General features: G+C 36.7%; 3 protein-coding genes across 21 annotated transcripts; 2 read left to right on the forward strand and 1 right to left on the reverse strand.

Moving 5' to 3' along the window:
* Positions 1-16,063: 16,063 nt before the first annotated feature.
* Positions 16,064-44,384, reverse strand: BFAR (bifunctional apoptosis regulator). 16 transcript variants are annotated; one of them, XR_010072355.1, is made up of 11 exons: positions 39,396-39,695; positions 38,042-38,372; positions 36,991-37,192; positions 36,449-36,618; positions 35,662-35,806; positions 35,240-35,410; positions 34,545-34,747; positions 33,313-33,637; positions 26,948-27,072; positions 25,995-26,132; positions 16,064-16,201 (listed from the first exon to the last, which is right to left on the reverse strand). XR_010072355.1 is itself a non-coding variant. In XM_063345037.1 (9 exons), exons 3-9 carry the CDS (start codon positions 38,305-38,307, stop codon positions 33,445-33,447), a joined length of 1,350 nt encoding a protein of 449 aa, XP_063201107.1. In that variant the 5' UTR covers positions 38,308-38,372; positions 39,426-39,471; positions 40,066-40,320; the 3' UTR covers positions 32,473-33,444. The 16 variants fall into 16 exon arrangements, 14 of the variants coding, with proteins under 14 accessions (XP_063201108.1, XP_063201105.1, XP_063201107.1 ...); XR_010072356.1 differs by lacking the exons at positions 25,995-26,132; positions 26,948-27,072 and having other exon boundaries at positions 16,151-16,201; XM_063345037.1 differs by lacking the exons at positions 16,064-16,201; positions 25,995-26,132; positions 26,948-27,072 and adding an exon at positions 40,066-40,320 and having other exon boundaries at positions 32,473-33,637; positions 39,426-39,471.
* On the forward strand, positions 16,196-32,290 carry LOC134520075 (phospholipase A2-like). Its single transcript, XM_063345039.1, has 4 exons — positions 16,196-19,597; positions 25,649-25,814; positions 28,595-28,701; positions 31,193-32,290. The coding sequence occupies exons 1-4, from the start codon at positions 19,360-19,362 to the stop codon at positions 31,336-31,338; spliced, it is 657 nt and encodes a 218-aa protein (XP_063201109.1). The 5' UTR covers positions 16,196-19,359; the 3' UTR covers positions 31,339-32,290.
* A 72-nt stretch (positions 44,385-44,456) lies between the features above and the next one.
* PARN (poly(A)-specific ribonuclease) lies at positions 44,457-104,623 on the forward strand. Of its 4 annotated transcripts, none has more exons than XM_063345021.1 (24): positions 44,457-44,548; positions 44,880-44,957; positions 45,832-45,911; positions 47,748-47,815; positions 47,910-47,991; positions 48,737-48,797; positions 49,510-49,675; positions 49,889-49,954; positions 50,767-50,805; positions 52,683-52,725; positions 53,377-53,457; positions 55,407-55,463; positions 56,525-56,602; positions 57,788-57,831; positions 58,315-58,357; positions 59,864-59,939; positions 62,195-62,305; positions 62,388-62,457; positions 66,578-66,633; positions 71,342-71,428; positions 78,347-78,421; positions 94,245-94,434; positions 101,222-101,415; positions 103,672-104,622. In XM_063345021.1, exons 1-24 carry the CDS (start codon positions 44,530-44,532, stop codon positions 103,722-103,724), a joined length of 1,917 nt encoding a protein of 638 aa, XP_063201091.1. In that variant the 5' UTR covers positions 44,457-44,529; the 3' UTR covers positions 103,725-104,622. The 4 variants fall into 4 exon arrangements, with proteins under 4 accessions (XP_063201091.1, XP_063201092.1, XP_063201089.1 ...); XM_063345019.1 differs by having other exon boundaries at positions 44,469-44,535; XM_063345022.1 differs by lacking the exon at positions 45,832-45,911 and having other exon boundaries at positions 44,464-44,548.
* Positions 104,624-144,179: the final 39,556 nt, after the last annotated feature.

Consider the following 144,179-nt stretch of genomic DNA (forward strand, 5'->3'; position numbering starts at 1 on the left):
CTTTTCCCATCTTGACCAACTTGTTATGAGTTAACTGATGAGAATTAATCCTGTTATATACACTCATTACCTTTCATTTTAAAATATTACTCGTGGAAGCCTACATAAACTTACCTGCTTATATTTTGACTGTTTAAACTGCTGACCTAGTTATACTGAGGTGAAAAAGGAAACTTTGTTACTGTTGTGTGTGAGAGCTTAAAGTATTCCTTAAAGGGAATTTGGAAATATATTTCTGTATCAAGAAGAAATTACCACTGCTAGAACATGGCTAAAGTCAGCTAGAAGATCTTGCAGTTGCAGTTTTTGAGAATTACCCTTCTGTCATGTTAATAGTAGTTTTAAGATGACAGACGTTTCATCGGTATTTGTACTGATGATTTTGAACAAACTACGTTAATTATTTAACAGTAAAAGGAAAAACTAGGTATAACTAGAAGTTATAGAGCTTTTCCATGCTTTGGAGAACAACAGGTGTTCTGTGATAAACTTAGCCACTGTCGCCGAATTGTTTGCAAGAAGCATATGTTTTAGTTGCTTTTATGAGACTGACCAAGAACCTAGTTGAAGTTGAATTCAAGGAATTCTATATCCCAAGTTTCAAGCTGAATAATAGACCAAATAATGTATTGCAGGACAGGCTATGGTGAAATCATAACACATATCACTACATTTAAAGTATTTTAGTTTCTGATATGTTTATTTTAAAATCCCAGGGAAATTTTGTCATCTTTTATTTGTGTTTTTGCTATCATCGTCTAAATTTTAAATTTAGAATGCCATGTATTTATGAGAATCTCCTTTAAAAGTTATATTCCTATAAAATCTTGAAAGATACGGTCTGAACAACAGTTGTTACTGGTCTCATTATTTGCTGGATGCTTTGAAAAACAAGCACAAGCAATTCCTTTTTTCACGACTTTTACCTTAAATCCAAACTAGCTGTTGCAACTCTTTTTTTTTGTTTTTAATCAGAAATGGGAATTCTCAGGTCATGATGGGATATTTGGCAGTAAAGTGGTGACTCCATCAAAAATACTTCTCATGTTCCTACACCTCTGTTGCTGTGGTTTTTTTGCAAGTGCTAGAATTTGGCGGGCTGTGTGGTGGAGTAGGGAATTGACATAGAAGAAAAGTAGTAGCTGTGTTTCAAAGACTGAAAGACTCCCTGATCTGGTTCACCTTGCAGCCACACAAACAGTTGCATTGGCAACAGAAAAATGTACTTTGAACAGCGTCCTGAAATTGTCATCACTCAGAAGAGAATATGCGAGAGAAACAACCTCAGGTGGCAGAAGTTGCAGTATTAAGTGTGAAGGTAAAAACAGCAGATACGAATATCGTCTTATTTAACTAGGCACATTACAAAGGACTAAAACTTAGTATTTGTCAGCACTGCAATTGTAATTACTTATGTTATCCTGTGGATAGCGCTAGACTTCATTCATATTGATGACAATCCATTTGCAGGGTGGGATGCTGGCATGCGCAGGGGTGCTTCATGGCTGCTATTTCAGCAGATTGGTTACAGCAGTAGGTTTGTTGATTAAGGCTAACCTAAGGGAAAAGGAGAGGCTGGCATGAGCAGCCTTTTTCCCTATTAGCAAATTAGATGTGGCGATTCTCTTTAAAAAAGGTAAAAATCCTGTAAGATTGTCACTGTTGCTAAGTAATAGCTGTGTTTTTCATCCTGATGCTTTTTACCATTCTGTCATGTCCGTCTGTATGTTTATTAGCTTCAGGTGAATGACAGTAGTTGTGATTTTATAATGCTTTTCTCTTCCTGACTGAAATTTCTTAGGGTATTAGAGTTTTTAACCCATTAGTTAGTTATTCAAGGAAGCATTTAAACTGAAGTTAAACTGGAGTCTCGTTCCAAAAACACCCAAAGTGCACTCCAAGATTCAGTCACTGAAATATACCCTTGTTGCTCTACCATTGGTTCATCCTATCTTCCAAGCTTGCTACGTTTGTGTCTGTTGTAGGATTTGTCAAAGTTACAGCCTGAAAAACATTGTAGATTTTTTTAAATAGTGGTATTAAGACAGAAGAAAATACATACTCTATCCTTTCACTGCTTTACAAGTAGATGTGTTCCTTGTTGTTAATCTTAAATTATGATGCTGTCTGAAGATTTATAATTGAGTAGTTAATTTAAAAAAAATCCCTCATGAATTCCCTCGTTTAAGTGGTTAAGTAAAGTGATATTTTGAGCTAAGGAAGAGCTGGCACTTGGAAATTAAGGCATTTATGCAGCTGCCTTTTTCAAAAACATGGCCAGCTTTTTAAACATTTTTTTTCCACAATAAGCTTATAAAACAAAACAAGCAAAGGCACTTCTCTTGAACAAAAATTTTTGGAGAGGAAACAAAACAAAAACAGTCTGATTTTTATAATTCAAATGTTACAAAGTAAACTGCTTTGGAACCCATATTTGTTATATGCTCACTGATCAGGAGAATTACATAGCTGTGAACAATAGTTTTAGATGAGTGGAAGACAAGTAAGTTTTTTCAGTGTATTCTTTTATCTGCAGCATCTGAAGTCCTTATCATGCAACACTTTCTGACATTAGGATTCAGTTCACTGGAAATTGTGACGTAAATAAGTTATTTATGTGTAGAGATAATTCCAGGAATGTATTCCCTTCAAAACTGTTTTGGTTTTGCTGTTCTGAAAGAGTCCTCGATTCTTTCCCAGACCCAGAATTCTATCATATATATGACATTGCTCTGTTTCCTTAACCAGTGGTTATGGAATATAACTACATGTGGAATATATGGTTATTCCAGTTCCTTGCGTATTTTGGGAAAGCAAAAAATATATCTCCCTGAATAATTAGGACATTTCAAAAAAGATATTTTTTTTAACATCCGTAAAACAGTCAGTTTTGGTCAGACATGAATATATCTTCTAGCTACTACCAAAGGAGATATTCAACAACAAAGAATGCATACATAAGGTCTACAAATACTTCACCAAGATAGAGCTTTATACAAAACAAGCGTATGAAATACAGAACTCATTCAGTGGAGGCATGCTTAGGACTCTTGGCCTGAATTAAGCAGTTTGAAACAGTTAAGCCGTATTATATCTTTATGAGAAGAGAAACCTGCAGAATTAAACTGAACTAAATTAGATTATGAAGAATTCCCTTCCAAAGGCAGGTGACTTAACCAAAATAATGCCCTTTATTTTAAATAATCGTGTAGATTAAATATAGTTTAATGTAATCCATTCTAAAAGCCAATCTGTAGTTGGTGGGGCTTTTGCTTGTTTTTTCTGGGGTGCCCACACTATTATTGTTCTATTTCCTGCCACTGCTTGACACCCCTCTTTTTGCTTAGGATACCCAGAGAGGAGTGAGCATTGCTCTGACCAAAATAGGAAGACCTATTGCACGTTTTTGTAGCTGGTGAGCATATGAAGGAGGACTCCCACTAAAGGTATTGCCAATCTTAGGTTTTGTTTCTGCTTTTTTTGTTGGTAGTAATGGATTCTTAATTTCTCCATGATAAAACATTGAATATTGCATGCGAGTTATACTCTCTGTGGTATTTTGTCTGTTCTGTGATGTGCATACCATGCATTTGAAAACCCTAACTCACTGCGTTACTGAAACAGCAAAAGCTTTTACTTCACAAATGCTGATGAAATTGTACATTGTCATTTCCAGCAGTTACTGGTCAAATTATGGGCTTGACCCTTGGAAAAAACATGAACTTTTTTTTTTTTAAAACAGCAACTACATCAGTCTATACTCTTTTTTGAAAGCCATGCAAGAACAGAATATCCTCTACCAGACAACACTTATCTCTGTAGAAATAAAAAGGTTTTTTGGTAGGTTTTTTTTGACTTTTTTTGTTTATCGTTTCCTAAACATCTCTGTATTATTATTTAATTACCCTTAGACTTCAGCTAAACAGCATAACAATATCTTCCTACACAAATGGCATTTTGCAAAGTTGTGTTTGTGACTTGGTACTCTAACAGCCATGTTTCAGATATAGTTCATTTACTTTTTGCATACAGTGGTAATGCGCTAGCAGAGAAGTAACTTCTGCTATCACTAAGAAATTGGTGGTGGTGGAGGGGCAACAGAGTATTTGGAGAACCGCTACAAGGCAAGTTAAACTGTAACTTTTATTATGTGGGCCTGATGTGAACTATAAGTTTATTTATTTCCTTAAGAAACTTAAGAAATTAATTTAAGATTTTTTGCTTGTTAAAACATTGTTGGAAATTGTTTAAGCCTGTGAAAAAACTATGGGGTTTTGCCCAGGAGTTAGTGTAGAAATCTCAGTCATATCCTTTACAAAAAAATTAGGTATTAGTATACAATAGAGAGTATCTTGGTTTTGTTTCAAGGTCTCAATCGTAATCTGCAGCAAAAATTAAAAGCTAGTAAACAGTCATTCCATAATGCCTTGCCATAACTTCTAGATTATTTTACTAAATCGAAGAAGAATTTTGCCTTCCACAGTATTGGAGTTGTAATCCAATAGCCCAGCAGAGGGCATAAGTCCTACTCCTGCTCTGCCTGGGCCGGGGCGGGCCAGGCCAACAGTTTGTAGGACCTGAATCCTAGGGGGTAGCTACACATTTACGTCTGACCCGAATCCAACAAAAAGTAGGAAGATAACAATTCTTTTAGACTGAAAGGTTCAAGATTGGAAAGGACTTCTTGAATTTAAAAAAAAGTCAAGCACTTTCAGTGCAGTATTTTAGCACACAGAAAACAAACGTATTAAGCGGGGCTAGTTGAAATTTGTTAACGCCAGCCACCATCATAAGCATTAGCTTCAGGCCTCTGAATAGCCTCAGAGGACAGTCATGAGTAAAATATGTTGCAGTATGACAAAGGTCTGATGAGGATGTGAACAGAAAAGATAACGATTTTTTCAAAATGGGTGACCTGTTAGGGATCTTCTATTAACCAGAAAAAGAAAAGGAGGAGGGGATCATATATACATTGCTTCAATTCCTTATTTGATGATATCTGACCTATTCCAGCTGATTATAGGCAATTTTGGCTAGGGTAATGAGTGGTCAAAAGTTCAGACAGTTCTGTGGGCAGCTCTTACAGCACCTCACTTCATGTCCAGTGAGCTAAGGACACTTTCTGAGAGTGCAGAATATATCTTAAATGAGATACTGATTTATATATATCAAGATCCTTTAGGGATTCAAGGAAAGCACATCATGAAGGTAATAATTTGTCAACTCTCTTCTTTCTGAGAAGCTTTTAATTTTCATTTTGTTAACATTGTGTTAGTCTTTACAGTTTCCCTAAAGAAAAGAATATCAGAACTTTTCCTACCCTTTAGAAATAATCTTTCTTATTATTTGTTGTGGTTAAGAAGGTTTAAATGTAGCAATCTATACCCACTTAATCTATTGTATTCTTTTATTCTATTCCATTTTCTCTATGCTCTTACTCATTTGTATGTTATAAACAGGCATTGGAGATTAAGCTGAGGAAAATTACACCTATTTTCTGACCTATTTGCTAATATAATATTTACATCACTGTTGTAACTAGCTAACCCATTATCATGAGCTTCAGCTGTTTACATCAGATCTTAATTTTATCATTTTCTTTCCTGTAAATATGGCTGTGCTGATTAATTTAACAATGTGAGGTGTGTCTGATTACTTCCTTTGGAAGACAGAGAATGCCACTGCATCCACTGTTAGCATGAATCTCAGGAAGTGTTCTATTCAACGTATGATGCTTGTTGTAGCTGTATTTTAGAGCTATACATTTTTGTTAGCTTCAGTATCTTGATTTTTCACCTCAGTAGTCCTGTTGTTATTTGCTTGGCTTTATATTTAGAGGTTAACTACAACAGATGTTTAATGCTAGTGTAAAGTGAATGGATCAGTTTTCTATCACAGGTTATATATGAAGTTTAAATCTTCCCATAAAGAAGATGGGGGTGGGGAAAACAGTGGTTTATAATCTAACGCAGTTAAAGAATGGTGCTTTAGCAAATTCTGCTTTAGCAAGCAGAACTGAAGGATACCTCTCTAGACAGGGAGAGTTCCCTGCCAGAATAGCAAAAAAAAACTTTTTTTTTTTTTAGTTTTGCAAGATCTAGAAGGCCTCAATCTCTTGAAATTGTCAAATGCTCAGCATCAATAACCATTTTAAGGGTTTTACTTTGCAATAGCTTTAGCCTGAACACATGGATTGAATGTAGTGGTTGGAGCACACCTTCCTGTCTCATTTTATCCCGAAGGAATCCAAGTCACATGCCCTGAGACAACTCTATAAAATTAAGCAAAGCACAGTACATGGGGACAATCAATTTGGCTCACTTCTGAGCCAAACTTAAATGCTCACATAGACACACACTTTGCCAGTTAGATTGCTCCTAGCAGGAATTATCTCTCTGAAGAAAGTTTTGCAGGAGACCTTCACATAAACAAGCAGGGATCAAGCCAGATTTTCTCTTTTTGCAGTCAGGTATCCTAATCACAAGCTAGTGTCACTGGTGTACGTTTCTTTCTCTGTCGCTGTCACTAAATAAGAGACACTCTAATTCTTTTCACAATTTCAACAAAAAGAACAGAGGCAGTAGTTGCTTACAAACCTCTTTAAGCCGTCAATCAGATTATCCTTTTTGTAGGTGAGCTAAGTAGGTTAAATATCTTCAAAGCCTCTAAACTTTATCTCTCATATCCTGAAAGCTATTAACACATCGGCACTCTGTCTGCTTCCCTGCAGTCTTAGGTCAAAATGGCTAAATGTTATGCCTCTTGCCTTGTTTAATCGTATCCACATGGCTGAAACAGCAAGTCCCCAATCATCATATTGGCTCTTATGAATTCTTAACTCTCTCTCTACTATAGAGGAAGCTCAGGCCCTTCAGATAAAGAAGCAGCCACCACAATGCTCAGTTATAGACTAATACCTTAATTCCTGTGAGTAGTATAAACAGTTATTCATCAGCTGATCTTAACTGTCATCCTTATTCCAACAGGTCAAGCAGTCATCCAAAACTCAGGTTTATAAACACTAGTAAAAATGGCAAAGTATTTTCAAGCTGACTGAGTATACTTAAGGAATTCTTCAGGTTTACCTCTGACACATTCTAAAGAATTGGAGTTTCAAGTTCTAACAGTAGTGTTTACTTTTTGCTTCATATCATTCTGCTTCATGTTGGAGAACATACTGAAAACCAAAATCATTTTAATAATCTGCCTCTTAAAACTTAGTGAAACAAAAGCCACATTACAAAACTAACAAATTTACATATACAATTAAATACTCTGACTGAATTTAAATAAAACTTTAAATAAGGAGTGGCCAGACTTGGCTACGTTCTTTCAAAGAACATACTTTTGACAGAAAAACAAAGGAGAATGAAGCTAGCTGATGCAATTGATCTAGCTTATTTCTGTTTTTATATTGCTGAGCATCAAACTGATGAGAGGTTTTTCTGTTTTCTTTATGATTCAAAATACAACTTTTTCAGAGGGCAGTGGAGAGAAGAGTCTTCGCCCCTCCCCGCAGTATTTTAATTATTGTTTGTCAAACTAGGATTAGCATTTTACAGAAATCATAGAAGTAAAGCAGAAAACATGAGAATGCTTTGGATGGAGCTTTGAGCAACCTGGTCTACTGAAAGGTATCCTTGCCCAGGGCAGGGCGGTTGGAACTAGATGATCTTTAAGGTCCCTTCCAACCCAAACCATTCTATGATCCTATGAATGCTGCCATTGACACCCTAAGAAAGTATTTTCTTTAAAGAATCATACATTGCATCCGTCTGTCCAGTATCTTAGTATTCAAGCTGATATGACTCTAAAATTATAAAATCTCGGGATTTAATTGATTTACCACTAAAGTTGCTATGTAGCAATCGTTACACAATCAAACACAATCATTAGAAGCTATTGATTCCACAGGGAATTGTTCTGAAGAAATGAATACTTGGAAAAATAACGTTAGCACATTTTCTTCTGATCTGAAAGAGTCAGTGTTCTCCAGTGTGCATACTGCTCAAGAATTTTGGGAAGCAAGTGTAAGCTACTGTGCTACCGCTGCCTAATTTAGTAGTGCTGACATAACTGCAGCTGTGATCTGTATTATAAGCATCTAGGTATATAGGAATTACTACTATATACACAATTCCAGAAGTGATAAGGGTTCTGTGACGGCGGACTAACACAATATACTTAGTTTCACAGAGTTCTAATTCTGAAGTATGGAAGAGAATCCAGATGAGTAGGCAGTTTACAGTGGTCATTACAAATAATGGCACTGATGGAGCCATTCAGCAAGACCATTCACAACAATCTTGGTTCACATGGGTATTACAAGGCAGGATATAGGATACATGAAGTAATGGAGGAACGTTTTTAGGAAACAATTGCAATTGCAACAGAACTGCACTGCTATTAACATAGAAGTTGCTACAACAGGCAGAGTCCTGCTCTTTCTCATACCTTTGCACTAATCAACTTTTCATTTATTTCATGCTCTTTTAATCTGTTTTATAAATCCATTTTTGTGTTTCTAACCACTTGTGCTTCCACAAAATTTAAGTTTTGAGTTAGTATGCTGTAAGACTCAAAACAAACCTTAGATGGCTGGGTTTTTAACTCGAATCTTGTACGCTAAAGTGTGGCACCCCACCCATTGGCTGTATACAAAAGGAGGTTTTAAATTGACAGGAAGGTTAACATTCTTCCAAACCTCGGTCTGGAGCATGTATAATTATGATAAGTCATTGTTAGAAGCTATTTTAAAGGAAATGTTGCCTGCCTTTTGAGGTTTTTCTATATACATATAATTTGGGCATGTCAGCCTTTCTTTAAATCTACAGCTTTATTGTTCGTGATAGAATAAGCAGCACTAGGACACTGTAAGGCACAGAAAATAAGTAACTGGACTCTTCCAAGTTTGTATCTCTACATTGCCACTGACTTTGCATAGAGCTTCAGTTATCCTGGGTCTCATTATTTAAATTTGTAAAATTGAGCTTTCAATTTTTAAACCTATGCAGCTGTTGCAGTGATTATTGTTTACATAAAAACACGCTTTCTTCTGTAAACTGCTGAATCTCGGGTATTAGATAGCTTTATGCATTTTTCTTTGTTACCTTTCAGAGATAGTAGGAATGTACTGGCTTAACTGAGGACAGAACCTAACCTGTAGTAAATATTGTTTGCAATTTGCTTATATTTTCTCAAGGCTAAAGTGTCTCTGTCAGTTGAAACATTTTAGTATTGAACTTAATGCCATTCCTTCCTTTTCTCAAAGGCTCTCCCAAATTATTACCTCTAGCAAATATTTTTCTTACTAAGGAAAAGAAATTGTCTTTATTAAATTTTATTTTTACTATAAAACTATGACCCACTTCAAATGTGCGTAGTCCCATCTTGCTATAAGTCAATCATTTTTAAATAAACTCTCCCCTAACTAAGCTGTCCCATTACTACTTCTGGTGCATACTCCTGATTCAACTTTTTTCCAGCCACAGGCCCCTTACAAAATGTTCTTCTGTTAACAGAACAGGAAGTCCCTTATCTTCTAAAATTGTGTGACTCCAAATTTAATTATATGCTTTAAGTGGATAGAAAATTTGCCTTGCTCAAAGATAAATTAGTTGGGCTGGTACAAGAAATTTCAGGGCCTGTGGCATACAAGTCAGATGAGATGATCTGACCTTCAAATCTTTGAATAAATGACAAGTGACTTAAGAAGGCAAAGAAGAAAATATGATGGCCAGAGCCCAAAACAAAGTGATGAAAAACAGAATTCAAAGACAAAAAAATAAAAAACAAAAACAAAAGAAGCAGCCTACCAGTAAGCAGTTACACTTGTTTTGATGGTGACCCTTATCTAAGGAATTGTGCTGCTCAGTGTTATCACATAGGTTCCTAAGTCCAGTATTTCAAGTAAAATTAGGACTGCTGCAGCTCCTCCTCTTCCTTTAGCTTGCAGTCATAATGATCATGAAAGGACCCACCTAATTCCAGTCCTTCCAGTTGTGGGGTAATCAGGTAATTATGCAGATTATAGAAAACTGAAGGGGGGATGCAATATATGTGCTATGGTATAGAATATTTTTTTCTTTATGTGAAAGAAAGTGATCATTTAATGCTTGTATTATTTAGTGCTCACTTCCTGTCCAAAGGAAGATACATTCTCTTCCTTAGGATCAGAGATGAAGACGTTACAGAGAATTAACTACTTTGGTTTACATTTTAATTCAACTTCATCGCATGCATATGCAAAACAAGTTTGCACACATCCATAGACAAACTATTTGTTGCTTCAACAAAAAATAATAAATGAAAAATACAACTTGATTGGAAGTGAAGGAAATGAACCTTTAGCAGCATCTCAGCGTTATCCGTGAACATCCGTGCATTTGAAAGAGTGATGCACAGTACTGACGTTCATTTTTTATATACTATACAGGTATTTTCTTTGGTGGCTATCAAAAAGAACAAATCTCAACAAGAATTCACAGAATTTTCCAGAATATTAATTAGAATTGCTTATGTAATTAAGTTTGGGTATGCCTCCCCTTGACCCTCCATTCTAAATAAGACTTGGACACAAGGAAAGATTATCTGTTCCTGGCAAATCCTTCCTAGGGATTACATGATGCATAAACTACTAAGGGTTTATCTTTTTTTCTTTCTGAGAGCGGAAATAACTAGAGCAACATTAAAACATTAATGTGGCATTAAAGAATTCCAAACAGAATTAGGAAATTAAAAGGTTAGGATTCTCACAGCAGTATCAAATCACCATTAACTATGCAGATCTTACGTGCAGACTGCACATACAAAATTGAGAATGCTCCCTGTATGCAGTACTGTTTTGCTTTGTGAAGTAAAAATGTCAAGTATGTATAAGCTGTTTATTTTAAAAGATAATATGAATATGGTCAACATAAAGTTTTGTATGCAGCACCATATTATTTTTATTTTTTAGGGTGCCATAGTCACAAAACAAAGCTAGGCAAAATTTCTACCATTCAGCATAATTCAAATGAAAATACTTATGGTAAAGTAACTGAGACACAATTAGAATGTGCTAAGTTTTACACCATAAGAAGGTAAATATATATTTAGTACCTGCCATCTGAAAGACTTCCATGATCACTGTAAAATGGCTATTTGGGACTATGTCTCTCTGTTTCTGCAAACTTTAAAAGGCTGATCAGTGAAAGCTACAACATCAATTTGAAACTAGGAAGTTACCAAAGAAGGCCATAGAGGAATGAACTACTTTGTTACTTGTCACCTTTTGACCTCTGGTTCTTGAGATCACCTATGACTTGATGTTATGTATATTTTAGAGTGAGTCCTTTAAAGAATTTAAATCTATTTAGCAAGATTCACACATCTAACACTTGAAGAGGAGACTATTGTTTTTAATGCTTTGCTATGACTGATTCCTTGCTCCCATTTTTTCTTGCTCTCTCACACATCCTGATGACAGTTAGGGAAGCCTATTACACACAGTATAGCCACCTCCCTTATTCTGTACAGTAAATGCAAAGAGAATGACAGTTCCATCACTGCTAGTAAAAATGGGGGAGTTCATGGCATTTGATGTATTAATTTTATGATGGCATCTCATACCCAGTTAAAACTTTTTCTCCTTTAGACATAGGAACAAGATTCTTCATACATGTTATTTTAAAGCATGCAGCCCCTCTATGTGTTTAGGATGGTGTGAACTTTATTAGTTACAGGACCTGTAGACAAGAGTTTTTCTAAATGGGTCTCTATGAAATTCAGTAAATACAGTATCACCATTAGGAATTTGGTTTCTTTTAAACCAAGGAAGCAGTTTATGTATTTGGATCAGGTCATCTGCGTCATATTAAAATAAAACCCAAAAGAACGACCAAGGCTTAACACTGCCAAACTCATCAGTGTCCTAGTTTTCAGTCTGTACAATGGAAATTATGCAGCATTTCTGTATGTTATGAAGATTCAGTGAATTCTGTCAGAGTTAAGTATCATCATCTTCCCTGAGCACTATCATGTTTTCAAGATACTGTAACTTCACCTCAGCAGCTACCTTCAGACTCAACTGTTTTCTTAGCTGTTTCTGATAATGAATCTGCAAGTCTTCTGCTTGTAAGTGTCCTGAACACCTCTTCTCTTGTCCATAACTGGTCACTTTTAAGGGAATATAAAGCCTATAGAATCATAAACTCTTTGTTAGTTTTAGCAAAAAGTATTCTTAAACCAGTAATTGGTACTGTAAAGAAGCATAAGCTTAAGTCTTTATAATTACAGGATATATAAATTGTTCTAAATTGTTTATATTATATAGTACCCATGGCATTTGTTGCCTTCCAAATGCAGTGGAAAATAGGCCACATAGAAAACTTAATAATGTGTTCGTCGTGACGGCCCAGATTTGAGAATGCGTTTAAAATCTTACCCTCTATTGAGATGAGAGTCCTCACTTCTCACAGGCAATCAAACCAGCAGCTAGTGGCTAAACAATAGCAGCTAAGCAAACATTTTACTGAACATTGACCTGCATGTGGTGCCCTTATGCTCTACGCATACTCCTCAGCAAGTGACTATTACATCTTTTGGCTGATTTGGAAGTATCTGGTTTATTTCAGGTGTAGCAAATCATGATGTTAGTGCTGACAGTTCTCTGGTTCAGTCACTCCTCATCCCAACCACACTGGAAAAGCAAAGAGTAAAGATGGGAGACAATCCAACAGCAAAGACAGATATCCAGAACCTGCGTGACAAGCAACACATACTCAGTTCTTCCACACTATTGAGCCCCTCTTTGATCCCACGTGTCTTAAGATACCAGATTTCTGGTATTCACTTCTTTCCTACTCATAAATTCTCTAGCTAATCCCAACATTCCCCATTGCTGAGTACTTCCAGGGTCTTTTTGTCTTTCAACGATACATTTAGTAACTTCCCAGTTCCCAAAGCAGTCTGGATGGCATTGAAGCTGTTTAAAGATAGATAGCTCTTGTGCTGGTTAGTCTGGAACAGACAAGGGCTGCATTCTACTTACCTTTCCTTTGATTGACACATAGCTTAAGGGTTTTATCCTCTCCCAAGTGTCCAAATGCCATAAAACTCTTCACAGCTGAGGAAGCAGCCATCACGAAAAGAAAGGTTGTGAAAGAAAGCTGTAATACAAGCAGACCAGACCAATAGGGCATTGCACCATTAACAGAATCAAGAACAAAACAATAAGAGGTGAAAAAATAAACAGGTAACAAAATCCACCATTTTATTTTTAGGCAATTTAAAACATTTAGAGACAACAAGGAGCCAGTAGACATACTAAAAGGAAAAGTTACATAAAATCATATGTGCATTTCTGTCTCTTCCAGTGTAATGTAGTGTCTCTTAGTGTAATGTAGTCTGCACAGTCTCTGTAAATCCATGTTCTGTCTTCACCTTGAATACTGCATACACTTCTGCCGCTTATCCCCCATCTCAGTAAAAATAGAACTGGAAGAAGATTCAGAAATAGTCAACAAGGACAAAGGCATAGAAATGGAATTTCAGAATAGTGAGTTAAAACAGTAGGAAAGTAGTTCTTTATGAAAAGGGCACTGCTTCTGTTTATGACAAAGCTGTTTAGATAATAAAAGTAGGCAAAGTCTCGACTCTCTTTGAATTCAGTATGGATGATTTTCCCTGTGCACTTGCATAGCTTAGTTGGTGGTACATGGGAAAAATAATTATCAATGAATTTGTTATTGCAGTAGAACAGGCCTACTGCCTTCCCTGCCTGCAGGGCATGGTTTCATGAAAACCTTTAGGCAAAAGGAAAAGTGTTATTGGAGTCTCTTCCCCTGGCAGGGTGGAACTGATAGTTTGAAGCTATCTGCTATCACATCACAAAATCATGGAATCACGTAGGTGGTAAGGGACTTCTGCAAGCCTGCAGTCCAACTTTCTGCTCAAGGCAGGTCCCATTAAAACAGGTTGCTTTGGGTCTTCTCCAATTATTCATTAGTATCTCTGAGGATGGAGTTTCCATAGCCTCTCTGGGCAAGATGTTTCAGTATTAAACTATCCTTTGTTAAAAAAAAATAAAGAAAAGAAAAAAAATTGTTTCCTATATTGAATTTCGCATTTTGTAACTTGTGCTCATTGCCTCTTATGCACCTCTAGGAAGAATCTGGCTCCATCTTTTCTACACTCTTCCATTAGGAAGCAGTAGACAGCAGTGTGATCTTCCCTCACCATCATCATCTTTAAACCTGAGCAAATCTATCTCTCGGCTGCTGCTTGTATGTCATGAGCTGCAGACCCCTGAAGAGTTTGGTGTATGTATGTAGTATGTATTAGGTGTATGTATAGTAGTATGTAGTACTATAGCTTTAGTATGTCAATGCCTTTCTTAAAACAAGACACTAAGCTCCAGATTTATTCTCTCAAGTGTCAAATAGAGGGAAGGAATCACTTCCCTCCAAACCTACCAGTTATGCTCAGCCCAGTATGCAGCTGGGCACGTTTGCTGCAAGAACACACTGTTGACTCACATTCAATTTGTCTATTATGACCCCCAGCTCCTTTTCTACAAATCTGCTCTCTATTCGGTCAGTTCCCCACCTGTCCTACTGTATGGGGCTATGCTGGCCCAGATGCAGGGCTTTGCATTTGCCTTTGCTGAACTTCATGAGGTCCCTAACAGCTCATTTTTCCAGTCTGACTAGGTCCATCTGAGTAGCAGCCCTGCCCTCTGGTGTATCAACCACTCCCCCCAATTTGGTATCACCCACAATCTTGCTGAGAGGTCACCGTATCCCATCATCCTGGTCATTACATCAGCCATTTCAAGAATCCAAGTTGGTGTAACCTGAATAAAAGAGAGCAAGTCAAATGTCCTTCCAGAGATATGATAGCGAGTTCAAATTTTGTTTTAAGAGATTAAGCAAGTCAGAAATTATTTATAGAGCCCTTCCCCGGAATTCTCCAGTCTGTTGCTTTGCTCAAAGGCAGATGATATATTTCGATATCAGAAAAATGGACAGAGTTGTGTCAGAATATCATATAGTACTTCAAGAACGTGCTTGCAGTCTTGCTATTTTTTTGGGTGATTATATGCACAGGATGGACTTTGTGCTAGAAGCCATTATACTTAAGGAGCAGAGGGTGGAATCTGTAACAGAACAAAACCAAAAAAAGACAGATGAAAAAAGAAAACCGTAGGAGTAATTTAGCTCCTCTGCATACATTATAACTGTAAACCAGTTTCAAGAACATTTATGTAATAACAACCTTTCCAGCACACAACTGTCTGTTATGGGCAGCTACGCACTAGCACAGTATTTTTGCAGAAAGGACAGAATAACATCGCTGCCAAAGGGCATATAAAGGACAACATTACAAACATGGTCCCCAGAATTCTCTCAGAATGCTACTCATAGGCTTACTATTACCAAAGACATTACCAGTTATACTATAGCCTGCCATGGTCTTAAATCAAAGTTGGATTTGGTTCTGTATGCTAGAAATAGATATGAGATAATACCAAGTACATTGGAAAATAGTATAAAATAGCTTAGCAGAATGTTTTCTAATCTTCTACATGGAGCTTAGCTCTCCAAACTATGCTTTACAATTCTCATAGTTTTTGGAACAACATCCCCAACAACAGGAGCTGATGAAAACGTTGGTAAACAGGAAGCATTGGTTGTGAAAAGGAACTAAGGGAAGATGGAAAGACATGAAAGAGAAGGAAGCCAGCCAAACCTCTAAAAATGGGAATGAAGGCACTGAATGTTTCCAAACAAATACTTGAATAAGTAGGGCTGGGGTTTTTTTATGAAGACAACGATGATAAGAAGGTGATTGTGTACTACTTGGACATTCAGCATCTGAGGGAACATACACTTGTAAGGGATGTTTTCCAGGACAAATCTGTGTTCCAATCCAATGTTTAAGAAAACGTGGGTTAACTTAGGGACATTTGCCAAGTATAGCAATCAAGTAAATACAGTCAGTTGACTTACTGCTGGGAAGCAGCTCTTCGGCTCTAATTATTCTGATACCTTCACATGGAGGCATGTGTTCTCTTTCCTTATTTTCCTCCAGGAGTCAGTGCCACAGAAGACCCCAATCTGGGACTTAAGCTGGGATTCAGAACACCAAGGTGCAGTTTCACAGCTCTGCTCCAGTCATCAGATATCAGCTTCAGCAAATGACCCTGCCTCCGTTCCCATCTCTACCAAAGGGAAAATAATTTCTTTCACCATTCTTTATTTGTTCATTAATTCAGTGGGGCAGCAAATATGTCATATAGCTTAATTGTCACATGCTTAATGTAGTAGAATCCTAATTTTGTAGGACTTGGCTTAGATACCTACAGATCTGAGTACTTCTATACTCATCATCATCACTACGCCTCTTCGTAACAGCTAAATGTGGAGTATATATAAATTTGACCAAGATAGGTGGTTAATGCTTTTTCATTTCTCAGTAAAAATAACTATTCTTACTAAATAAAAACTGTTAATGGAACCAACTTCTGTTACTATAAAAATACAGCTTTGCAGCTGTTTAGTCAGCAGTAAATATACTGTTACACTGCCTTCACCTGCTCACAGGGAATTGGATAACTTGCACTTACATTAACCATATTTTAGACCATTCTAGCACTTTCCATCAACATTTTAGCATTTTAACGTATTCTGTCATCTTTCTGCATGTACAGAATCACAGACATTGAGGAATGAGGCGTTTGCAACTAACTTAACGAGTTTGCCTTTAATATTGTTACGCTGTGAGAATGTTCGTCAGTACAACTATGTGTCTCAATTATATTAATCTATTCCTCAGACTTAAAAACAACTTAATTAAAGCAACCATTGAGCACATGCAACCTTGTTTGAGAAAGTATATTTGTAAAGTAAATGCTTCTCCCTGCCCCTGCAGAGCTCCAGTTGATGAAAGAACTCATCAGTAAGAAGGAAAATGCCATTTGTCACATGACTTACACCAGTCACCAAATGCTTCAGATAAAAGGAACACCACAAAAAGCAAATACACAGGTCTGCACTGCCACATAAGTTTTTATATAAAAATGTAAAGGGAATTTTAAATCTCATTTTTAAAAAAAAAAATCACTATATGATCGTAATCCCTATTAACTTCCAATCTGTTACTAGTATATTTTCTTAGCCGTATGCCACGACAATTAACTGGACAACCTAACTCCCCCTCAATGTAAGTATTTCCTTCGATCAGACTCCTGACTTGCATTCCTTACTTCATCACTTCATATAGTTTTTGTCACTTTGCATCTTTGTCTACTTTCTGATAGAAGCAACTGTAGTCTGAACATGTTGGTCTCGTTTTTTTTTCAGTGGTTTTAAGATTACTTTCCTTCCTTCAGAGGAAATGTATCAACTGCACTAATCCAACATCAAGTGCACTAACACATTGCATCAGTCAGTCTCCTGAAGAACAAACACGAAATGTAATTCATATTGCTCCCCTGGTTACTGTTTTCATTGTCATATCCAATGGTATGCTGGATGGGATACTGTTCAACTGGAAGTTTCACTAAATTGCTATTGAACACTATTAAAACGTTCTAATAGGTGTGACTTATTCACCGGAAGAGTCAGTAAACAAATGCAGTATAAGTGACAGTATGAAAATAGAGTAACAGTAATTAGCGATGTGACTCCATGAGTAATAGGAAAATTGCTTTGACCCAGTTGATGACAGTAGCAACAAAATCTAAAAAAAAAAAAAAAAATAAACAAATTATCCCAAATAAATGGGTTTTCTGTTATGACTTGTACATTACCAAGACTTCTCAGGGTCATTGACAACATTGATGATGGCCAGAGATCCTATTTCACCAGTGTTGTAGCCCATCTCTGTTGGGAAACGGAGTGGCAGCTGTGGTTCACTGTGCTGGTGAGACCCATGCGCAGGGACAGCCAGCCTGGCTGGGAGCGCACGGAGCACATCCTCTCAGAAGCTGCCTGGTGTTGACCAGCAGCAAGTCACGGTCACGCAGCAAGCCTCCAACAACTTCCGTCCCTTTGCAGAGTACAAGCTCTCGAGCTGGAAACCCTGTTTTCTTCTGGTTTGTCAAGTTCCTACCATGATCCTTTAGCTTCTTGAAGCAGAGTTAGCACAGAGTGGGCTGACCTACCATTTCTGGTGTGCTGCACGTTGTTGCACCAAGGCAGATCAGGTGTACAAAGGCATATCAATATCTTACCTTAAACTGATGTGCTTCCACGTTTATCCCACGCTACCCTAACTTCAGTGCCAACACAAACATTTCATAGAGCGCGGATTAATGAGAGCATAACAAAAACAAATCTGATCTGTCTGTGCATGCTTTTTGTCTTTTGAAATCAGACCACATATGATTCTCTACTTCTCTTCTGATTAGAGAGTAACAATATAACGCAGAAATCAGAGCATTTTAATGTGAAAGTAGAATTGTCCGTCAGTATACACATGAAAAAACGTTTTATTTCTTTGATGAAATACCATTCATTACAAAAAAAGCTACCAGCTGCTCTCCAATAGTAAGATGACATGACCAAGAACAAGTTCTTGGAAAGTTCCATTAAAAAAACTTTGTTTTTTTCTCTCCTTCCTTATCCTAGCAGTGTAGGCCTCAATGGGATCCCCCCAAAAAAAGAAGAAACAAACCACACACACACACACAAAAAAAAATCAATACCCAAAATTTCAGGGGTCCTGATTGCTTGAACAACTGTCGGGAAATACAGTGGTTTCAGTGCAATAATGAAAGATCTGATTAAATACATGGAACATACGAGAAAGGAAAAATGACGGAAAAGGAAGCAGTACTGTCTGTGTGTTGAGAGGGGCAATGAAACCGTGATTGTAATATGGCAACTAGTTGTAGGCTTTACAAAATAATACAAGAGTTGGAATGGAAAAAATGTGAAGATTGTACAATGTACAAAAATATTAGTCTATCTTGGTTGAAGGAAGGTTAAAAAGTTACTTTGATCAAGCTACAAATGCCTGTAACCAGTTTAGGAGTTGGTTGTTCTTTAGTCCTCCAGGAAAAGTAGCAATCGGGAGATGAAGTTTGGCAAATTCAGACTACGGGCACAGCGCATGTGTTCAGCACCGGTTATAATTAACCCCTAGAATAACTTACAACTCGGTTCACTGCTATCTTAACTCTTTGTATCTAGATTAAATTGTCTAGGAAGTGCTGTAATTCAAAGAGATATGATAGCTACCGGAGCAGGGAAGCAGCGGAGCGGAGGCCCCCTCGCCAGGGACCAGCAGACGACCCGCCGGCGGGTCCCCTGCGTGTGTCCCCTGCCCGAGTGACAGGTCCCGGCTCTCGGGCGGCAGCTCCTCCCTTCTGCCCAGATGGACAGCGGAGCGCGGCCCTCAGCCCTGGCGCCGGGGGGACCTGACTCGGGGCAGAAAGCCGCCGCTTATAGCCGCACGCAGCCGCCCCGGCTCACACCGACACAGCCCGCGCCCGCAGCCGGGCGCTGCCGCCGGAGCCCGCGCCCCCGCCCGCCGCTGCCCATGGGACCCCGCCGCCCGCCGCTGCCCCTGCGCCCGCCGCTGCTGCTGCTGCTGCCGCTGCTGCTGGCGGCCGGTGAGTAGAGCCGCTGCGGGCCCGCGGCCGGGGCTCCGCCAGGTCCGGTCCGGTCCCTCCCGGCGGGGACGCGCCCCGGTCCAGCGGCGCCTCCCGGCCGCGCTCGCCCCTCGCCGGGCGCCCCGCACCCGGAGGAACGGGGCTTGGGTGCGTCTGGGGGAGGCGGGAGAGGAGAGCGCGTTAGGGAAGATCATGGCAAGGGAGTACCCTCACGCTTTGGAATGAAGGACTTTGAGAGTTTGTCCGGGGCGCGGGGGGGACGCTCCCGAGCGGGAAACGCGAGGTGCCGGCTGTAGCAGCGGTGACAGCCCGGCCGCTTCTCAACGTGGATGCGAACAGGGGAGCCGCGCTGGAGGGTCTTACAGCGCTTTTTAAAAGTTCATCAGTAACGTGCAAGTGCGTTAAAAAGTGCAGTGTTTACAATCAGACTGCAGATTGCATGTGTAATACCAGTCTTCCTACAAAGCCAATACATTTTCCCACACTTTTCTTGTGGGCGTTAGGGAGAGGTTTCTCAGAGTGCTTCAGCGAGGAACTGCTAGAACTGAGATTGCCAGCAAACCCATACCTGGGTTATTCTGAAAGAATGAGTCAGTCTTTATGAATAAGTTATGATGTGAGAACGTAATTAAAGGACCCCTGCCTCACACCTGAGCATAGCCAACTACTCACTTTGCAAGTATTTAATTATTTTTTTTGTCTTCTATGTCCTGTTTATGAAGCAGTATTAAAGACCAGTTGTAATACTTTACAGTCCATTTCCTCATAAGTTTTCGGAGGTATTCACTGGTATAGTATCTGAGTGTACTTATTTCACACTTCTGTGAAACTATATTATCATCCCTTTTTTTTTCAGAAAGGTTGGTGGGCTGGCACAAAAAAGCATCGCCTAATTTTAGGTTCCCGTGGTGACATGTTAGAACCCAATTTTAACTACGACTACTTACAATTATGCAGAACTTCAACTAGTCAAAGCCTGGCTCTCACTGCGTGTTGCAATAGTTTGGTACCCCAACCCCAGGATATTCAGCAGGCTGGGAGCGTACTGTTAGTAAACATCAATAGGCATTGTTTTAATGTGATTAAACTAACCTTATGCTGAGCCTTTTTGACAGCTGTAAAGATAAAATCCAGTTTTCCAAAATAGCATTCAGCTGCCTTAAGAGATTCTCTTTTGTCTTCTCGCACTTTTTTAAAACATTCCTACACAGCTCACAAATTTACCAAACCAAATCTTGCAAAAAGAAGGATCCTAAGGCCTCAATTCATTCTTATCACAGATTCTGTCACAGAATGAAGCAGGGTCTGGAAGGGGGGAGGCAATCGCATGATTAAAGACCACAGGGCAAGGTGCTTGCATAATGGGGCCAACTTCAGGTCCCACCAAGATCACTGCCCCAATTCTGCTTCCTGACCTCAGCATGACCCTATTATTCCTTCTGCATTGTGATCATCCTCCGGACTTCATCCTTTGCGCGGCGCAAACCTCAGCAACAACTTTAAGGCAAGCAATGAAAGACTGTTTCACTGCTTCTGCCAGCCTGCAGTGATCGTTACAGAGAGCCTGGCTTCTGTCCGATAGCTCTGAGTCAGGCACCGCAGTCACCCACTCCGTAGGCAGTGAGGAGGAAGGGAAATGCAATTTACCTGTTTCTCAATGCTTGGACCACATACCAAAACAGGCAAATTTATCCTTTCAAAAAATTTACCTGGGAGCACAGTTTGTGGAGATAGCACATCAGTAGCCTGGGCAACAAGATGAAGAGAAAAAGGCCATTACTGGTGGGTTATGAACCAAGAGGAAAAAAACTAAGCAAAAAAAAAAAAAAAGTTTCTGTAATGCGTAAAGTTCAAAGGTTTCCACTTCTGGAAAGATCTTGGAGATGCATCAGAAAGTCTGCTTAAACTACTGGAGCACTATAACTGGACAAAGGAAATACCACTATAGGAAATCTTACACATACTTGACATCAAAAAGTGTTTCTGTAGTCTCAGTCTTTGAAAGAATGGCTTAAAATTTCTTTTAAAACCCACAAAACATCATAGACATTACTACATGCTAATGATTAATGTAGTTACGTATCACAATTATGCGAAGTTGTGCATCTCAATAAAAATATAATTATATATCTGCAAAAATAATTACTATGTTTGCATTGTGCCCACTGCAAAGAATATAATGTTACAGAAAATATGACCTTTCACAAAAAATTAATGTGTTTCCAAATTTTTTTCCCCTCTATGCACATGGAAATTTAAGGGACTGGATTTTTAAATACTATTTTAAGCTATTCAGGAGACTAGGAAAAAGGGAGAGTAGGACGGTATAGTGGAAAACATCTTGCAGAGACATCATAATGTACAGCAATTAGCACAATCTGAACTCTTAAGCACTTACACAGGCAACAAACCAACACAGTATGATGAAGTTCAAATTCTCCTAATGTGGCAGGGCTCCAATTTGGGCAACAGGATTTACAGTTTTAAAATCAAGCACAACACAAATATAATGTGATTAGTTACTGTTACTTTCTCTCAGGCTGTCTTTAGTGTTTACTTAATTTCAGTCTTCAGAAAGTCACCTCACGGCTTTTGATCTCTCTGGCTTAGTCATTACAATCACAAAGACAACTGCACAGATTTGTCTGGGGTTTTTTCTTTGACCACCTGCTATTTCATGGTGCCTAAAGTAGCCTTAGGACTGGTATAGTTTTGGTTTCCCTTCAGCCTTTACCTTTAAAGCAGCTATATCACATGCAGTTAAATCTGAGTCTGCTGATGGACTAATCTCTTGTTAAGTTTTTTTTCCTCTCCCAAATACCTGTTTTTGAAGTTTTCTTTCAAGAACAAGAACAGCTGAACCTTTGAAAAAAGCTCCAATTCCTATTATGCAATAAATACTGGAATTAAATATTACAAGAATATTAAAAGCCATAACAAGACTAGACTCCAATTGTCTAACTGTAAATTATTTTTGCACACTTAGTTGTACTTCCTGTGACCTCTAGATATCAAACCAATGTGGTTTTGATTTTTTCATACACAATATAAAGCAATTAAATTAAAATAAATGCAATCTGATTCCCTCCCTTTTTCCCCACCCACAATATTGTGTTCGATAGAGCTGCACAAAACCTGCATGACGAAAACAAAAAACACTAGACATAGAGGGATGACACTACTCCTTCAGGAATGCATAATCAAACCTACAGGAATACTCTTGGCCATAGCGATAAATGCAACGTCTTCATAAAAACAAACGAATCCACACAGAAGATTTCAAAAACATACCTTAATCGCAAAACATTTGGAAATACACAGAATGTCACTGCACTCTCTGACTGTATTCCACAGAAGTTCTGAAAAAATACTTTAGTTAGAAGTTTTATTATGTTGCTAATACACTAATGCTACCATCATCATACTGATCCTCTGATTATTTCCATAGTTCCATGCATTCTGGGATTGTCTTTTGACGCTTTTATTGAACTCAAATTACAAAGCTGTTGGGATAGAGACTTTTCCTTCAGTCATACGCAGAGTATGTACAGTACAATACACTCTTGGTTTATACCTGGATGTCCAGACGCTGTAACACAAATAAACTGCAAGGATAAAAAGTTTATGTCCTTCCTTTAAGTTACATAGCGCATTTTAAAGATTTATACTTCAGCTCCTCAGGGAGCAGACTTCACATGGATTTACATCAAGGGACTGGATTTCTCCGAAGTTAGCAAACAATTCTCTGATGAAACCACGAATATGACTCGGAAATTCTTAGTTTCCTCTTCCTGTCTTGTAGCTCTCCTACACCATCCTTCCCCAGTTGCCAGAACTGAGACACAATGTAAAAATTCTTCACTTTCTTCAGGATCACTAATGTTATGGAGAACAAACCCAGCTTTGCCATTAACCACTAACATGGTTCCTTCAGACATTACTGGCTAACTACAAGAGTCTAGCCAAAGCTTACCAAACGTTGAAGAGTATAAACAGAATGTCATTTGTAATACTGCAGCCTTATTGCAGATTTTTTTTCAGTTGGAAATTTACTGAACCTGTACTGGCAGCGTGGCTAACTCAGTGCTATTGTAAAGATAAGAACCTGGTTATACTCAAATGGATGCTTCCACAACTGAAACACATATCCAGAGCTTCAACAGAATGGGAGACGATGATGTGTCAGTTCCACAACATGACTGTTATTTTGACACCTAGAACTACAGGTTCCAAAGAGTCCACCCAGTACACCTTATGGACCCCTTGGGAAAGCACAAGAGGATTTTTTTTACCAAAACCCCTATATAACTAAACAGCAGATAATATCCTGGAATTGGAGCCACAACACAATAGACACTATTCACTATCTTAGCGATTTAGTTTTAGTGCTAATGGAACAGTTTTTAAATGAAACTGCAAGGAATCTTTTGTATTTGCAAGGAATCACAGCCAAGGAATCTTTTGTAACTCCTCAAGATGTGATTGCTTTCAACCAACGGCCAAAGATGCATGTGCAAGTTTAAGCACCCTTGTTTCAACATCCTCTCCTCTCCCTAGATCATATGCCCACAAAGCAGGAGGGAACGAGATCTGGGAGTAGTCGCCAGTCAGAAAAGTACTAAATATTGTTTTCGGAAGCCTAGCTATTTTCATAAGTAAGGATTAGCTACAAACATTCTTTCTAAAGCTTTTTCACCATTCTCACATACAAACCAACTGCATTTCTTAATGAGGCGATTTCATGAGGTGTTTAAATCCCTTTGTTCTGTGAAATTACGAGTGCTGGAGGTCACCAGCATCCCACACGTTTCAAGTTACTCAACTGTGCTGGGAACAATATTTTTTCTGGCAGGTCTTCCATTAACTGATTATAGTTAATCATATGATCTATTATAATAGATTAGTCTATTAGTTAGTCTATTATAATAGATTATATGATTATACAGATTATATACAAACTGTATAATCATATAGTTATTCTGTAGGAAAATAAATATCAAAGCCTTCAATAACAAAGTCTAAATATTTTTTCTGCTGTCTCTCACAGATATTATCAGTTATTAAATCTTAATGTCTTTCACAATCCGTATCCAATACTGGGAGTTAAGGTTTATAAACGGTTCTCCTCATACCAAAATAAATCATTAGTTTAGTTAGTAAGACAACTCTAATCAGCATCCTTCCACTAATTTGTTTTGTACTCATCCAACTTCTTAAAAATTGCTGCAAATAGCTTGGAGCCTGCATCGCAAGGAAATGCTGCCCATTACGACTAAAGGTCCTTGATGCGTTAGCTCAACCTGAAGGATGATATGGAACCCTAAAAAAACTCATTTGGTGGCTCAACATTTATCTGCTGTCCTGGACCTACTGCTTTAGTACTGACGTGGGACAGTTAAAATGAAGTTCTTAAACACAGTCTTGTTCTCGAGAAATAATAGTGAGTATCCCTTAAACAACAACAACAAACACCCCAAACAAAATAAATCAGAAAAAAAGCAGCAACCCTTCTTCTAATTTCCCTGGAAAGGACCCCAAACACCCGCCCATTTCCCAGCTCTACACCCACCCCTGCCAGTTATGTGGCTTCTTGTCTAAAAATGAGGAAAAACAGAACCCCATCATAAAGGACATATTTGTTCCAATGTAAAGCCTTACATTCTACAAAATAACATGCGCAAAATTGCATATTATGATAAGGAGAAAATGCTGCAACGCTTAGGGCATCTAATCTTAGCAGATTAGTGGACCTAGACCACAGAGCACATGCTAGCCCTTGCCAGCCTGAAGACTGGAAATGACTCAAGTCTGCCACCGTACGCTGCCTTGATGGGAGGAAACCACTACAGCTGTTCAGGATGTTGTTTAGAATTCCGTTCACCATAGATTGGAGTAAAAAGGGACTGGGTCAAGCAGTGTGGCCCCAAAGTGTCAAAAGAAAACTGTATTATTTTCAAGTACTGACATTCATTATCAAAGTTTAAAAAAATAAATCCTATTTTATATCTGCATGTTTGATTCAATAAAAAATAAAGAGTTTTTCTTCCACAGTTTATAAAGGCACTTTTGGGGAAGCCCATTTTAGAAATCGAAGAGGCATTCTTGAATTAGCCGGAGCCATTAGATGTACTACAGGACGATCTCCTTTTGCCTACCTACGTTACGGATGCTACTGTGGTCTGGGAGGAAGAGGATGGCCCAAGGACAGAGTAGACTGGTAAGAGTAACTATCTGAGTAATTAAGTGCTGAATGTATGCAGATGACAGAGTAAAAGGATTAAAACATGAATTAGGCCTATTTAACATCAGTGAGGGAACTGAGGTTAGACATACCTCAGACTGCTAAGAAACTCTGAAGCATTAAAATTGTGTTACTGTAAATGTACACGAGTCCTACCTGCCTTTAACTGAAACTCTCATCGCGCTAATATTGGATTCACAGTACAATTGATTTTCTTTGCTGTTGCTGTTTGGCCAAGAACTGAAGAACTCAAGTCTTCTTGGAGAAGCTTTAATACGCAAATATTCAAGCTACCTATAAAAGTAAAAATTAAAAAAAAAAGCTACTGAAAAATCTTTTGATTCTACTACCATCCATCCCATTTTATTAGTATTTAAAATACTCGGAAAATTATGCAAAAGTCAACCTGTTGAAAAATAACTTCAGAATAAAAGGAATTATGAATTGTTACTAAAATAATTCTAAAACCAGACCTTTGTATTTAGTACTAAATCTCAGCATATTGGCTACCAGGAATTTAATTTCTAATTGAACATTAGCTGACAGGAAAATGATTTTCTGGTTACAGTAGTCAAATAAAGGTTTTATATTTTCAAATTTATCATTATAATGATACATTTCCCCACTGTCTGTGACATCTTAAGATCTGACTTATCAGACAGGTATGTTATAAATTAAAAGGAAAACAAATGTCTGATACATTTAGGGTAGAATATATGGAAAGTTCAAATCTGATTTTTTTTTTTTTGGCATAAAGATACTAGTCATGATTACACCTAAAACTTTTAGAATCTTTGCCTATGTATTTCAAGTTTTTGGATGTCTAATCTGTTATTTTAAAGATGATTTTGTAGCATGTAGTTGCTACTTTAATGACTGGGAACACATAAAAAAAGAAGGGACTATTATTAGTTCTGGTCCTCCGAATACCTAAAGATAATGATGGAGAATCTGCAGTTTGCCAATCTTTCATTGTAGGCCATTTTTTCACTTTGTAAAAGTCCCACAGTAGCAAGAAGCTGCTTCTCCACAAAACATGGTTAGCTATTTGTGGTTAGGATTTCAATAGCTACGGAATGGTAAGAACAAGCCAGAGTGAGTGTACTTACTCTACTGCATTTGAACAGAATCAAGAATTGTACCAATTGAACGCAGAGACAAACTCTCTTCGAATCAAGTTCGATTTCTTAAAGTTTTGAGCTACGTGCTGGTCTGTTTACATTCAGAATTATGCCTGAAAACAAATTAAACAGAAATACTTAATCTGAAGTAAGAATGTCTGTAATGGAATTATTCAAATAATAATTATTGCAATTTAGATTTTTGCCTGCCACTTATGAACTTTCAAATAGAGACAATCATATATTGCTTTCATAAGATAGAATGTAAAATCCTTAAGCATCTACTTTTATTTAAAATGCTTAAAAGAAGATTAATTCTAAATTTTTTTGTAAACACATTAAGATAGACTGCACTATGGCAAAAGAAGCCGAATTTCCTACTTTATTTACCTTAGTGCTGCTACAAAGACTCATTAGAAGTCAGTTTGGGTTTTTTAATTTCTATGCATGACATGGACGTATTCAGCTACTTCACAGGCATGTGCCGTTCAACTGTTACATACCGCAGGACCTTTAAATTGAGATTTGTGTGGCATTACCACGTAATTATTTAATAAGCATCAGAAAAAACAGTAATTCAAATGCGAGCTCACAGCATTGACTTTTTCTATTGCAGACAAAAATTCCTCAGGCAATCTAAACACCATCTAAACATCATGTGTCTACTATAATACGATGGTTTAAGTCTACCAGGAGGAAACCGAATGACTGAATGCAAAGAGCTTGTGGACACATCCTGTTCTTCCACTGAGACAAAAAAAAAAAAAAAAAAAAAGAGTATAGTTAGTTTGCGGCAAAAATTTACAAGCTATCTAATTTCAGATCCTTGCTACCTCCCCCTGCTTGCTCTTCTGGGCTTGCAATGACTCTACACCAGAAGAGTAATTCTTTTTTTAAGCACTAAAATATGCCATTAATGCTTACCTGTATGTTCAGTTCCACAATGTGATAGGAAGTCTATGAATTCATTGTCTCAATTATGACAAGAACAATTTTGAAATATCATTTTGGGCAATTTTCCAAATTTTCTCATGATACCGAGCAGTTTTAGTTATACTCTGGCATAAACAGCACTCATGGCTATTCATTACTTAACATTTCCCTCACTCTCAGCTTTTCTACCACCATCTAAGGACTTTGCTGTAAGACAACATTTATGATAGCATGCCGCGGCCTAACAAATCTTCTTGTCCCTTTCCCATTACTATTACAATAGCATCAATAACTGGCAGAAAAATACATCATTCACTGTCTCACAAACTATTCTGGCATTTAGTCTTTTTCTTGGAAGAGGTTAGGAGAGAGGCATACCCACATAATAATTTATTGTGTTTAAAACTGAGAATGCTTTATAAAGATTCCTTTTATTTTCATCTATGAGGAAGTTCAACCAGATCAATGTGTATCAGACATTTTCTTTATCATCGATTACATGAAAGAGTAATAATTTTTTCCAGGTGATCTATTAAACGATTACCCTGTTTTGGTTCCTGAGCAAATAACTCTGTACATTTGCATATGCTTACTCATATTATCTCACAGCCTGTAGAAACACGCTGGTAAAATCCATCCAGATTATGTGATCATAAATCACTACAGTATGAATTAAGGCAAGCCCATTTGTGTTATTCTCAGGTGCTGCTTTAACCATGACTGCTGCTATGGTAAGGCAGAACAAGCAGGTTGTCACCCAAAGATCGAGAGTTACCACTGGGAATGTGAAGACAACACGCCTGTCTGCGGTGAGTGAGCTGTTCTAGTGTTTTGTTAGTGGAGGGGGTTTTTGTTGTGTTTTTTTGGCGGGTTGGTTTTTCTTTCTTTTTACTTCTATTGATTGTCTTACTGACTTCATAGAAAGACATTTTCTTAATTAACTGTAAAATTCTTATTTTAGCATCCTTCCCCTTGTGATTTTTTTTTTGCCAGGGTAAGCTGTGCCTCCAGAAAGCCCAGCTATGCTAATCAACTGATTGCAGTTTCTTCTTCTTAATCCCACCTACTGATACACACAAAGTTCTGATCTACAAGCTTTTATTAACCCTTTCAGAAAACACTACCAAAAAAACCCCCTCTTTTTACTTGGCATTTACATAAGTTGAGGAACCCACGACATACTGCTCCCTGCAAGTCTCCAAATGGAAAGCAACTACAAACAGGAGGCAAGAAAATTACAATTGTTTAAAAAGGATCCTTTTTATACTTAGCAGAAAATACTTCACACCATTCACAAGTTTATGATGGACCAGTTATTGGCACACTTACCACTGATCAGTTGCACTGCCTACTGCTAGTGTCTGCAATTTATGAATGAATTCACAATTACAACTTACAATTTCAAACACCGAGGTAATAAAATATTTGATGAGTGTGTTTTTATTTATGGAAGTAACATGTCCACAAGCCATAAAATGTTAATTTGGAAATAGTTACATAATTAATGTGTAAGTTGCAACAGATGGCTGACCGCATCCTGATAAATTCTGTTTGATTGCTCTGAAATATGAATGTAATATAGTTGCCATGCTATAGTATAAAAGAGAAGGACAAAGAGATATCAAACAAACAAAAAACATTGAACAGCAAAAAGCAGCATTTCTTTTACATTATTTGTTCATAACTCCCAAAGTTTTAGCAAATATTTTCCAATACACTTCAAAGACTTTTTGAAACCCTAACTCCTCAAAAGCCCCTAAAGTTTGCAGGGTTTTTTTGTTGTAGGTTTTGGTTTTGTTTTTTTTTAAATCAGGTGCTAGGTCAAAGTTACTTTGCTTGTAATTTTATGCTACCACCTAGAATGCAAATCAGACTGAGAATTGGTTATTATTTGCACCACAAAAATGCAGACCCCTATATAAACTTGTTTACAAAAATAAGTGTGATTTTTTGACTACCACAGTTTAAAGGCACCACAGTAGGCCATTCAGAGAAAACACAAAAACCTTTCATTTCGTAACTCAATTTAGAATTTGCCTGACCTGAAATCAAATGAAAGTTTTTGGCAATATTTCTTTTCCTCCTTTTCATTCAATCTTTACTTTGCCCAAGTACCTACGTCATACAGAATCTTTACTTGCTGATTTCCTGCTCTGCTTCAGAAGTACTAAGTGTCTTGTCTCTCACACTCTCTCATTAACTGTCAAGTTACAGTCCACCTGTATTGGGCTGTAAAGGTTCTGCTCCTGTTCCAGTCCAGAAGCTCACAATATTTTAAAATACTGACCAAGACAGTAGGCACGTCATCAAGAAACAAAGCTGAAACAAAGTCCCTGACATACCATGGAGGAGATTAAGTTTGGAGCAATAACAAAAGAAGGAACAGCTCTCTTGGATTAATGGGTTTTTTTCATCCTATCGTGTTTATACTACTTATGCTGAATGCTTCCATTTCATAGCAGAATTTGAGTTCATTCACCAAACTGAACACTTGTTCTGCTCCTAGACAAATCTCAAGCAGATTCAGCTAAGCTTTCAAAATGTTAAATACTCAAACAAAATATAATCAAGGATTTTTCAGTTTACAGACAGTTGCAGAGAGAAAAAAAAAACACACATTACTGGGTTGGCACAACAAAACCAAAATATCTTGCTGTAGAAGAAAACGTTCATGCCAAGAAGAAACATTCATGCCAAGAAATCTGTTAAATTACACCACCACAATTATAAAACAAATATGGCCAGACAAGGATTTTATTGTCCTTAAACACGTTACCTAAATTCTTAGTGAATGCCTTAATAAAAAAGGTGGGTGATGTAAGTTGAACATGGAACATCTTTGCATTCCTTATTTCACATGTATAATTTTAATGTTACATCCTTTAAATGGAAAATACCATCCCAAACTCAAGTTTCACTAGAGCAACAGGGCAGGCAGGGAGGGTCACATACCACTTTCTAAAGTGGAATCAGTTATCAGAGTTCCTTTATTAAAGAATGTGAAGAAGGGAATTTAAGTCTTTATCAATTATATTTTCACCTGCCAAGATAGTTCCACTGATTATTTGTCACTAAACCAAACCCTGCTTGTATATTCTCTGTCACTGAGATGTCCTAGCATGGAGGAAGAACACAAAAGAACTGTAAATCTTACTAAAGCTCGGTACAGTTCCTATTGCACTTGAAATAGAAGAGCCATTTATATGGCAAACGTGGAATGTGAGGTAGCAATTCTTGGTATTCCATTTGGGGTTTTTAATTACTTCAGACTAACATCAAACTTACTGTGTTTTCTTTCAGAATCACTAGAAGACAAATGTCAAAAAATGGCATGTGAATGTGACCGTGAAGCTGCCAAATGTTTTTCTAAAGCTCCCTATCATACAAAATACCTTTTATGGCCAGACTTTATGTGTGGTGAGATTCAGCCTTTGTGTAGGTATTAGATATATGACATCAGTCTTTATGGAAACTTTGTATGTATTTAAATCTAAAATGACTCTTTTTTTTTTTGGTCATAGTAGCGATAACAAATGATTTTCCACTTCAGCCTCTCCACGCCAGAATGGCCAAAGTAAATATTTTTTCTCTTATTTACCTTCTACAGTGCACAGAGTAAAAGCAAATTCTTTAGTTCTGTGTAAGCTTTTATTGACTAAATAGGAATTTGAGTTTATCAGATTAAAGAGTAACTGACAACATTAATTTTGTTTAAATTCAGATTCACAGATTTTTCAGATTTATATCATTCACTGTGAACTTTTTACCCCCCCTCCACTGGCTGCAAGATACAAATCCAACTTTTCCACTAACATTTACCTTAACATTTGTTAACTTTGAACTGAACAGAAGTAACGCATGAAGTGACAGTGTCAGCACAAAGAGCTCTCTCATCTATATTAAACTTATTATGAAGCCTAATTTAACTTTTGCATCTCATTCACCTTAAGTAGTCCTACCTGTATTAAAAAATGGCTAATTCTTTTTTATTTTTCCTTTCTTACTTTTTAAATACAGTTTTCTAGAGAAGTTGTTGATTTGATATGGCTCAAGCTCCTTACTTTATGTACACCTTGAACTTCCTGTGGGCACAGGGACAAATTCTACCCTTAAAACTTCAGAGCCAGATTTGAAAGTGCAAACGCAAACCATCACCAAGACAGAAACATGAAAAAAGTAGCAGTCACTGGGGACTGACTGCCTTTCCCATAAGTTTCTGGTCTTGGACAGCATAAGTTTGCAGAGTTCTGAAGTGTATATATACGTCCTAAGGATGTAAAGATGGTTTTAGCTAGGGTCACTTCATAGTTTTTTGAAATCTTTTAGGAAGAGGTATCAGTAACATGAATTGCTGAGTAATATACTTTTTCATAACTGCTAATTTTAGCAGTTTAAGAACCAGGAGTCTCTTATGTCGACTTTCACGCACCTCAGCTTACTTAGAGATGCAGGGCTACAGAACAAGTTTGCACAAGTCAAAGCTAATGACAAGTACTTCAATATAAAAAAAAAAAAAAAATAACACTTCTTTAGGAAGGATGAAATTTTCAAAAAAGATCTTTAATCTTTAAAAATATTCATAGGCAACTTTAAAGTTCATATTAATGATACAAATGAAAAAAAACAAACACCAACACAAACCAATGTTGAATGCAAGGCGACAAAACTCTTGAAAAATCCAACTTCTGCTTCAGTCAAAAACCATACATTAATAAATGGCAACCCGGTGTACACAAAATAACCTTGCTCACAGATCTAGATACACACATTATATTGCAGTAAGATGTAATTACAGTGTCAGGCCACTTTTCCAAAACAACCCTTTTTAAGAGAGAACCCTGAATGTAAGAATTAGCAAAAGACATCAGGAGGAGAGCATTAAAGAAGCCATTGATGAAGTCTAACTGATCTGAATAAAAAATCTGAATGGCAATCGCCACATCTTCCAAAAGACAAGAAAACTCAAGCAGTCTTTGCCTTCAACAGCAGGCATTTTACAACAAACTCTACTCCGAGACTGTGTATTGACAGTCACAACTTTACACGTAAAGCAGACTGAAAACACTGAAGTCCTTTCAATATCAAGCCTACCCAGGAAGAGCTTTCCTTTGGCAAACTTAAGTTGAAGAACACATTGCTGGTATGACATGCTAAGTTAAAAAAAAAAGAGTTCAAAAAAAAAAGTAAGAATCACTGTAGCTGTTCAGAAGACATTGATTTTAAGGCAGGCTTGAAAATAATCAGAATGCTCAAGACAGAATAGCGAAATTTGATTTGATCAAAAATAGGGTGACATGACTGTGTAAGTTTTACATAGCTAAATCAGGAATGTAATTTTTTTTTTTTTTAAATAGAAAATTCTTTTTGGATAATAGAGCCCATCCTCAGATTTGGAATCAGCTAGCTTAAGAGTAACTTACCTTAAGGCTTTTTTGTATGTTCAAGTTAACATAATCCACCACTTTCACTGCCACATACATAAAGAAGAAAAGCAAAACTTATTTCCAATGTCCATTTTTGGAAGCTAAACAGCTCAGAAGTTCCAATGCCAGTCACTGCACTTGTGTCTCCAGACGCCTTACTTCTTTAACCACAAGATCAATGTTTATAATTGGGTTAAAGTACAAGGCCCAGTAAAACAAACAATTACAGACAAACTGAGGAATAAAAGGCCAAAAAATGGCAACAAAAAGACCCTGGGTTGAGACTTTCCAGAAATGTCTCCACATTCTGTGAGGAATAGTCCTGTGAAAAAGGAAAGGGAGAGGCTTAGAGGAACTTCTCATTTTGTTTTACCCGTACTATGAAAAGCTAATATGTGCTGCAGCTTCAAATTATTTAAGCCTTTACTCAGGTACCTGTAAAACACCATTTTGCACTCCAGAAAAACTTCCTTAAAAATACAGTAATACTAGATATTACATGAGGAAGCATTAAGTCAATTTATTCAGACCACAAAGCACAGCAAGTTAAAGTGGTCAAATTCCAGATTTGTCATAGATTATTTCCATGTACCCTGTTCTCTTTTGAAGATGTTCTGCCCCCTAGCCGCTGGCAGAGAAAGTGAAAACCCAGTATACACTAAACAAGAATTTTTCCTATGCAAGTTCTAAAAACTGTAAAGGATCACAGCGATTATGAAGTAATATTAATAGGCTTGAATTAAGGCTAAAGCAGTAACTGAAAACAGCAATTCTGGTCACCTATCAGAAATAATATCAATCTAACTAAACTTATTTACGATCCTGAGGACTCATCATTTAATAACTATATTGTAAGCATATCATGACAAAGTTCTTACATATTTAGTTCTCAGCTGACAGCTAATACTAGTTACCATAAAAGTTCATTCTCAAGGTAAGAGTTAATATTTACCCAATGGGTAAGAACATGCTTATTACTGTTCCTGCATTTGCTACATCCGATCAGTAAATCCAGCTACAAGAAACCCTTTCAGGTATTCACAGAAATAAAGATATTCAAGAGTGAGTATTAGTATATGTGCAGATTCAGATCACACGCTCTTATTAACCTCAGAGTTGTAGTTAGACACTGTCATGTCAGTAAGCAACTGTGAAATTATAAGACTGTTACTTTCTATTTATAAGGTGATGTACTTCCTACCCTCTTCAACAAGCTCAGTAAGACTTACTTCAATTCTCTCCTTGACCACAGCCTCCAAAAGGAGAATAATTCCAGAACAGAGAGCAACATCGCGTTTACAATTATAAATCTCGATGTCCAGTAGTGCACATCCAGCCAATCCCAAGCAAATTCAGCTATCAACTGGTATGGCAAAAATAAATACTTCACAATGAATTCTCTCCACTGTTTCCAAGAAGGATCTTTAAGGTCCTGTAAGTTAGGATAAAAAGACTATTAGTCAATTTCCTATTAAACAGGCACAATACTGGCTTATTTCCGCTATTTTATTTGTTATTGTTTTTTCATACATTGAAAGCAGTAATTTATCTTTACTATACTTTCAGGTACATAGTAATTTCCATCACATTAGGATAAAACATCACAGACAGCCAGACCTTACAGTGCCATTTGCTAAAATACAGGTATTTTTGAGTGAACAGTCTTTCTATAGTCATGTGAACTTCAAAAAAAAACAGTTTTGCAGATTTAAAGTCTTAAAAGCCTTAAAATCAATCTTATTAAAGGTAATGGTCACAACACTGGTGATCACATACAACAAAATCAAGGTACCACCTACTTTGTAGGCCTTTTTTTTTTTGTCTTGTAAGGAGATGAAATGGTGAATAATCACATCATGGTTTTATTTAGTCTTAAAATGCTTATAACTAAAGCAATAGCATACTTAATGTTTTGAAAACTTACTAGTAGTTTTGTGAAGATATCTTCATACTTGTCTTCCTGCGTAGGGCAAATTGTGTGGATGAAAGGTAGGAAAGCTTCTGCATAATCAAACAAATATAGGTATAACATACTGAGTCTTGGAGAGCTCTTCAGTGCATACAGGAGAAAGAGTGATTTTCCTGGATTTACTGCCTGAAAGGTATCAAATTATCAAGTTTCAAACAACAAAAAATAAAATGAAAGGGACATGGCAGTTCTTAGATTTTTCTGACAATCATTTTTCAAAGGATCATTTTTCAAATACAACAGTTCGTTAAACCAAGCAGTTTTTACAACGGTATTCCTACTACGTTAACACTCTTCCTGGCTTTAAGAGAATTTTCTTTTAAAGGTAGTATTTTAAAAATACTTAATATACGTGACAGATTTTATATAATATTTACCTTATATTCCCAAAGGTTCTGTGGTGGTTTAACACCTAAAGTTTTCACACATTCCAGTTCCGCCATAATTGCTTTTCTATGGTTACTGTTCTGTATAGTGTAAGGCTCTTTTGTGAAATCCTCCTCTGTCAATGTTAGGAGGAGTCTACAAAAGCAGAAGAATTCAGATGGTAAATAGTGCCTCTTCACCAAAAAGGTATGACTAACAAATTAGCAATTGCATACTGAAACAATAAGCTACTGATAGAAGGTATCAGCTTTTGGATTACATTCCATATCAAGTGTTCTGAATCAACTGCGTCTCAGAGCCTGGGTTTTAAATATCCTTCTTTTCAAGTTTTCTCTTGCCTGCTTTCAGCATGCAAATTTATCAGCTTGTTGGCTGTTACTGAACACAGTTCTTCAGTACTTCACAGACCTAGTCTGGTCTCCTAGAGCTCTTGGGTGGAACGCAACAATGCATATAGCATAGGCATATTTTCACAAGAAAGAAAAGGTGGGAGGGGTGGATAATACATTAGTAGAGTTTTACTTTCAGTATCATTTCAGTCTGTACTGACATTTAAAAAATTTCTTAGAAAATTTTTAGTTAGCTTGTTTAGTATCTACTACTAAAGTTTTCAACTACAAGTGTTAAAAACTTCCCCTAAATTTTATTCTGATACATCAACAGAACGCTCCCACAATGTGGAACGAAGTATGGTCATTTCACCATATACTGTCCCCAATGAATGCTATCCAGTAGTCCAATCAAATGACAGCTGTTCTTGACAATTAGGCCTCTCACCTTCCATTCACTTTCTCCAGTAAAAATCTTTCTTTATAATGTGAAGCCCATGGGCCCAGCTGCTCTAGCCAAAGTATCACTTCCTCAGCAGTCCATTTAGCCACAGGCTTGTGGACAAGATGATCTTCTTCAAATTCTCTGCTACTCCAGTGATATCCAAGTAGAACTACCTATAGGTAGATTTTTAAAAAGAAAAAAAAAAAAAGGAAAAAAAGAAAAAAAAAAGAGATCCTTTACCTGCAGAGCAAATATATTAATGACACAAATAAACACGCATTAAGGGGCTTGACATGTAGAATCTTCCATTTCATGGACCCTAGAATATTCAGGTTATAAGAAAGTATCTTGAAGTTTTACCCAACTTGTCTAACTTCCCTTTGCAATTGTAGTTCCTGCCAGACAACTCTGAATGCTATCTTATTTACTCTGCTCAGCTGAAGTCTTTTCTGTGCTGATGATCTTTTTTATGTGCATGTAATTTAAGTATATTTGATTGCATGCTTAATGAAGTAAATATGAAAAATCAACCAGATGAAACTTACTGCTACACAAGTTAAAGCTGTCAGAACGCCTGAGAAAAACCCTCCTCCTCGAGGATTAATTCTTCCTGTGTTCGGAACTGTAGGGATCTGGTCATTCCCATATTTTTGGAAGGTTGCTAAGCTGCGTGCTACATCACTGTTTTGTTGAATATCTTCTTTTCTTTGTTCAATGGCATCAGAAAATAGCTTTTCAATAACATCCCTAATGGGAAAAATATTTGTCATTGTACTATAACCATTGAGGCTTAACATTCAGAAAAGGGACTAATTTTTGGATATTTGTTTTCCAGCCTCTACTAAAGACTATCATCTTTGAGAGGAAACATTAGTTATTAATACTTAGTAAAGTTAAATCACGTACTTCCACGTAACATTTTCCTTAGCTTCTAAAGATAGAGGGAGTTAAAATATCACATTAAAGAAAACTAAATCCTTATTTCTTATGTAAAACTAGAATTGCGTGTACTACTGGCAAGCCTTGACTATCCAAAAACGCTAAGCAGAATACAACATAAAACCCTAGCATCAATCCTACCATCTATTTATTAATATATTATTAACCTCAGATAAAGTATTATTAACACAAGAACTTATGGGTAATTCAAGACAGCAAATTGATATTTCTAGTTTTGTTCTGCAATAAGATCACATTTCTTCCTATAAATAATTCCTATTACAGAAATAATTACACAATTATCAAAGATCCTTCTAACTTAGAATTATTAGGAAACAACCAGTTGTATTAAAAGATGCAAGTGTCTCAATACTAAAAAAGGATCCCTCCTCTCCATCCCCCAAAAAATTCAAAGAGGAAAAAAAAACCCAACGAAACAAAACCCAAAACAAAACCAACCAACCCACCCCTTAGTTCCATGCATAAAAACGTGCTCGAGCACTTCAGTACAAGGGCAGAACATGAAAGACTGCAGGATTTAAACGTCCTTGCGACGTTCAGATTACTAATAAACTATGAAAATCTGCATCAAACTCAAGAAACCAGACAACAAATTTTGGTGGGTTTGGAAATCCAAAAATGGCATAATAGACTCACCTGAGGAGGATGTTGACTTTGGGGAATCCTTCCCATTTTTCTCTGCATTCGGGGCATTCATTCTTCTTGGACGATGCCCACCACAAGGCTAGGCAATGTCTACAGAAACTATGCCCACAGTTCAGGGTGGTGGGATTGACCAGAATGTCGTAACAGCAGTGGCAAAGGAACTCACTAACTGATATCTGACGACCGATCTCAGGAGGAGCATGTGTTTCAACTTTTGCCCTCTCCGTTTCACTTTGTAAAGTCTCATCTTCTTCCATTTTCTTTTATGCCTAATGCACACAGAAAGCTCTCTCAGATCTTCAAACCATGCAAGGCATTACTTCTGCAAAGCAATAAGATAAACCTCATTAAGAAAAAAGTTACTATAGAAGTTTAGAATTGCAAGCAGTATAATTTATTATTGTAATTCTTTTGTCACTCTGATGGTTTTAAACTTTTTAACTAACTTAGCTCTCCCCAAAATGAAACACGACCTTCTACTTTTTCAATGACACATTCATTGCAAACTACAATCAAACCCAGACTGTAGATGTAAACAGCTGGGCTCAATCTTCCTGGATTTTCTTTTCCTGTGTTACATAACACATGAAAGTGAAACGAAAAAACTCACTGTTTCAGATGACTTTTAACAGTATCTTTAATCAAGGTTTTACTAAAAGAGACTAATCAAAAGAACTATCATTAGAAAATACCATCAGAGAATACAAAAATAAAACACCAGTATGATGTAATGACGTAATTTACTCCATCACCATTCTTTTCAAGCATATGGCATGAAATATTACTAACAAAGGATATGCTTCAGAATTATAAGGGATTGATCTGCTTGCCATCTCAGTGAAGGACTGAACTCCATATTGTATTAACTTTACTGGTAGTTACTCTTTGCTAGTATTTCAGAAAATGGGCAAGTGAGAAGAGTTTAAGATTGTTCTATGTTTACCAAAAAATATAAACCTATTTGCTTGATGTTCCTACTATATTCTCTCAGATTCCACATCTAGTTTCTTAAGAAAGACAGTGATCCAGATCACTTATCACTCACGGTATGTTAGAAGCTATCAAAAACTATACAATTTTCTCCTCAGACACTAGCAACCCAAAATACACTCTCTGCCATGTGGCTCCTCCTTACTACTAAGTTACCATCTTTCCATCCAGATCAAGCACAAAGAGGTAAGCATGCAAGCTGGTAATGAATTTTAAAAAAAAAAAAAAATAGAAGCAGTATAGAAATACAAACCGATAGTCCAACTAGGATCCTTAGACTGCTTACAAACATGCCATTTTCCAGCAAAGCAATGATTGTTGACTTTCTAAGAGACAAACCTGAAACATCACTTACAAAAGGAGAAATAAAACCAAGGTTTTGCACCTACGAACATTCTTCTAGCTTTCCTGTGAGAGAGGCAACAGGATTTCTGCGGGCAGAAAAATATTTCACCTCTCAGTCTTGGCACCAATTAAGAGAAGGGTCAGAAGCAGAAAGCTCCTCTCCTGCCTCCTCTTTCCGACTTCAGCCCGCGCCCTCCCCGCGCACCGGGGGTCTGGGCCTGCAGCGCACGGCGGTCGTTCCCCCCACCCAGCCAGGCAGGGCCCATCTCGGAGCCACCACCAGCACCTCCCTCCCTGCTCCCGAGGGGCGCCCGGCCACACACCTCCCTTCCGGCACCCCCATCCGCCCCCTCCCGAGCCACCGCCGGCTACAGGGCCCGCCGCCCGGCCGCCTCCCCGCCGCTTCCGCCCCGCGGCCGCGCCCGGGCCCCGCCGGGCGGGGAAGGCCGCGCAACTCCCGCGGCTCCCGGTAACGGCGGGTGGGCTCCCTCAGGGCCGGGGGACACTCGGCTCCAGCGGCGCCCCCCTCCCCGGGGGAGACTGGGGTCCCAGGCGCTGCGGGGCCGGAACATGAGAAGGGGAGGCGCGGCCTGTGCGCGCAGAGCCCGCTCCCTCTCCGTCCGTCAGCGTTGTATTGCAAAGCTTTTAAAATCGCCGGACAGGAGCACTAACACACTCACGTTCTTCTGAACACGCTCACTTCCATATTGGTGAGAACTGAGCTGCGTTTGCCGAATGCGCGTCTGCACCCCCGGGTCACCTTCCCTCGCAGGACTCGCTCAAGGCTGGCGTTACAGGCCAGGAGCTGCGGGTCCAGCCTCACAAGTAACCTCGATGGTAGATGCTGGCTTGACCGCAACGGTAACGCCACTGCACCAGGCTGGCTCGCACAGAGCCTATTTTTACCACATGAGAGTATACCTATATATACACACATTCACAATTATTTATATCAGCCTCTGTTCCCTTACTGTATTTCCTTTTGACTAGAGTCCAAAGAAAATCGAATGATTTTTTAAAGTACTGTTGAGATGTATTTTTTTCCACCGTGCAACATAGTGACATTTTCTTAAAGATTTTGTTCTTGTTCCAGTTTGATACAAGCTACAATTCCAGTTCAAATGACATGAGTTACCAAAACCAAGTAACTAACTTTGCAATTATTCCAGCCTATTTCAATAAAGAAAATAATAGTATCTCATTGTTTCCTCTCCCATATTATTCAGATTTCTCCAGAGAACAATTATTACTGTGCAGACACATACATAGCTCTTGGTTTTGTTTGTTTGGGTTGGGGTTTTGTTTTGTGGTTTTTTTTGTTTTTTTTTTTTTTTTGCTTTAGAACTATCCTAATCAGATTTATGGGACAGAAAAACATATAGCTGGAAAGTTCATCAACTGTTTGAGCAATGATCCAGTATTTGTATATCACACTTCCATACTTAGTTGTTTTATGTAACAGTTATTGCTTCTTTACTCGCATGTGCAGTTCTGTTAGCAAGCCTGCAGTATTATTGCTCAGATCCATTTGTGACAAAACAATCAAGATCCAATTCTGGCCTTCTTTAAAGTAATACATTAAAGGTACTAGACAAATTTCCTACTGACGTGGAATAAACAGGCATTTATGCTGAAGTGTACATGCCATTTCAAGATTTTTTTTTAAACACAAGATTCTAGCTATAACAGTTCAGGGATCACAGGAATGTTTTCAGCTTTACCCAAATACAAACTAAAACTCCACTAGCAGCACACAAGAAGCATTGACAAGCAGGTAAATCAGTACAAGTTAGCTTCCAAGGCTTACTTTATGAAAAGATCTACCAACCAGCACATACTTAATTTTATCTGTAGTTTTAGTTAAATATTTGAAGTTAAGTCCCAATCAGCACATCCTTAAACTACCCTAGCATAAAAGTATTAAACCTCTCCTAGATCACAAGAAGTTCATCTAGATCTGCCTTAGGACATGCGAGGTGAAAACGTGGTCCAGAATATTTAGGCCTTGTTCTAGAATCTAGATTTTTACTACTACTTTTTTTGGTGTGTTTTTACTTAGCTTCACATTTGATGTTCAGTAAAGTAACAGAAGGTACTAAAGTGTTTGATACAGACTGCGCTGCAGATTTATGTGATGTTGTGGAAATGTAGCCTTTTTGTTCTAGTTTATAAAACTCATGTACAAAAAAAAGCAACACAGTCTTGTAACTATCTGTTTGTATTGCTCTCTTCTAAGAATATCCAGCAGTTTGGGAAGCAGGCAACCCTTTCTGGCGTCATAGAAAAAATGACAGATTTGAAGAACTCTTATTACAAATTACATATTAATAAGCACAGTTGCTTTAATATATGCATGTAAGAGAACTAAACAGGTACTTAATTAATTAGGCAAATATGTTATCTTATGAAATTAAACAAAAGTGAAGATGTATGCCCTCTGAAGCATGCTGCTCTTAGCAGTTTGTTATGGTTTGAGAAACACACAACAATTTATTGTCATTTAGACAACTATTCAATCATCTGATGAACCCTCCCCACCCAGGAATGGGAATCAGGGAAAAAATCAAGGAAAACCGAGAGTTGAAATATAAACAGATTTAATAGACTAAGACTAGATAATGAATATTAATAACACTAAAGAACCAATATTGATCCCAATACCAATATAAAATATAGAAGGATTATACTCAGCCAATTCTATCAGTAGGAAGCTGTGCACTCCCGGCAGCGGACAGCAAATGCCAGACACTGCAAGCACTACGCCTTAGGGAGGAAGGGAAGGGCTCAGGGCTCCGGCACCAGGGCAAGAAGTTCTCAGGATGGCAGCCATCAAGGAAGAGAGAGAGAACTTCGCAGCAGACTTTCTAATTTATATTGAATGTGATGTTCATGGTATGAAATAATCCTGTTGGCCAGCTTGGGTCAAGTGCCCAGGTCTTGCTCCTCCTCATGCCTGCACCTGGCGAGCTCAAAAACACTGAGACCTTGAAACCCACATCCCATAGCTGGCTATAAAGTAAATATTTTCACAAATTCAGACACTAGAGTCTTCTAAAAGTGCACTTTTCCCAAGCATTAGAAGATAAATTGGCCCCGTATCGCTCAAACCATGACAATTGCAAGAACAAAACTAATTAAGGAAAACTACACAATAACAGGGATCAAAACTTGAGTAAATATCATGAGAGTTCTAAATTCTTCTTAACACATAATAGCAGTTCCTTTTTATTGCAATATATTATATACAAGAAAACAGTAAAGAGGAGACTATTCCTAAAGAGGAACAAAGCCAGAGAATGAGGCACCTGGGCTGTCAACTGCACCATCAAAAATCAGATTTTTCTCCAAACCAGATCTTCTCGGAAAGCAAAGTACTCCCATCTATCCAAGCTATAGGGACACTAGCAATGACAGCTGCAAATGCAAACAGGAGTTATCTAGTAGTTTTTGAAAAAAGAAATCAACCCAAAAAAGCAACACAAAAGTAAATCTGAGTGGATTACCTGGACATTAGACTTTTAAAGAGAAAAGATGTCTAGTCAGAACAGTAGTTCTGACTACTATCAACTAGACAGAAATTGGTTGAGACGGGTAATTGTCCTAATTCAGCAGAGTACTTTGCTGTTATTGTCAGAAATTACTTTTTATCCTATATGCAAGGCATATTTCCAAGATGATGTCACCACAAAAAATAACAGAGCATACAGTACTATATACAAGGTAAAACTGTATTAACTCATAGTGTAGATTATTGCCCCACATAAGTATTTTTGGAGCTATCATCAGAGTCAATACTAACTATAATTGTGCTGATTTAGTCCCACTATTCAAGTTCCTTATACTTTTTCTCCTTCCAAATTAAAAATAACTTTTTTAATAACTAAAACAAAAACCCAATAGATTCACCTTTGTTTCAATTTTTCCTTCTAAACATGAAATAATACATACATGTTGTAGTAGAAAACATCTAATCTGCAACACATAATACTTCAATTCCTAAAACAGCCATCAACCACTTTAAAGTGCCATGAGCACTTTAGAAACTGCAGGAGCATTTCTTAAAAAATAGAGGAGTAAACTGAAAATTTTAGGCTTCATCCAGTTTACTGCAGAGTAGAAAAATCTCTACTACTATTTTAACTAGCCTCTTACTGCACACCATTTAATCATAGAGATGCACGTAGAACAAATTGCTTGTATCAAAAAGGCAAAACTTTGAAGAAGTTGAAATCTTGAAGAATCTTTAAAGGCTCTCTCCACCCACTCCTGCATAATTCTGTATCTTCTGCTTAATGCAGAGGTTACCTCACTATTTAGGGAGGATTTTCTTGTTTTTGTTCTGCTGGAATTCTGGAAAAGATTCTTCATCTGTTGTGTGAACTGTAAAGCTGCAGCACACATGCTAAACTCCATTCTTGCCCACAACTTCTGCTTTCTGCTCTTGTGCAACACCTTATCTCTTGTCGCCCACAGCAGAGGTGCGGGGACAACTTCCTGGGCGTTGAGCTTTGTTTATGGTTATTCTACGGTAACGTGTGAAAGTGGCTTTATCATCTTAACAGGAAGACAAAGTGTTCTTCCGTAACACTTCAAGCCTACCAGTTCCTCCGGGCTTAATGAGACATCACTAAGGCATAATCATCAGTAGCTCTCCACTGTCCTCCTGGTGTCTCCTCAGCAAATCCCCACCCCTCCTTTCTTGCTGGCGCTAATTCTGCCTGCCCGGTCTGAAAGGCAGAGCCCGTGTTTCCAACAGCCGCCACGTTTCAAGACACCTCACAGAAAAGCAGCTGTGTCAGGACCCCGCTGGCGGGCGGCTAAGGGGCCCTTTGCAGGCCTAGCGGTCCGCTGCAGCGGCGGCAGCGGGCATCCTGCCTTTCGCACGTAGGCGGACGGGCCTTCCCTCGGGGAGCGGTTCCTCAGCCGCCGCGCCCAGGCGGGGTGGGCCCGGGGCCGTGCGAAGGCGCGACCGCCCGCCCCGCTGAGGGACCCGGCACCGCCCCGGGAGAACATGGCGGCCGCCCCGCCCGCCGCCTCCGGGCGCTCACGTGGGCGCTCACGTGCAGCGGGGCGGGAGGGGCGGTTTCCGGAAGCGCTCGGCGGAGGCTGCGGGTGGCGCGCGGCTGGGCTGGTGCGGGTGCGGGATGGAGGTGATCAGGAGCAGTGAGTGACCAGCCGCCTCTCCGCGCTGCGCCCCGCGGGGGACGCCCCGGTGTCCCGGCTTCCCTTCCCCAGGCTGGCGGCAGGGTCCGGCCTCAGCCTCTCCTTCCTCAGGGGAGAACGGGGTCCCCGCGCCTGTGAGGGACGGCGCTGAGTGGGGGAGGCGCGGCGGGCGGGCCCGCGCCCCAAGGCCGAGGGAGCGGCGGGCAGGCCCCGGGGCGGCAGGGCCCACCGGCCCCGACACCAGCCCCGGGCCCGCTGTCGCCTGAGGGGTGGTGGGCTGCGGTGGGAAGTCGCTAGTGGTCTCAGGTGTGTTTTGCCCCTATACCCGCAGATTTTAAGGATAACCTAAGCAAAGTTCGTGAAGCCATCGAAGAGTCGGACTTCCTGGCCATTGATGGGGAGTTTTCAGGTACAGTCGCGCCGGTTCTGTGGTTGTGAACTGTGGGCGATGTCTGTGTGGGGTGCCAGGTGTGCTCGTGTGACGTGTCTCAGTGTTGGCTTGAAAAAGCTAAAACTAGGGCTACCACAAAGTGATTAAACCACTTATTATATGTGCGATAACAAGGTTTTGGTCAACTAAAGGTACGTGTCATACTCATGCTGCTTCTATTTCCTCCCCACAGTAATCTTTTAACATGTTAATTGATTTTCAGCCGTAGCTCAGGGGAAAAAAAATAAGATTTTATGTGTGTCATGAAAGCAAGAGATTGGGATAAATAAGGGAAGCCCTGCAAGTGTTTGGACAGGGAAAGACCGCAGCAAGAACTTCTACGTTTGTAAAATCCAGAGGGTCCATGCATCAGAGGCGCCTTAATATGTGCTTTAGCTTTGAAATACAGAATTCAGTCAACCGTGAAACAGAAATGTGATCAAGATTAGGTTTTGTTAGATGTGGTGCATATGAAAATACAGTTGTTGTTATGTATTGCTTAAGGTGACTAAGTCAATAAAACTATGGTCAGCACTCTTCCGATTTTTAATTTGACTTTGAGCCTGCATTGTGTTGCAAAGACCCATCAATATTTTGTCACTGGTAGATCTTTTCATGTTACTGTCATGTTGAATAGGAATCAGAGCAGCAGAGCCTTACTGCTAGAACACTGCCATTAAACTGTGTGGCTTTTATGTGAATGCGCATACTTTTATGCAGTAGAAAATCTTTCTCAACAGAAATAACCTTAACGTGTACTTTAAGTGAAAACATTTTTCTTAAATTAGCAGTTGTTGCATTTGTTTGCTTAATTTTGAAAAGCTTACCCAAAGCAAAAATAATACTTTTTCAGGGATCAGTGATGGGCCTTCTGTTAGTGCATTAACCAATGGCTTTGACACTCCAGAAGAAAGGTATCAGAAACTTAAAAAGGTAAAGTGTTTACTTTAACTAAAATCAAAATGCTGGAAGAAGCTTACAACTCCTTAGTTCAGAATGGAGACAATGTAGGGAAATATGACAGAGGTCTGTAAAACTGAGTTACATAGAGCAGATGGGGATTGTTTCTTTCATTGTCTCTACAAACGCAAAAATTGGGGAGTATTGCATTAAACTTGCAGAAGTCATGGTCAGGACAGACAGACATGATTCCTCACGCAAGAGTTAGTAGATGTGTAGAACTTGTTAAAGGATGTTGAGAGTGTTAAAATCTATCTGTTCAAAGAGGGACTGGGTAAGAGATTCAGTGATAGAAAAACTACATTAGGACTAGGATTCTTCCCAAACTACCTCCGCTGCCAGCAAGTGCTGTCCCTAACAAAACTTAAATGCCAGCTGCCACCACCACCTCTGTTTTTCCTCAGCACACATGAAAAAAAAGGGGCCTGGAAGGTGTGGAAGAAGTTTTGAAAAATAGCCAAATGACCACAGGAGACAACATATGGTGTGTGAGGGTCAAAGGTCAAAACTGGGGTGTTATAGTTTTGGTGTTTGGTTTTGTTGTGGGTTTGTTTGGCGCTTTTTTTCCATAAAAGAAAAGAATCGGAAAAAATAAATGCTAAGCATCTTGACACCTGCTGTTTCCTGAAGTGTCTAAGGAGTAGATAAACACTGTTTACTAATATTCTGTTAAGAGACGTTGCAGGATGAGGGAATTACTGGTTAGTGCTCCTACTGAGAAACCAGGACAGCAAATGGCAAAAACTGTGGAGGAGGCTGTAGCTAAAAAAAGACACCACAAAAGGCAAAAAACCCCCAGCAACCCCAAACGCTAAAGGAGACAATAAAAGTAGAGACCAGTCTCTGAAGAGCATCCAAGAAGCTAGATGGTGCTATATTCTGTTCATCTGGCTGAATACGAGCCTTTGAGAGCTTCAGGGTAGCTGATGATTCAGGCTCTGTAGGCACAGTCAGTATCTTGCTCGCTGTAAGAGACCTGGTGTATCAGAAGCCAGCACCAAATTCTTTGTTGTCACCTTCTTAAAACTTGACTTTTACCCACTAATAAATTGACTATTGATATTTTTGATCTTTGTACTTGAAGATAAGATAAGAGGACTAATTTTCTATGTCCTGTTGGCACTCATTTTTTCCCTATGATAGAATTGAATAATCCTATGTCTTCTTTGTGTTTAAAATGGGTGTTTGGCCCTCAGGAGGAGCAAATCTTTCAATAAGACCACAATGCTTGTTTATTTTCTCATTCACTTGCAGTGGTGTTAAAAACCTTTCCAATATTGATCCAACAATAGTGAAATACTAGAGGACGTGATGATAAAGTGCCTAGTAACTATGCTGGTACTTTTGTCATGTTATCCACATGGATTAGAAGAATATTAAATGTATTATTACATGTATTTGAAAACTATATCCAGCCAGTGTCCCTCAGGGCCTGCTCCTACACTATGGGGAATATAAGTGAACGTTGAGAAGGAGACTGACAGCTGCTTTAGATGCGGCATCTCATGTGTGTGAGCAACAGGTGGACAGAGATGGCACTTCCCTCAGTTCTTGGTTGTTTACGGGATGGAAGTGCATACTACAAATCATCTTTGGGTAACAGTAACATGATTAAATGAGGATGAGAGCTAGTTGAAAAACTCTGGTGTATTTACTTCAAAATTACCAACAGAACAAATGTTGGTTAAGAAGATTCAAATTTGCTTAATTTTGAAGCACAGAGAAATCATATTTATCATCGGTACACCCTGGTTATCTTTAAATGTGTACAATTTTTATTCTAATGCAAAGTTTTCCTTTCCTTTCCAGCATTCCATGGACTTTTTGCTCTTTCAGTTTGGCCTTTGCACTTTTAAATATGATCAAACAGAAGAAAAGTATGTTATTCTCTTATTCCTTGTTTTCTTAATTGAGGAATTTATGAAGTAATATTGATAAGCTGTATTGACATGCAACTCATCTTTTTCACAGGTATATAATGAAGTCATTTAATTTCTATATTTTTCCAAAACCCTTTAACAGAAGTTCACCAGATATCAAGTTTGTCTGTCAGGTTAGTAGAAAAACAAGTTTGATTTTGTTTGGTTAAAGTATACCTGCAGCAAACATTTAAAAAATATTTCCAGGAAAACTCTGCATCATTATAGAGGGAGAAGTGGTTGGTTCTTTTGACAGCTTAAAAGGCAGATAGATGTAAGTTTCTGGTTTTTTTGTTTTTGTTTTTTTTTCTCGTAGAAAAATAAGCATCAGTTAGGAACAGGGCCTAAAAATGAACTTTAAGGGAGTACCTTCGACTTCAGCTTTTAAATCTTGTTACACATTACATTATGTGGTTTCTGGAATCAGAGATAATATTCCAAACCTGGCAAGATGATTCTTTTTGTTTCTTTTTTTTTTTTTTCCCCTTTCTTGTCTGGCTTCCTGCTGCCTTGGTTTTTCTGTTTGATCTTTTATTTCCATCTGCATATCTCACTTTTGCTGCTTCCCAGGCTATTGCCAGAATTTTTCTGATCTCAGATTTGTTCTCCTGAACCGCATTTTGCTTTCTTTAGTTTCCTCTTTCCACATAGCTCATTCTTTCATCTTTATGCCTTTGGTGTATTTATTGTTCTTGTACTTTATGGAAGTTGAAATCAAATAACGAAAATAGCATAGCCTAAACTCACTGTGGCTTCTTTAGGGTCACAAACTTGGTTGCCCTTGACTTTGGACTTAGTAGAAGTGTAAAAATAACTGGATTAATCTTTTTATGCCACAGATATTCTTGCCAATAGTAAACTTATTTTCTTTTGTTGCAGAGTTCAAGTATAGATTTTTTAGCAAACCAAGGATTTGATTTTAATAAAGTTTTTCGCAATGGTGAGTTCTTTTTTTTTCTTTCTTTCAATGTCTACAAAACTTATGATGACATCTTTCTTTGTTTTCTCCAAAAAGAAAAAGGCAGCCATTCGTGATACTCTCTTAACACATAATGAAGTTCTTAGAATTATTCTTATCTGATCTACAGCTGTGCTGATAGTTACTCCCTTTCCAAAAATTCATTGTATAGATTCAAAAGAATAGAATTCCTATTTAGATAAGTGCTTGGTGGTTTATATTTGTTTGGTGGGTAGAGTTTAAATGGATACAGTAACAAGTTGTGTAGCTGTGTAACGGATCAGTAGTAACATTTTAGAAAAGGTATCAGTGTGTTGTAATAGGTGCTGCTGCAGTCTGTTATTGAGGTGATGCAGACAGCAAGGAAGAGGAGTACTAAGTATTTTTGTGACTGTGATCTACAGCTCTGCAGTCCTCGGGCTCATGCCTTATGTAAGATGAGGCATACAGCTCTTAAAAGGCCAATGGTGCCAGCTAATCTGGTGTGTGCTAGAAGGAAGCTTGTATAGGCACAGATAAAGAATGGGGTCTAGAACAGATGACTGAAATGGAAGGATATGTTTTGAACCATCAGGGATGTAACACTGGAAAATGCTTGGTTAGTAATAAGTCTTTGTTAAATCATACATTCCTAATTTGTCTCTAATTATGATGAGCTTTTAAATGTCTCTTCTTTTTTTTTTTTTCATCTTAGGAATTCCGTATTTAAATCAGGAAGAAGAAAGACATCTAAGGGAACAGTATGACGAAAAACGTTCTCAGGCCAATGGTGCAGGATCTCTAGCATACACTTCTCCTAATGCCACAAAGTGTCCTGTGACAATTCCTGAAGATCAGAAAAAATTCATTGAGAAAGTAGTGTAAGTAAAATTGTTTAATATCCTCTATGTTGTTGAAACTAAACCATAAAGAATAGTGGCATGCTCATCTGTTGGAGCTATTTTTATTAGTTCAGTAGCTGTGAAATAGTTATCTTTTTGTTATGAAGTTTTTTTTTTGGTCTTTTGGGGAGAGCTATAAACATTGTAAAAAGAAAACAGTAGCTATAGAAGCAAATGATCTATTTCTTCCAGGGAACAGATAGAAGACTTATTAAAGAATGAAGAAAATGAAAGTTTGGAACTGGAGCCATGTACAGGGTCAGTTTCTGAAATTACATGTCTTCTAAAAAAAATTATTTATTTTGGCTGTATGGAATTAGGGGAGTGACAAGGAAGGATATCTTTACTTATGTGAACCATAGCATTATCTACATTTGACTGATCTCTGAAGGTTGAGGAAACGTGGTAACTTACGTGGATGTCATACTCTGCTTTATGAGCCATGACTTGTGCTTGTAGTGACAACATACTTCAGTATAGCCAAGAAGTGTCTTGCATATGTGAACCTCCTTTTGCTGTAGCTGAAGTGTTCTGTAAGCCTTGGATATGCATTTTATAAATAAATTCCTCAAATCTCTTGAGCTATCAGTTACTCATAGTTGGCACTGTGTATTGAAACCGTTTTTAGTGGGTCTTCTTCTCAAAGTCTATTTAGCTTTGGAGCCCAGATGTTTGGAGAGTACGGTTATTTAAAAAATAATTTTAAAAATTGAATTCAGAAATACTAGAACATTGTGATGCTGGGGGTAAGGTAGCATCACTGTATCTTTATTCAGTAATCGTGACTACAGAATATTTGCTTATGAGAAAGTATGTGGGTAACTCCCACATATTTACCGCATTTACCAGGTGTACCTAGTACATATTTACCAGGTGTAAATGCCTTACAGCTCGGCAACTGAACATCAGAATTCAGTAAAACCCTTCCAAGCCTATAGGTTCTGTTAGCAGTGACTTATGCTTTAAAAATCTTTCTACAAATGAACATTGAGCCAGCTTTAACTGAACATTATTACTTTGTAACACTTCTGTAAGTGGAGTGTTAGTAACACAATGTCTTTTGATTTTAGATTTCAGAGGAAATTAATTTATCAGACCTTGAGCTGGAAGTAAGTTACTGGTAATACTGCCTTACTGTATATTTTTAGTATTTCTGATAAGAAATCTGGGTAAGATCTGATCTACTTAACCTCAGAGGTGATTAATTTAGAGGTTTTTTTTTCCTTTAAGAGAAGACTTTTATAATGTTCTGAAGATAAACTGCATTAAACTGGTTTGTGATGTTTCATTTGAATATTTTAAAGCTTCATATAAGTTTTATCATTCCTATCTAAAATCTGTGAATAGAACAGCACAGCCTAGAAATATGTAACAAATGCAACTTGACGGGTTTTTAGTGAACAGGAAATGCATGTGCTTATACAGATTGGGGTTTTACTTGAAAAACTACTACTGTAGTGTGTACTGGTATGTTTATGGTTTTTTGTTAGATGCCAAGTACAAGCATTTCTGATGACTTAAAAATCCTAATTCTAGGAGTAATTCTCTTTTCCATTCTTGGCTTACTTTATCCCTCACCTTTGTCCAAATATATCTGTTCAGGCCTTAGGAGAAACTGTAAAGCTGTAGAGATGAAGTTTTAATTGTTCTGACTGCACTAGAAAAATGTGGAAAACAGAGTGGAAATAGTTTTTTGTATGTTTAGCTAATTCAGTGTTGCAACAGTATCTGGCACTCTGTTACTCAGACTGGAAGTGGATAAAATAAAGCTTCTCTCTATAAAATGGAATCTCAATAAGTGAGCTTGAGATCTAATCTGAAAAAGAGAAGTGTATTTTCCAGAATTTTCTTGTGTGAATTTTTTAATCTGTTGATAGAATATCTATAGCTTCTAGTAGCACATAATGTTATGCTTGTCTGACACTTGCTCTTGTGTCTTTTCTCAGTGGATGGAGGAGTATGTTCATGAATTGTATTTTGTTTTTTTTAACATTCAGCTGTGTTGCTTTAGGTGTATACAGCTGTGTATATTGATGAGAGAAGGCAAATTTGTAAAGTTAGCATGGATCAGAAAACAGTGAGGTTATTGATTGCCCTTGTGTCCTGAACTCTTCACAGGTCATTTTCTCTGAAGTGTTCTGTTGTGCAACAGTGTTTTGGTGCATCCAGTGTTTGTGACATGAAACAGTTTGTAAGTGAGGTTTAGGCTCAAAATTCTCTGAGAAGTCAGGGTGGTGAGGACACAATAATACTCTAGTATGTGTTCTCTAGTACTAGTTTTAGTAGTAGCCAGAGGACGAAGAAAATGTGCTGGTTTTGCAGTGGTTACATAGTTGTGGTTGGTTTATTATAATGGGAAGGTCAGAGTAATGTCTACTTGTTAAGCAGCGAAAGACAATATTCTCTGACCTTGCCATTGGTTGGATGCTCTATGTATGGTAGTACTTTGGTAATTAAATGTGATTGTGGTGGAGTGATGCAACCCTGTAGCAGAGGTAACGACATTTGTATTAATATTTCCTATCAGAGCTTACTGTTAGCAGGAAATTCTGTAAGTGACATATTAAGGCATGCAGTCACCAAAGAAGCTGTCTTGTGGCTGCAAGTGAGAGAGCGCTTTCTCACCAGTGTTTTGGATTTCTTGAAAGCAGAGATTCTAGATTCTGATGAAATATCTAGATGATGTTTACTTAATAGTACTTAAATAAGAAGCTATAGGTTCCACAGCAATAGGATGGAAAATTGCATAAGAAAGCACATTTTAGTGCTAGTTACTGTTAGGTAGTATAAGGAGGACAATTTAACTAGCCTATTGCTTCAAATTTTCCATTATTTTAAATTAAGAAGGAACTTTTAATAGTTCTTTTGCACTTAAGACTTACTGTAATAATGAAACACAAAATTACTGAATCACTGTTGTGGTTTCAATATGCTAAATGCCAAATTAATAACTACTTATATTAACCTTTCTTTTGTTTTGATGTAGGTATCCAAAAGGTATCCATGTTGAAACTCTGGAGTCGGATAAGGTACCTAGGCATGTTATTGCCTGTAACTTTTGTTCTATTTAAAGGAAATTGTATTTCTCAATTTTACCAACTCTCCTAACTTTTAGATCTGACTTGAGTTTTGTTATGCAAAATGTGGAACATTTTAAATGGAATACAATGAACAAGTTTCTAAACATTAAGCCATAAACATGTGACCAACATATCAAATTTAAGCATGTCTTTGCGTGGCTTAATATTATTTTTTTTTTCAAAAGGATTCTAAAGGGTATTTTAAAATAGAGTGGATCTGATGTTCAATATTGGTGAAAAGTAGATCTTGATCTTAGAGGAAAAATAGTGGCCTCACATGCTGTACCCTCATTTCCCAGCACAAATCTCTGCATGGAAAGATACTTGAAATCCAGTATTTACAAGGAACTGCCGATAACCTTTCCTCAGACGTAAAAAGTGGATTTAGTAAAAGTTAGGTTTGGTGGATGAATCTAATACAGCTTTCTACGGTAGGCTTTTGGGATTAGGTGATAAAGTGGTGCTTACAATAGAAACAGTCATGTTGCCAAGTAACTGCTCTGAGGTATGACTTAATTTTCTTTCCAATGTAAATTTACAGAAACTTGCAGTGGTCTTAAATATGAACTTCTCAGACTCATTCCTCATTTTTTACTTTAGAAGGAGAGATATATTGTTATTAGTAAGGTAAATGAAGAAGAACGAAAAAGAAGAGAACAGCAGAAACAAGCAAAAGAACAGGTAAACAAGTTCCATTTCATTAGTTTATGTGAAACAGGGAAGGGGAGAATCTATGACTTCAGTCACTTATGCAAAATTGTGTGATAGGGTTTGGTACTATTTTCCTTTTGTTTGACTGTGGCTGTTGTCTGAAATCGATCCTCCAAATTCTACCAGATAACTTAGGCTTTGCAATAGAGCGGGAAGAGTTGCAAGACACTCTGCAAAATTTTAAAGAATGAGTAGTTGTAGAATACTGAACCAATATTCTGGAGAAGTGAATTCCTCCTTATGTGAATCTGCTGTATCAGAGAAGTGTGGTCTAGTAATAGGAAACATCAGTTGATTGCGTTTATTAGTACCATGTAACAATATTAATTGTAAAAAGTCTTGCAGAAATTCTCGAGCAAGTTTTCACATTATTTGGATTCACAATCTGTCCTTGGATTAGTACTGTGTTACAAAACTCACTTGCTCTTAGTTGTCTGAGCTAAAATGTCTTGTACAATTAATATGTCATCTGACTTTTCTTGATAGAAACATGCTGCGCGTGAGTACTGTAGTAAGAATTTGGCTGGAAGGTCATGTCTGGTATATTCAGACAATCTCAGGTTATGAGACTTGGTATTTTTGCTTACTGAGTCTGCATAAGTTTCAAGAAGTCGTAAGACTTGAATTGTGGGAATTCTTGATCATGTTCTTGTGATTTGTGCTTACATATTTCAAGATGAAGTCCATTTGGGTGGAGCAAATAATACTTGCATGCAGAATGCCTCTTAAGAGGGAAAGAAATATCTAACGGAGACTTCAACTAATGTGACATCTCTTTTTCCAAAAGGCAAGTTAGGGAGAATTTACAACTACAGTAGATTTTTCTGAAGCAGTCTTTATAGGTGTATTACTCTGACTAGTGGCATTCAGAGCTGAATTAAAATAACAGTGGATGTTTTTATTGAATTTCACTTCTGGTTGAACAAAGACAAATAATGCAAGGCAGAACTTACTTCCCTAGACCTGAAAAAGAAAAATCTGTTACAAAAAAATTCCTTAAGGGAAACTAAAGTATATGCTGTAGTCAGATCCCACCCCCCCAAACCAATCTGAGTCATGTTAAAATGTACAACTCACGTGGTATACTATTGTAGCTGTATAATATTTCTTATTTTTGTTTATATAAATAGTGAAGAATGTTTCTTCCCCAATTTCAATGTTAGCATAAAGATACAATCTGATTTAATAGAAATAACAATCTGGTCAACCTGTTGCATCTTAGAACAATGTATGTAAAAAATATGGCTGAAGATACGTAGCTTAATTCCAACATCTTCTTGAGCTGTTTGCAGTCTAATAGCTGTTGAGCACTATTGAAGATATTGTATTGACAGTGAGCTGACTACAGCTGTATTGATCTGGTTGGGGTGAAGTTAACTTTCTCAGAGCAGCCCATATGTTGCTGTGCTTTGCATTTGTGGCTAAACCAGTGTTGATACCATACAAGTGTTTTCGCTACTACCGAACAGCGCTTGGACAGTGTCAAGGGTTATTCTCTCTCTCTCTTTCACATTTTGCATTCCTTTGAATTTCTTTTCTCTCTCTCTTTTTTTTTTTTTTTTTTTTTTTTTTTGTTTTTGTTTTGTTTCTTTTTTGTTGTCCTCCCTGTCCCCTGGGAAAGAGGAGTGAGCAAAAGGCAGAGTGGGTCTTTGGCTTCTGGCCACGGTCAACCCACCACAATAGCTTGTGACTTGTCCTACTTTACAGTGAACTAGAGCTACATATGAAACTAGAATTCTGTCGGCATCATCCTGCTTTGACCTCATGTATATTCCAAATACTGACGTTTCCTCTGTGGTCTGTTCTTGGTTATGTCTGAGAAACAGTTGGAGCCAAACTGGTGTGTCTGCCCGTTGGCAGGTACAGTTTTGACAGTATTTGTATTTATGTTTCACTAATGTCAGAATCTTTGCTTATAGGAAGAATTGAATGATGCAGTAGGATTTTCCAGAGTCGTTCATGCCATCACTAATTCTGTAAGTTAACATGATTTTTAATGTACCTTTTGTTGTAAGAAAAAAAAAAATATAATTCAAAGAAGTTCTTTTGCTGTTACATTTTGGAAGATGAGATGAAATACAAGTTAAAGTGGCTTTTCCCTTTTTTTTTTTTTGTTGAAATTCATGTTCTTTCATGTTTTACAGTGGTTGAGTATGGTAGGTTAAGTAAGCTCTTAAACTAATGGCATGAACAACCTCATTATCTGAGTCAACAATACCAATTTCTTAGGGCTTTTAACAAGATTCTCGTAAGTAACTAAGCTTTGAGGGCTTTTTCTTCTCTGTCATGAAAAGATTGTTGTTTTGGCCCCTTTTTTTTTTTTTCCCCCAGCAGTTAAAGGCTTAATCAGAGAAGGTCATCTGGTTCTCTTCTACTTACATAGTTAAAATAGGCTATAGTTTTACATCTGTCCTCTTCAGCCCGTTTATTTTCATGTAGTTGTTACAGCCTGCTGTGCAGAAAAAAGATACCTACGCGTATTGTTTTCTCTAGCAAATGGAGGATGCAGGGAAGCAGAAAAGGTTGTCATGTCAAATTAATCAAAGCTAACATTTAAAAATTTTTTTATACTTTTTCAAGAAGGAACTTGCTTGTACAACATCTGGCGTGAAAGGTTCTGTACTGTGAGAACCAGATCATGCCCCTGATAATGATTGTATATTACAGCCAGAAAGAATATATTGTTGGTTGTTGTACAAATTGTAAATTAAAAGGTAGTGGACTGAGACATAACTTGACTTCAATCTTAAATAGATTATACTTGGAAACCAAGTTGTAAGTAGCTGTTCTAGTGCATCTTCTCAACGTTTCAAGCATGCTGAAGGCTATGATAAGTGTTTGGGAGTAGAGGAGAAAGAAGTAGCTGCTCTGAGAGAATGGAGGAGTTTGTGGGGCAGGCAGAGAGCAAATGTGGAGGTTTGATTTGTATTTGTTCCCAGATGCCCTCGGCTAGTATCTGGGATAGGTGCTTTTCACATATTGCCATTGTTGTGTCCATGATTGGAAATGTAACTAACATTTAATGTTCTTTTCACAGGGCAAGCTTGTTATTGGGCACAATATGCTACTGGATGTTATGCATACCATACACCAGTTCTGTTGTCCCCTACCTGATGTAAGTAATCCTCTAAGTGTTTAGATGATGAAATAAATGCCCTAATGTGTTTGTCTTTAGTCTAATCTCCATGGAATGGAAGCATATGACAGCCGACTAAGAACAGCAGAAAAGTATTTTGAAAAGAACACTTGTTACTTCTAGGCTACTGCCTTATTTTCTTAAATCTTCATGTAGAAAGCTTAGTTGGATTGAATTCTTCTCCTTTATGTTTTTAAAATGTTCACATTAAACATTCAAATTGAATTGTGGTTTCTGCTCATATCCATTAGTCCTTTAGAAACTGCTTGGATAACGGCAGGTAAATTTAACTGACAGACTTTTTAAGATACTGGTTTGCAGCTTCAGCGTTATTGTGTGGCATTTTTCCCCCTGTAGTTTACAAAGCAGGAATACATGTTTTCATATAATACAGTCCAATTAATAGAATGATAGGAAATCTTGTAGCAGGGTTGATGTTCATCGGGGTGAAGAGGTGGAATGTCTGAATAATTGGAGGGAGCATACTTTCATGTTTCCTAACACAAAAGAGTTCATGACTGCAATAGTCTAGCAATTAATTTAAATTAAGCAATGTATTGGCAGTGAGGACATTAGCTGAAGAAGCCAAAGGTCCCATTGGAAGTGTGGCCCACATGATGGTTATATTACTTGCAATCCTCAAGGGCTTGTGGGTGTTATGGGAAAGACTTGATTATGAGAACAGAGAAAGAAGTTTGGGACGTGTTCGGATGGTGTTAGAGCATAAGCAGTTTCAGTTGTTCCTGTACTTTTGGCACCTGGAAGGTCTAAACCAGTAGGCAGTCAACTGTCCACCTGGAGTGACTGCTTATATTCCATTGACATATTAAATGCTGGGAACGTGTAAGTGGAAGTGTTAACACAGCTGGAATTAGAGGTAGTGTAGGTTATATAATAGGATAGGGTATTGGAGGTGATAGAATATTTCTCTTAAGAATCACAGACAAATCAGAAATAATTAGTCTGTAGTTCTATGTAATTGCAGGTGATATTTATGGTAATGCTCCATTACCATAGGTGGTGAGAAGTCAGTCAGTGTATTTCAATTTTAGAAGCTGATTGGGTAATTGTAGCTACTGCTATCTATCATCCCTATCTGTCATCCTGAGACTGACAAACAGTTAACTTATTTGGATTTTGTCTTCTGGTTTAATGTTAAATTAGGACCTAAGTGAGTTCAAGGAAGTAACATCATGTGTCTTTCCTCGGTAAGTTCTTAATTCAAACTTTCAACTGTTTTAGTATTGTTTTAGCAAGCTGATATTGTTTGTCCTAGCCCTGTAACCTAGTTGTTACTGGAAATAAAATTGGGAACAAGTTAGATAAATACAGTTTTTAAAGTATTCTGTAGCATCTCTCTCAGAAGAGCAATGCTATTGTTCTGCTTCTTGGCAAAAGATGCAGCTTTGCTACCCCTTTGTTTTTGGTCTGATGTTTGATATTTTGAATCTGCACTACATTTGGAATAAGATTTATTTGCTACTTATTGTTTGCGTTTCTTGTAATTGCTTAGTTGCTGTCCTTTTTCATGCTGAACAAAGCCAAGGAGTTTTGGCTGCTCTAAGATCTGAGAGTAATCTTTCACTAGGGTGAAGCTGGTGTTTCCCAGCTAATCACCTAAACATTTTTGAGGATTAGGCAAAACGGACATTCTTCCATTTCAACTTATTTAGCTCTTACTCTGTTTCTAGGCTATTGGATACTAAACTGATGGCAAGCACACAACCTTTTAAGGTAAATTAATATAACAGTATAGAATGATTTGAAGATAAAAGTTTGCTTTAAGTGTGTATTGAAAAAAATTAATTTTTTAAGAGAAAAATGTCTAACTGTTTTCTGTGATGCTCCTTTTTTGTAAAAGAATTATTTTTCTTAACCCCTTATTTAAACATACACATTTTTAGAATACAAATGTTTACTTTTGTACAAGCGACTTTTGTGTCTGTTGCAGTTCTAAGCTTTAAGTGTTTGCAGCTTTGAATTCCAAAATGTGTACAGTTTTTGCTACTTAAATTGTGATTTGCAGATTTTTTTTGTCTTGTAAATTAGCACAAAATTGCGTATCTCCTCAGGAGGGGAAAAAAAAAGTGTTTTTCATGAACAAATAAGACTTGGAAGCTGCTTGTATACTCAAAGCTTTAGAATATTGTGAATGTGGACTTAGATTTGTCTAGAAAAAGGTGCTTGAACATCGTCACTATGTTCTTTTGTGACTTGCCGTTCAGTGGGTAGTCAGCAGGAGAAACAAATTTCAGGTTTCTCTTAAACCCTCTTGCACCATGAGTTTTATTCTTCCAAGCAAGTGTTGAGATAAGTGATCATACTCTCTTGCTTTCCTGTATGCCTTTGGACAGAATTAATTAAAAAACATGCTGGTGAAGCAGCATGTACTTTCTGCATACCTCTCTGACCTGAGAGCATTGCATAACAGAAAATCTCATTAAAATGTACTTAAATATTTTCAGGTTTGTCTTCCATAAGATTGTAGTAAGAATAGAGGCTTTTGTGTTCTGAAAACTAATAATCCCACAGGAGTTCTATGTTTGGTACGGTTATGTTGATATTTGTAATTTTTAGAGTAGATGCTTGGGTTTTAGGCTATTGTTATCAAATGGTGCTTTGGGATGCCAGTATAATGCATCATTTGAGCTTCTGCTCAAATGCAATCTGTATATCTTTTTGTGACATCTTATATATGCATATATAGATTCAGTAAAGCAACTCAGCTAAGCTGAAATGTAGGAGCAGCTTTCTGATTGTCAGCCTTCTTTCAGTGTCTTTGTATTTCTTTAAATCAGCAGTATTTACACTTACAAAACTATTCAAGAACGTCCGGTCAGCAAGCACACTTCAATACTTACCTCGAATGCCTTCCACCTTTAGGACCAATATTTAGGATATTTTGCCTTGCTGCTTGTGCTGCCTTTTTCCCTGCCATGTGTACCATGCGTGGAACCAGATTCAAATAGGAATAGTACTTTGGCATAATTCATCATCAAGAATTCTGAAAAGTATTAATAAATACTTGTGACTCATAGATATTGTGTTGTAGGTGAGGCAAGTTAACTTTTCAAAACTTGTCTTGATAGACTTCTCTGGTGTATTAGTTTGAAATGAGGCTATATATAAATCCTTGAGAACACAAGGTGGCAGCAGTAAATACACATTTTATCCTATTTGATTTCAGTTTCCAGGGAAAATGTGCTTGGCATTGGCAGTTAATGATATCTTTTCTTGCAGGAGATCATTAATAATACATCCCTTGCAGAACTGGAAAAGCGTTTAAAAGAGGTTCCATTCAGCCCTCCTAAAGTTGGTGAGGATATATTAAAATGGTCTTATTTCTGACATGTTTTCCTCTTTCAGAGGAAAGAAGGTGTTTTGATTATTTTTGTTCTTAGTCTGAAATGTAAATTCCTCTATTCATACTTAGTGTTTTGATGAAAGGGACTTTAAACATGGGCAATATACATATTTCTATGTATAAATAATAGTTCTATTTAGAACTATTAGTGGAAGTCAGTAGGAATCCTCCCACTTTATTTCAGATAACAGAAGAATGGATGTATTCAGTGAATAGCAGTTTCCTCATCTTCTAATGATGGCATTTTATTTTTTAGGTTGATTTTTGATGAGTAACTTGAAATTGTTTTAAAACTGTTTCACTTGGTTCTTAATGTTCAGATCAAAGCCAGAGTGCTCTAATAGGCACTTGAACAAACCAAACCAAGAAAACTTGTGCAGTAGTGACTAGACATGTGTGTTCTAGAAATTATTAAAGTTCCTTGAGAGCTTTCTCTGCTTTGAGGTCAACGAAAAGATAGTTAATCAAAGGGCAAGTTTATCTCAAGGTTCTGGAATTTTTCTTAAGCTGCTGATTTAGAAAAGGGAGGGCAATACTGAACAGTGGAGTATGTTGGAAGGGTAAGTCTCAATGCTTAGTCAAAACCAAGATGAGTGATACTTTTTTATATTGCTGAATGTGCAGAGCAGATGCACTTAATCTGTAGTAACAGGAGAGATAATAAGATGGATAATCTATAATCTCCTTAGACAATGAGCAGGAGCTCATTGGTGCCTAGACCTGAGTAATACCGTGCATAGGGAGTGTACATTAATTACATGCAGACCTCTTAGAGGTGTATCCTCTGTAGCTTCTTCTCAGGATGTAAGACAATTTGGCAGCTGTCAGGTACTATTTTTGCTGACGCAATGTAAAACAATAATTTTACCAATTTTTTTTTCTTGAGCAAAATATGACCGTAATGGTTAACTGATTCAGAAGTGTTAATGTTTAATCGGAGATTATTAATGTGGTTCAGAACATTCAAAGCAAAGCATATTTAAAAATATATTAATGTGGTTCAGAACATTCAAAGCAAAGCATATTTAAAAATACTAGAATACTTTTGTTAACTGTTCACTTATGTTTTCTTTTGGATGTATATTAAAAAAATAAGCACTAGGAAATGTCCTTTCCAGCTCAGCCAGTATAGCTTAATGTTGTCTGAATCTCAGACAGCTTTATTTTTTAAATAAATGATACAAGGGCTCATCTGAAAACAAGGCCTGATGTTTTGCTACTCTACCTATATATATAAAATTTCGATTCAGGTTTCTTTTTACAAAATACAACAAGTATATATGCTTACAAATTTCCATTGTACAAGTTATCCTAGTGGGTTTTTTATCACAGTTTTAAATCCTGGTTATGTTTCATCACTGTTTTATCTTCTTTTGCTATGGTAGAATGCAATAAATTAAATGGAATTACAGAGTTAACTTTTCAATCTGGACCTTAATGTAAGGGTCGTGATTCTGGCTTTTTAAACAGTTAACTTTGTTCTTCCAGTCCTATTCGCAGTATAGCTTCTAGAGGAAAATGAGCCAGCTTTCTAGAGGTTGAGAAGCTGGCTACAGAGGTTAAACAACTTTGATGCTGGGAGTGAGAAAAAATTAAATGATAAAGAAAAAAGTGTGGTGTGCACTTATTTCTCTGTTACAGAGATTTAGGCACTTTTGGACACTTCTCAGAGCAGTGCCTGTTAAGGGTCCCATTTTCAGAGGTGATTCAAGGGATACTTCTCAAGGTCTTCACGTAAACACCAAGCATGATTGTCAATAAAGTTGTCAATAAAGACGTCCTTTAATCACTTAGTTCCATCTTCATCATTTAAATACCTCGAAAAATCTGACCATAGGTCGATCAGATGGTTAGCAAGCAGGTTAATAGAGTTTTCAATTAGTCTGAATGTCTGTTCTTTTAAATGAAAGACAGTCAAGAAAAAAAATGCTGTGTGGGGAATCCTGCTGTCATTGTGTTAGAATTAATACTCCATTTTGGCTAAGTAGGTCTGTGAATTAACAGTTTTTTAATAGGAAAGAGTTTCTATTGTAGGAGCTTATTCTTCTTTAAAAATACAAAACAGAACTGCTTTTTTCAGAACTTCTGAAAGTCATATAAACTTACCCAAATAATGTTTACTCTGACGAAATGAGTGTGTGGGTAAACATACAGGGCTGCCTTTAACTTCTGTGATAACATGTTTATAAGTTGTTTTTTCTCCTCAGAAAGTGCAGAAGGGTTTCCAAGTTATGATACAGCTTCTGAACAACTTCATGAAGCAGGATATGATGCCTACATTACTGGACTGTGCTTCATCTCCATGGCTAATTTCCTGGGTATCTATGTAGTCTTTTTCAAAGCTCCTTAGTGCTATGTGTAGCTGCTTATTACATACTGAATTTCTTCTTCATTCGTCAGGTTCATTCCTCAGTCCTCCGAAAAACCATGTGTCTGCTAGATCAGAACTCATTGAACCTTTTTTTAACAAGTAAGTAGCTATTAAAAGCCCTGTTAAAGTATGGAAATACAACACTACCCTTAGAGTATTTATCTTGAACCTCAGAATCAATGGCTAACTGCGTTTTTCTTTACACTTGAATTTTGATTGGCTTTCTAGTTCACACCAGTAATGCTGCAGAAGCCAGGATTTGTAAAGTAGATACCTTTTCTTTTGAAGGTAATGGTTTACTTTCTGTTAACCCGTAGAAGACACTTAGAAGAGAATTTGGACTGCTTTAATGGTCTTGTCCATGCCAGTGTTGAGAATATGTTTACAATTTAGAAAATTATTTCTGGAGTAAGCTTTGGGAGTAGTGGAACTGAAGAAAAACTGGTTAGCTGTTTTTTCTTGTAGGGTATTCATGAACTTGTGATAGTTAAAACTGAGTATGCTAAACAGTCTGGAAAAACTAAGCTATCCCTACTGTAATATCAACACAAAGCTATTGTATTAACATTATTAGGTAACCCATTTTTAAGAAGGCATAATAAATACATATGATTAGTAGTTTATGGGATGATGCTATGATCGGTATTTTGCTTTTGAATTGGATCGTCGTGCAAATTACTTGAACAAATTGAAGTAAGACTTAAAAAATCAAGTACTTATGCATGGATTTGATTCTTTTCATATTCAATCTGTACATTTTTACCTTACGAAGCTTCTAAAGCTAGTATAACCTGACACGTAAAGGGAAATTAAAAATCACCCAGTGCTTTAGTCTGTCTGTTTGTTTAAATTAGGACAAATTCCATCCTTTCAAATCCTATCGTATAGGAGTTAGTAAAAGTAATTATTTTAGCTTCATATGCCCACAGAAATGAGGGAATAATTGTGATCAATGGTTTTCAGCTTTCACTGGTGTCTGGAAACCAAATGACTATAGTGACAGCAGTTAGGAGATTCTTGTGACACTGAGACATGTGAGGCAGTAACTCCATATATTCCAGCAGACATTATAAATTTTGTGTACGTCCCTTAGATTGAACACAGACCTGCAGTGACTGCTTGATTTGAACATGAAGGTGATGATAGAATTGATCATCATAACTTCATTTTAAGATAGGATTTATCACAGGGTTGTTTTCTGTAACACCAGTGCACACACGTGCCAACTAGTAGATGCCAATTGAGAGGGTTATTTTTTCAATCATTAACCAAAATGCTTTCAGTTCTTTCTAGAGATGCGTATCTGCAACACGTACAAACTGAAACTTCTAAAACTGTAACAATAATAGGTTAAACGTAAGCTTTTTCAAGTTAATTAAGTTGTATACTTCAAATGTGACATTCCTCTAATGGGCATTTTGAGAGGAAACCTCCCACGTCTATTCTGGCTTCAGAGTTAACACTGCCTGACTATAACAAAAGGGAAAGTTACCATTAAATTGTAAGGAGAACAACAGCGTGATTTTTTTTTTTAAGCAAGAACTGAAAATTACTCTTTATAAGAAAAAAAAAAGGAAGTTTATCCATTCTGTTATTATTCAGAACTTGTAGCTTCTCATTTCAGAAAAGTTATATATTATTTTTAAATCATGGAAACTTGGAAGACTTGTCTTGTCTTACTTTCACGTGATCTTAGAAGCTTTGCCATATTCTAACATCTGCCACCTTACCTCAGTCAGAGCTTGGAGATGAGATTGTCTCACTTTTTGCTTGTAGTGAGCAGGCCAAGGCTCGTGTTTTTAAAGCTTTTTTGTTTTTTCACTATAATACAAAAATAACAAATCAGAATAAGACAATCCCATTTATTTAGTTATTTAAAAAAAAAAAGAAAAAAGATTTAATTACATGTCAGAAGTTGGAGCTGTTGGGTATTTAAACGAACAAGTCTTTTGCTCTGTCCTTGCAGACCAGATTGCTATTTCCAGCACTTGGTCTGTTTAGCACCTAAGTAGCATCCAGGGCATGTGCAATTTACCTAGTTATCTTAAGGTCCCTAGTAAGTATGTTGCTTCTGGGGCTTTTTTGCAGGTATGCTCTGGGCTGCCAGCTAGTTTCCTGCTACAGCTAGTTTTCTCTAGTTTGTGGTCTAGAAGCTTTCCCTAGCTGAGCATCATCTCTTCCTCCTGGGGAGAAAAAAAACTATCTTCCTCCTTCCTCCAGAAGTTCTACCTGATCCTGTGGGCAGCAGTCAGAACAAGGAAACCTTTTCCTTTGTGCTGTAGTCATGTTCTTCAAGCAAAACACAAACTACAACATGCAAACAGTAAGCTAAACAAATGAAAGTTATACTATCTGTCACAAAAGTTTTTCCTGAAAGGAGCTGAACAGAGTAGTTTATTGTAAGGCCATTATTTAGAAGCAGCGTTCTCAGTTTGAACTATTGTCAAGATAGTCTTAGAAATGTTCTTTAAAGCAGACCACTTTATGATTCTTTGGTTTGCTTATAAAGTCTTAATTTCAAGGTAGGATTTTGGAAATGTTCTTTGTTTGAATCGACTTGTCACTAATGTGAACAGTGGGAATAATCTTAAAACTGAAAAATCAAGCTTTGATTTTTACAAACCCAGCCTTCAAAGGACAGTAATACTTTTTTCAGTAGTTATTTTGACTTCTTTCATTATGTCAGCAAAGTTATGGAACTTCCTGGCTTGCCATTCAAGAATGGTGGCCAGCATATAAGTTAATGTTCATATAGGTTAATGATGAACATAGGTAAAATCTTTAGTTTCAACTTCTCGTAGGAGTGGAACTGATTAAAAACAGACTTTGCCTTAGGGTTGTTTGGCTCTTTTAGGCATAATGCAGTAAGTTATATGATAAACAACTCAACAAGCCAAGAATTCCAGAGGTGCATTTCTGTAATCTTTATGCTTCGTTGTATATACAACATCTTTGAAAAAATCATGTGAACAATGTGCTGTGAGTAATCCCTGATGAACACTTAGGAGTTGAGATGATGGGACTTTTTATATCGTAATGTCTAAATTCTTAGGTGTATAATTTGAATGCTGTATTGTGTTATATGCTTTGGAGTTGATTTGAATTTTTTTGACTTGTTTTGTTTAGAGCAACATCTCTTCTTACATACCTCTCTTCCCCCACCTGCAAGCCCCTCCCAAACTTTTAATGACAATTTCATTTTGGATCTCCTTGGATCGTTTGAATGTTGTTTTTTTTCTTTTGATGTAGCTGTATACAGGGGGTGAAAGAGGTGTAGAGAAATTAAACCATTATGTTTTATTGAGCTGAATAGCATGATGTGCTGTAGAAATATAAATTATCTTAGAATTATTTTTTTTCATACAAAGGGATATCAGAAACCAAAATGTGACGTATGTGCACAGAGCTTGGTTTTGTGCTATGTTTGTGGAAAATGTCCCGCCAGGGAGCTAGGTTCTCTGGCATGTATTGCAAATCAGTTAATTTCTCCCTTGGCTTTTCTGTATTAATTTAATTTTTTTTGCAGAATTATTGCAAAAGAACATCAATGTACTCTTTTGCACTTTGACCGGTAACTTCAGTCACAATGTAGGAGTAAACAATTGCCGTCCTTGTGCTTTCAGCCACATGCGGCTGTACTGGTTACTGAGCTGGATTGGTAAACTGATCTGGGTTTAAAAAGATGCCTTTTCTTTTTTCAGCTGCATCAGTTTCTCTCCACAGTTCATCACGCAGCTGTGAAAACTTTCATCCTAACTCAGTGCAGAGGAAGAATGTTGACTACTTGAGACTACTTATGCATTGCTGTGAAGTGGTGTGATCACAGCCTTGCTCTCCTTGTTTTACTTGACTTGCCACAGAAACAGTTGTCTTCCAACTGGCTGTCTCAAAACACCTCAAAGTTCCTAGGACATTGTTGTATATTGAGGAATAGGCGTCTGACCACGTGATCTGTCTGTAGCCTCTAAACAATTTGATCTTTTTTTGTTGAATAAGTAAAATTACTAGCATGATGCCAAGTAACTTTTTGAATCTGGATTGTCAGACAATGGATTGGACTTAATTAGAGGGTCTGTTTGTTTTAATATAGCCTAAAATATGATTGGGATGGTTAATTCTGCTTCTTCAGAAGCAACATCTAAAAAACTATAAAAAGGAAAGCTTATTAAAAGGTCTTTCGGCAGAAATTTGCTAATGGTGCTTTTCCATTTTGCTTCAGGCTATTTCTTATGAGAGTAATGGACATACCGTATCTCAATTTGGAAGGACCAGACTGTAAGTAGCTTATTTCATTGTAAATTTACTGCCATTCTGACAAATTTTCTGGAGGAGGAAGTGTAAAGATCAATTACTGTATATCAAAAGCATGGGGCATCAGCTGTGTTTAGGTTATTAGCCACTTAACAATCAAATGATCTAAAAGTTCCCCCCCTCCTTTTTTTTTTTTTTGAATGGAAATAGTAAAACTGTAAGTTTTTGATCTTTGATCACAGAATCTGCCTTGTAAAGGGGATTGACTGGAAGAAACTGTTGTAACTAAATGTAACAGAGTTTGAAGTTAACGGCTCTGCGGTTATTTTGGGTCTCTATTCTTACATACCATGTAAACATTCTTACACACATGTAAAGTGAGGTCTTGACGCTCTCCGCCTGTCGCTTCACCCCGGCAGTAAATACAGGATACAAACTAGTGAATAGCAAATTGTTCTGAAAATCTTCTGTCCACTTTCCTTCATAGTTTGCGTGTGGCAGTACCTTCACTTAACTTCAATCAAAACATCAGAATTCTTTTGCCATGTGAGATTATGATTACATAAATGGAAAAATATTACTTGAAATATTTTTACATTTCAAGTTATTTCAGGTTACAGACCTGGGGCTGTCATAAGTTGCTAATACATTTAAATGAAAACAAATTTTACTAACATAAAGGTCCTTACTGTTATGGGATGTTACACTATGAGGGAGAAAACTTCAGATGAGTGTTACTGCTGATGCCTTAACTTAGAAAAATATGAAGCCCTGGAGTTCAGTCTAGTCCTTGACTAGATGAAAGCTTAATTTCATACTGTGAAGTCATATACATGAATGTCTTAAAATTGATACCCATCTGGAAGCTGTATTGATGTGAAGACATTTTCCACTCCATGCACTGTAAAGCTCAGACTGGAGGATGACCCTTTATTAGATGCTAGTTTAATAGTAACAAATGCAGTTCTAGAAAGATGGAAGTACCTACTGGAGAGGAAAACATATGCTGTAAGGGCATACATTTAATTTTTAAATACATTTAGGTGATCAGGTCACTGAGCTCTGGCTCTGCAGCTCTGTTGGAATGGTTATCTAATTATGTTGCATACTTCTTTCCCCAACCATTTGATATTGAGTGGAAGAATGTATAAATACTTCAGGTCATTGAGAGAATGCCAAAGCTACTAAGCTGTAAAGATGCTACTTCCACTTGCTAGCCAACTTACAGGATTGTTTTGATACTTTGCCAAGAAGAGTTGCCAAAAAAGCGTCTGCCTCTCTTATCTGAAAGCCACTCCTGTAGAACAGACTGATGCAGATGCAGATGTTACAGCAGAATCTGAATCAGGGAGACTTTCTAAGCTTCAAAACGGAAAGTACATCTAGGCTGGCATGTTTGGCTGGCTGCTTCAGAAACTTTCATTTCTGTTCTGAGATTTAACCGCTGTTGTAGGTTGATGAAGCCATCAGGTTGGTTGTTGTCTATAAGGACATTTTTGCAGAGAAGTAAAGCCATGCAAAGAATATTCACCACAGAAATGTGGCCTTATACTTGGAGACTTTATTTAAAAAAAAAAAGAAAAGGAAAAAAGGTGAGGCGCAGATAGCTAGGTGACTGTCATAAGTTATGTTGTGTTTGTCAGGTTGTTTGTCCTGTAGTGTTCTAGCTAGTTTGTGCATTTTTTCCAGAAATAATGGAGTTTGGTAACATATGCTAGGTCAAATAGCATTGAATATGTGGACATGACTTTAATTTTGTTCCATGTATTAAAAATTCCTTTCAAAAGAATGAAGTTGCTACACAAAATGACTGCAAAGCAGAATATTTCTCACCTGAGTAGGTAGAAGGTATAGAGGTTTAATAGAGGATTCAAAGTGAATTTAAGAATAAACTGATACTGGAGGGTTAGGAGTAGTTTCTTCTCTCTAATCAATAGAAAAAGGTTGTTAAAACATCTGAAACTGGAGTTGTTACAGTTACAATTGTCTGCTATTGGATTGCAAATACTTAACCTTTGAATCACCATCTGTTCAGTAGGCTATACAGCAATGAATTGATCTTCATTGGCTTGTTAGGACAACTTGTGGGGTTTTGGTGTTTGGCGTGTATAGTGCCAAAAAAACTGAATTCTGGTGCTTAAAAATTTTCTGTCTTTTTTTGCTTCTGAAGTAGCACATTTAAGGAATAAGGCTCTCCCTGTCCTCATGACGGGATTGCTTCTTTAGCTGCTTGTGTCTCCTTCCAATCTGACGCTCAGGTGCTCATGCAAACCTGTAATTTGTGAGCAGGGAGTTTCTAATAAACTCATGCTAACCCAGATTGTTTTGAGAGAAACAGATTAAAGCATTTGCAAGCAAATCACAAGTAGGTGGAGGCTGGCAGCTATAACATCTTCAGTTAATACAGTTTCATCTGGAAAAGGCTATATTCCTGCATACCTGTCTCCAGTATCAATTTTATTTCAGCCGATATGATCAGACAGATGAAAAATTCACCCTTTTCTAAGCTGCATGGGTTCTGCTGACCAACTAATTAGACATCATGTTACAATTTACCACAGGGTCATACTCTGGTCTTCCATTTTTTTTTGCAACTGAAAAACTAGGTTCTTTACCTATGTGGAGCAAAACAAGTACTTACTCAAAACAAAACTTATGAAGCTTATTTTCCCCTGACTTCATTAAGCATTCAGTATTTCAGTTATGAGATGCCGAGTTACAATTGTATTATTTTTACTGTTGGTACTTGCATAATGGTGCTTTTGTGAAGATATTTTTTTTCCATATTTTAATACTATAATTGAGTTCATGCTGCAGCCTCTTCTTTGGAAGACAGATGCATTTGGAAATCTCTGTCCTATTTCCATGACATGTTTTGGTTAGGCGCTTGAATTTTAGGGACCTCTAAGTAACTATTGTGCTCTATTGAGTTCAAACAAGACGTTAAAAAATTATTTGGGAATAAAAATTCTATTAACCCTTTGGGCAGGGGTGGGAAGGCTTAAAAGGCATAAAAATCTGTTCTATCAATTTGGGAAACTGTAGCTGTTGCAAGCGAAGTTCTCACATTCATGCAAAAATGAAGCGTGCCTTGTGGAACAGTTACACCTGGAATTGTACGTGCTGTCTACTATGAAGTACATACCAGGCTGAGGACACCACCACTTTCTGTAATTACTACTCATAACTAAATAGTAGTAATTGCTAGTGCTTAACTGTATTTATGAAATTAACAATCCACAAGGCTTTCACTAGCGAACAGTGCAAAGCTGCATCTTAACCAAATGTGTCAAAAAACCCTAACAGGTTTGCCCCTGTATAATGGGGTCAAGTACACATGAAAGTCGGATATAGCAATAACAAGTGGTTGGTGGTCCTGTTTTGGACACATGTGCTCCATAAATGAGATCCACCTTAAAAACTCTCCTATTTTAATGCTGAAAGCTAAGGAGATCACGAACTAGAAAAGTTTGCATCGCAAAAGAATTCATGAGGGTGATTCTAAGATGAAAGTCAGTCCCTGTATCTCTATACCCAAAGAAGAGAGAAAGCTCTTCCTGAGGATGTTCCGTGTGGTCAGGTTAAAATCTGATCATATAAAGCTGTGTGTAGTTAACCCTTGAGTAACCTTTAATAAACTGGAGCAGTAAATTATAAAGTGGAACACTCCACTTTAATGGTTCAGCCTCCATCTAACATCAAAAGTAAAATGACAAGGGAAGATCTAGCAATGTGTCAAGCATAAAAACATAAATCTCTGCAGATACCTATGGAGAGGATCAATTAATGACTTGTAAATAGTTTCATATGAAAATGGAAAAGATTCCAGTGTCTTTGCACGTTAAAATATAGTATTCCACTTGCTTGTTCTTAAAATGTTACAGGAATTCACAGGTTCCAAAAGCTCAGGTGTCTAGTGAAAGGAACTTCAGTAGCACATACATTGTGGTGGTTTCTTATGTACAAATGATCTTTACTGGGAGAGGTCAAAGGTCCATCTTGTGCAGTAGGCTACCTCTGATGATGACCAAAACCAGGTGTGTAGGAGGAAGTGTGTAAAAGTAAGGCAGATGTATAGTGATAATTCTGCTGTACTTTTACCTCATACAGAAGTTTGACTTGGATTCTCTCTCTGATTCACAAAGCTCCAGATAACTTCCAGTGTACACCAAAGACGTCTTTTGCTCTATTTCTTTAGATGTTGGCCTTTATATGCTATTTCTTCTTGGTGTAGTTTTTAATTAAAAAAAAAAAAGAAAAGTCTGTCAATGTGTATATTCTACCTTGTACCTAATGTTATATGAAAACTGAATTGAACATTGTTTCACAGTAAGTTTTTTATTGACAGAAAAATGGCAATATTGAATTATTGCTAAGAATTTTTTAAAGCTGGAGCATCAAGAGGTTTTTTCTTCTGCCCTTGAACTTGGTGCAAAGGATGTGAAGGACTAGATTTGTGGGTATTTTCCATGGCATGTAATGCTGTTTCAATTTCTTATGCAGATGAGCTAGTAGGATTTAGTTTGTCTATTTCATGCATAATTGCAGGCACATTTTTGTTGGTGCATGATGTAGTTTCATAGATCTTGGCCTGTTTTCTTATTTTAAAAGAAAAAAAAAAGGGAAAAGGAAAAAAAAAAGAGCTACATGACCATATTGGATAACTTTTTTAGGATATTCTAAAGATACCAGTAATGACTCTTATTTTAACAAATGCTTTATTGTTTCACAGTGCAGCCAAAACGAGATCATGTTCTTCATGTTACTTTTCCAAAAGAGTGGAAGACTAGTGACCTTTACCAGCTTTTCAGTGCCTTTGGTGAGTGATATAATCTGTCCTTCCCTATATATTTTTTTTTTCTCTTTGTCTTTAGCAAGTATCTCTGGTTTTCTTTGTTATTTTTAATTTGTGGATGCAGACTTACTCCTACTATAGGTAATGATAAATTGCCTTTTGTAATTTTTGAGTGGTGTCCTGTGGACTTTGTAATGATGTGTTGAAAATGTCCACCCTGATGAGCTGTTCTTTATAAATCTTCTTATGTGGTGCTTGTTGAATATTGCGGCCCTTTGAGCCTTTTATTTACAGCCTCTCCTGGGAGAAGGTGATAAGAGGGAATGGTGGTGGGTAAAGGGAATGGGCATTGGTGTGAAAGACAGATCAAGATTTTGGGAATAAGGTTCATCCTGCAGTTTGCTTAAAGCCAGATGCTAACTTATGTGAGTCTAGGCAAGCGAGCAAGCTTGAAAATAGTCAAATTGATTCCAAGATTGTGAACGCGATCCAAGTCAGAAGAAACAACAGAAAAGCTGTCTAATAACTGGGGACTGGTAGTCCTGTTGTTCCTCTACTAAGTATTGGTATATAATGTAAGCACATGGAGATGCTCATTAATTGACAGTCATCTCCTAATACCTTGCTCTTGCAGCAAAAAACAGTGGTTATGCTTTTCGCCCCTAAATCAGAAAAAGAATGAACTTTCCTAGAGTCCTGTGTTGGATGTTGTTTCCAAGATTTTTATTGCAGATTGGTTTCTCATTTTTATTGCTAGGTAAGGTAATGCTTCAAAAGAGATCCTTTGGGCTTGCAAATAATTTTGAATTATTTTTCTGGGGTTTTTTGTTTGTGTTTTTTCTTTTTTTTTTTCCACTGGTAACTTCTTTCCATTTCTTAAAACATTTAATGTAAAACAAAAATTATCACTCTTACTAAAATATCTTTTTGCGCGATTTCCCACAGATATTTGCTTGCAATACTTAAAATACACTATTGAAAATAGCTTATTAAATGTTACATATAATAGACATTTAGGCGTCTTGTCTTCCTCAAATTCCCTTATAAGGATTTTAATGGGAAATTGCTTCAAAAAAAAAAAAAAGCAAGCTATTTACCGAAGTGTTTACTGGGGGGGATCACTTTCTCAAGTCCAGCACTAAACTCTTGTCCTATCACTTGTTATGCACCACATTTAATGACTTATGTCAGAGTTTGTAGCATGGCAAACAAATTCAGGGCAAACCTGAACCTAACCTCCATTGAAATAATTGCTGTGGTATCCATAAGGATGTTTAATCACCAGTAAAAGGATGGAAGTCCTTCCTTCAGTGTGCTCAGTCTTGTCGCTCCTATGCTTGCTGTGGGTTACCATGCTAGTTAACAGAACGGTACTGTTCTCTTCACCTAGAGCTGTGACTTGGTAGTCTGTGCGGGTTCTCTGGACCTATATAAAATTCACTTCCTTCTGACTTGTTGATCTGCGCTGCAGCTTGGTGCCAGTAACGTTCCGAATAGGATTTAATATTCCTGATTGGGAAATGTAGAATGTGAGAATGCAGAAAGCTACTGAGATTCTTCTAGAGTTACCTATTGCAAGGGTAAGAAACAATGCAGTTTGGACATTGTTTCTATAGGTTTTTAAAGACTCGGCCATATAATTGTTTTTATTTCATCAACTCCTTCCCTTCAGCGTTAGTGTGAAACGCAAGCACAGATCAGTACCACCAGGGGTCACACTTACACATCTCAAAATACTATTCAATTTTGAAATTCTTGTTTCTTACTTCTCCAGACTTCGGAGCTGAATGTTTTCATACCTGTATTTACAAACTCCTTGTATTTGGGTAGTACTTAATCTGCATTTTTTTTTAGGTCTTATTGCCTTGTTATCTCAAAACAAACTGCAGATTATTCTTTCCAAAATTTGAGGAGTACCCATGCTTTTTCAGTTGTAGCAGGACAGAGAGATAGAGAGTGGCGCAATGTGAGGTTATTTGCCAAAAGCCCCCAAAATATGGCAGTAACAGACATGAATTATCCTAATTTATTACACCAGTTAAACAAAAGTGTTGTTTTCAAAATAAACGTTTGCCTGGAATAAAAATCAATTGTTAAATTGAATAGCAACATTAATCTGACTTTATAGAAAAAATATTTTGAATTTGTTTTAGCCTAGTGTGTATTGAAGCAGAGTTGTAACCTTCCATGAAGCTTGGAATGAAAGCAGTGAAACAGCTGAAGGGGCTGCAGTGTCAGACTTGGAACTGGTTTACGTTTGCTACTCTAGAAGGAGTGTTCACGATTCTGAAGTCTTTCAGTACTGCATGCATACCAAGTGGACACCTGTTCATGCAAGATGTTTTTACAGTCCCATGGGTGAATGGAGTTTCACTGTACAAGTACTTGCAGTACTATGCAGTCTCTTAAAACACTTTAAATTCTTAAATTTGTGTAGTTTATTTGGTCATGCTGATATGAAATATGAAGGTATTAAAATAGTATTTGCTGGAATACAGCTTTTGTGCATAGCCTTCACTTCTACTTAAATGACTGTCTTTTGATGGGCTTTAATTAAAACACATAGTATAAAATATTATAAAAACTATGTAAAGTTTTTGCAAGTGAGTGGAGTCAAACCTATGCATTGTATTTTGTGAGAACATGAGAGTTGTCTTTAACGGGGGGTGAACACTGATGTAGTTCATGGAGTCGTAGTGATCTTGAAGATGCATAAATTACTTCTAAAATGTAACCAGTCTTTTGTGTGTTTAAATCTTGTTCAGTAGTCCAAGGTACTACATAGGTGAGTTTTAAGTGACTCTTAAATACATTTTTGAGACTCATTTACAAGTTCCATGCACTGTGACATCTGTTCCTGTTAACCACTATACTGCAAACTCAGTTTAACTTTAAAAAAACATAAAAAATAAAATAACATAAATAACAGAAAAGGAGCTTTAAAAATGTCCCTTTCAAAGGTGAACAATCTGGTTTAAGGAAAACTTCTAGCACAGAATATGTATATTAAGTATTCTCCTGAGCTCATGTTCATGTAGACACGTGAGCTTTGATTCTTGATTTTTTGGTTTTTGGGAGTTTTTTGGGTGTGGAGGTTTTTTTTTTTCGTGGTGTGGGGTCTTTTTTTGTTTGGTTGGTTTTTGTTGTTTCTTTTTTTGCTGTTTTTGGAGGGTTTTTAAATTTTAATCCTATTTTTCTGTGTGCATTTCTGGCCTTTCCTCCATCTTCTCATGCCAATGTGTCCTTCAGCTGTTCTTGCTTTCTTTGTACCTTGTCTTCCTGCCAGAAAGGTAGAAACTCTGTTAACCCTTCTCAATTATTCACCAGAAAAATGTTTTTTGTTTTTAATATGTGTTTCAATCCTTGCTCATGGACTAAAAGCTTCAGCTGTTTCTGTTTTCTGATACAGTCAGTGTCCAGAAACTATTAGCAATTTTATCGTGGGATCAGTGTGGTCAATTTACTTTTTTTTTTAATTGTAAGAAAGTAGAATATATTAATAAACAGTTTTGGTTAAATGAAGGTCCATGTTGTCCTAATAGCTATCCTAAGTGTTTAATTGGCCCTAACAGTTGTTCAGGAAACGTGTAAGAAAAGAGCTAAAGTAGAAGAACTTTCCTACCTTCCAGCAATCTATAACTTAGGGACTCATGAGCTAGAGGCACACTTGCCTTTCACAGCCTTTTGGTAAGTGATTCTAAAATCATTCTTTATCCCATATATATTCTTGTCATCCACAGCGCTTGATGGCAGTTCACAAACTGCAGTTAAGCATTATGTGAAAATTTATTTTGGTTTTAAAACTTTTTTATATTTTATTAGATTTACCTTAGTTGTTTTATAATGAAAAATTACAACCCCTCTGTACGTCTTTCGTATAATTTATGTTCTCCTATCTTCCCCATAGACAGGTATAGACATCTTCCTTAGATTTTTCTTTTGAAGGCTCAGTCCTAGTTTACTTAGGCTCTTATACAGAAACCTTTCCATACCTTTGGTCGTTGCAGTATAAAAACTGAAGGAAAATCTGTTTGACTGACATAATCCATCAGTATCATTTTATTCTGTGGACTTTAATGTTGTTTGCATGTTTGTGTTTATACAGAGAGAATTTTCAAATTTATTTATAGGAAAAAAACCACATTACTTTGCACCTTCATCTCAGAAGCAACAGATCAGATTTCCATCTCCTATTTGGATGAAGGTGTTTTATTTCACTTGATAATTCTTTACCCTTCTTTTAGCAGGGGACATTGTTTGACAGTGCATGTAGTAGCAAATAGACAAGGGATCATATAGGCTGACAATGGTGTTCTTCAAAGTATTGAAGTGTAGAGAGAGAAATCTTCTGTTTTATTTCTCTAGACCTGGTATTCTATTACATTGCTGTATATGGCTTATTTGGATTAGCCTTGCAGCAAATTGGCATGCAGCTATGTTGATTGCTAAATACTGAACTTCAAATGCAGATGCATTTGTTCTTCAGATCTTTATTGCCCTTTCACCATACTTTTGAAATGCACAATATTTACTGAGTGCTTAGCAATATTGCTGAATGATCTAATTTATTAATCTTACCTCTTCTAAATTCTCATTTCTTAATAATAATGAAATGCGACATACTCTGAGAAGAGTATCGTTTAAGCACAAAGAATTGCGTAAGAGCATTTGTTGCAGTTCTCTGCAGATTACAGCTCAGTGTCCACTATTTAATGTCTGACTTGTGCTTGAAATTACATGTTTAAAATGCATAAATCTGAGTATAAAGGCAGCATATTTTGGCAGGTATTGAAACCCTTAATTATCTAAAATACCAAAGTCTTTTAGAGGGCAGCAGCCTTTTTGCAGCAATGAATAAGTATCTGATACTGAAATGATGTGCCATCAATAGTTTGGATTTTTATTTATTTAGCTTTAATTGGTACTTAGTGAAAACATGGGCACTGGAGTCCATTTGAGTAGTAGCTGAACCCCTTCAGGAGACTGTAGTCCATCGCTGATCCTCTTTGATATTTTACACTAAGGGCGCAATTGGAAGATGTTCACGATAATTTTTCTTTCTAACCTTTCTTTTGGTCTGTTCAGGGTAGATATGGAATTCATTAACTGTATATATAGGAAAGGGACAGAATCTGGACAGCGCTTCCATGTTGAAGAATTACAGAAGAGTAATGGTCTCAGGTGCCTCAAATGATTGTTTAGAAAAATTTCTGATTAGTAATGCAAAAAGGGAGGACTTGATACCCAAAGAAATTCAGAGCGATAACTTGTCAATGCACTTGGAATAGTGTTAAACTGTTCAGTAATTTCTATTATTAAAAGGAAGCTTGGTGTTAGGGTCCTACCAAATGTGCTACAATTTTGAGTTGCAACCATAAATCAGCTTGGGCTTTTCCTGTGTCATGAAATGTTAAGTGTCCTGCCAAGAGCGTGTTCTCCCTATAGTAAAGACTCTTACCCATAGGCAGCAAAGATCTATGTTCTTCAAACACTGAATTATTAGAAATTGAATTTATTTGCCCTACAAAGTGTTTAAAGAAATTAGAATGTTTAACTTCTCAGTGTAGGCTCTTCTTAATAGCAGCCTTGGCCCTTTAGTATGGGGAAATGTCAGAAACCATACTGAATTAATTATGCTTTTGGCAATGATCAAAATGATTATAACTTAAAGTCCAAAATAGCTGGCTACTCAAAGGTATAGCATGCAAACTAAATCTAACTAGGCTTTTATTTTTTATAATTAGAAAATCTGTTTATTATCTGGCTGGATTTCAGAAGAGACTTCTATAACCTTGTAACCTGTAGGCTAAATTAGATTTAAATAGATTAAACATCTGAAAATAAAATGCATTTTAAGCCATTTTGCTTCATTGTTTTTAACCTTGTAATGTCTGAAGGTTAAATGACGGTGTAACATTATATATAACTTGATTTCCTAGTCTGTCTGAAAAAAAAATTGCACCAATTTTCAATATCTGAATCGTACAAACAGTAGAGCACTTAGATGAGGACAGGAGATGTAAATGGATTTCAGACTATAATAAGGCCTTGTGTCTGGAATGGAAATCCCTTCCTCTACTTTTGCTTGATTATGAGCTCTTTTAGTGCCTAATGTGACGCTTTAAGCCGTTCACATAGAAAATAGACTAACTGTGTGATGAATGGAGGAACTTATTTCCAGTCACTATTCCACTGTCACAGCTTCCAAATGAGGTCCCTGATTTTGTGCGTTTGTCCTCATATTTACTCAAGTTTTCATTGCACATTCAGGAAATGGTGCATGGCTTGATCCAAACAAACCAGAGTTTGAAGATTTAGTGTTGCAATAACGGGAGTTCTCCACTTCCCTGTCCGCCTATACTGGAATTTCTTATCTTGGATGTCTGTACTAGTAAAGGAACAGTGAGTGGTAACTGGAGCTTGCCCATGCTGTGTCTTTAGGAAAGGCTGAAGTTCTGAAGGATGGATAGGTTTGAAAACCCAAAGAGCTATTCTTTATTTTGGTACAGAGATGAAATTTCCCAGAAAAAAATTGCTTTAATTTTTGTTGTAGAATTGTATATAATACATGAAAGGAGGACTCAAAAAACCATCAAAGATTACTTGAATTGTTATAAGATTTAAAAAAAAAAAAAGGCACTATGAAGAAGCAGAAGAATACTCTTGGAGTGAAAAAGGTATTAGATGTCTCTTCCTTTTGGTCCTTACTCTAGTGGGTCTAAGGGTATACAGGATGCAGAGGCAGCCCTAACAGACACTGCTTTCTGAACAGTGCCGGGCTCGTGTACATCTGTGTATGCATTACGCCCCTTTACAGGGGACAAAAGCCTTCTCAGCTGAAGTTACTCTTAGTTGACTATCTTCTTTCATGTCATGGCACATCAGATAAAATCTGTGACTAAGCCTAAGATAAAAATAGTCATAATAATTTCTTTTTTCTAGGTAACATTCAGGTTTCGTGGATTGATGATACATCAGCATTTGTATCACTGAGCCAGCCAGAACAAGTACAAATAGGTAAGTGTTTCTGAACTTACTTCAGCATCAAGACTTTACTTCAACCAGCTCCTGTAAAATGCTCTGAGCCAACAGTCTGTGGTTCTAATGGCAAAGCTACGGACTTGGTTCAGATGCTATAGGAGGAACTAAACTTTTATAGTACCAGCATGTGTTGCAGCAAAGACAACAAGCCCAAACTGGACTTGATTGAGTTTTGGATTTCGTTCTGTGAGTCTCTAAGTGCCTGAACCTGTAGGTAGAGTAATGCTAGTTTCTTCACTTGATGCAGTATTTATTGAGGTAATTTACCATTACATTGCACAAAGCGGAGCTATCAAAGACTTTTATGGTCTTTGCCCTCAGATATCCTTTGGACTGATGTACATGTTTGGTTTGGGTTTACAAGTGGAAAGCCTTTTGGTGTACTGTAGAACACGTGCAAAATAATAGTCTCCTAACAGTCTGGACTGCTAATGTGTCTACAGTTTGTGTACTAATAATATGCAATCTCTCCAGACCTTAATTTTTTTTTTTAATTTTCATTTGAACTTTTGAGCTTAGCTTTGAAAAAAGTTCATGGAAGTATACATGTTTAACTTTTTTTTTTTTTCTTGAAAGTTGATTGGGTTTGGTTGGTTGTTTTTTTTAATATACTGGTTCTTGGTTTGGATTTTAGAAGAGGGATTGGTTTAAAGAAAAAAAAATTGTGCGTGATTACATAAATACTCCTAGTGAACCCACATTCCTAATTCATGTAATTGGGACAGATAGCAATATTGTACTATTTACAATTGTTCAAGGTACTCTAGAAGGAACCCTTTCCAGTAAAAGAAGCTGACTGAAAGCATAGAGCAAAACATTATGTAGGTATCATAAGAAAAATATGGAATAAGTAAAAATGTACTCTGAGCTGTGCAATCACAAATGATACGTTTGTGAAGTAGCAACTTAATTGAAGCGTCTGAAGCTTTTTATTTCAGACCTGATTAATCTTATTCAGAGTTTGGTCTCCATGTATGAGGTATAGGCTGAGAAAAAATTGAATAAAGGGTTAGAATTGTTCTACCTTTTTGTCTTTCCAAGAGGATTTATCTTTGTGGTGAAATGCAACAAAGTTGTGTGTTCTGCTTTTTAGTTCAGATGCCCTGATGTACAAAATATTTATAGGTCATTGTAAGTTTATATATCTACAACTTTTTTCAAGCTGATTGCTTATTTCTCTGAGTGAGACTTGCAAGACTTTTTCAATAAAAAACATGTGGTTTATGCCATTTCATAAGCTGAAAGCCTTCCTGGATGCTGCTACAGTAACTTACCGGCTTCTATCACCTCAGTCGCTTGCCTTTCTCTGAATGCTTGGCATACACATTCACCACCATTCTTTTTTTCTTTTTAAATTTTTATTTTTTGTTACATCAACTACATATTGTGGAAAGAACTGAATGTCTGCAGATTATTTAAACTGAATCTTTCTGGCACTGCTTTGTGTGTGTGGTTTTTTTTATGCTTTGACAAACTGTGAGGCTTGTTCTGTGGCCTGCATGCTAGGAAACAATTATTTGTTTGAAAGCTGAGGTGATTATAGTCTTTCATAGATTTTTATGAAATCAGGTTAGTAAAATCTCCTATACTGAAAGCAGTCAGCTGACCAAGCTGATAAACTATATCAACCTCAGTTACCAAAAACCTGTGCAATTTTTACTGTAAAATTGCTTAACCCTCTTGTTTTTTTTTTCCTGTAATAAATACTTCATAAAATCAATTCTGTTGTTCTATTTCCTGATCTTAAATTCTTTAATAAACTGCTTTGGCAATAAAAGTCACTATTTGTACTTGTGATTTAGTGAGCTGTGTTTAAGTGAAGAACCTAGGAAAAACTAATTATGTGGCCTGGGTTTTAACCTGTTTATATAAATATGTCTGCATCTTCTGGACTATATAAAAAGCCTTGGAGAACTGTCAAACAATATGATCCAATGCAAGATGTTGCTGCAGACATACGTTTATGCTTACCTCTTAAAGATGTTTCTGGCTTTAAGCTGGTATTAATATGTGTTCTTAACAAAGCACACATGTGCAACAAAAACATTTATGGAAAAGAAATTGATTGAGAACATGAAGGGTGTGTGGAAGTTTCCCTGTATTGATGAGGTGGTCGGACTTGCATCATACGATAGTCTGAACACTTAAAAAATATCCAGACTTGTTTTGCATGCTTTTAGTAAAGGATTGTGTGGGGAAAAGCTATGAAAATAGGATCAATTTTGGAGTAATCTCAATGTTAACTGATTCTAGATCTTCCAAATTTTTTTTTTTTTAAAGTCAGTTCAGATCTGGGAGGTGTCTTTATTTTTCAGATGCAGCAGCAATTCACATACTGACTGTTTGGCTGAACTAATCTAAAGTTACAGAATTGAACAGCAGATCATTTAAAGACTGATCTGCAGTCATGCCTTGAAGTGTACATAGGATAACCAGTTGATGAATCTGTCTCTTTTCTTAAAAACTTTTCTCCAATGCCTTTTTATTTTGTTCAGCCTTGTAGGTGTTAAAACAGAATTTGAAACATGTGATTTGTCCATATTACTAGTTTCGTGTAGCTGTATCTAAGGGTTGTATTGAAATTGTGATGGTCTTGTGTCCTAAATACGGGGAGGGTTTTCCATGCTGCTTTGAAAAGTTTTGCTTTTTGAGATTAATTTTTACCTGATTAAAAAAAAGGAGGGGAAGGTTGGAGGAGAGAATTTTGTTTTTCTTCAAGTTGTCTTTCACATTTCAGATAAATAATTAATTTTCATACTTTACATCAAACAAACGACAGATCTCTTAAAATGTCACACTTTGTATAAGCTGTTGTATGCTGTTTCTGTTGTTTCTAACTCTCCTGGCTTCACGTATTTTAAATGGGCTAAAAACTTGTTCATCTGCACCCTGGGAATATGTTGGATTTCTCATGTTAATATGAATAGAAATCCATTTTGAATATGTAGGTAATAAAACATATCTGTTCATTCCCCGGTGCCCTTTAAAACAGTGTTCCTGAGTTATGGAATGTCATGGATGGTAACCATTAAGACCTAGTCAAAAACTGATTGATAAAACATTGGGCCATATGCTTTTCTGTTTAAACAGTATAAATCTGATTAGCTGAATTAAACTAATGAGTAGCTCTTCAAATTTCACATGGTAATCAGTAGTGTGCATGTGGCCAGGAAGAATGCACATTCCAATTTTTTAATTGTTAAAGTGTTACCCTGAAGGACCTATGAATCTTTGCATAGTATAAAAAGACTTGTTCCCTCTTCCACTTACTTCCCTCTGAAAATAATAAGTAGGGGAAAGGGCAGTATTTTTATAGGCAATTTTGGAGCTGCTCATATGTTTCAAACTGAATACAGCATGCTTAAAACACATGAAACAGAAACCTCGGGAAATAAGAAGCAAATCCCTTAACCTTCTCATTTTGCTGCTTGTAATGATGTCCAAGAATCTTCATTTTATTTGGTTATTCATGCGACTCGCATATTGGCAGACTCTCTAATTTAGTATGAGTAGAAAAGGCTTGTTCGTGTATAAAATCATTACAATTAGAACACAAACTTCAGCTTGAAGTGGAAGCTGCATCAAGACAAAATGTTAGTTAACCATTTCATAACCACCACGCAGTTCGGTGCCGGCCCTGTCTGTCTGTGCAAGTTGTCCCTGCATGTTTAGTGGGGGAGGATGGTTATGGGGCTCTATGTCAGTTATCGCTGCTGAACTGCTATGTTGTCATGTTAAAGCCAATAACGAGTTTGTGGAAGCGGTGATTTAACTGGCTCTAATTTGTGACTTCTTGCAATATGCTGTCCTGTAAACTGATTTCCAAGTTACAAGCACCTGAAAACAATAATGGACAATAAACACAGTCTGTTTTCTGTTGAGGTTTGCTGTTCGAGGCAGGTAATGAATAAGAATTTGTTAAATGGTTGATTTTCCTTTAGTTGGACATCTGTGAGACAGAACTTAATGTTGCCAAACTGTACTTCACGTGGTCTCAGCAAATGTGGAGCACGTGTTTTTTGAGTGTGTGACAAAAGATAAAGCAGTGTGCGCTCTTACAACTGATAAATGCAAGAAACTTCAGAATGAATTTTTGGTGTACAACTTCTGGCTCCTAAGACTTTCAGCTTGCTAGATAAGCTTGCTTTTGGATGCTGTTCAGCTTCATATATTTATAAAGTTGGCTTTTCATCTGGAAAGGTTAGTATGAAATAAGTACTATTTCAATGCTTCTTGACTTACTGGGGTCTAGACTTCATACAAATAGTCTGGAAATGTGGGGAAGATGGGAGAGACTTCAGCTTGTCTTAACTTTAAAGTAGACACATTATTTTACTTCAATTAATTAATTGATGCAACCTGAAGTATTTCAGTGTTTCAACCATTTCAGTATCTCGCCATTCTGGGCAGTTAACTAGTTTGTGAGTCCTCAGTTAATGCTTTGTATCAATGATAAGCTCTTGTTATTCATGGTTTTATTGAATTTTGTTGCCAGCCAACTTTCTGTGACTATTTAGGTCACTGGTCTAAGAAGAACATAGATGCACTCTGAAGGCAAGGTTTCTTTAGATGTCTTTGTGCTTGTGGAGTCTTTATGGGCCATCTAAACTGTACTCTTAAAAATTACTGTTACTTAAGGGTGGGTTAATTTCTAAAACGAGGGAAAAGTCTTAAGTCAGATTTTTAATATGCTTGAAAGTGAAATTGGGTTTCTGTTCTGAGACATTTGACATAGTTATATGTTAATGAAAATAATGGGTAAGTTTATCGGTGGTACTTCAAAAATATACCTGATTTATTTTCCCTTAGCAGCTGACTCTTGCTCTTAATTCTCCTTACCTAAGGCTTAGGTGCAGTTTGATAACATTTATATACTGATTATGAGCAACTTCTGCAGTATTTGAAGACCACTGGACTTAAAAGTAATTTTAACTTGAGAATCTTCCTGAGAATTTTTTTCTCGCTGTTTTAAAATACAATAAATACACTTAACCTGAAATTTTAAATACATGTGAAAAGCAACTGCTTGTCATAAATGGCAAGCATTGAAATAATGTTAAGTTGTTCCATGTGTTAGTGCCCCGATACATGAGCTCATATAGAATTTACTGTGTGCAAGATATCTCCTTCCTCTAGGCATTGAGTAGACTAATGTATTTAGACAGCAGGGGAGCAATGGACTAAAGCAGGTGCAGCAGCTGAAGTTGTGATGGCCTTTCAATGATTCTTGTTTAAATCATTAATCTTTCTGAACTTGTGAGTTTCTGAGACAGGGATGGACTTTATGGTTTATTGGTGTTTTTTAAGGTTTACTATAGAGCCTTCTATCTAGCATGAATGCTTACCACCACAATTTAAAAATATACATTTGTATTTTGAGATTGTGTTCCTGTCAGTCTCTTCTCACTGCATTTGGGGAAATGGCATGTAGTAGATAGTGTGTTACCCAGATTCTTTGGAAAGTTATATTTCACATGGCAGTGTTCTCAGCAATAAGATAGTGTGAAATTCATGTCAGATACATACTCTGGGCAGGAAACTTCCTTAATGTAGACCAAGGAAGCAGGAGCCATACTGCATCATGTCGCATCTCAGCCATTACTCTTGTTTTACTTTTTCTTTGAATTATGTGCAGTCTCAAACAGTTTCTCTATGTTTGTGGGTTTTTTTAATTTTTTTTTTCTACCCTCCCCGCTGCCCCCCCCCCCCCCCCTCAAATTTGCCGTTGTTAGGATCTACAAGGTTTTGATGTTTAGGAAAGCTTTGTTTAAATTTTGCATCAGTGGCTTAGTATTTCTCATGTTAATTTTTGAGTGGCTTGAATTCTTGTGCTGCATCAAAATGGCATTTAAGATGAGACTAACTAATAGTTGTAATAATTATAGTAAGATACCATCATTTTGCAGATGTGTGCTTTTAAATTATTTTCACGCAGTTGAATTTTTTAAAAACATACATTACCTTGAAACTGCATATAGTTTTTCAAAAGTTCGTAATCATTTGTTATACGCGCCTGTATGCTGTGTAAGGACTTGAATGAAATGGTTTCACTAGGAAGACCTGAACAGTTAGTCCGTACGTTTTGCACTTCCCATGGTTAATAAGGGTTATCAAAATGGAAAAGTTAAAGATTTAGTTTTATTTGCGGTGCCATTTTATGTGGAGACAGTATCAACACATTTTTTTGATGCAGTATTGAATATATTAATTCTGGCAATGGGTGCAATCATTCCTGTAGCAAGTTGTATCTGATGGGTGAACTCATTACCTGCATAGTTCTTTTTGAAGCACCCAACATGTGGAGCATCAATAGGCATTTCAGTTGAAAATGTCTGTATTAATCTTGAACAGTCTTCTGGACAGCACTGCTATGAGGATGTCTCCAAGCTCAGGTCACTAGTTCTTGTGCTGAAGTTCTGAACAAGTATCAGAAATGTCATCAGATTTTGCAGGACTGTGCTTCCTGCAACTGCTCAGCCTTACCTGAAATGTTTAATTTGCTGCTATTAAAATATAGGTAACGGTTTGTGCCAGTCTTAATCCTTCATGTTTACATAAAGGAGCTGAATCTTTCCCCACTCCAACAGTGAGCTTTCACTGCTTTTCTTTTGCTGGTTCTGTGTCCAGAAAAAATAATAAAGGAAAATTCCTGCTGGTTTAGTGAGGTGAACTGGCTCATCAGCAGGTCAATAAACACCAGAAACACTGTAAAGAAGGAGGGCATGGGACCAGGTGGCTTGGAGCAGGAGCTAAGGAGCAGGGAATGGGATTCTCCCATTTGGTAACAAGCTGTTAGATGAAATCAGCTGTCTAGCCAGACTGTGGGTTCCGTTTCTTTCCAAAAAGTCTTTTAGATCTGAGCATTCTGTGCTTTGAGTAATAATAGACATTGAGACCTTCTGTCTGACTAGAAAGGAAGTGTTCTGTACGTTTTACTCATTTACTTTGTAGATTAATGGATCTGAACGCTTTACTGTACTCCTGGAAATTAAAATTCTCCAGTGTTGATTTAAAAGCATTTCTGTACGAGTAAGTGCAGGGTATGAGATGTGATGAATTTCTACTTATGTTGTTCAGCCATCTTGACTACAACAAGAAAATTAATTGCTGGTTGATACATTCTAGTAATGATTTTACAGTGGAACCTGTGGTATAAATCACATGACAGACAGCTATTTTACAATTTTCAGCATTAGCTATGCAGAATAAACAGGCCTGTATAGACTTGCCTTCAGGCACCTGCAGCCATATTTTTTCTCATCACTTAAAAAGACAAAACAAAAAAACCCCTGTGCCCTGTAAGTTTGAATATAGTAGGTTTCTTCTTAATATAATGTTTGACTACCTTTTAATTTGATTTGGATTTTTTGAAATGGGTTATATATTTCACAGCCTTTTTTTTCAGTTGCTGAGGTATTTAAACAGGGTGCAAAGGTTAAGTAGCTTGAATTCTTTCAGTAATTAAAAACCTGCATCTTTAAGAAATTTAAAATCCTTCATAACAATCCGCATACATGTGCATAGCGTGAAGTGTCTCAGTGGACTATACTTATCATCTGTGTTCTTTGTTGAGAGAAATTTTTTGAGTTTAAAACATTGCCTAAGGATCCTTCCTCTTTCTCTTTGTACTGGCATTTTTCTTTCTTCTGTAAAACCATTTCCTTTCAGATCACCTGTTCATTTTCCCATTTTTTCTAAAATGGAGCATCAAAGACTTATTCTGGTTTGCTTTCTGTCTAATTTGCCATCCTCCTTTGCAAGGTGAACAGCTGCTTTGTCACCACATTGATCCTACTTTGGATTCAGAAGCCAAAAGAGATGACAATCTTTGTAAGACAGTCTGTTTTAAAAGTCTATTTTAGAATCTGTATAGGCACCTTCTGCTATCTTGGGCTAATACAGGAGAGGAAAACAGAGAGGGATGGTCAGCACCATGTACAAATTAGAGTTTCAGTTTTGATACAACCTGCAGATAGTTGCTATTATCAAATATAATTCAGAGACTATGGATCCTTCAAGTTGTTAAATTACTTTTCTCTATCATACTCTAGTACAAAAATTCTTTGGAGCAAGAAAATACATCTTCACCAGCCTTAATTTGTGTTTCTATGCAGTCAGTATGCAGGTTGTGAAAATAGGTATGGAATTAACTAACCAAGTTAATATATTTTGTAACTTCAAAAAATGTTGTCCTAGCATAGTGATTTGTCCTTGAACATTTTGTACTTAATTCTGTATCTATGTCTCAGAACAAAGGTGGTTTTTACAAAGTTAAGATTTTCTTCATGGACACCAAAGAATAATGTAGTATTTTATCTCAGGGTTTTTTTTTCCTGTTGTTTGTTTTATTTTAGTAAATGTAATTCAGGTGATTTCGAAGAATTATATATATATTATTTTTTTTTAGAGTAGTTTGAACAGGTGGTCTATGTTGGTCAAGTTGATAAAATCTCAAGTTCTGTAACAAAATGTTGAGACTTGGCACTGTTAAAATACAGTACCTTCCAGTCTGTGTAATGTTTGGGCAACTGAGGAGGAGCAATGCATATACAGAAGTTTAATAAATTCCCTTGGGAAAGGGGGGGGAAACAGGCTTGTTAAATAATAGAAAACTTGTTGAACACACATATTTTATGATTGAATGCTACAACTGATACTAAGAGATTTGAGACTTTCTAATAGTTACATTAAGGATGCTTCCCTTATCACTGAATAAAAGACCGAATAAATCATTCTGCTGATCTCTGAGACGGTCAACTGTTGTTATATTTCTGGAAGTATGTTGACTAAGTAAATAGCTTTTAACTTCTTCAGGGCTTTTGACTTTTTCTAAGTGATGTTGGGATCTAAAATTACACTGCATTGTAGGTTTCAAACAATTAGGTTCTGACTTCCAAATGGCTAAATGATTTTTATCAGTAAAATAAATTGTAAGTGAATTTTAATTACCTCCTGACCTTAGGGCAAACTAAGACTTTCCCTTCAAGATGCTTCAGTGCAGGATGATCATAGAGGATCTTCCATGAGATCTTGATACCTTGTTTTATTTAATTCTCTACTTTCCCCTCCCACCCCCCAATAAACTGTTTGCAGGGAGAGGTTTTTTCTTCTCTTTAACCTTTCTTGAGGACAAGGATCTTGAGAAGCACACTGATGAAGTGTCACTTCATTCAGCAACACTGGGCAAGTCTGCTGTAGTTACCTTGGCATGTGCAAAAGGGTTTTGATGCAGTAGCACAGCTATTATGGAAAATGGAAAGCAGGCGGTCAGGCTTTCTGTAGCTGAATTAGCAGTTACTTTTGACTCTCTTCAGTCACAATCGAAATATTTGTTTGACTCTATTAGAAGGAGACCTGTGCAGGAAAACTATTTTCAGGATAAGGTTTCATCTCAATAGAAGATTTAGGAAAGGGTATGCTGAATACATCCAACTCAAGAAAAATTGCTGCCTTGATAGTGTGGGTTGATGACCAAGGCTTTAAAGAATCCTGTCTGTCATATCTAGGTGTCTTACCCTGATAAATTAATGAGGCCTTAGAGAGTAAGAGTTTTGAGAGTAACAGTGTTAGATGGGTTTACACTCCTAAAAATCCACTGTGCTCTTCAGCTGATTGGTGATGAGTTGATGTGAGCATTCCAGATTAAAAAAATTAAAAAAAAAAAAAAACAAAAACACAAACAAACAAACCAAAAAAACAAAAAAAAAACCCAACCACAAACAAAATCCAGCACTTTAAAAGCAGGATTTAAGAAACATTCAGGTCTTTCTGTTGAAATACAAATGAATTGGAATTCTTCTGATCTGCTAACAGTTTTGCTTTTTTTTTTTTCATAACCAGACTTGAGAAAATGGTCTAATCCACTACACTTACTTGTTTTTTTTAAATTATACTTTTGCAAGGGCTAAGAGTAACATACTACATAGGGCAGTTATTCCGAGGATCACTTCTTTACTGCTAAAGAAACATACTGGTTTTATAGTCTTCTAGATTCTTCTACATGCCTGTGATATTTTGAAAATCCCTGAATAATGCAATAAAGTAGCCAGCTAGTTTAGAACTTCATTCTTTGTATGTACTGGGAGAGAAGAGAGCACAGAGATTGTGAGGTTGAATCTGCGCTATTTTTCTCTATTTGCGTGAGTACCATTCCTAATTAACTCTGGGGTACTACATGGACTTACTCCAAGTGAAGAAACATTAAGAAAGAACACTAAATACAGTAATTTATTGGTAGGAGTCAGTATAGCCTGCCTCCTTCCTAATCCTAAAGATTGCTCATAGTTTTAAAAAAAATGATCATTCAGTCTGGTGGGGGAGGAAGAGCTGTGCCAGTGTTGTCCTTGTTCTTTAGTGTTCTTTGTTTTGGCTTTCAAACTGGATTATTTTAAGAAAAAAAAATAATGGTAATGTAATAATTTTTGTAATATGTTTTTGTTTGCCTGTTTGGGGTATGCTGGTCCTTCTTGGAGGTGGACCAAGGTTTCATTTCACCAAGGTTTTTTGTAGTGCTACACAGACCAGCGCATGGTTCCAGCCCCGTTGTCAGCTCTGCTTCCTTGTTTTAGGCAAGGGATGGCCAAGGAACTAGTGAATAGGGATGGGATTGAGAACTAATTTGTTTACGTGTTCGGATAGAGCAAAGAGGCTGTGATTGGACCAGGTTTAGAAATTAAACTGGTTTGACTCTAAAGAAAAATGCTTTTGACAAGGACTACCCTGCATGAAAAAAACCAACTGGGATAAAGAACCAGAAATGGATAATGGGGTGTGGCTTCATTAAATTGGGGAAAACTGGTGCCTAATGGTAACAGAGACAAACAATTGAAAAAAGGAGGTAGGAGTATGGTCTTGCCAGAGAAAATAGGAAACAGTGAGTTTAATATTGAAGAATATTTAGGATTATGATAGATTGCAAGACAAATATGAGGTAAAGACACACCTAGAAAAGACTGAACTGGGAAAAAGACAAATTGGAGAGGGTAGGATAAGAGCAGAAATCAGCAGAAATGATGGCTAATTAGCTCTTTCTGAGAGAAGCCAACAGAGTGTGCCCGATGCTTTTTATATTGAGTCAACACTAGCAACTATCAGTAACTTTCATAATTCTAGTGAGAGAGGCTGGAGAAATGCATATAAAATTTCTGGTCCAACTAATTAGTCACAGAATCATAGAATTGCTGAGGTGGGAAGGGACCTTTAAGATCATCGAGTCCAACCTTTAACCTACCCTGACAAAAGCCACTTCTAAACCATGTCCCTAAGTGCCCCATCTACCCTTTTTTTTAAACACCTCCAGGGATGGTGAATCCACCACCTCCCTGGGCAGCCTATTCCAATGTTTAATAACCCTTTCAGTGAAAAAATGTTTCCTAATATCCAATCTAAACCTCCCCTGATGTAACTTGAACCCGTTTCCTCTCGTCCTATCACTTGTCACCAGGGAGAAGAGGTCAGCCCCCATCTCTCTACAACCTCCTTTCAGGTAGTTGGAGAGGGTGATAAGGTCTCCCCTCAGCCTCCTCTTTTCCAGGCTAAACAACCCCAGCTCCCTCAGTTGTTCTTCATAAGGTTTGTCCTCCAGACCCCTCACCAGCTTTGTAGCCCTTCTCTGGACACGCTCCAACACCTCAATGTCCCTCTTGTAGCGAGGGGCCCAAAACTGAACGCAGTACTCGAGGTGGGGCCTCACCAGTGCCGAGTACAGGGGGATGATCACTCCCCTAGTCCAGCTCACCACACTATTCCTGATACAGGCTAGGATGCTGTTGGCCTTCTTGGCCACCTGGGCACACTGCTGGCTCATATTCAGCCGGCTGTCAACCAACACCCCCAGCTCCTTTTCTGCCAGGCTGCTTTCGAGCCACTCTGCCCCAATCCTGTAGCGCTGCATGGGGTTGTTGTGACCCAAGTGCAGGACCTGGCACTTGGCCTTGTTGAACCTCATACCATTGGCCTCAGCCCATTGGTCCAGCCTGTCCAGATCCCTCTGCAGAGCCAAGCTACCCTCAAGCAGATCAACACGCCCGCCCAGTTTAGTGTCATCTGCGAACTTACTGAGGGTGCATTCGATCCCTTCATCCAGATCATTGATAAAGATATTAAAGAGAACCAGCCCCAGCACCGAGCCCTGGCGGACACCACTTGTGACTGGACACCAACTGGATTTAACTCCATTTACCACCACTCTCTGGGCACGGCCATCCAGCCAGTTTTTTACCCAGCGAAGAGTACACCTGTCCAGGCCACGAGCAGCCAGTTTCTCCAGGAGAATGCTGTGGGAAACAGGGTCAAAAGCTTTGCAAAAATCTAAGTAGATAACATCCACAGCTTTTCCCTCATCCACTAAGTGGGTCACCTTATCATAGAAGGATATTAGGTTTGATAGGCATGACCTGCCCTTCACAAACCCATGCTGACTGGGCCTGATCACCCTCTTCTTCTGCATGTGCCGCGTAATGTGTGTAAGAGTGGGATGCCTTGCAGCAGAAATAGTGTAGGTATGCTTAAAGGTCTGAAAACCGCCTATAGGCTTAAAAAAATAATTAATATTGCAATGCCAATTTTGCTAATATTTAACATATTATAGGTGAATTATGCCTATCCATTGATAAAGTTCCTGGCCATGTGATCACATGCAGTTTCTTTTGGAGAATTTTGATTTATGACTTCTCTGGGAATATGTTAATACATTTGCTGTGTAGGAACCCAACCCTGATTGAACGCTCTGTGTAGTGGACAATTTAATTCCATTTAGGTTAATTTAAAAGATACCCTCTAATTTGGGATGTTGAATCTTTACTTCCGGTTTCTGTTTATAAAATAGGCTCTGCTTCAGCTGATGAGCTTTACTTTGAAACACTGGACGATGCCATGATGAAAAAAGTGCACATGCAAACTTCTGATTTTTTAAAATGGAACGTGAATAGCCCTAGAAGTCAGTAAGGCAGGCTGTGGAACCATACAATGACTAGTGAGAAAAAAACAAAATACTGAATTAGCTACTCACAAATTGAACACTGTCGATCCGACTGAGGCATCCATCCCATGTTTTAATTAGTACATGATCAGATAAGACTAACACAGCATCTATACAGAGGTTCCTTTAAGACTTCACAGGTGAATTTTTACTTTAGTATTTTATAAACTTGAGCGTTCAGTATTGCAGCCTTAATCTCTGTAGTTCTGTGTATTTATTTTATTTATATATTGTTGGGTTTTTACCTACACAGTTCACTTAAAAAATTGTCTATTTATTAAGAGACTAAAGGCTGTCAGTGGCCATCTGTCAGGATTCTGCTCTGCATAAGAGCAAGGACTTGGTGAAAGAGTATCTTTGTACACATTCCTCTTGGATCGCTCAACATCAGTCAGCCTGTTGAACAGCTTGCCTAGTAACTAGGGAAGATGCCATCCTCTAGAAATGTTTTTCCTAAAATAACATGCAATTACTATTATACTACTATAAAACAGAAACTTAACTTTATGGCTGCAACTAGCGTAATGAAATGCAGCCATGGGGTCTTGGTTACTAGGTCAGGTTTCTCACAGAAAGATTTGTCTTCTCTCTTATCAAATAAATAAGTAAATCAACCCCCCTAAGTTCTCTTTAGTTTGTTAGAATTCACAAAGCATTCTAGCAATGCTATTGGCGATGCAGAGCGATGTAACTGCATTCTATTGGCAATGCAGAGCAATGTAACTGTATTTGCTTTGTTTGGCAATGTGGACATCATTTAGCAAAAAAGCATCAGAGAAAATGTATTTTAAACTTTTACAGGGAGCTGCTCTTCAGTTCAAAACCATGCAAGATTGATTTATCAGTGTGGCTTCATAGAATTCTCCATATGCCTTCATTTCAGTTGTTCAATGCATGAAGCAATATATTCAGCATATAACTTTTAACGTTACATATATGTATGTACTTGTGTGTGCATGTGTAATATGAATGGGTTGCTGCAAAATATAGGCTTTATCTCAGGAAAGTGGAGTTGTTTTTGTTCAAAAATATTGACTCTTACACAGGTTTATTTTAAAATTATCTTTAGGCTGCATAAGGATGATTTTTTTTTTTTTCCCCCCCTTAAATACAGGCCGGGTTTGTCAGGGAATTAAATGGAAGAGCCATAACTTTGTCTCTTAGTTTATAGCAAAACAAATAATGTGAAATGGTTATTGTGTTTTAACAAATCACTATTTATCAGGTGGTCCATGGTAACTATGTGCTTGATTTTAGCAAGTAAAAACATACTTGAGTTTAACTAAACAAATTTTACCCTGAGGAATGTCGGCTGGCATGCAGTAACTCCAGTGAACATTATTAATTCATTCATGATGCCTGCACCATAACTTCATGGGCAATAAATACACTCCTAATTCTTACAAACAGATCCTGTAACTTCACAGTTCAAAACAAGGTATGCATAACATCTCTTTGGTTAGCGCAACAATCTCACGAGGCTATTAATCATAATGGCTGGTATCTATTCTTGGGATTAAAATTAAATATACAAAGCTGTTGCCCAGTTTTATGTACGTTTGGAGGACTTTGCAGAAGCAGCATCTATGTGCTGTGACTGGTATTATGGATAATTCATTTCACTGTAGCATAGCCAATGTGCAGAACAGATGATTTATTTGGAAAGAGGAAAAAAAACTAATCCACCCATCTTCCTCATTTTTTATGAATTGTGATGCTGGAGCTTGCTATTTCTAGTGTTTGGGCTAGAGTTAATACAGAATACCTGTATTCAAGATGACAACACTTCAACTAGAATCAGAAAGTTGGATACACAGCTGAATTTTTTACAAGAAGACTGGAAGTACATAATAAAATCAGGATTTTGTCTCCATTACAATTATGGTATTTTAAAATGCGCAGTCCAAGTACATGAAAAACAGTCTGGGTTGGGGTTTTTTTTATATTTAAACTGGTTTACTGGTTGGTTTACAATACTTCCTTTCAGTGAGTTAGGCTGAAAACAGCAGAGGACACCAGTTGACAGTCAGTTTAATTTGCTGATTCATCTGTTACAGTGATGGCTTCAGGCCAGAGCTTGGCTTGCAGACTAAAGGCTGAGAGCTGTGAAGATGCTGGGATTTGAAGGAATGTTGGTAAATTGTTGCTGAGTGAAGGCAGTGAAAGTTTTTTCTTTATTTTTGAAGTTATTCTAATTTTGCATTGACAGAAATCCTTCTACCTTGAACTTCGGTCTTTTATAGTTAAAAGAAGACCAAACATGAGAAAGATACAAGGATGGAACAGCTGGATATTAGCTAAGTGCTGCTTCCACGGGTATCTTGTGCAACCAAAAATGCAGCTCAAATAAGCTTATGTTTCACAGCAATCAAACAGAATTTTGGCAGAGGCTTTGCAAATGTCGTCTTTTCCTGGCAGAGTTGCAAAATAAACCTGCTGGGTTAAGTAATGAGACTAAAAGGGAAAAAATCCAGGAAATCTTTTCTTGCCAACAAGCAATCTGGAAGAGGGTTACAACTGAAGAATTGATGGTTTCTAATTTGAAAGAAAAGTCTTAAGTAGATTTAACCCTTTTTGTATGAAGTCTGACTCTGAGAAGAGTTTTGAATATCCAATTCAAACATTACCATGTGAATTTAGGAGAGTACAGCATTTTCTTTTTTTTATTTTTTCTGATGACTAACAATGGAACTAGAAATTGTTCATGTGAACAGAACAAATAGCTCACTGCCTTCTGCTATTCAAAATACGTTATTTCAGGAGAGGACGTGCTGGCATTTAACAGTGTTTTGTATGTAACATCACTCTTCTTCCCCCTAGCTGTAAACACCAGCAGGTATGCTGAAAGTTATAGGATCCAGACATATGCAGAATATGTTGAGAAAAAACATGAAGAAAAACAAGCAAAGAGAAAATGTACAGAAGATAGTTGGAAGGAGATGGAGAGAAAGCGGTTAAAAACTCAATGCACACCTTACGTTTCCCCGAGTCGATACTACTGTGTTAACAGGTGAGACTTTTCCTGCATTGCCAACTCTTATTTTTATTGCATTTTTATTAAAAGACTAGCAATTTTCAGGTAGTTCTTAACCAATAGGCGACTTTTTTTTTGGTGCACATTTCTTTACATGTAAATCAGTAGTGGTACATCAGCTGTCACAAGATCATAGGTAAAGGAGCAGAGATAATTTGCTCACAAACATGTTTAGACAAATTTTTAAAATATTGGGATTTTGAGGGCAGGTCAAATCGCAGCTTCTGAGCTTGATGTAGCAGCACCATTTCTTATAACCAAAATAAAAGAATTATTTTCTTTATTCATTTGACACCTTTGAATGGGTTGTGTCATCTGGAAACTTAGCTGTCATCTTATAACCTTGTAAAGGCTGTCTTGGTTTTTGGATGTCTTTTCCATGGTGATAATACTGCCACAGAGAAGGCTATAAATTACCATCTTGAGCAGTCCTGACGAAGTTTTCCTTGTGCTTGAGAAACAGGAAAGCAAACGATAACGTTTGCATGGCTTTTTAAGGTTTTGGAGTAAAACTTAAAAAAAAAAAAAAGTTTTAGTTCATTATTTAAGGAAAAAATTAAGGCAGGAGATGCACGTTTTGGTTCTGGTACAGTATATTGCTGTGTGTACAACTTGTTCTATTTTTACCCCCTCTCATTACTGACAGGTTTTGGATATATGATGGTAAGAGGAGGCTTCTTTTTGTTATCTGTGTAGCTGTGAATGGGAAGGGTCTTTTAATATTAATAAAATTATATAATTAACCTATCAAGGTATTGCTATTCTTAACCACCACCCTACCCCCTGATTCTATCAGTTCTATGTAAAAATAAGTTCCAGTCCAGTGGAGTGCACGAGTTAAATGTAAGGTCGTGTTTTGGGGGTGTGTTTTTGTTAGTTTTCTTGTTTTGTTCTGTTTTGGGTTTTTTTTCCCCTGGGTAGACAGACCAAATGAAATGGTAATAAAACAAACACTGAGGTCTTTCTGCTTTATCTTTCTTGGGAATGCTGTGATAAGTTCTAGCTCTCATATCTTCCTATAAATGTTATTTGTCATGTAACAAATACACTAAACTTGTTCTGTTCTCACTTACATGAGCTTATGATTTGCCTGCTTTGCAAAATTAATTTTTTGTCTAGTTGTCAAATTTTCATGGCTTTTGTCATGGTGGGAATGCTAAATGTGTTAGACGTGTTTGGTCCTTAAAACCCATATGGATGAACTTGGTGATAAAATCCGTATCCAATGAAGCAAGTTTAATTGAACTATTGTGCTTAGGAAAAGTTGGGAGTGCATGCTGTGAAGAGATGAGGAGCATTAAAGATTGTCCTGGCACTAGTTTACATGTGGCTAAGGTTTAGGTCTATAACTAAGTCTGTATTAAATAGTGTGAAAAAACTTATCACATTGTGAGTCTACTGCAAAGAAATACGAAGTCCTAGTTTTGTTTCTACTAAGGGACATATCTCTCCTCAATGAACGTTGGGGTTTTGGTATCTCACAGATACTAGACAGATGGTAAGAGTGGCAGCTTATGGTTTGAACCATAGACAACTTACTCTTTTAAGATATATTTTGGAAAACAGTAAATGCGGAACGCTGATCTGTTGTCTCGCAAAGAAGTTTGACTGCGGCAAATGTATTAATTTGGAAAATTGCTGAATAAAATTTTCAGTTAATTCTTTCCTTAGAATTATGATACACTGCAATGAGTTGTATGCCTAAGCACTTAATCTTCTTGAGAATTTTTAATCTATTTTATCTAGTGTTGTAAAATTCTACAAGAAGCAGCATTGTTTTTAGATGGTCAGCACTTTGATAGCCTTAGATTGCAGCCTTTATTTTGTTGATAGAACTTCCTTTGTAATTGATGTTCGTGAATTTTTGTTCTGTCATTATTCCATTAATAAACTGATTTGTTTCTGTCCCAAATTCCCTTTGATGCAGGTCTTCTGACACGTTTTTCTTAATTTTATTTTTATTTGTTACCAGTTAGATTGTGTTCTCCTATCAACTAATATTTTGTGTTTCCTCATAAGTGTAATCTGGGTAGGTATAACATGGAACTGCAAATTTTGTGGTCTTTCAGTTCACTTAGGATGAAAATTTTCCTTTTGTTTCTAGACAAAGATATCTCAAATATATTTATTTAGATTTTTATATATTATTATATAATTTTTATATAAAATAGAACATAAATATTTATATGAAGCAATCAGGACAAGTATATGTGTATATTTGTCCAGATTAACTGGAATCATATATAGTTGAGCACTCAATACTGTGATGTGTCTAGCAGCTGATCTCTTATAATAGCTTCATGATACCACATCCTTTATTTATTTATTATTTAAAAAGCTTACTGCACCAGTTTCTGCCAGGGAGCACAGCTGCAGAATAGCTGTTCCTCTCCATGATGACAGTATATCCTGGCTACTTTTTCATTCAGTAATGATGTTGCTGGGTATTTCTTGTAAGGAACTTTTGTCTTAAATTGACAGATTGACAAGTATGTAACAAAGATTCTTTAATTCCTGTCTCACTAAAAAAAAAGAACTACAGTCCCATATTCTAGAGGAACTACTCTTCCGAAAATATAGTGTAATAGTATTAATAGCAGTCACAAGGTAAAATCACTTATAGTTAACATATACCCCTTGCATATAACTTATTACTGCTGTTAGATATCAAAATTTATTTTAATGGCAATATGCCTAATTATTAATGTTAGATGGAGAAGTAGAAGAGAAACTGATGCATTTGACAAAGTAGTTAATAGGATCCCCTTTTCTAAAGCTGTTCACTAATCAGAATACACTTTTGAAAAGGATGGATCATGGTCTCTTGTATATTATACAGTACCGGCGACATTGTGCTTAGCAAATGACTGCCTGCCGGTTCTGCCATGACTGTTAAATGCATGTATTTAATATTGTTTCCTTAGCAAAACAGTGTTAAACCATAGCATGAAAAATAAGGTATGTTCTGTGTAAAAGTAGATACCCTGCTCTACTTGTAGTTACTTACTCTAATTTTCCTGAATCATCTAGGAATGAGTAAAATAAAATAAGGCCAATAGCAAATTACTTAAACTAGTATGAAGTACAGGAAAGCGATACGTCATTTTGCCTTACAAGTTCTCTAGCTAAAAGTAGGAGTTCTGCATCTTCTGTCAAGTCAGGGTGCTGTTTGTAGCACGGCTTCCTTGAATGTGTTTATTTTGCTGAAGATAGTCTGTCTCATTTTTGAAACGTTCATGTATTTCTGCTGATGATTCTTGTGATTTTTATAAAATGGTTGTTTATAGTGGTTTATTACGAAATAAATGATAAGAATTGGGGAAAGCTGAGTCATTAAAGATATGCGTAATAAATATTGCAAGCAAATTATTATAGCATTCCAGTATTCTTGTGTTATTTCAGGAGATTTCCCCTGCTCTTAATTTGAAATGACTGATTTTAATGATGGGTCAGTAACTACTTCCCCCGCCCTCAATGTTGTTCAAAGTGGGAAGAAAACTCAGGGTTTATTTTTTCATTTAAATGAAATTTACTTGAAGTTGGAGGCCTGTATGTATCCAGGCCAATTCAAGATGCTCTGTGGTGATGAAGTAAGTGGCCCCTTTAGATGTGGGACATGCTTTTCCAAAACAGAAAATGTTTAATGCTACATATTGGTAATTTTTTTCCCACCTTTAGCCCCCTTCCACTTGCTGATTCTTTCAAAATAATTACCATAGTACTAGTTGAGTTGCTGCTATTTAGTAGCTGAAATGACATTCCAAAGTTCATGGGCAGTTTAATCAGGTGGAGTCTGTGTTCTTTCTAGCAGTAGTGATGTATACTTCCTCCATATCCTGTTGATTCATCTAGTACTAACGTTGCTAGTCATACTACTGGAATGTAACAAAAATACTTATTCTTTGTTGATCAGGATTGTACTTAATTGGAATAGAAGTTGAGAATAAAATCTAGATTTTCTGTTTCTACCGCTTTCCTCCAGTGGCATTCATCCTTGTCAGGTTTGCCTGTGGGCTGGCATTAAAACAGGTCAACAGAAGGGAGAGGCTGAGGAAGCACTGGCTGATGTGAAAGCTATATTGTGTTCATACATTGCCAGCTGGCAATGTATGATAGGCTTTTCTTGTGGTTTTTGTTTTTGTAGTCATCCATTGTCTGTTCCCTGCCTCCCCCCCTCCCCCCGCCCAGGGGAAAAAAAAAAAACAACAAAACAACAAACCCAAACCAAACCCAACTTGGCTAGTAATTTTATTTAAAAAATTAGAGCAATCTCCATTTCAATATAAAAAAGAAAATTCAGAAACTTCTTAAATATATATGTTTTTTAAAAGCCTCACCAAAACAAATAACACCCCCCAAAAACAATCAAACAACAAAAAAATCTTGCCTGGATAACTGTTGTATATGTGTGTTTTGAAACCTACGTGCTACATTTGTTAATGGGTGATGTAAGTCTCTGCCTCTAAATGGCTCCGTATCCAAACAGTTAAGGATCCTAAACAAGTATATCTGAATTGGACAATTAATGATAGCTATTAATTTGTTCGGTTCTTCAACTTTGTTCAGTTGTTTCTCAACAGACTAAGGAAATTGACACAGAAATATGGACATATTCCAAAATAGCTGGTATAATTAGAAAACTGAACTTTTCTCTGAGTAATGCTCTAACTTGTATATACAACCACAGTGATTTGCAGCTATTGCTAAGTGAATAAATAATGTTGCTGTAGTCCTTGAATCTTATTTTAAGTCAAAGAGGAGTAAGGCACATAAAAATAAACCCTTAGCCATCTATAATCCATGCAATCAAGTAATAAATGTCGAATAAAATTAATATTTTTGGGAGAAAGGAAGAAGGCAACAGTTCTTGATTATAAAATATCTATATTTTAGATTTTGTGCTGCTAGTTTTTTGAGGTTTTTTTTTCCTTCAGGTATCTGCAAGAAGAACAGAAGGCCTAAAATTAATTTTTATTTTGTACTTCAGTACACAGCTAAATATGCACTGAAGGTCAAGAACTTTTTTCTCTATTTGCAATAACTTCTCAAGAGTCTAAGTTGAAAAAAAATAAATGCAGCCATAAGACCTTTCAAAATGGGAACTTCTTCCTACAGTAAGTGAAAGTTCCCTTCTAAGAGCCAAGTGCTCATAATATGTCCAGGAAATCCCGGGATCATAATTTATGGCTCATGAGTTTTTCTTCCTTATGTATTTTTCAGAATATCTTTCCCAAAAATAGCATTCTTATAAACTTTTCTAAAGAGCTTTTTAAAAAGACCTTTTTTCTTTGCAAACCTAGTTTTTGCCTGTTTCACAATATTGAAGTGTGTATGTAGGATAAACAGTTCTGTCCAGCTTTTTGGCTTATATCTTTTTATTGATGGTAGTTGCAGTGTGACTCGAAATGATGATTTGTAAGAAATCATGCAAGAAGGCCTTCTGTGTATGAAGGTTTAGAGGAAAAGCCAGCTATTCATCAAAGTAAACGGTGTTTGTGCTCCTAAAGTGGAAGTAAGAGCATGAAGCGTAATCATATGTTTCATGTTTGTTTATTGCCTTTGGACATCCCAGAAAGAGTCTGTTTTAAATTGCAAAATGTTCAGCTGAAAAAATTCCATTTCAAAGCCAAAACTATACAGCCAAATTTAACAGTCCTTTAGCTGAAACCTTATTGAAACATCAAAATTCCCTGCTATTACTGATTAGAAAGAAAAAATAAAATAGCTTGTAAAGCTTTGTTCTGTCATTCTGTATTAATTTTTATTTAAAGAAAAGAATAGAACAGAACATGGCTTAGATGCATATAGCTATTTTGTGTAGTTCTTAATGACAAACTAAAGGTTTTTAAATCTACAACTACCTTTTTTCAATTGTTTATTCTAAAAGAGCATTAAAATAGATATTTAAGTAGCTGATATTAATATATCTAGAAGAAGGAGGAACTTATTTTTTTAAATAGCTGCTTTGCTAGTGCATATTTTCTTCTACTCATGCTAATTTGATTTTTAACATTGCCACTTGGCTTTCAAGGAAACTTAACAATAGCATTCCAGTTGAATGAAAATCTATGCAGGTTTATTTCAATGTATGCTGAATGAAATGGAGCTCTAAGTTCATCTTCATGCTGTATTAGTCAGGCTTCATTCAAATACTACCTATGCTATGCTAGTACATTTTTTTGTGCTTTTTATTTTACCAGCCCATTGGATGGCAGGACTCTTCACTTTAAGGCCTGATTTAAAGGGTATTTTTATATGGAGCTTCATGGTTTTTCTCTACCTTATGTAACAGAAATGCTTTTAAAACTGCATATAGTTCCAGGAGCGGACATGAAGTTAGCATGTAGAATCCTTCAATATCAAGGTGTGTGTTTGAGGCTTAACAGTTGTATACAAGTTAGTGTCTATTGAGAATGCTTTAGAAGAGCTTTCATAACTAGGAGAATAAAAAATAAAATTAGGAAGGGATAGAGAACAGCTTTAATTACATTTGAATGGAGCGATCTCATCAGAATAGCAGCTAAGCCTGAGACATCTATAGTACAAAGAATTAATACCTTCATCTATGTAAGATTGGGTTGGATAGCCAACTTAAGGAATTTTATAGTTAAGTCAGGTCTTCCAGATAACATAATTTCATGGTACACCACTTACTACAGTTTATTCTACTGCCTTCATAAGCATTTAATTGATGTACAACAGCTAGTACCTGTGTAATAGTTATTCTTGACTCGTACATAATCGTGTTTCTTCTACGTTTCAGTTTTACAGGTACCACTACAGTGGGAAAGAGAAGCATGAGTCCTATTCAGGAAGAAACTGGTTCTGATGATATGGAAGAGGGAGACAGCCAAGATTCAGAATATGATCAGACAGACTCCTGCGCAGACTCCCTTCCAGATGGTAAGAAGAGAGCCAGAAAGTTCAAAAAGATCAAGACAGAACAAGTTCCAGCAGGTAAGCGCAATGTTAGTGTGCGTGGTTTTCTGTTCTGTTTGGAATTACCCTAGGCCTGAACAGAACTGAAGTTGTTTCCTTGAATGTCTTAACTTTTCTCTACTTCTATGAATGTAATGTAATAAGTCACTGTTATAAGTTATTTTGCAGTAAGTTATTTAAACTGAAGATTGCATCATACAAAAATTGTAAAAATAAAACCCCCCAAAATACCAAATTCAAAAACTAAAAAAAAAAAACCCCACCATGAACAAACAGAACCCCACCTGAGACCAACCAAAGAAAGCTGAATGTAGTTCATATCTTACTTGCTTACTTTCTTCCTTAAAATAAAGCTCTTTGAATATTTGTAGCTATTCTTAGCTTCTTTTTTTTTTTTAATGCAACCTCCTCGTTAAGGTACCCGATATGTTTTGCATATTGTAAGCAAAATTGAAGGAATTCTTGAAGTAGGATTCTAGAGTAGATTTCCCTGTTAATTCGTACTTTACAACGAAATGTAAGTTTAATTTAATATGAACATTTTCCCTGAAGCTTGAATGGATGGAGTCATGGCATAATTGCATGCACATAGCTTGACTTTCCAGATGTGTGTCATTAGACAACCTCTGTTGCTTGCAAATGAGTCCAGTTTTAATAAACCTACCTGCTGACCTAAAAGCTAATATATGTGCCCTTTTAATTAGCACTTTAAGACTATATATCCTAAGAATATTGTACTAACATCCCTTATTTACAGTTATTTGTGAGATAAGATATTTCTGAAAGTTGAGAAAACATTGGGATTTCTCAGCCTGGTCAGAATATTATTTACCTCTACAATTAAGCCAAAACTTTGACAGTCTACCTGCCTGCCCTTCACTATCACTCTGGCACACCTCTCGCCACAGTGCTGTTTCAGGTTGAGTGCAATTTGACCCAGTCAGACTGCTGGTTTATATCTCCTGGTATAAGTAACTTGTCTGCAACTGCAGTGAAACCCTTTCCTCTCCAGAACACTTTCTGAGAATGTGTCGACTTTCTGAGACACCTCAGTGAAAGAGGAGTAAGCTGCTGGACAGGTGCTGATCTACTGGGCTTTTAAACTAATGCAGGCCTTTTTGCTTTCTGGGTGCTTTGCATTGATGAATCACTTAGCTGTGTGTTTTTTTTCTGATAACACTTGGCAAGATGGTAATGAAAAGTGAGTGTGTCTAAAATCCCTTCCAAATGTTTTAGATGGGTGGATCATAGTCACCCTGAACAGTTCTTGCAGTCTGCCACATGTTCTGAGTAAGCCTTTGCTTATTTGAAAGGCTTAGTGGACTGTGAGCAGATGATTCCCATTTCATAGACTACGAGTTGTTGAAGCTTGAGGGATCTCACTTTCAGGAGATGCAGATTTTGAAATGTAGAAGAAAGTGTCAAATTGTGGATTTAACCAGGTGGTAAAATGTTTTTCTTTTATGTATCTTGTAAATTTTCTTTTTGAATCTAGTTTAGAACTCACAATGTAGTGCTTGAAAGATCAGCAGTGTTTCTAATACAAATTATAAACCCAAATACTCTCTCTCTTTCTTCTAAAACCTGTTTTGATGTAGGCATTAGTATCGGCAATGTTCTGTGTGGTGTTTGTAACCATAGCCTTTATTGTTCTTCATTGGGTTGAAGACTTTTCACCTACCATTGACGTAAGGGGATTTTTGCAGACTTTAATACATATTTTTTAGCCAAAGTACCTTGAACTGTATGTCTGACTAAACAGAGGCAGGTGACAATCAGATAACTTAAGTTTCACCTATTATTTTTGCTATGTTGTGTGAGTTATTGCAGCCTGTACAAGAAAAAAGTAATTAAATAACCCTAGGTAACATGAACTTAAACCTCAAAAGATTTTATTTTTATTGATCTATTTATTGTTGATTCTATTTCAACTTTTGTTAGTAATTTCTTGCAGAAATGGATTAGACTATATTAAAAAATTAAGTCATGTCTTAATTATTGGTCATCTGGAGCACTGCCGGTCTTGAAGTATACTCAAATATTAATATTAATAGTTAAGACTTCATTTCAATATCTGCTCTAGCAGATAAACTGTCTCTTCGTTTCCCTTTGTAAATATTGACTTGCCAGTAATGTATCTAGAGCCTCACTCTAGAGGAGAAAATGTCTTTGTATGCTCTGAAAGAATCAAAATATTCTTGATTTAATTTTTATTCCTTTCAGTATTTGCATATTGAAATCTTTAATCTATTGTTCTGTGACACTCTCTTTTAGGAACTCTCACAAGTAGTTCCACTGGAATTTTTGAAGTCCCTGAAACATGGTAGGAAACAACTGCCTTAACAAGTGGAATTGATTGAAAGCAGTTGCGAGAATACACCTCTTGGAAGCCATACTTTATTTAAATAAAGTGGTGTTAACAAAGCAGTATGTGTCCTGAAAATCAGTTTAATTATTTTAAACTGTTTATTGAACAATCACTGTCAATTTTACTTGTGTGTATATTAACTAGTATATGATTTGTTGTTGACCATGTGAAACCCTTGCTGTCGTAAATGATGTTAGATTTAAGAAGCAAGACTAAATGTATTTTTGTCACCTACTTTGGCATGCTGGCTATGAAATGTACAAAAAGAACTGGCACTCTATGATTTCGTGCTAGGCTGTTTACTGTGCTTGAGGGGAGTTACCACAAATCTCCTAATCTTTAGCTACTTTTTCAGGCAATATCAATATGCCGTCAGCATTCTTGAAACAGGTAGAACTGCAATTTCTCATATTGCTTTCTACCAGTTACTTTATCTGGAAATCTTTTTTAGTTTTCCATTCTCTACCCCCCACCCTCTGTGCAGCCAGTATTCATCTAAATACCAACTTTACACCTACCTTTCAAAAACCTATAACTTATAAGTGTCTCAAACATTGATTTCCTGGTGGGAGGTAGTTTTTCTTTGTTTTCACATCTATTGCTGTTTACACTCTTAAGTCTTTATCTGTTTCTTCCCTCCTCCTTCCCCAGCCTGTGGGGTTTTTGTAAAAATGTTTTTGGTACCTGTGACAAACCTGCTAACTGCACCAGCCCTTTACTTGTTTAAAAAAGGATCTGCATTGTTAGATTTCAGAAAATGTTTGATATTTAACATTTTTGTATCATGGAAATAAAACCAAAAAATGTATTTCCATAAAATGAAAATTAAAGACATTTTCGTAGGAACTGGTTTGTTTTTATTTATTAGCTTCTGAAATGTTTTCAATGAACATAATGTAACAATGTTTTTGTCAGCCTGTGATTAGCAGACCCTTGTGGTCCATGGACTACTTTCAAGATATTCGTGAAATGTAACAAAGAAAGGCAAGTCTGTTGTCGTAAGATTTAAATTGCTATGCATTTCCCTTGGAGGGGGTAAAAAAAAGAATGGAGTTCTGCAAATCAGCAAGTACAAAGCCATTGCTGTGGAAGACTGGAATATTAAGAAGGCTTCATCAGATTGTATTTACGTTGGAGTGGGAATCGCTGTCATGTAAACAAGGCAATAATCGGTTTGAAGGTACGCCAAAATTTGTGAGTTTTTAAATGATTGTGAGAGCTATCTTGAACTTGCATTGCAAAGGGGAAAAGAATTTAAAGATGTGAAAGTTGAAATGTTTTCGTTCTAACCTTGTACTACAACCAGAAGTGGTATAATTAAGTTATTGTTTTTTTAATAGCCATATCATCACATTCTCACACAGAAATGTGGGAAAGAAGACAGTGTTATTAGTGATGCAAGGGGAAATTAGTAACTGAACTCTTCTGCTCTTGAGGTTCCAGAGACTTTTCTCTCTGAGTCTCATGACCTTAGCAGTAAATACTTAAATCACATTTATCTTGAGTATCCAAACCTACAAAGAAACTGCAAATTTAGTTCTCAGAATACACGCAACACTTGTATAAAGTTGTATAAAAAGTAAAGTTGTATGAAATATTAATCTCTTATGGAGATGATTCAGGTAATTTATATGGTGTTCTATCTAAATGTACGGGCGGGGGGGGTGTTTATAAACTGTATATCCTAAAGAATGGTGTCAAAAGGATAGAAAAGCATTTAAAGGGATTGTCAGAAGTGTAGATTAAGAGGCAATGAAGTCTGCTCAAGAGCTATAGAGGCCCTTGCTGTCCCAGAGAATCCACCCAAAGTCTTTACCTTGAGGCCATTTGGATCTTTATGGTACTGACTTCACCCTCAAACAGCAACGCTTAAATATCTGCAGGGATAATATAAGTCTTAATTGCATTACTATCCAATCCCTTAAAAACTTGTTTCTGAGGGGAGGCCGTGTATATCCTTCTCTAAACTACAAAGTTTAGTAGATATTCATACTATTTCTACCCTCCTCTCCTCTCAAATTGTCATTTTGAGGATCAGGATCCTTATCTTGACCTGTAATTAATACTTCTTCAGACAAGAGTGTTCTTCCATTTTCTAGTCCTTATATGTGTTTGATTTTGCCAGTTAACACCTAGATAACCTAATAAAATGTGAGTGGATGCGGGACTACAATGTTTATAATACTACGTTTGAGTGGAGAACTGTCAGGGGTCAGTGACAGATGGTGTCCTAAGAAGGAACTGGCCCCATTGATACCACACAAAAACTCATTATTGTGTGGGGTTTGGTACAATTCCCTTTGTTTTAAATTAAATCATTAATTCTAGATGGGAAAGAATGTAGCTTCTTAAATTAGATCCACATTTGTTTCCTAATGTATGTTTGAAATATGTATATAGAATTTCTCTCTTTACAGCATTTTTTTCTGGAAAACGAAGCTGCCATTGCTAGTCCTCACGGCTGCGGAGGTTCCTGGGTTTGGTCTGGGGGTTTAGGTGCTGTTCCAGGACCGCGGGGCATGGCTCCGTCTGCCCTGGCATGGAGCTGGGACACTGCCGAGAGGCTGTGTTTTGGCCCAGTAAATAGTCAGGTGCAGCTGTGTAATATTTGATTGAGTCATTGTCTTGAATTACTTTTTTGGGGGGTTGTGCACTTCATTATCCTTTTTCTCCCCAGTGTGGGGGGGAACGCATGCATCTGTTCGATTTTAGAGCTGCTGTTTTGCTTTCTATTTGGAGGAGTTCGGCGCCAAAGCAGCTGTGGGCAGGAGGACCCTCTCGTGTCCCTCGGGCGAGGTGGCCGCCCCTCTCCCCTCAGGGCCGGGCGGGCGGGCTGGGGCGGGCTGAGGGGAGCCGGGGCCGGTCGGCCCTGTGGTGGGGCCAGTGGCCGCCGCCACCGTCAGGGTTCTTCTTTCTGCCTGCCAACCGCGTAAAACAGTCAGCACTGCCTTGCTGTTAGTAGTGCTGGAGTGAAAGATTTTCTTCAGTAAAGGGCCAGGGGCTTTGGTGTAACCGTGTGTGTCCTGTGGAAGGCTGTCCTTGCTGCGGTGAGGCGACGAGCGGCCTGTTCCTCACGGCTGGCTGTGCCGGGGGGCAGTGGGGAGCTGTGTGGGGAGGTGAAGGAGGATGTTAAAAGCAACAAACAACAATACAGGGAAGTGCTGGACGTAGGGGTTGAAGAAAATGAGGAGTTTCCTTGAGAAAATGAGGGAATTTTGTGAGTAACATGGAGAAGAAAAGATGAGGACTGAGAAGTGTAGACCGGAGCATGAGACGATCTGAAGAAATGCTGTGGAGAAACATGGGGGAAGCCGATCTCAGCAGGCAAATGAGGTAGGTGGGCTGACATCCTGCCTCTTCAGAGGAATAAGAATGTATTTATTTGACTGAAACTTAAACTTTATAATGATCATGTATCAATGGTGATTGAGTGGTTCGTTGTTAGCATCAGAAAGCAAGTTAAAACTATATTTAAAGTAATAATTTTCAAATCCATCTCAAGCACTTATGGGTGAGAAGTATTAACCTGTGTCAGAATGCACAGGATTGACAGCATGGGGTATAGAAATTGCTAGTAGACAAGAAATATGGAAAAAAAGGTAATCGTGTAGAGCAAGAGGGAAGAGTGTGAGTGTGTTTGTAGTATGGGTTTCAACAGGGACAGGTAAGAGGCAATGAAGACTAAGGGAGAATGAACTATCTCATGTAAAGTTAAAGGCTGAAAGAGCTGGGACTCTTTAGCCTGAAGAAGAGAAGGTTGAGGGGGGACCTGATTAACATTTACAAGTATCTAAAGGGTGGGTTTAAGGAGGACGGAGCCAGGCTCTTTTCAGTGGTTCCCAGTGACAGGACGAGGGGCAATGGGCACAAGCTAGAACATAGGAAGTTCCGTTCAAATACATGGAAAAACTTCTTTACAGTGAGGGTGACAGAGCACTGGAACAGGCTGCCCAGGGAGGTTGTGGAGTCCCCTTCTCTGGAGATTTTCAAGACCCGCCTGGATGCAGCCCCGAGGGATGTGCTTTAGGCAATCCTGCTCTAGCAGGGGAGTTGGACTAGATGATCTCTAGAGGTCCCTTCCAACTCTGAAGATTCCGTGATTCCGTGACTGCTGGGAGTACTGTAACCTATTCTTGGTCTCAGTTTTGAGCTTATGGTTTGGACTAAATTTAATTATCCATCCAGTGGAGAAACAAGAGGTAGAAAACTAAAACTTCCAGTGATTTTGCGGGGGGGAATAATGTTCTAACTCGTTCTTTATTTAATTCTTTGAGTTCTGTCATGGTGCCTGGAAAAATGTCTGGTACTTTTAATGTTCTATATCTTTAAATCATGTTAAACATAATGCAGACAAAAATGTCATCTGCAATTGAGCTTCAGAACATACACAAGATGACTCCGATAATCAAAATTTTTTGGCTTCTGAAGTCTTTAGACTATTGCCAGCTGACCAGATGTGTACATTGAAGAAGTTTCCTCAAGTTACTCCACAGTACATTTAGTAAATGAATAAACACTTGGCTGTATTATAGTGTTGTAGCTTTAAACTTACACTAAACTAACATTACCAGTGTGCTTTACAAAAATACTGCCACACTTCCATTGGATGAGGAGCAATAGATGGTAGGTTAGGCTGGGATTTATAGGGTCCTTGTACTCGTAATTGAGATATTCTTTTTGTTCTAATATATATGCATGAAGCTCCTTTTAAAAAATAATTTTTTTCCAGCAGAATAATTATTGGCGTCCATGTGCTTCCATGAGCACTATAGCAGATCACAGGTCGGTCCCAGCTCAAGACAAACTCATATGGAACACATCTATTCATAAATGCAGTATAGAAAACATTCAGCCAGACTGTAACAAGTTAATTTCCCTACCTTTATATTAATTTCTTAGAAATGACTGATAGTTGTATTTATACATGATCAGTCTATGGTCTGCAAGTTCTTGCAAACAATTTTCTGCTTTATTACCAGAGTGACCCTATATGATGTGATTGGTATTAGTATGCAGTTGAATGTGAAAATCTGGAGGTTGTGGCTGTGCCAAGCCAGTTCACAACCCATCAAATGACTGAAAATAGAATTGTCTTAAAGCTGATGACTTCAATTTCATCCTTTGAAGTTGACAATTCCATATATAAGCCTCAAAAACCCGACACTGTTACTGTGGTAAGAATGGCTATTTTGTTTGATTCTAAAGACTTTGTGAAGAACTTTCTCTCAGTAATAAGTCCTAAGTGTTTGTATGTACCTACATATAGATACATTTTAACTTTTAGCTTGAGTATGTTTGTCTTTTTCAAATGTGATTTTCAACTTAGAATGTTCAAAGAACACTGAACATATTGAGTTCATGTATATACTCAGGTTTTTTGTGTTGTTTTGGGGGTTTGGGTGGGTTTTTCTGTTTGTTTTTTGTTTTTTAATTAGCTTATCTCGTTGTGGGCTGCTTCTTACTCTTCAAAAACAGGTCTGCCCCAAGCATGTGTAGTAGGTATGTCTGTAAGTCTGCCAGTTCAAATTCTTGCATCAGGGGAAGTTGCTTGCCACATTGACAATAAATAACTGAGACATATTTGCTAACAATTCCACAATAATTTAAAATTGGCCCTCCATAATATTTGGTAAAGGTCTAGACTTCAGCCTTCCCTTTCAATTCCCTCATGTGCTGGATTTAATTTCAGTTATCATATTTTTAATGTACTGTTGAGAAGCTGAGAGTTATCAATAGAAGCTTTTTTACTACGATAGTGTAGAACTGCTGAAAATGGAAACAATAGTTCAATTGTCTGGTCCTATCATAAGCATATTGTTTTCAATAATAATGTAGTGTTACAAAGAGATGTTTTACCAGAGGATTTCACCTCAGTGTCACCGGACTCCCTTGCATGTAGTCTAATAACCCTTTCTCCTAGATTGTACCATACTAGCCTCTCTAGGGCTTTCTAATTATTGTTACTAAAATAGATTAAGGAATGGTGGTACTAAATGACTAGTCTGTGAAAAAGTTAATGGGAAGTGTTTGTACTGGTAAATTTTAGTAGGTAAATGATGTACTGCTTGAAATGTTTAATATTCCATTCTCCTAAAACAGATCACTGTATTTTCAATACTTAAGTTTCTTAATTGAAATAAACTCTTCCATCTCTTAGGGGGTGCAACTGTAAGGAGTTCTAAAGTGCTTATAACATCTTAATACTTTCTAATGTATATTTGCAATTACGCATGGAAGAATGTTTGAGACTCTCACCTTTGATTTGAATAATGTCCAAGAACAGGAATTTAACATCTAATTGATCATCTAATACATGTCTACCACAAAAGTTGAGCTAAGTGCTCAGTAGTTTTGAACAAAATAACCTTTTCTTCCTGTGCATCATCTCCTTGCATGTCAGCAAAACAGTCCCATTCAGGAGATTTTTAACCTTTGTCCGCAGGCAATAGCGCAAACCACTGCGACCACCTCCCCCAACAACCAACCAACCTATCCTAATGTGGTATATGTGTAGTACATCAGATGCAAAACACAGAGTACTATTATTATGCTTCCATTCAAAGGCCTACAGTTTACAACTTTATTGGTCTATAAACTATATGTAAATGTAAACACAGTCCTGTTGTTGAAAAATGAAGCCATGTTAACAGAAAAGAACACTGTATTAACAGATTGTTAAATAATAGTCTGATAAAGGATGTGACTAAAGTAAAACGGAGGTTCAGTGGCAGAATTACTTGTTTAGTAACATTTAGTCTTGTAATGCCTTTGTGTTTTGGGGGTTTTTTTGTTTGGTTTTTTTTTTAAGGAAAAAGCAAGAAGAATTAGACTAAATGTAAAGTAAATATGAAACAGTATTTTTAAAATTACAGTTTTAACAAATACTTATTTTCCTTACAATTACTCTGAACGACTTCTTTAAACACTTGTGATGAGTACTAGCTCATACTAAAATCTAAATTTAATATAGCTTATCTTAAATAGCAGCTACAAACTTTAAGAAACTGTTTGGGCATGTAAAAAGACTAAGGAATAGAATGATGCTCAATTTAATAGATTTCCACACTAGTAGTACTCTAAGTTTAGCGAGGTGGAGCTATTTTTTCACCTTGGAAGGAATCTGTAAAAGGGATACTTCTAAAATTACCACTCCAACATATAAAATAAGTTTAATAAGTAACAGTAGAAAATAGCACTTTTCTGAGGAAAGTGCACGATTTTTTTTATGGCAAAAAAGGGATGCAGTGTTATGAGAGGATTCCCAGTTACAGTCTGACAATTTTCAAAGACCTGATGAATACGCAAACTCAGGTCTGTGTTTTTAAAAGAGAACTTGTCTCGTTTCTTCTTGTGTATATGGTATATAATCTTAGGGTATGTATGTTATGAGCAAGGGCTACAAGCTTTTATACATGTGTTCCAGGATCTTAAAAAACAGGCTTTCTTACTCTGTCTTGCCAAAACATGCACTCAGGCCAATGTATTTTAGTGGAACAGAAGATTTTCTATCAGTAGATGCTTTTCAGTCTAGTGTAGATGTTTTTTTGGTTTAAATAAGGAATTTGGAAAGTTCTGTGTTTTGCTTCTAAGGGAGTTCAGATGAGACAGAGTTGTGAATGTTCTGAATTCCAGTTTCTTAAGTAAAGGTAGTTCCCTGCTTTCCTTCCCATGCATACTTCAACAGTTGTAAGTTAGTGCACACCAAACTTAACTATGGGTACCACATTCTTATCTATTTACTAAAATGCTCACTCATGTTAAAGATATCAAACACTTTCTTGTTCCTTGAATACCTTCCTGAAAAACACACACACACAAACACAGCTGTACCATTGCACTCAGAACCCTTTGAAAAATGTTTAATGTTTACAGTACATATAGTTTTACTTGTGTGTATCTCTCCTTTATATTTAGGAATAAATTATTGGGATAAAAATACTCCTGAACATATAGTACAATTTCAAATTTACGTACACAACCTAAGGTGGATTTGTGAACTGTAATCAGTATTTAGATCTCCATTACTTATTTTGGCAAATAGATTTCTGCTTGTTTCCCTCTGCAAGAACTGAAATTATCACTGTTTTGAAATTGCACTCTCTTTACCTCTCACACACTGTGTTATGAGTCAGGCAATCTGTGTAATCTCAGTCTATTAATGGATAGAGCACTCCCATTTCCACATGTAGAATATTTACATGAAATGGAACATAAAATTAGTAATCTGTCATGTTGACTATTTAACATGCTGCAAAGGATAGTAGAATCAATGTGTGGCTGTTCAACCATGCTACCACCAGTGCAGAGGAATTCTCACAAGCCAAGGCTGGAGGCACTGCCAAACCGCTCATATATCAGCCGGAAGAACAGTACATTGTCAAACATTATAAAAGCTAGAGAAAACTAGAAGAGTTTTTTTCTTGGAGGCTGAAGAGATAACCAAAAAAACTAAAAAATCCTAAAACATACTAAAAGAAAATGGACAGTTATCAGTAAAGATGAGAAGTTGATTATTTGTTAGAATTTTGAGTACGTCTGCACATTTAGTATTTCTTAAATAGAACTGAAAAGACTTATGCAAATAAGACCTCATGTAGGCAGTGTTCGGTGATGCCCTTTGACACGGAAATGACTAGTAAAGATTTAAATGCGATGCTAGGTTGAGAAAATAGAGGATAAAAGCGTTTTCATGTTTTGTCGTACAACATGCATCTATATTAATAGTGTAAAGTCTAAGTGTTGAGTACTCATCTGGACCATAGGATGTGGATGTTCTATACTAGAGCAGAATCGTACCGTCTGTTTGGGTGTCTTGTCCTTGTTAGGGACAATTAGCACATAGTCATTCACATTCTGTAACTGCATGTGAAAGTCTTAAGAAGCTCTGAGGTTACTACTTATTTCCCATAGGTCTTTTGTTAAATGCCAATTGTGTGGTATTTATATTATGAATCTCTACGAAGTATCTACATTTTTTAGTGCTAAAAAACAATATGCAAACATTTAGTCAAATAGTCATTGGAAGATGAAAGAACCAAATGGTTCGTATTATGCAAATTCCTTTCCTTCTTTCTTTGTACATTCTTAATAAGAACTGGGCACCTCCCTTAAACATTTAATTTCAGTTTGTAAAAGTGAGCAATATTTTCTTATCAAGCATTCCTGCTAGGTTTACTATCTGTATGTTTCTTTGAGACAGCTGGAAGATTCTGTATGTGTTCTTAGGTTTTTCAGTTTTCTGCTTAATTTTTCAGTTTGAAGATAATTACTTGAGAGTGTTACCAGATTTTGGAGAGAGAAGCATCACTACAACAAGAGATGTTTGTCTTAGTCGTCATCTTTGAACAGAACATTCAATTTCTATTCCGTTCTGTTTTTTGGGGTGCCCGATTGTATTGCAAGGCATATTCTAAAAGTAAAATATTAAACTGTGTTGTCTAGCTCTATATGTAAGTATTTCATGACCGCAATCAAATGCGTACGTGATATGAACAGGAAGAATAAGGCAAAGCATTGGCATCTCAGTACTGTGGGAAACAGAGCAGAGTAAATGATCTTTTGGGCCTATAAATCTGACTGAAGTTATACTTGCTAGCAGTCCAACTGTAGAAACTTCTGGGAAAAAATAGTGGGAAGCTGACACTCATCTAGTATTCTGAATAACTTAAGTGCTAGCTAACTCATGTTCAGGAAACTTGTTTTTTGGCTTTTTTTTTTAATTCTAAAATGTATTTGAATGTCAGATAGATTTAGAGTTGTGTCTGGCAAAATGGTGAGATGATTTTCAAGTTTTGTCTAAGGAGAAGTGAGTTGGTTTCCAAGTTTAATATAGGCTAACGTAGAAAAACAAAAAGTAAAAATGTTTACTCTAGTGAGATGGAAATACTGTGACTTTTAGTAGATGAGAAAATTTTGCAGCACTGTCGCATTAGCTTTTACATTTTTTTTCTATTGCTGCTCTTGCTCTGTATATTATGAACCTAACAGACATAGATGTTTACTCCATACATTAGAAGAGCCTTATTAAGATCTATCCACATTCAAAATAAAAAAAAAATCATCACACTGAATTTTTAAAGCTTGTAGTGCAAGCAGCACAGAATTATCATTGTAGATAACAAACTGACAGAGTGCTGCCATGTTCCAGACTTCTTTCTGTGGAACAGAAATCAGAGTGAATGATCCTAAGAGAAAATCTGAACTATGCCACTGATCCCTCTGGGCGGGTGGATCCATTTTAGCGTGCTCTGGCTGGCTTTTTAGGTAACTGAAATTAGTACTGGAAACTGGAATGGAAAAAATGGGTAATATAAATAAGTTAAAGCATCCATAATCATAGATACACAGTATCCGCTTCATAATAAACTCAAAGCGGGAACTTAACAACCCTTATAAAATTCCAAATATCCAAACAGAAGAATAACTGGAGAATTTACGTAGTTGAGTTGAAGATCTTGAGTGCTTTACTTATATTTCATTAGAAGTAGGTAATGGCTTAGTGATTAAATAATATTATGCCACATTCAAAAGCAGTCTCCCACACCCCCTTCATTTCCTGAAGTTTGAGCCCTGTTTAAATCACTGTAAAACTGCTTGACACTTAATCATATTCAGACATGCCAGTTCATGCACTTCTCTGGGATCCAGCTCACCCTCACGTGTCTGCAACTGTCTCGCACCTTTCGTGCTATGAAAGACTTTTTTTTTTTTTTTAGCACCGAGTTGATTGGGAGCTGCAAATGCAAGCTTCAGAGTTTAAGCAGCTGCATAAGTTCCTGTGTACAATGCACAATTTTCATGCAATACGTGCTGCTGAATATTATATTTTGCAGAATCCTAAACTTGGAAGCTGAAAAGCTGCTAGAAATCACTTGTCTGAAACTACAGTAATTCTTCACAGAGTGATTTGTCGGTATTCCACCCAGGGATATTTATCTGAATTTTAATGTTGAAATGCATGGTTGGTTGGGAATCTGCAAACATTTTGATCTGTGTTTTTGTATGCACTTACATCAGATTTTGTAACAAATATGAATAATGCCTTTTTCTTCTCCTTTAGTTCATTTATATTTCCACTGCACTGTGGAGGATTATACAGCAGCATAAAATTTATCCTGAACAGTTCACAAATGTATTTTCAAACTTAGTGTGGAATAAGATCCAATTTAAGGGATTCCGTACTTGCCTTTACAGTGCTTTTAATTCTTGCAACACTATCTTATTCTCAAAAGATAGAAACCTTCTTTGATTACTGGGACTATATGTAAATAGCTATGGCTGGGACTCTTTAATAAGTAAGTATCGTATGAAAATGCATATACTTTGTAGATAATATTTATTAAGATGTAAATTGCATAACCAGATAATGGTGGCTTTAAACCCAGAATTTTTTCCATAGTGGTGATAATATGTTGTGAGGATTTATTTTGTATTTAAAGAAAATCAGTCCACTCTCAGAGATTCAACACTGTTTTTTTTTCTGGGGTACCTATATTTAGCCATGAGCTGGATAAAACCTCCCTCCTGAAAAGTCTGCATTTTTATGCTTGTGTTGCTGTAGCAAAGCTCATTTAAGTTAAGATAATATTTTCATTAGTTTAGACTTAATATTTGTGAATATCAGACAGAGTTCTGACGTTCTTTTTTCCTGACAGATAAAATTCTGATTTTAATTTACTCTTTATACAACTTCTGAGGTATATCTCAGGAGATTGGTTTATGTGAGGTTTGACAGTGCATAGAGTGAAGCTCAGCTACTCAAACCTACATAGGTTTAAAGTGTTTTCTAAATGTGAATTTAATATCATATTTAGCTGAAGTTTCTAGTTGAGGATAGTTCTTTAGTGAACCTGTGAAGGTTTATGGCATTATGAGGGGAAACAGTACAATATTTCCTATTTTTGCTAGCTCCATATAGAGTAATTGTTCTGGTATTTTACTGGCACTTCTCTTCTTTCAATTTACCATAAAATCACATCACAGAGAACCTCACATTTTCCCAACAAATTAAAACAAAAAATTTTAAGATTTTGATGGATCCCAGGGGTGGAACGACTCCAGCATTTAATCTGTTTGATATTGTAGAGCCGGTTTACTGCTACAAAGCTAAAAGAGGATGCTCTGCTTAACTTTTATGTTTCATTAGTGTAATATAAGTGTATTCTATTGTTTTGTTGTGTTCTGTTTTTCTTCCTTTTAATAGCCACCTAAAAGGAACAGCCACTGAAATGCTAAAAATGAGGATGAATGACACATTGTAAGGAAAGAGGCTTTACGCCAAATTCCACACATTTACCCTGCCAACATTTATCCACAATGTTGGCAAAGTGGAGAAACACTTCTGAGCTGTTCTGTTATTTATGAGACAGATATTTATTTTTTTCCTGGTAGGACAGCACTGGATAATCTGATTTTTTTCACTGTCAGCTTAGCCACCAGTTTTTAGTGTGACAATGGGCAACTTGCTTTAACCCATCTATGTCTCTTGTTTCTCCATCTGTAATATGGAGGTAATAGTTACGTATGTGATATTAGTATTCTGAGACTGAATTCAGTTAAGATCCAGGAGTATATTGAATTTTTAACAGAGTCATTATGAGATATGAAAAGAATAATTACTTACATCAATTTAATGAGTATTTACCCAGATGTTGTGAACTTTGTCCATAACAGCAATACACAAGGAATTAACTGTTTTTCCATTTATTAATAAGTGTTTGAAAAAATTAGGTATGACAGCTTTCTTCAATTTCATTAAACATATATGACCATACACACTTAAGGGTGTTCTGCCTCATTTGTATTTCTGAAGTCATTCCAGGATCTGTATTTGTATTTCTGAAGTCATTCCAGGATCTGTCTTCACTGTGAAATACCATGTTTTACCGTCTTGGTCCTTTCTCTCCACTCTGTCTCTTCAGTGTTATAACTGAACTGTATTATTCTGTGTTCTAATTAAATGCATAAGGATGGTGTTATGTTATAGAGTCTTAGTTTATGGAATGATTCCTGACCCCTTTATTGTCCTGAAAAGACCTGTAATGCGGCTTTTCCTGCTATTGTGAACTCCCAACAGAGAGGGTGAAGTTAGAAACGTATGTTCATTCAGTGAGAATGTTAGTTTGAACAATGCGTACTAAGTCCTTATGCATGTGGAAGTTAATTACTGTATAAGAGATTTCATACAGAAGTTCATTCTGGAAAGTTGCCTTAGGCAAAAAAAGACGAATTCTTACTTTTTGAAACATTTTCACTACGGCAAGCAATGAAAGTATGTCTAAGTTCAAGCAGCTAAATATTCACTGTAAACGTAACCTGTGTAGTTACAAAGAAGCCGATTTTTCTATGCACCTTCAATACTACACAGGAATAATCCATCTGAAAGAAGATAGGGGAAATGAAGTAAAAGAACAATTAGAATAGCTATTCTTTTGAAATCATAGTCCAGATTTTCTTCGTTAATTCTAAGTGTGTGTTTGTGTAGGAGTGGAGGTCTGTGGGACTACATACCCTTTTCATCTTGGTATTTGTAGGAAGAGGCATTACTTTTTTTATTCCTTGAATAAATATGCAAAAATACTTTCTAGTAACATTTAGAATCTGCTACAGTTCTCTTCAAATATTTTCCTCATATAGTTTAAAGCATCATGTAAGCACAAAGAGAAAGCTTTATCCTGTTTCATGTGGTCAGTGTTAGACATAGGAGTTTCTTTCCATTCATGTTTAGTGCATTTGGTCTTCCATAACAGATAGATCAAGACTCTAAGGTCCAATCCACTGATCTTTATTGCTCTGATTATGTTGAAAATACAGGTAAATTGAATAAATTGACTATTTCTTTTGAGGGGGTGGAGGGTGGTTGGTTTGTGTTTTGTTTGTTTTGTTGTGTTTTTTTTTCTTGAACTCTCCTGAGTAGAAGTATCTCCTCGCAAAATCTAATTTGCCCTCCTTTTTTTGCTTTTGAATTTGTGTGTGGAAGATAGCATACCAAGGAAGAAACAATGCTTCAATTTATTTTTTTATTTCAACTTCTATTTAGGCTCTCTTTGCATTCTTATAGTTTTATTTTTTTGAAAAAAAAAAAAAAATTCAACATTAATTTCACTTTCAAGATTATTTTTTTTTAAAGTATCAACAAAGTCTTTTTTCTATTTTATTGCAAAACAACGTTTTCTTTTGTGCTTTGTTTGGATTTATTAGGCCTCCTAAGTAAAAAGTAAAGATTTTTTTTTTTTTTTTAAGAATCGTGTACATTCTGCCAACTAAGAATATTGTTGGTGAGCCAGCTATCTCCAGGAGAAGGCTTATAAAGGTGGCTTGAAAGTGTCTGGGGTTTAGAGACCACACATTATAGAAACTCATAAAATACATTATTTATGCAGAGAGAGTTCTTTGAGTCTGAAAAAAAAGTCTCAGGAAAAAAGGTAGCAAACTCTAAAAAATATTTTTAATTTGCTCAGGATATAATTCCTCATGTATTATAGCATTGCCTGCAAAGTGCTGTATTCAACTCTAATAGAAGCACCTCAAGCAAGTCAGGACTTGGTCCAAAATAATTTAGCCAAATTGAACGTACATAAGTCACTTATACTTTTTTTTTTTAAGTTACAGTGTAAACTTTAAAAATATTTTGCTGTGATATAAATGTTGAATGTGTACGGTAAGAGAGGGACTTTTGTGCAGACTGACTTTAGCATTTATAGTTTCCTGACTTTCAACTGACTTTTTTTTTTCCCAAATTGCAGTCTTAGATTGCTGCAACACAAAATCACCTCTATACGCAGAAATAATGTAATTAATGTTTCTGTTTTAAAGCTTGTAGAATCTCTGTGTACACACTGATCTCAATTTAAGAAGCGAACAATTTCGTTTCCATATTATTTCCCTTGTCCTGAAGGCAGAAGTAACATCTATTATTTATGTCAATACTAGGGAGGTTATAAAATTTGTGATCCCTCCTTCAGCTCCCCAGGAGCCATTGTAGTCGGTGTTAGGCGTGGATAAGCTTTGTGATGGGCGAAGTTTTGTTTTTCTCTCAAAATTTTAAATTGGCAAAATGAGTTACCAAACTTTTTCTTCCTCTGTTAATTTGTCTGCAGTTTCTAAGGATGAGAAACACTTAGACATCTGCTCCTAAATAAAAGACTGAAGTACTCATATTCCAAATGTAAGAGAAGGATTAATTTTGCTGGAACATCTAATTAAAGCTTCATCTAGTTGAAGCTACACATCAGTTTCAATAGGAGCAAACCCTCTGGAGGATGGTTCATCTCATGCTAATGCAGGTCTTCTGGAGCTCTCTTCCCATCAACTGCAAAGCAAAAGCAATGGTCAGAGCAAACTGCTCTTACCTTTAAATGATAATTTATTTGAGAGGAATCTTACCCAAAGTGCCCAAATGGGAATTAATCAGAAATTAATAGCTGTGGTAAAAAGCTGGAGTCTGTGGCATCTCACAATCAAGGATTTTAATTCTGTCTCTGAATTAACTAATTCATTTTTGACTCAGAAGTAGTGCTTCTGCGTTTATAGTATGTCAATGAGAAATAGGGATGCCTGGAAGGTTTGGTACCTTCTGAGATACTGTGAGAAACCTGAATAACTATTGATTCTTGGTAGAGTACAGGAGAAGCCAGATGGTACACGCTTTTCTACACTAGTAGCAGGGTAAGAATATAACATAAGGAAGTATAGTAAATAGTGCTCGTTCTTTCTCTTTTAGATTTTGCAGCCAGTTGTGAATCACTATTAATGCAAACAAAGTTAATTTGTAACAGATTATAAAAGCAAAGAGGCACCTAATCATCTGTCTGCTAAGTTGGAAAGTAATAAATGCAAGTGAAACTGTAGGAAAACAAGGTAGAAAAATAGGAAAGTCAACTCGGCATTGCCTTTTCCATGTACTGTTAATATTACAGTTTTCAGAAAACCTCTTTGCCTTGTCTTGATGTCATTGTTTGATTCTAAAGAATGAATAACAAAACATTGGAAAGAAGAAGAAGAAAAGCTTCTCTTGCATGCTTACGCTTGCATGTAAGCAAGGACGTGCCTACAAGACACCATTATGGAGAAATCCCCCAAAGCCTCTCCAGGAACATGCTGGAGTTGAGGTCCTGGAATGCTTTTATACTACTGCACACAGTGTGGTGAATAAACAGGATGAGGTAGGGGTCTGCGTGTAGCTGCAGGGCTGTGTTGTTGTGAGGTTGGCTCCCATAACTGGAGTGTTTTGATGGAGGAATACGGGATCTTTAGGAAGGACGCAATGGGAAGATGAGGCAGGGGAGTTGACCTTTATGTGATTATTGATGTTTCTTAGGGGGCTGAAAGAGATAGATAAAGCTTTTTGAAAGGCTATACACAAGGGAGAGTAGCCAATGTGCTTCTCCCCAGAATTTTAAGACACCAGTTTTACCTCCTAGAGAAATTTTCTCTTTGAAATGTTGTAACTTTGCCATTCTTACACTTGCCAATATTGTGTCACATTTGTAGCATGAAATTTACTAGCTTACTGTTTGTTAGCTTGAACTATTTTGCACATATACAATTAGAAATGATTAAATAGGGTTTCAGCTAAACAATCTTCCCCTGACAAGCTTAAGCAAAATTTTATTTCAATAAACAAAACTATCACGAAGCCATCTGTTTGAAAAAAATCTAGGACTTTGAATGTAATATTTTTGTCTATATTACCTGTTATTGAATTGTTGACTCTTGTATTCCTAACTATGTGAAACCCACAAGCAGAGATATATAAATCTTGGGATTTATATACCAACTACAGTAATTTTTTGTGATTATTTGTTTGCTGCTATGAATTGTAAAAACAAGAATTGCTCGGTCTCCTAACTTGCAGTTCCTTAAAGATCTGTAATGTCTTTAGTCTCCATCACTTTCCTAACCCATATTTTTTTTATTTTTTTCTTAAGTGGAGAAATAATGTCATACACACAGCAAACTTAAAAAAAACCAAACTCATGCTTTGTTACCTTTCCCTTAGCAGTTTCCCATTTGGTACTTTACTTTGGATGGTATATAAAGCCAATAAGCAGGTGGAAATTGGGTCATAGGAATCTTTCTGGTGCCAAAAACCAACTTAATGGAAATTGTTGAGCATAGCTATATTTTCTAAGGAGCTTTTCTGTCCTCATCTGATTTTGGCATAATATTCTGTATTCTGTATGTTTGAAACAATTGTAAATTAATGCTGAATCCATTTGGCTTTCATCAGCTCCTGTCAACAGCGAACCCGTTTCGTACTGATGTATGTCCACTGGAAGTAAGAAATATTTTATTTGAAATGTTACAGCTTTACTTTTATATTTTTATGATCTTTAAATTTCAATATTCTTAATCTAGACAAGAGCTGAAGCTGTAAAGCTTCAGTCTACTGAAAGCTGTTGATTAGGTTAATGCTTGCTTTTAATATTATTGAATAAAAACGGGTTTTTGAGTAGGACTGACAGTTGAATGCATAGATTATATATATATGGTTAATTTATTTATCTATTTTTGGTTTGTTTTTTTTTCTTACTATCTGTCTTTCTCCAAAAAAATTACTATTTGACAATCACTCATGGTTGGGTAGAACAGGAATTAATACCTACTGTGGACATCTTAATCTTTTTAAGATCTTTCTTTTCAGAGACAGTACATATTTGGGACAATCTAGTGTATAGTGAACTGCGTCACCTACTCAGATTCCTTCCCAAGAAGAGAGAAAATAATAATGTATCTTTGCTAGAACTCAGGCCTTACTTGGGCTTATAAGTAGTTTTCCACGCCTAAACTTCTTACCAACTAATGAGTGATGCTAGCATATTATCAGCTGTTAAGAATAACAAGTAGGGTAATATAGGTACTAAAATCTGCAAAGCAGTATCTGTGTTCATACAATTATCAATATTGACTGAGCATTCTAATTGAAGGTTTGCTTAATGCTATCCTAGAAATCAGAATGGGATTAGTGGGTTTGCGTGGAAGACAAATTCATATAAAGCTTTGGCCACTGAAAGCAGACACTTGTCCTATATGTAATGTACAGTTTTGAAGTACTTCATATAATTGAAAAAAAAAAATAAGATTTTCAATTTTGTCTAACTCCACATTGTTGCTGTATTGTCTTTTGGATACATTTGATAACTGGCTGATGGTTTGCAGATATCAAAAATCAGAACTATTTCTGAAGAAATAAGGTGTAACTGAAGGGGAAAAAATACTAAATAATTTCAGATAAGGAGGGTAGGTGATCTGTCATCCACAGGATGTCTGAGTTCTAATATATATTGAAATGGATGGACTAATCTAAATAAAATAACTGATTCTGGGCCTCTTGGAATGGGAAAGCATTTGTCTGTCAAAAAAGCAGTGTAGACATGCTTCAGAAACAAAAGCAATGGCATAATTGCTGCCTTCACTTTAAAACAAAACAAAATAAAACCAAACTCTGAAATGATTGTGTCAGCAACGCTTGATTTGCAATACAGGGGAATGAGACAGTAGCATGTTTATGAAACACATCAACACACATGCTCTCTCATTATTTTTTTGCTGTTTAATTCTTTTCATAATGGGCTTTTTTCCAAAAAGAAAAGCTTCTTGTTTATTCTTTCACTTGATTTTCACAACTTGTGTCCTACTCTTTTACGCCTCCATTAGCTAAATTTCCCTAATTTTTTCCAGAGCTTGACAGTGATACTAAACCTTAAAAAAATAAACAAATCTCTTCAGTTCTGACAGAAGTCAGAATGTAATCTCTCCTGAGTCAAGATGCAAAATCAGTGGGTCATGAGTGGCTGGAAGAAGTAATTGTCTAGATTGCTGCTGGGTTATTTCAGAATAAATGTGAGGTTCTGAAACGCCGGGTTAGCTGCAGGGTGGCACAAGCCTGCCTGCAGCAGTCCAGGAAGGATGGCTGAGTTAAGCCTTGTCTCAGTGTGCAGAAAGAGTAGAAAAGGTGGTGATCAGCCCAGTAGTGGGTTCACAACTGCAGATCGCAGCACTGGCGACCTGAAAGCACACAGGTTTGTTAGAAGGAATTATAATGTGTGGGCAGTGAGACTAAAGAACACTAACTGTACCCATATTTGTATTAGTACCATTACAGTTACTTTTGCCAGGCTAGTCTATCAAAGACATTTCCCAGATGTGAAAACTGTTAACGTGTAAACCCAGTTCATCTTTCATCTAACTAGCATTCTTATTTTTGATTATTAAATAGTATTTTGAAAGGATTGTAATTCTTGTATCTCACTATTAAGTTTAGATAAGTGATAATTCACAATTATGTCCACAGATTAGAAAGATACTGATCTAAGAAATTTAATTCCTGCAAATAAACCTTAGGTTACATAACTTTTTTAAAGCAAGTCATTTATTGCTGTAATTTGTGTAAGTTGTTTTGGAACAGAGATGAATTTGTTTCTTTTTCAGAAACATTTACTGGGAACAAGTGTGTGTTATACAGCATTTTGTTTAGTTACTAGGCTACTTAACATAATTATATCTTGATAGGATTCCATTCCTAAGAAGGATCAACACTTTAATCTTACCCTCTTTTTGTAATGCAATGTCTAAAATTTAATAAGGACACACTATTACTGCTAAAAGGTGACATGCAACACGTGTGGCAGTATACAGTATATAATCTTATGAAATAAATCTATTATATCCAATCTATTTAATTTATTTTGCTTAATCATAATTTGTATTGTAACATAGAGCTGTTTTTTGAAGTAATTTAAAGAGAAGTTTCTCATCTATCACAAATATGGCTTGTTATGTTCACAAGAAAATTATAGCTGCTAGAAATTCTGCAAATTATATCCTTATGTTATGATGTTTTTAACATAAACATGTAAAAGATGAGTCTGTAGTAGGTAGGCTCCCAGCATTCATTTTCATCGTTAGTATAACTGGACTAAAAACTACATTTTTTTTTCATTTGGGGCTTATTTTGTTGGGGTTTCTGTATTATTATTTTAATGCCTTCTGTGTTAACCAATTTGTCATTAGATGTTCACAGCATTCCACATGTCATTGCTGGACCAATTAATTTTTTTAATGTCAGCACAATATGCTAACATTATTTACTTCTGTAATAGTTAAAATCGGTGTTTACATCTACTTAAATCTGTGTGAAGCGAACACTTTACACAGTATGCCATCTCTTTGTGAAATGAAACTTTATGCAATTAATTGCTATTTGATCCTACATGGTAATTGTTCGCAGTTGTTGGTTATGATTTACTTCTAATAGTTTTCATAACTAGTTGAAAAAACCCACCTTACAGCATTTTTTGGTTGGTTTCAGGCATTTCACAGTACAGAATTACAGGCATTTTGTTACACTGTCTGACAAAATACCAAAAGATTTCATGCATATACATTAAATTCCTGGTGTTATTTTTACCATTGCCTTGTGAGACTTGATAGTATAGAGTTTGTGGCTGGAACTGGGAAGCTTTAATGTCCTTCAAAAATTCTTACTAATTAAAATATTAAGAAACAGAGAGAAATATTCCGAAGGAAAGATTTGGGGGTTTTGCTGCAAACTTAAATTCAGCCGCAAGATGAATCATCCTTTTGTTGGATTACTGAATAGACTAGACAAAGAAGGTGATATCTAAGCTTGCACAAAAAAATCTTAAGTTTCCTAATATTTTTATACCTGACATTGAGTATCTGTCCTTTAAGACAGATTTTTTGAAAGTTAGTACACAGCAGCTACTGTTGCTGCATGCTTTTGGTATACAAAAGTGTTAATTCAGTGAAAGATCTCAGATGTTGACTTTGCTATCCTGAAGTGAAGGGCTTTTTTCTAAATGAGCACGGATTTCCAAAAGATATCTGAAATACATATTTCAGTCAGCTTTGGTTTTCCTCATTTTTCTCCCTTGAGATTCAAACCTCCAATTCAAATGTATTCTCACATAGGTATTTGTAAATAAAAAATATTAAAATGCATCCTGTACTATTCTGAGCACTAGTAGCAGGACTAAGCTATTTTACTATAATTAAATGTATACATGATTTACATCATTTTTTTTTTTTCTTTTAAGAAAGTGGTATGATGTTGGGATTTGATAGAGCATCTTCAGTCCTACACTGAAATAAGTGCATTGCTTTGTATAGTTGGAATAAAAATCAGTTTTGTATCTGTAAGTAAAAAAAGAGTGAAGTGCTGTAGAGGAAGTATTTCTGGAGAAGTATTTTACAAATCAAGATTTTGCAAGCAGTTGTCTTTTTTTTCCATACAGTTTAGAGAATGGTTTGCTTTGAAAAGTTTGGAGTGATGAGACATTTTGTTTGAGGACATGCGGATCTTCTCAGTTAGTATGAATCTGATGACAGTCCTTGAAAAGCCTTTCAAAAGAAAAAACAAAGACTTCATAATCTCTGCATCAGAATTTGTGGTAATGCAAATTCATTATATATGTTAGTATTTCCTTCATTAGCTTTGATGTCTAATTTTACAAAAAGTTGAATTTTGTATGGGCTAAGTGACAAGGATTTTGCCATACTTTGAATTTTTTCTAGTAAGCCCTAGAGAAGATTGAATGCTCTGGAACAAGCTACACCAATCTTCATCAGATTTGGTGCCATAAAGGATTTCTCTTGTTTGTCAGAATTTGTCGGAGAGTTAGGAGCGAGTTAAACCTGTACCTGGAATTTTAACATGTGAGTCACAGTGAGCGCCTCTAATAACAAATGTTTTGACTGGGTGTCCCAGGTGGAAATAATTGGCCAGTTAGATCTCACTGAAGAACAGTTCTATAGTTCTCTCTTGACCTTATTTTTTATTAATGTTTTATTGTTTCCTGTGTGGAGGAAAAAAAAAAACCCCGACACATTCACACGGCTTCTTTTATGGTCATGATTCACCACTATGGAAATCAAGCAAAGCTTGGAAGAACACTGCGTGGTGGCTTGCCAGCGCTTTGAAGTGCGTGGCAGTCAAAGCTATTTGGACATGGTTTAACTTGAACATTGTGCTAATGTGTGATTTCCAAAGTTTCTGCTTGTGGTTCTCCACCCAGAACATAAGAAGACAATGACAATGGACGCTCATACTTTTGTGCTAAAAACACATTAGAAATACATAATAATGAGGAGGAGTTGAAAATATTAAAAATGCAAATTATTATCCTGAAAAGTTGCAGTCAAATGATTCTTGTGAGCAAAGAAGTCAAGGACAGCATTAGTTACATATAATATTAAGACAACTCTGAATGTTGTCCTTATCTTGGTTTTGGTATCTCTACAAATGGTTTGAAATTCCAGTTTAGTAGCTTAGACGTAATTTTACAATATATTGAAGAATATGCATTTTCACTAGGAACAAGTTGCTATCTTAGGCAGGAAATGTTCCTTTGTTATTTGGCTAAGAACATGGGAAGGCTAGCAAGATAAACAAATATGAGCTCAAATTTTGTTAGTTATTTAATGAGGAACACTCAGGTAGCGAAGAGCCCTTTATAAATATGTCTGCATGGAGTGTTTCCTAAAATCATCGTAACTATGTTAAGTTTTATTGAAAATTAAAACTGGACAACTGACCTGCGATTTTTAACTAATGCTGCAGTGAGAAGAAACACAGGCATGTCACAGGCTTGATAATGTCCCATCATCTGGAAATGTACTGGATTGCCTTGTTTCAATTCCAGCTCTCTAAGCCCATGTACGTTTAAGCTTTGTTTGGTCAGAGTTGGAAGCAGGTTTCTCTGATTCAGTTTCCAGTCAGGATTATTTGTCTTCTGTTCCTTGGTAAATGTGAGACTTTACTGGCTACTTGCACATGCTCCCCCCTCCCCAAGGATGAGTACTGGCAGCTGGGTCCCTAAGTTCTCTGAAAGATTAAGCACATCTTTTCCTTTAGTCCCCATTTTACTTGCTCAGGGTTTACCGTTCACCTCTGGGAAACATGCAATAGATGAAGCAGACAAGCACAGATGTAAAAATTCCATAAAATCAATGATTCTTTATATTAGCTGGCACAAAATGTCATACAGATGAGAAAACACTAAATATACTGTGTATACTTCCCTTTCTCAGTTTTGAATGTTGTTTTGGGCATAGTCTGTGTGCTCTGTGTCATCCATTTCTGTACATAACTTTTCTAAATTATATTGTATGCATGTCTGTGTCAGAATTCTGAAGTCAGTTTCCTTCTTGCTTGGCTGGCCTCGAGTTAGCAAAGCATGCCTCACTGTTCCTTCTCCATGCACAAGTTTTCTGTCTCTCTGTGATTCATGGCATTTCCCAAATGCTTTAGCTTTTGAGGTCCAGTTGTAACATTTGATCTTCCTTTCAGGATTTTGGGAAATTCCATAGCTTCAAACCCTGGCTTGCAGGAAGAGTTTGGGTGAATTGATTGCTGTCTGGCTCAGGCACCCCATTGTACTTTTATTTTCCCTCTTGACTGGGAGCTGCTAGGGTGGGATGTTTTCCACAGTCCCATGTCTGAGACACATATGACTCAGCCCTGACAACATATGGTTGACTTCACATCCTCTGAGGTATTTAATGATACAGCAATTTCATAACCGCAGCCAGGATTCATACTTTGTATCGGGGTAGATTTCCCACATTGTGACATAAACTGTTTCAAATGTAGTTTCTTAACAGTTTTGAATATTTTACCTATAAGCTGTACTGGTGGCATTCTACATTTCACACAATACTTATTCACCTGACTGCTGCTTATGTGCAGAGTATGTAAATGGGTGTTAGAGTGGAATAAATATGAAAAGTGAGAACTGACACACCATGTAAATTCTAAGTAGAAGTGTTAGTTACAAAGCCAGCACCTGCTTTATGTAAATCTTAAAAGATATAGCCAGTACTTCTCTGGGCAGAGTCTCACGTTCATTATGAATCAGAAACATGAGAAAAACTGATGCAACAAAAGCCTATTCCATATCTTTCCAGGTTTGTTTTAGACGGTTCAGTGTTTGCTTATAAGATTAACTGACAAGAAGGTTGTCAATGTGTCTTAATATTTTCTGTTGCAAACCTGTAATGTATATCTCAAATTAATATAGATGTTATCTATTGTACTGCAAACATTTAAAATAATCAGCATTTTCATAGCTTAGTTTTATGACAATACACATAGGTCTCAGAAGGCAAAGCCCTCATGGAAATTGTGCAGGACCAACCTGTTTGGCTTCTGTGATGAATCTGCTGGTTCTGTGGAAGGTAAGGTAAGGGATTATTCCTCTTGTCACCAGCACTTGTGAAGCTGCATTTAAGTACTGCATCTGGTTTTGGGCTCCCTGACAAGCTGGAGAGAGACGAGCAGAGGACCACCTAGGTGACATGGGGACTGGAACAAGGCGTGCAAGGAGACACTGAGGGTATTTTTTTCCTCAGAAAAGGCTGGGGTGGGTGGAATCTAAACTTAACTAGGCACATTCCAGAGAAACCTGCTTTAACATTAGTCATGATTTGAGCAGGAGATTGGATTAGAGATTTCCAGCAGTCACTTTCAAACTTATTTTCTATAATTCTAAAGTATTCTTTTTGTAGTTTTTTGGGGTGGGTGGGTTGGTTGGTTGGTTGGTTTTTTTTTTTGGTTTTTTTTTTGGTTTGTTTTTTTTTTTTTTAAGAAAGATCACCCTGGGTAGATCATAAAGGTCTTGAGCAGCATCAAGCCTTGTATATCACAATTTATTTCTTGATACATTGAGAATAATACATTTCTATATGCTCTATTTACTAATTTTCATCACTCAACAACCAAGTCTTATTTGATAATACTTCATAGTTAAAAAACCACATAGAAGGCTAGAGGCTTGGAAGCATAATTTTGGCTTTTGTCACCCCTGAAGTCACAACCTTTTTCTTTTTTTTTTCTGCTGTAGTTTTGAAGAGAATCTGTTATTTTTGACTTACACACAGTAAACTTTCTGCAAAGGCATTGGAGCAACATCACTTCTACTTAGTTTTGTGCTACCTTTAGTGTGCAGTTTGCATATCTGGCTGAACCAGTCTTAAGAGATGGGAACCGTCGTCTTGATCCTGGCTTCAGATTCCTGCCTCTCTGTTATACCAGTTCAAGGAACTAATCTGGCAGAAGATGATTTCCTTTTCTGTCAGGGTAGTATTTTGCTTGCCTCACTCCCTGAACTTACTGAAGAAGATCAGAAGGGTCTTTCTGACAAGGATCTTGTCTGGAGATGCTCGTTCAAGGGGAGGAAATGAGAATGTGTGGCCAGAGACAAGAGAAGCCCTTTCTGTCAGCACCTAAGTCATTTTATTGACTTAGACCCATCATCCACACTTTCATTGTCATGTTGGCAATTTTCAAATTGAATTGCTTTACTTAGATTTTTCCAGATTGATGTGCATATGAACTTATCAGCTGAAACTCAGTGTTAAAAACTTTTCAGATACCAGATGACTGACTGAGTTTCAAAAAGTGAAGAATGCTAATTAGCGTACAATAGAGCATTCAGAAGAAAAAATTACTATGAGGCAATTTTAAGTGTTCTAATTTTACATCAGTGGACATTTTATTATATCTGCTTGTAATCTCATAACATTAAATATATTTAATGCATATGAAGAATGAAAGAAATTTTGAGCTTCAGATTGTGCCGGATCAACGTTTTGATACTTGATCCAAGCATTTAAATATTCTAAATGAGTATTCCTAGAAGTTATGTTGCTGTACCCAATATCTGGATGTGATAGCCTGAGACTTGGTTTGCTAACTCTGAATACTGTAGCAATCCTTAAAAAAAAAAAAAACACAACACCAAATACCAACAAAATCCCCAACAGCCAAAACTTAGACAATAAACTTTGACCCATCCTTTGTTTGTGGAATGATTTACATTAATAATATGTTAACTATTAAAAAGGAGAGACCATAGAACAGAAATCTTTTCTATTTCTAGTGTAAACATGGTAAAGAGTTCTTCTTTTTTTTTTTCTTTTTTCTTTTTTTTTAAATTAAGCCAGGGGCCAGTGTTCTGTATTGTCCTCGTTAAAAAACAAAGGTCTGGCAACTTTTTTCTTTGAAATACTGGAATGACCCAAAGTCTTGGAATTGAAATTTGATGTTGGCAGGAAAGTGGCCTGTCTGTTGAGCATGTGCTTTTTGTTATTTCTGTGAAAAATCTACATATTTAACCAAGTTTTAACCCTTTTGGGCATAACTCCTAGTACGATCTCTGCTTGATGGATTTTTAACAGCAAAATCTTTGATAATTCTATTCTCTAATTATTCCCGTAAGTTCTCTCCGCATGGAGTATATGCATATCAGCTCCACAGAGCTGTTGGGTACGCTCTATCCCCTTAGAAATCTTAATGTGACGAGACTGCAGGTACCTTTCAATGTTGACTTAGTGGCATAATGAATTCAGTCATCTTTAACAGTTGTTGAAGGTGATTCAACTGGCTCTGGAAGTACATTTCGCTTACTGGGACTTGAGGTTGGTAAAAAATTTGTAAAAGATGTAACATCTTAAAACTGTCACAGCTGTTTCTGAAGTGTTTCACCACAGCTGGAGAGCCCCAGTAGATGAAGTTCTTGGCAAGCTGATTAAAGAGTTTACTGCACCTATCTGTCTGCTGTGCAACTCAGCTGGCAGTGCCTGTTCCATAACAGGGCTGCAGAACCAAAGGAATGTTGGCTTTGCGGTCATTGCAGTTTGCAGATCTGTGCGTTAAAATGTAACAAATAGCAGCTTAATTTCACATGCTCACCAATGAACTGTAGCCGTTTTCCCCGAGGTTTTGTTCTGAGGAATTAGCATAAAAAGTTACAGACCTAAACTGTAGATGTGGCTGGCATGAAAAAAGTACAGTGTGTAAAAGGTTGGCCTTATTTGATGTTACCGACAGTTGATGGCTATCAAACATTTGCAGTTACTCAGCCCTTTCACCTGCTACTGAGAGTTATGAGACATGACAATTATATCTGATTATGATGGTTTAAGGAACATAATCTGTCTGCGGGATTCTGCAAAACCACTGAATTGCAGAAGTTCAGAACTTTCTTTGTATCTGTAAATTAGAGATTTTTATTTACAGTATCAGCTTTACAGGTGAACCACCTTATGTGAGTTCCAATAAGGTAGCTGTATAAATGAATTATTTTCAAGACTTTAGCATTAATTCAGCTTTCTGTAATTCCTGTCACTCTTTGTAGTAGTATTTATATACGTACTAAGTGTAATGATTTTGTACTTTATGATTTTTGTAATAATCCAGATGTTTGAAAAAAAATATTAAAAGAAGTAATTCACTGGGAATATCATTTTAATGTTGACCTTCCTCTGACCTTAATCATCTTTAATAATTAACATTTTTGGTGACTATTTATGATTACTCTGTTTAAATATTGGGCTGCTCACTGCACTACGATTAAGCAATCTGGGTGCTTACATCTTAAACTGAGAGCAGAGAGAGTTCATCATTGAGACAAAACTGTGCAGTGGATTACATCTCAAGCAGCAAAATTCCAGTCATCTCATAGGCACACAGAAATGCAAATATAAAGTTATATGTGTAACTTGCAAAGGGGAATCAACAAGTAAAAGTCACCTCTCACCTTGTGATATCTCTGGTGTCTCTTAGATAAGAGATAAAATTAGTGCAAATGACTGTCAGAAATACTGAGTAGACAATCTTAGTTTTACTTATGTTTTGTGCAGAAATGAATATGTATATGAAGTGCCATAAAGGAGAGAATAAGGTCCCAAAAAATCAGTACCTTTTAACTCCGGATACTTCTTATTTTATGCTTTCATTTTAATGGATATAAACATAATACTTAGAATTAAATAATCTACATTTAAACAATTATTTTATTTTGATTATATTTATCTCCTGAGCATACTGAATCTTTGTAAAGCTTATGCTGTAGAAAAATACCCTCTGTAACTCAACTGTTATTTTTCTTACCATTGATTTATAATGAGTATTATATATCTAATGCTGTCATAATGAGTATAACAAACTGGCAGAGATAATTCTGGGATTCTAGCATGCTCCTCAGTATTTTGCTTGTCTGCTAAATATGCTATCCAATTGTGCTAAAAAGTTTTTCAGTTCCCATCAGTCTCTGAAAAATACTATTTTTCTAGTAACTCAAAATGTTTTGGATAGCTGACTTTCCAGTAAGTTATTCCACTGCCATAAGTAAGCTCCAGTGAGTTTGCTGCATCCTTTGCATCTTGCAGCTTCCAGTTGCTATTGGATCCACCTTTTTTTAAAACCCAATAGCAGTTTCATTAGTTATGGGATGGTGGATCTGAGTATGGGTTTAAATTCTCTTCAAGATTTCCTTTTTCTTCAAACATTACAGCCATGTATTTTAAACATGTTGGATATATAACACTTGCATGCATTTGTGCTCTGTTCAAATATATATTTTGCTTTACTTAATTTTCTCCCATCGGGTCTTTGAAAGAGCCCTGGATTCCAGTACATAAAATTATAACATTTAGGGGTGATAGTGGAAATACTTGAAAGCAAAAGCATTACTTCACCACCTGTCACTGCAGCAAGTGTCTTACCAAATTGGTATGAACGCAGGAGCCACTGAACTTTTTGAAGTAATTAATTTACTTGCAGAAATATAGCTGTAGAGAAAAGAATAGAAGTACATTTACTTCTGCTTACTTTACTCCTTAAACTTACATATTTAGCATCATCCAGGATGTCATGAGTGATGTCATAAGGTTTTGCAAAAGCTTACATTAATTTTAGATTATGTAGAAATCCAATTATGTGAAGCGTTGATTTTTGTGTTTTTCTTCTATCTTCTTTCTCTCTATCTTGGGAGAGTTCTGTGAATTTACTTTTTTCTATGAGTTTACTTCTTTCCAGTTCGTATAGTAGCTATAGATAAACTTTCCTCCAAAGTTTTTCTTTGCCTTAAGCCTAGATCTAAATACCACCTTTTTCTGTTGTATTCTGTCTACCTCAATAAAAATATAACTTTGTGTTGTTACATTTCTGGCTCGGAACAGAATCTGGCTTTGATATTCTGCTGTAACCAAAGTTAGAGCAAACAACTTTGCTGTTGATTCCCGTGAATAAGACTCCAGGCTGGCTCTTCTTCTGAAAAGCAGTAAGTTGATTATGCCTGTCCAAATCTATTTGCCTTTTATTTTTCTCTTGGCATGCACTAACGCATGTCTAGCTTTCTGTGTTTCTTACCTGATTGAGACGAACTGTTTCACATTTCTCCTACAATACATTATTTGAAAATAAGCCTATTTAGCTTTTGTTGGATTTAATTGGAACACAGTTTGTCATTTGATATGAAATCCATGTGGTCCAGAACCCTGGAATTTTTCTTCTCTGTCAACAGGGAGATGGAAGCAAATTTCATTACACTTTTCATTTTAAACATTAAATTGTGGAGGTCTTGCTGCATTTGTTTTCAGTTTCTTATACACATCTTAAAATGCAGCCATCAATTTTTAAGGTTGTTCTTACAAATAAGCTGTGGAATAACCTGAACATTATTTTGCAGATGCATAATCTGACCTGTAGTTTCATGTTTAACAGTTTCATCCACAATCTGCAGGATGATACCTTTGATTTTTCCAGATCTTTGCACTTTTGGGAATATTAGTAGTATTTACCTGTTGACAATTAATGGGTGATCATGCAGTTTGAATTGTGAAGGTCTTTTGCATGCTATTATTTTTGAACGGATTGAGGATTTATTGATTGTAGCTCTCCCCGCCCCCCGTCCCCCCTTATTTTTTTAAAATATTCAGTCTTCCTGTGCTTTTTGTTTTCTTCTCTGGTTTTTGTTGCCTTGCATTTCACTTTAGACTGCTGGGCATGTCCACCCTCTTCTTTATTTTCTCCACAAGTCCATTATTAAGCATGAGTGATAATATGAAATAATTTGTGACAAACATTACTGTTGACCATCTGAGTTTTGTGGCAGTAGTATTGCAATCAGAAGCTAACATCTTGAGAGAAGATGCTATCTCTACAGCGGAGAACATCTGTGAACAGATTTGTAACACATATTTGAAGTATTTACTTGTGAATCCTCCAAAGAATATGGATTCCATCACATTCCATCCATGTTCATATGCAGCAAATAAAACCCATTATAGTTAACATGTTATCCTAAAACTCACTTTAGGCTGGTGCACCCTCTTTGATTAGCAGAAATAGGATTCAGAAGGAACATTAACCCTAGAAAGAGGCAGATGAAACAGTAGCAGAGAGATTAATTCACTGCAATGTGGTAGCATTGGAAGCACTATCTTCCCTTTTTCCCTGTAGATGAGGAAAAGTTGAAAATGTTACAGAGCTACTGATTACTTTGGGATCTTACATCCCGCTCTTCTGGAAGCCCTTCCAGGGGAGCCATTGGTCCATGTTCTGTCGTTCTCCTGCACCCTATGATTCTCAGATAGCTGTATTTCACTACATTTATTTTTGAAAGTATTGTCTTGTTTGTATTTGTTGTCTGGGTTTGAAACCTGTTAATCAATAGGTCTTATAATCCTCATAGTATTCTTCAAAATCAGAGAAATTATTACTAGCTTTCATGCTTCAAATTTTTCTTGATGCCTACCTGTTCCATGTGAGGATAGCAACATCTTGTTTTCTTCTCTGCTATGAAATTTCAAGAATTTGTTATATGGGATAGGATTCTCATTATTGTTTCACATTTTTTTCCATTTTAAGATACATATAAGAGTGAGATTCTGCAAGGTGGTTACTATATGTAATGCAATTTTTAATTCCCATGAAAGATTGTAGTTAAGAATGCTTAACACTTTGAATGTCTTAAACTTAGGAAAGATGGATATTCATCAGGGTCAATGATTCTGGAAATTACAGAAGACTAAGGAAAGGTATCAGCTCCAATTTGCCACTTTTCTTTTTAATTTCTTGCATAAATATTTTGGTTAAAACATCTCTTCCATAACAGTATACTTCCTGAAAATAGCAACATGATTTATAAGTTAAAAAAATTAAATTACTAATACATAATGTGTTACTTAAAAAGAAATTTACAGTTTGTCACCTATATCAGTTTATTTGTACGGTCAATACGTTAGAAAACTATGACTAAAGAAAAGAAAATGAAAGGCTGTCAGGGTTTCTGTGCTTTGGATTTTTTATTTTCTTTTAAACATTCCATTTAGTGAGTAATTATTCCATGGCCCCCCTACTCCATAACATGAATATTAAAACGGCTTGAAATATATTCTACTAAGTAGTAAAGCAGTTTTTTGTATGTTAATGGTAGTTTAGGATAGTGGGAAAGAGAGTTGTATTTTAAATATGCAGAAAATATAAAGAAGAATTTCTCAATTTAGTGGAAAAAGAAATACATAGACAATCTAATGCATTGCTGCCATAAAGCATTGACTTATAAATGAATTAAAATAGTGTAAAAGTTGAATTCCATTAATTATGTTTTCCCTTGCAGAATGGGGTATTTTCTTTTTTGCATGTGTGGGAATGAAAGTGCATGATTTTAAAAGAAACAAACAAAGAATTGCAGTTATTTCATAGAACATCAGATTCTTGCAGACTGCAGTCTGAGAAGCTCTGATGGAAGAGGTTAGATTTTAAACAGCTGGCTGAATTTCATTGAGAACTTAGAGAATGAGAGAAACAGCAGTTACAACATAATTTATCATGATAACCAGGGAGATTGAATCACTTACCACATTCCCATAGTGCAAATATTTGTGCAGCTAGGTTTTCTGGGTCTTTTCTTTGCCTAGTCAGAATCTTTGACAGCTTTCCTCTATGCCTTTCTAATGTGGATTTCTTCTGGGCTTTTCCTAGATGAGCACTGAAGAACATGAAAGAAGCGCAAAGATTGTTTTCTCATGTTTAATTACTAGTGCTCCTCATGTTCTATACCTGCTGTATTATAAATGCACACACTATTAGGTAATACAATTAAAGCAAGAGACAATAACAGAGGTAAAGAACGAGTTTCAGAGAGCAGAGGTCCCAACAGAGGGGCATTATTTTGTACATGTGATTTGGGAATCTGGAAAAGGAATTAAAAGTCTTGTTTAAAACTTATGAAGCTTAGTCAGGATTTCGTGGAGTGTTTAATTTGTTTAATTCAGATATTTTTCTTTTAAATTATTCAAATTTAAAAGCTATTAAAATTAAGCTATTATGTACTTGCAAAAGTACATAATGTCATCAGTAATCAAATGTATAGAAGGATATATATTCAACGTCAAAATGGATTAAAATTCGTACTGGTTATATTTTAGTTGCATAGGGTTTTCAGAAAGTGAGAAAGAAAAAAGTTGGGTGAACATGCATGGTTTTTATTTTTAATATGAAAATAATTTCAAAGTTAAAAATGAACCTTTGAACAGCTGTAGTATGTCCATGGCTTGAGTGGAGAAATGAAAAATAAGCCAACAGCAAGTGAATATTTGTGGATTTTAAGTACTATATAAATAACATATGCCATCATAAAGCGATGCTACAAAGTAAATCGGAGATATTAGAGAGAGATTTGTAGAGTCATCTTGGCAATTCTTTCCAGTTGAGCCCTTTTCCATAGTGATGTAGTCTAGAGCCAGTGAGTTGTCCTGAGTCACCTACGTATATGTTGTTTCCTCTTGAAAAATACCCATCCCATACAAATGGAGTGATTGCTTTGGAAGGGACACATCTCTTCAGTAGTTCAGAACTGCTACTAACATAGATTCTGTGACACCTTGCTGGGTGGGTTTTTTTTCTGTCTGTATCCACCATAAAGTTAGCAGAATGTGTACACAATAGCTATTTAAATTCAATATATTCTCAAGGAACAAAATGCTATTATAAATTCTCATTAATAGAGAAAAAGTGCTATGATAGAAGCACAGTGTTTTTCCTCAGTCTTCTCAGAAAATACTTTGTGGTTATTTTAGTGCTGAGAAGCCAACAATCAGATTATACAGATTTGATTTACCAAGGAGCTAGGCAGAAAAGGTAGTCAGTGTCATGAATTATCTCCTTATCAGATTCAGGTTTGCTATCCCACATTGCTGTTCCAAACTCCAGATTGCTAAACTATTTTAGCAATGCAGAATTCCATTTTAGCAATCTGGAATTTGTCCCCTTCATTTGTGAAGCCAGATGAGAGAGAATTGTCTGTTGTGTTTGTGTATTTCCAGTTACCACAGAAGTCTTTGTTTTTGAGACACCTAGAGATCTTTAGAATTCCTGTAGAATTCCTTTTCTTTTGAATACTTTCTTTTAGGAACTTTTTTATTTTTTTTAGGGAATCTTTCTTTAATTCCTACTACTATAATTGTATCAAATGTAACCATACTGTCATAATAAAAATGAAATAGATATATGTAATGGTGTACAGAGACAGTGATGATAAGAGATGGAAAAATTGCGAGATTAAAATTGTATAAGATGCCTGGTAATTATTTACAATGAACTTGATATTATCAGAGACTCTCAATACAGAAATTGTAGCAGGAGGCACAGACTTGATTTTTACAGAACACATGTAGTGCTTATAATCTTATCTATTTCTTATAATGCCTCTCCCAGATATTATGAAAAATCAGAAGGAAAAAAGAGACAAGAAAAATGTGGGGGGCTTGGGTGGGGATTTTTTGGGCTTGGTTTTTTTGGTTGTTTTTTTTTTTTTTTTTTTTAAATGAAAGGGTGGAACTTTCCTTTTAAAAAGATGAAAAGTATAATAATAATAAAATAGCAGACTTGTTGAGGCAAACACATTGAAGTCATTCAGAAAAATAACTGCATGACATCATGTGAGAAAGACAGAACCAAAAAAGGGCAAGTTTTGTAGGCCAAATAGCTTCTATTCATTCCCAAAGAATTTGTCCTACTCACACAAGAATTGGGAGAGAGAAAGAGATAAAACCTTCATCCTTGGAAGCTCACAAAATACAAAAATATTGTCCCAGATAAAAAAGGTCAAAAAAGTAAAAAACTAAAATAAAATAAAACCATGACTGAAATCAGGAATATTTACTGAGAAATACTGACTTTCTGCCCAAAAAATTAGAGCTGAAGGTTACTCACAGTAACCCAAAGAAGTCCTGGAGCCATTGTGAATCACTGTATGCTCTTGTTATCTTACATTTTCAGCAAACTAGTGTTTGCATATAAAAGGATGATTTTTGACACTTTTTTTCTGTCTTGATCTCTCAGAGCAGCAGTAAGAGTTTTATGAATTCAGCAAGGTGATTCCCAGACACTTGCTTGGCATTAGCAGATTTCAGAAACATGAACTGCTACACAAGCTGGTATGTGCCCTGTAGCTTATCCTGTTCTTAGGCAGATAATTCTGTTGTCTAAACTAACCCATATATGTCAGGAGGAAATGAAGCATTTGCGTTCAGAAGACTTCCAGGACTAAAGTGCTATGTAATACGTCCCTTGACATATTATACTTTGAAGTAAATGCTATGCTAAATGCTATGTTTGTTTGAGATTACCATCCCTACTTCTCGGCCCTAGGCCTTTTTATCTTCCCTGGGCTGTTACCAAATAGCAGAACAGAACAAGCACCTGCTTCAGCTGTTTCAGTTTGTTGTTTGACATGGTAGCCTAAATCAGTAAAATGGGCTTCTGTCTTCAAGGTTTGGTAATGGGTACATGTGCTGTATTGCATCTGTAGTAGGCTTACTCATCTCCTGCCCTTTCTTATGTTCAATATATAAGCAATTAATGTTCAGCATGGCTGTTCCTCATCTCTGTTACTCTTCATGTTGTCTGGTAGGGCAAGCTTTTCGCTGTTCTAGTTCTCTCTGTGCATTTTCTTTTCTTATCACCCATCAGAATCTGCATCATAAGCTTGCTGCACAAAATCTGAAATTTTGAATATATAGGCTCTTCAAAGATCACTTTACTGTTTACTTTATCACAACGGGATCTGTTGAGCTGTAGGCATGTTTCCTATTTTGCTGGCTTTGGTAGGGAAATGCTAATCTGCAACAGCCACCACACCTTGATTGCTCCATGAATCAGAATCAGCACCCTTAAATTTGGCTATACTGAAAAGAAATTCTGCTTCATATTGAAACCAACATGATATTTTTTGGATTATATTTTTGGGACATATTTTCATTTTTTATGAAATGCTACTACAATAGATAGGTATCGTTACACAATATACATAGTTTTATTAATATTTATCCAATTACTTTTGCCTAGATGATTTATTGTCAGTTTTACACCTTATGCTTATCCTGTAAGAGGAGTGCTTGGAGTTTTGTTTTAAAAATCCATTTCTGTTTCTTTACCTGTCCTATTATTATTTTGTGGCTTTCTGTGCTTCAAGGACATCTGTTTCTGGACAGATATCTGCCTCCCTGCCTCTTCATTGTTTCTACATTGTCTTATGATGGTCAGTTGTCATTACTGCACCTTCCCTCCAGCTGTTAGCAATTGTCACATCAGTTAGTTCTATCTACTTTCTTTATTAGAAATCTTATTTGTTCTTGAACATGTGCAATATGCATAGAAACAAGTATATTAACAACTTAACATATAAAAGTCCTTGAAATTGGTATTTCTTGGAATGTGGTTAAACTCGTGCACTATGTTAGTCATAGCATTCTGCTTTTGTCAATAAAGGAGCTACTCTTGTTGAGAAGAAAATAGAGCAGCAAAAAAAATGTCAAAAGTTTATAAAAGCAGCAAGATAATATCAATAGGGAACTAGCTGTTTTATACGAAAGATGAAGAGGAACTAGTCTAAATGGGTACACTTGGACAAGATTAGGATGGTTGGGTACCTTTTAGTGCATGTATATAAATAATCATAGTTATTTTCTTGAATCAGTCTGGGGCTACCTTCACAAGGTGGTGCACCTTAAAATAGCATTATTGCCATACACAAATGTAATTTCCAGGAAAAACACCTAAGGCTTCAGAGGTGTATTGGTGCTTAAAAGCAGATTTGCTGACTTCCTGGCATATTGATTTTGCTCAGCTTTATTGGTAAAATGATGACATAGAGTATTTGAGACACTTTTAGCTTTGTTATTTAAAACCAAACAAGAGTAGTCCTAAAGTTCTAAAATACTAGAAAGGAAGTGCCATTCTTAAAGGAGCTTACTTAGACTATGAAATTTCTCTTTGTGACCATGCAGAGTTTTAAGGCAGCAGACCAAACCAGATCATCTTGAGTGCCATCATGCGGCATGTACAGGACAACCAGGCGATCTGGCCCAGTCAGCATGGGTTTATGAAAGGCAGGCCCTTATTAACTAACCTGCTCTCCTTCTACGCCAAGGAGACATAGCGGACATTCCCTTAGTGGACAAGGGAAAGGATGTGGATGCTGTCTACCTAGACTTTAGTAAAACCTTTGACACCGTTTCCCACAGCATTCTCCTGGAGAAACTGGCTGCTCATGGCGTGGATGGTGTACTCTTCACTGGGTAAAAAACCGGCTGGAGGCCCGGGCCCAAAGAGTTCTGGTGAATGGGGTTCAATTCAGTTGGCGGCCAGTAACAAGTGGTGTTCCCCAGGGCTCAGTATTGGGGCCAGTTCTGTTTAATATCTTTATCAATGGTCTGGACAAGGGGATCGAATGCACCCTCAGTAACTTTGCAGACGACACCAAGTTGGGCAGGAGGGTTGATGTGCTTGAGAGTAGAAAGATTCTACAGAGGGATCTGGACAGGCTGGATCAAGGGGCCAAGGCCAACTGTATGAGGCTCAACAAGGCCAAGTTCTGGGTCCTGCACTTGGGTCACAACAACCCCATGCAGTGCTTCGGGCTTTGGGAAGAGTGGCTGTAGAGCTGCCTGGTGGAAAAGGACCTGGGGGTGTTGCTCAATAGCTAGCTGGATATGAGCTAGCAGTGTGCTCAAGTGGCCAGGAAGGCCAATAGCATCCTGGCTTGTATCAGAAACAGTGTGGTCAGCAGGACTAGGTCCCATGTGCTTGGCACTGGTGAGGCTGCACCTCGAGTACTGTGTTTAGTTTTGGGCCGCTCACTACAAGAAAGACATTGAGGTGCTGGAGCAGGTCCAGAGAAGGGCAGCAAAGCTGGTGAGAGGTCTGGAGAACAAGTCTTATGAGGAGCGGCAGAGGGAGCTGGGATTGTTCAGCCTGGAGAAAAGGAGGCTGAGGGGAGACCTTATTGCGCTCTACAACTACCTGAAAGGATGCTGTAGAGAGGTGGGGGTTGGTCTGTTCTCCCAAGTCGACAGGTGATAGGACAAGAGGAGAAGGCCTCAAGCTGTGCCAGGGGAGGTTTAGATTGGATATTAGGAAAAATTTCTTCACTGAGAGAGGGTCGTCAAGCATTGGAACAGTCTTAAAAGATGTGTAGATGTGGTGCGTAGGAACATGGTTTAGTGTTGGAGTTGGCAGTGCAAGTTGATGGTTAGACTTGATGATCTTAAAGGTCTTTTCCAACATAAATGATTCTATGATTCTATGATCCTTCATGTAATTGCTGGGGGGATGTGAAGTGAGATTACCCCATGCGCGCACAGGTGAAAAGCTACATTTAGCTGCAAACTTGAAGAGTAAATGTTAGTTTAAAATAATTTTTTTTGCTACTGTTACGCTTACAAAAAATTTCTGTAGTAGCAATGTTAGTCTTCAACGCTGCATGATAAGCTATATAATACAAATTGGCTTACTCTCTGTAGGCTTACATTTGGTGTGCAGCTGTCTGTAGTTCTGCAGGATTGGTTTTAGGAAATTGCCAATTAAAAAATATACATTAATTTTGGAGCAATGAACTGTGTGTATCCAAACATCCATCCCTGATGGACCAGTTTCCTGGTAATTTCTGTGACCAGAGCCTGTTCTGGTCCTTGCTCAAATCAGAGGAAGTTTTAATCTCTTCTGTGACGTGATTCTCACTCCACCTTTTCAAGAGTTGGTTGTTTAGTCTCAGTTACTCTAGAGTCCCTCAAGAGTCAGTCCCTAGGAAACAGGCACTTCCCCTCCCCCTCTAAAAGTAGGCACTTCCAGAAGGCAGTTTTTCTGCCTTCTGTCTCTTTCCCAAGGGTGCACAGAGAGCATAGATTTAGATGAACAACTTTTTTTGCATGTCTACAGAAAATTAATCCCACCTGAATCATGATAGAAATGGTCCTGCTTCTTTTACCTTGTTTTCATACACTGATAGAAAGCATTGAGAAAATCTTCCAATTAGTATTTTATGAAGGCAGAATCCCTCTTAGAAGGCCTGTGTGAAATATGCGTATGTGCTAACAACTAAAAAAAGACAGAGCTTTTCTTTTACACTGTCCAGAAGAATCACACATATTTGTTTCTACAAATGTAATTGAATGAGCCTGCAGATCTGCTTAGTGAACTGTCATCTAAATCCATTGAGCAAAGAAGTGTTTACTGTAACAGTCCAGGAATCTTTATAAATGTAGTAGTTAATCCCTTATAATTCAGGTCCAAAAAAACCCGTGTGCCAATATTACTTTCTCATAATTGAAGCATATTCATCTTTCTAAACAGATGAAATGGTTTTGTCATATTTACTCTGAGATCTAGGGAGGAGAACCCACTTCTCTATCTGAATCTTTACTAAGAATGAGGGAGTTGTAGGTGAGGCATAAAAAAAACGCAAACAAGAGTCATGACGACATTTTTTTCCATGTGCATACAAAAAGATCCCCCACTACAGAGGTGGTCAAGGTCTGTACTAGGGGATAACTTTCAAAAACTTATGTTTTGGATTATTGCAATTACCATCACTTTAGAGCCTGATTGCCAAAATGAGAAAATGATTCATGGAGGATAAATAGAGGAACATTCAGTGTTCTATTTTTTGGCATTATTAGTACAATTTAGATGGCATGCACTAGTAAAACTCGGAGCAAAGCACTGGAATTTGGCTTAAATGAAATGTTTTATTTCTTCCAACAGAGATAAATTAAAACAAATCCTGTGTGAGCTGGTTTGAGTCAGCATTTCACAATCAGTGTGGTTAAGTAAGCAGTTGAACTAACCTATACACTACATGTCAAATCTTTTCTTATAAACTAATGCTTTTGTGTTTACACTACACGTCAAATCTTTTCTTATAAACTAATGCTTTTGAGTTGAGTATATAAAAAGCACTTCTTACCGCTATATTCCAAACAGCGTATGTGGTAATACATAAAATAAAAACCCATAGAGAAAAAACAGTTTTAGTCTCGTAGCTTGTGGATTGAAGTTAAAAAGAAATCCAAAATTCTCTGCAATAAGCAATGAATTTTAACCTGTAAGACTAATAAAACAATGGGTAGTATGCAGCCTGGCTCCCAGAAACATGATTTAATGTCTCTAGCACTCTAGAAAAAGCTTGGTGTTGTCTTCAGTCTCAAAGACAATTTCACCTGTTGCAAAGCATGTCTGAAGTCCAGATATTTTTGAATTACCAAAACATGCCTTAGAATCAAAAGCTCAAGGGTTTACTACTTGTTTTTTTTTAAGGATGTGTAGCTGTACAGGTTTTTCTTCTATCCATTGGAACAGTTTTCGTAAACCACATGACAGTATTATTGCAATGGATTTTAGACGTGCACTGATTGTGTATTCTTTTTTTAAACCTTTTTGAATATAAGCAATACGAACAATAAATTTTTAATAATAACACCATTAATAACATATTTTTTTAACAAAAAGTAACATTTTAAAATGTTTTTTAATAGTTAGTAATAGGATAATAAGAAATTGAACGTTGTCGGTGATGGTCAAAAAGGAAGGAGACAACAGAACACGAAGTTGCTATGGAAGTTAATCTGATGGAGCTGTAAAAAGTACTCATGCATGTTAAAGACAATATAAGATCAGGAAGAAAAATGAAGACACAAATATGTTTTACAAGCACTAGATTAAATTAGATGTCTTTTACCACTGCAGACTGCAAAGAACAGGTGAATTTTCCTGTAATTTAGCAGCAAATACTTCTTTTATTCAGGAATCCAACTCACTTCTTTTTCACTAAGTATAATGAAGTTAATAAAAAAGTGGTATAAACTAATGAAAAGAATTTGCAGTTATCCAGAAGGTAAGCAGAAGGTGAGTAACAGCATGGATTTGTGAACAGCACACTGCGTTAAGCATGTCTGATTTCTCTCTATGACAGGGTAGCAGCTCTTGTGAATGAGAGAGAGGCAGTGCGAGTTGTATATTTTAATAAAGCTTTTGAAAATGTCTCAAATGGAGTTCTTACAAACTATCTAGGGAAATACAATCTAGGTCATACATCGACAACGTTAAGGGCTCTAAGCCAAATTTAATTTCCCCCTCCAACTTGTGTGATTAAGAACCTGGTGCAAGTTGGGAGATGTTACACCACAGACAAGATGCTTCTTACTGGCAATGTGTCGCCTCTGTGAAAGATAGTGGCTTCTCATATATATCCCTATCAATGTGCTGTAATTTCTATTGTTAGGGCAGGCACAAGAAATGGACAGAAATATAGGATGAGAAGGCTCTAAC

Source organism: Chroicocephalus ridibundus, chromosome 8 (genome assembly GCF_963924245.1).
Source record: "Chroicocephalus ridibundus chromosome 8, bChrRid1.1, whole genome shotgun sequence".
Taxonomy (NCBI): Eukaryota; Metazoa; Chordata; class Aves; order Charadriiformes; family Laridae; genus Chroicocephalus; species Chroicocephalus ridibundus.

Coding starts and splice junctions, on each gene's coding strand:
- LOC134520075 (XM_063345039.1), top strand. CDS start 19,360: ATGGACAGCGGAGCGCGGCCCTCAGCCCTGGCGCCGGGGGGACCTGAC. Junction 25,815..28,594: donor CCCAAGGACAGAGTAGACTG/GTAAGAGTAACT, acceptor TGTTATTCTCAG/GTGCTGCTTTAACCATGACT. Junction 28,702..31,192: donor AGACAACACGCCTGTCTGCG/GTGAGTGAGCTG, acceptor GTTTTCTTTCAG/AATCACTAGAAGACAAATGT.
- BFAR (XM_063345038.1), bottom strand. CDS start 38,307: ATGGAAGAAGATGAGACTTTACAAAGTGAAACGGAGAGGGCAAAAGTT. Junction 37,193..38,041: donor AAAGTCAACATCCTCCTCAG/GTGAGTCTATTA, acceptor TTTTCCCATTAG/GGATGTTATTGAAAAGCTAT. Junction 35,807..36,448: donor CTGGAGAAAGTGAATGGAAG/GTGAGAGGCCTA, acceptor CTGCTTTTGTAG/ACTCCTCCTAACATTGACAG.
- PARN (XM_063345021.1), top strand. Junction 48,798..49,509: donor TAATAAAGTTTTTCGCAATG/GTGAGTTCTTTT, acceptor TTTTCATCTTAG/GAATTCCGTATTTAAATCAG. Junction 50,806..52,682: donor TATCAGACCTTGAGCTGGAA/GTAAGTTACTGG, acceptor GTTTTGATGTAG/GTATCCAAAAGGTATCCATG.